Consider the following 144,179-nt stretch of genomic DNA (forward strand, 5'->3'; position numbering starts at 1 on the left):
TTGTGTTGTTGGTGAGTTGTGTGATGATGTTATTTTATACAGAAGTTGCGCTGTAACAAAGTCATGCCTTTGTTCAATGGAAGGTAGGCCCTCTTAGGGCGAGGAGTATTGCTGTGTGGTATTCAGGTTTGAAAAGTTGAAGATTAGATTTCGAGCATTAACCCGTAGTCGATTTTAGAAATATTGGTTGATTTTATAACTTTTAAAACAATTTAGTATGAGAACAGCTAGATTTATTTGTTAGGTATTTTATTATATTTGTACAAACAATGGTTCTTAAAACTAAAGATGATTCCAAGAACTTTTAAAAAGTTTACATTTATGAATATCGACATTTTAAAGTTAACGTTTATATGTTTTGTACAACTTGTTTTTCGGCATACATATATGTGGATGTTGCTTACATTGGAAGATATGACAGAGCTAGTCGCGAAAGGAAAATCCTAAAAATTCATTAAAATACAGGAAGTCACATGGGATGACTTCCTTAAGTACGATATCTCATTCGGCTCGACCCCAAAACGAAATAACTAATCATAACGATCGGTATAAAAGTCTTACACATTCGTGTTCTCTGTATAAGGTTCTGATGAAATGGGTTTACTTTAATTTACATCAAAGGGTTTCAATACGAACGAAAAAGTTATTATCTCGATTTTAAAATCTGAATATTTTGTTTTGTGAATAAAAATTGCTTCTAAGTTGTTTATATAGACGAAATTTGAAAATGATAATCCTTTCCACAATTCTCGGCATAAATTTGCCTTTTTCAAATTTATTTCAAGAGATTTATTTACAATTTCTTATTTCAAAAGTACAAATCGTTAAGTTGCGCTGGAGCCATAACTCCACCTCGATTGCAAAAGTGTATTTTATACTTACAATTTGAAAACAATCTTCGTCTTTATTATGAATTTGTTACGTTGGTTGGATCTCCTGCGGAGTTATTTGGTATCGGCAACAAAATTCCCAAACTAATTTAACTGTCATTGAATTTTTGCTCGATTCACAATTCGTTTATATATCTGTGTGTTTTGAGATGGTGGTTAAGCATGAACAATAATCAAAGATATAAAATAATATTATGTCAACATAACAAAGAGCAAAACATTAAAGCATCTCTGCTTGTTCCTTCAGTGTTTTTGTTTTGCTATTCAACCATATTCATAGTTTATATTGCAGTTTTTGCCAATCCCATCTCATTTCCTGGATGGCTGTTATATCTTCTTTGTAGCAGTCCCAAACCTACAATAATTGTATCCGCTCATATCCGGATTTCAGAGTCCTACTGTGAATCTGTGCGCTATTAAAATTACTTTACGTGGCCAGTTAGTCAACCGATGAACTAATGACGGTAAAACACTACTTGACTGATTTCCAAATGTAATGCGAAACAGATTTAAGATGTTTACTATAGAGCTCCTATCTTTCTCTTGTTAGTTGGCGCCAGCAGTCATCTTAAGAGATTTTAACTACAATCTCGTGATGAGGTATGTGATGTGAGTCTTAAAAAAGACATATCCTGTTTAATGCACGATTATTTATCATTTGAACATCTGGTTCAGTTATTTGTGGTTAAAACAAAGCATTTCAGCAGCAATAAAAAAGTCTTTTTTATTTTATTATTATATAACTACATAGAGTAAACAAAATTTCTAATTAATTAACTAATCAGGGCACAGTGTGTTCTTAGTAAGATTTGTGGATATAAAAGCAAAAAGCCTTTGCTTAAATATTGAGCAGTGTTTGTAGAAGTGATATGATTCGAATGTAAAGCATTTGAATGTGGTCGCATTCAAGTCCTTAGTTTTGCTTTTGTAAAGCATCCTCTGTGTGAAGATCACATGAAAGTTGGGTCTTTAACACCGTCAAAGTACTTCCTATAATTTGTTTGTGATATATTTGTCTTGTGGTGAATCTAGAATAAATCAAAATGAAAATATTTCGTTTTCTTGCGAAGTGATGGTATTTTCTTGTACCCTAAGTTATCAAAAAAATCCCTTTCGTCTTCTTGCCATTCGGAAAGAGTGCACTCCAGAGATCCATAGCCATGTTCAATGCAATTCTTGTTTAGGATATTCATCATTGGTTCGACTATTTTGTTAATGGGATACTCCGGTGCAATAGCAAATCGATAGATCCACGCTGCATTGTAAAGCGTATTGTGATTTTTAACACTGACGGTTGCTATAATCTGAAACAAATTAACAGCAGTATTTATATTTTTCAAATGAGCTAATAGGTGTGTTCAAAAAGTACCCGGAATTTTCTTTTTATTCAAAAAAATATTTATTTATTCGTTTACATCAATTTTGTCCCCTTCAAAGTAATCCCCCCCAGATATAATACACTTATGCCAGCCTTTTTTTTAATCTTCGAAGTACTCTTGAAATTCACTTTTTGATATGTCCTTGAGCATTCTTCAATCGAGGAAAAACCCCATCCTTCAACTTTGGAAACAGGAAAAAGTCACACGGAGCCATATCTGGTGAATATGGAGGTTGGGGCATCACTACGGTATTGTTTTTGGCCAAGAAATTACGAACAAGCAACGACGAGTGAGCAGGTGCGTTATTGTGGTGCAAAAGCCATGAATTGTTTTTCCATAAATCTGAACGTTTTTTCGGATTGATTCACGCGAACGTCGCATAACTTGAATGTAATACTCCTTATTAACCGTACGACCTTGTGGTAAGATCTCTTGATGCACAATGCCATTATAATCAAAGAAAACAGTAAACAAAACCTTCACATTTGATACTTGACGTGCATTTTTCGGTCTTGGTGAAGTAAGATGCTTCCAGGTGGACGATTGTGCTTTGATTTCGACATCATAATCGTACACCCATGTTTTACACCAGTTATGAGCCTTTTAAGCAAACTTGGATTATCGTTGACGTCATTTAACAGCTCCTGAGCGATGTTCAAGTGATTATTTTTTAGTAAATATCCAGCAAAACAAGCAAAAATCGCCTTATCAACTACCACAGAGTACAGACAAAGTAAACAGTGAATATATCTGAAAATTGCATCATACTTTAGGGACATGTAAATCAACACAATACAAAAAAATTGACCTTCGAACACTCAATTCCTGCGAAATTTAAAAATTTCAGGTACTTTTTGAATAGACCCCGTATTTTAAAACATTTTATTTTACAAGAATATAAAATCGACACCCGCAACCTTTTTATCAATCATATCGTATGACAGCATCTACAACGTCGAAATGTATAGCGCCTTGTCTAGTTTTGCCCAATTTGTCCCTTTTTTCAAGATGACTATAGAGAAGGCTAGAAGTAAGTTTACTGAACTTTTTAGAGTTTAGAAATGTGTTGCGCTGTCATGTGGTTTTTTTTTTAATATCAGCCTTGAAAAAATAGCTCAGTAGAGTCACGGTCTTTAAAACGTATATCCAATATTCGCGGCGACAAATGAAGCAAAAACAAAGTACATGGTTTCTTCAAGGAAGTACCCTAAAAAGTGAGTACAATGTTTCAGTGAATAAGTCACAATTGACTTGTGAAACAGAAGTAGTAGAGGATTTTGTCTACATAAGCTCTATCCTACCAGATGGCGCACACAAGTTGAAAACAACTTGGACTGTGCAACTGGTAACATTTAGGTAGCTTCCTGTACTTTATCCAAAGCAAAATGCAACGGTTATGGTGTTAACTTGTGATATTGCTTAAAATTGATTTAAATTCTTTTACTTTAAGTGGATAAACAGATGCACTATCTTATATTTTTGATTTCGAATATTTCTTGAAGATGGAGCTAGGAGCAAAGTAAATGCTTTACAAGATCTTAACCATTTCACTTTCTAATGGTCCTAATGAATTAATTTTGTGAATTAAAATGATACCGCTTACCCTTTTCCTAAATTTATTTTTGAATGATTCCTCAAATGGCGCATCATCCAAAAATATGCTACCAGCAGCTTCACTTGGCTTACACCCAGACAGAAATGGCTCATAGCACTCTGCAACCAGTGATTGATTAGGTTTAGTCTGGAAATTTTGTATCACATAAATCTACAAAGAGGTGAGTGAATTTTCTCTTACATACCTTCATAATTTCTACAGCCTTTGCGTAGAATGAGAAGTAAGTACCCGAAAACAAGAAGAATATACAACCGGGTATGGTTAAGGCACAAAATGTTAGTGGCACTCCAATGAATATAAAAAGTATTGCCCATGTTATTATAATGAATTGTAATGTTATCTAAAAAAGTAAAATTAATAATTAATTATTAATTAATAAAGTTCTTAATGGATAGTCTTTACCTCTCTAAAGCAAAAGCAATAAAAAGACTTTTTCACGAATGACATTATGTAGTCTCTAACTAATTCTTGACATTTAAGCTCATCATCATCACGATACTTTCTTATTACTATAAAAGGCTTCATTATAATTAGTTAATGGTTATTTTATTAAAAATATAAAAATTATTATATGGAATGTTTTGGTTATTGTTTACGAAGAAGACATTTCAAGTGCAATGTGCAATATAATGACGTTTTGTGTTTAAGTTCCTGCATTTAATAGCGTAAGAGCCAAAGCAAGACATTCCGGAATCGGTTGAAAATGTCAAGTATTTAAACAGAGCCAGAGAAGACGTTTGTGTACCTTTTTAGATTTGTTTGACAATTATGTGGCAGGGTTCGGTCGAATCATTTGGAAGCAATTAGTTTTCTTTGTTTTGCCGTAATTGTTTCAAATTTAATTGAAGGAATAATTAAATTGAAAGTTTGAAAACAAGAAAAGTTTCAATAACTAAAATTGAAGAAGTTTCACACCTAAATTATTAAGTTCTATCAAAGCCTATTTTGGGAAACAGTAGTAGAGTACTAGTAGAGATTTTAAGTTTGTTATTATTATTCAAGTAGACCCGTGGCATGATGGTTGGTGCGTTGGATTGTCATGCGGGAGTTCTTGGGTTCGATCCCTACCTGTGCCACTTAAAGTTTTTATTTACGGTCACTGCCTCTTGGGAGGAATTGACAAATTCTCCAAGAGTTATTTTTGTCATGAAAAAGTGCTTTCTCAAATAAGCCGTTTAGATTCGGTCCATCCCTGCAATTACTCGCATAGAGGAATGGTTTAGAGATGTGAGTCCTAGGCCCTGCTTCTCTATGTACTGTTATGCCACCTAATTTATTTATTTAAAATAAGCTTTAAGCCGTGGTTCAAAGAATTACTGTAACACTGGTTTATTACAAAGAGTAGTAAGAATCTCAGCTGTAAATAAAACTATATTTTTCAACTAGTTAAATTTTGTTTGTGTAGTGACAACTGCGTTGTTGAATAATTTCATTAAAAAAAAATTGGCAAAGTACATATTGAAAATAGAAAAGTATTAAAAGTCCAAAACTGTCATTCAAAACTCTGTTTGTAGCAGCAGCAAAGATTATGGGTAAATCAACTTTAACTCAAGTAACTTTTCTTGCTACTGTATACTACGTACACAGTTTTTAATTTAATGCAACTATAACATAATGCTTAGCGAGTTAAGTTGGAACAACTTTGAAATAGGCTCGTGTGAAAAGGGACAAAATACAAAACTGAGCAACCACACTCATTTCAAAAATTACCAATTTCGGTCAGTTTGACAACCCGAAGTTCCAACTTCATCCCAACTGTCAACTTTGTATTAGCGGCTTAACAACTTTTGTCTACAAGTGTAAAAACCATTCTTTTTTTATTGCTAAAAAAGTTCATTATAAATTTGCAATGCAAATTCGCTTATACACATTTATTGTTCGATTCTAAATGAAAATATATTTATTTCTGCATTGAAAATTGAACACAAGTTCTCAAATCTTCTTGCTCCCAATTAGCTATTGATTGCTCAAATAAATTCTGCCGAAAATTGTTTCATTTCATTTGCAAATTATTCTAGCGGCGCCCTAGTGTTGTTAAACAATAAAAATGGCAGATGTTGAAAAGGCTACTGCCGAAAAGAAGAATAGTAATTTTATTTGTGGAGTTATTGAAGGTAGATGTGTTTAATTGGGTTAAGTAATATCTTATTGATTATTGCTAACTTCAATTTGCAGGTTTCTATGGGCGACCTTGGACAACAGAACAAAGGAAGGATCTGTTTCGCAAGTGAGTTTTGTTTTAAGAGATTGTATGCAATAGGGCGTTTTGTAGCTTTAAGAATACTTTATTTTTTTAAGGCTCAAAAAATGGGGAATGGACTCGTATGTGTATGCTCCAAAGGACGACTACAAACATCGAGCATATTGGCGAGAACTGTACACGGTGGAGGAAGCTGACCATTTGACGAGTAAGATTCTAAACATGTTTTCCAAAGTTAACTTCTTTTTATAAAATAGCCTACTTATTATGTAGAAATATTTGAGTTATCGATAACTATTTACAAATGCAGAAATGCAACCAATAGTGAGAAGTATTGTAAATACCGCTTAGTATGACAAACATTTGGTGGCTTTAAAGCTCGTGGAGGGCCAGAGCGTATAGTGACTTACATGACTCAACCATTGCGAGTAATGTTATAAAAGTAGTTTTACGGCTTATCAGGGATCACTTTTAAATAAAAAGAACTATTCTTAAAGGATTTGTAAATTCCTAAGAAGGGGCAGTATTAGTGAAAAATCTTGTAGTTGTCAAAGCCAGGAATTTTGACAGTGTTACGTACTAAAAAATACGCCCCTGATACCGCGTAAAATACGTAGGTACATTTATGAAAATACACGTTCCATTTTTTTTTTAACTAAAGGCAAAAATAGTTAACTCTCAGTTATCGTATTCATGCATTGTTGCAGGAAGTAATGTACGTTGAGTAAAACTTTAGCATTTAAAAGTAAGAGTCATTAATTGTAACTGTAATGGCCAAATAGAAAGGCTGTATTGGAAAATACACTTTCACAAATCTTATTAACATCTAATGGGATGGCATAATCAACACGAACAAGAAGAAAGTAAATATGCAACATAAGTAGACATTATCACATCCAAAATATAGTCTCTATGTTAGGTATTTAAGCTGCAGTAAAGTATTAACGCAATAAACAAACTTGGCAATCAGATCTGCTGCAAACATAGCAATTCCTCAAACATACCCCAAACAACATAAAAGCACAACACCGTGGTTGAATTCTCAATTATCTTAACTGCGCAAAGCCAAAATGATAGCCTGGAAGAAATTCAAAAAACAAACAAATCAAGATAATTTGATTGCCTTCGAAAAGGCTAATTCCAAGTTCAGAAGACATCTTAAAATTGCGAAAGCAATTATATATGGAGTAGCATCCGTTCTTTAACTGACAATCAAACTTCACTAGCAATCAACCACCTTATTTCACCAAAAGGACCACTCTTAAGATCCCAATTGGTAACTATATTGCTCATTGCTGGTCTGAATACTCAGAAGATTCCAATTTTACAGAGGAATTCAAAACAATGAAACATGAGGCCATAACCCAATCAATCGTCTTATCTGCAGCTAATTCCCAAGACCAACTTATTGAGTGTAAAATCTCTATGGTTGAACTTGAAGCCTGTCTTCATAAACTAAAAGTTAAATTCCAAGCAGAGACAGAATATCATACCCTATGATTAAAAACCTCCCAGCTGAGACAAAACAAAGACTTCTGAATCTATACAATACGATTGCCTTAAACCGCAGTCATTCCCCAAAGCTGGAAAACAGCTGCAATTCTTCCGATCTCTAAACCTAACAAAGATAAACCAACTCCAGACAGCTTCCGACGATCTCCCTTCTCTCATGTACAACTAAAATCTTCGAAAAAATTGTTCGCAAAACAAATAATGTGGTATGCAGAATCTAAATAACTTTTTAGCATTAATCAAGTGGCATTTAAAGCTAATCGTATATGTACAGGCGCCCTGCTTTTTATAGATGACTATGTCTCTGGAGCACTGAGCTTAAAAAAACATGCATCTATACTCACCCTAGTCTTTAAATAAGCATTCGACAGAATAGGAATACATGTAGTGTTAAAAAAAACTCAAAGATAGGGGCTTTGGCCCTAATATTTTTAAATATGTTAAAGCTTTTCTTACAAATAGAAAATTTTGTATAAAAACTAATAACTCCTATTCTGCTACATACAGACTACAGAACGGAATACCTCGTTTCTCCATTATCTGTCGTTCTGTTTTCTACTGCATTTCAATATATGTATATTGAAATTTGTTGTTACGCTGATGACGTATACATACTTTGTAAAAACAATGATTTAGATACAACTAAAACGATTTTTATGCAAGTATTAAAAGATATTGCAGATTGGTCCACTTTTTCCGGTGCCAACATTGCATTACAGAAGTGTAAAACATTTCATATATGATATTAACTTTTAACAATAAATTTAAATGGACCGATCACTGTATAAAACTAACAAAAACAATTGCTGCAAGGCTTAACATTATCAAATATCTATCCTCAAAAAAATTTAAAATTCACATAAATACACTTTGTTACCTTACAAAAATGTTAATATTAAATAAAATATACTATGGGCTCAAGTTTTACGGAAGCTGTCCTAAATCAACACTCAACATAATAAAACATACATACTATCAAGCTGCAAGACGACCAATCAACGCATTCCAAACTACACCAATCAAAAACATATTAGCTGAATCCGGGTTGCCTTCACTTAATGAGATATATGAGGAAACGATTTTAAAATCAGCTACAAAGCTCTTGTTCCCCTCCAGATCCGTTATAAACAAAGATGCTAATTCAGCCCTTCGATCCACACGCCAAAACAGAATCCCATCAGCAATTTCATGTATATGGAACCACATATCAACCTTTAACTTGCCACTAAAACCTCCATTATTCGAACATCATCATACCCTCCGTGAATGTGCAGACCAGAATCTTTTGGGTTGTCATTGGCCAATTACTCTAAAGACTACACACCAAAAATCGTTTACCGAAAAGTATTCGACACCATAGATAATGAACTCATAAGCAGGAATTGGAAATTCATATTCTCTGACGGTTCTAAAACAGAGCACCACACAGGCTTTGCTATAACATCACAAAATGGCAAACTACTCAGTACAGGTCTCCTCCCTGAATACTCATTAGTTTTTACCGCAGAAGCTCTAGCTGTCTACGACGCTTTAAAATATGCAAGCAACACCGAAGGACAATGGGTCGTATGTACAGACAGCCTCTCGGTCATCCATGCTATCATGAACTTGAATAACAGCTCCCCATCAATCAAAGTTGTTAGGGATATTGTTATCAAGACAGCAAACAAAGCAAAAATTATATGGGTCCATGTCGACATCGGCATTATGGGTAACGAATACGCTAACAAAGCTGCCAACGAATTCCCCTCCTTCTCATTTAATACATTCGATGAGTCGGGTCTTATAGGAACCATCAGAACTAAATTCGAGACAATCCGGAGGCAAATATGGCCGGCACATACCCACCACTCCTTTAATATCAATATTAACAAAACCCAACCCATATTCCCTGCTACTATACCCTAGGAAACTATCACAAATTTTTTTTGTCTTCGTTTAGGCCACACATCTTTAACTCACCAACATCTTCTTAAAAAAGAAAACCCACCGATCTGCTCTACTTGCACAGTAACAATGGACATGCCAAACCTACTAGCCCACATAAAACGACTTTTATCTAACAAAAATGTTAACATTTACGAACTACTTAAAAATACAAATGAGCAAAACCTAGAAACTATTCAAAAATTAATTTTAAAACTTAACTTTAAATTATAAATCTTTATCAGCGAGCCGAACGCCTATGCAGCTTGTGCTCTCTAAATTTGTGTACTAAATTAGCAATTTAAGATTACTATGCTAGTCTGTATAAATAAATAAATTTTGAACTTTCTCAATTCTATCCGAAATTGTTTGTTGGAAAGGATTCCATATGACAACAGCATACTCAAGTAATGATCTAACTAATGAGTTATAAAGAGATGACACAAATTTTATTAAGCTTAAGCCAATAATGTGCATACGCAAACGTCCATAAAATTGACACACAAACAAATCTGAGTGCTACAATATATTGAAGTGTTAATTTTTATAGCGATTATTGAAAAAGAAATATCCATCATCTTGAAACGCAACTCAGATTCCCGAAATGTTTCCTTCTTTAAAATTTAAAATTTTATTTGAAAGGTCTTATTGCTGCCGCTAAAGAACAAGGGATCGTGTTCTATTATGCCCTTTCCCCTGGGTTGGATATGAATTATAGCAATCAAAAGGAAGTACAAACACTCAAACGAAAACTCGAACAAGTTGCTCAATTTGGATGCGAAGCATTCGCTCTTCTGTTCGATGATATCGAGTCTGAGTTATCTAAAGCAGACAAGGAGATCTTTCAAACTTTCGGCAATGCACAGGTATTTTCTCCAAATATACTTCTACTTATTCATTTTCTTATCCTTATTTTTTATTTCATTTTAGGTTTCAGTTACGAATGAAATCTTTTCTCATTTGAACAATCCAAAGTTTCTCTTCTGCCCAACTCAATACTGCAGCTCCCGAGCTGTTCCCACAGTAACTGACTCTGAGTACTTGAATACATTGGGATCGAAACTAAATGTTGACATCGATATTATGTGGACCGGTAATAAAGTTATCTCGAAAATAATTACACTAGAATCGATTCAAGAAATAACGGAAGTCTTGCGTCGTCCTCCGGTTATATGGGATAATTTGCATGCAAATGATTATGACCAAAAGCGTGTATTTTTGGGTCCATATTCGGGCCGGTCTCCCGAATTGATTCCATATCTACGTGGAGTGATGACAAATCCTAATTGCGAGTTCCATGCAAACACAATTGCCATACACACGCTAGCATATTGGTCAAAGTGCAGTTTAGATAATAAGATTAACAGTAAGTAAAGAGATTTAGTTTGGCTTAAATTTAATTTATTTCCGAATGTTTTGGTTTAGGTACATTTTCTGCTGATATAAAACTCGAAACTGAAAATGATGATGGTATAAGTAACGAAGGAGTACCTAGTTGTTTGTCGAAGAACATTTATCATCCGCGGGTTGCATTAAAGTAAGTTAATAAATCCCTCTTGTTGTTTTTAGTGCTATAGTATTGTTATTCTATTTTAGAAATGCAATTCTTGAATGGTTGCCTGAGTTTTCGATTGAAAAGGAAGCGTGGGGACCGATTACTAAACCTCAACCTCAAGTAACGAGTAAGTATATGATCACTTTTGTCAATAATATGCAACACAAATAATTGAGTGCTTTTAAACTTATTTTATATTTAACTCTACAGTGGTGATGCCAATTATCCCAATTATTCCGTCTATCAATACATGCATGAGTCTGACAACAACAACAACTACATCAACAAATTCAAAAACATCAACAGTTCCTGAAGTGAACACGAATCAGTTACAAGCTTTAGCTGATGTTTGCAGCACAGTAAATTCGTCTAGTGTAAATCCAATATCGAATTCTGTAATGAATTCATTAGTTTCAGCCACAAAAGTCATAACTAATGATGACATTTTGAATCCAATTACCACAAATGTTGCCACCACAATAGAAATGCCCAAAAAGATTCCCATATCCAGTGTGCCAGTGCCGATAATGCATGTAAAGAATGAAGAAACTAAAGCTCCTATTGAAGATGTAGAAATAACGAATACGTCGACGAACGCTTGTGAAGAAATCGAAATAAAGACAACAAAAACAAATGAAATTGAGCCTGTGGATTATCCAATTGAAGACGATTGTCTTACGAATGAAGTGGGCACAGTTACAAACGCTGTTGCGGAAGCTGCCCCATTAGCCAATGTTAATGATTCAGTCGAGAAACGTGATGGAATAGAAACAGTTCAAATGGAAGAAAATAATTTGTCACCGTTTAGCGGCAACGAACCGATGGAGTGTAGTAGTAGTTTAGCATCACAAACGTCTCCGAAGGAAATTGGCAAGATCGTTTCGGATGATGTTATAATGTCCGAAACAGTCAATGAATTTAATGTAGTTAGTTTAATAAACAATAGGAAAATATTTTTTTTACAATTTTTGTCTTTTTTTTTAGACCTGTTCGGCAAATAGTATGCAAGTGGAAAGTTCCGAACCATCACCCATATCAAATACAGAAATGGCCGACGACGAGGAGAAGTATGAAATGGAAATTGTTATTTGATGTTATTTATTTTGTGTTTTTTGTCCGTCCACAGAGTCAACGACCAAGTGATAACAGTAGATGATTTATATTTACTTTGCGACTTATTTTACTTACCATTTGAGCATGGCAGCAGGGGCTCAAAGTTGCTGAATGAATTCAATTGGCTTAAAGCAAATGCTTTTGTGTTGTTGGGTGTTCGAAAGAAAAGTGATCCACCTAAACCAGAGGTAAATTATATTTGTTTAATTATTTAGTATTGGTAAACACCGGACTTTTGTTGAAACGAGAAAGCTTTTATTGGTTAGATAAACACAAAAGAACAACTGATTTAATTGAATTAAATAGTTACTTTTACAACAGTGTATTATAAGAATATGTATGCATGCTTTTACTATTTCAATAATTCTTTGACAAATTGTTATTTTAAAGGATAGGATTATTTACAAATATGACATTTTAAACAAAACATAGCCCGGACTCAACACATATGGCGTAATTAGGCGTGCTGCGTGGCAGCCGGAAGATTCTTTTGAAAAAATATCTTTGAATTACTTCCATATCCTCTATCCATACACTTGATTTCCATAACAAAAGCAACTGTTCACAGAAGCCTCAAAGACCTTAAATTTCGATTTTGGGTCCACGAAGCTTCTTGAAAAAAAAAATGTGCCCCCATCAAATTTATAGCTGATTTGGCTAGCACCAGTTTCCCTTAAATATGATTTTTAATGTTCAAATTATGAGTGATAGTAAAACCAATATATTTATCCTCGCTGACAACTTCAATAGTGGTACCATCAAATGTCCAATTTCGTACATTATTATCTGAACGGTTTTGAGGTTTAAAAATCATAATTTTAGACTTAGAAGTGTTGATTTTGAGATCCACGATTCGCAATATTGTTTAAGTTTATTTATCTGAAGCTGCAATGTCATTGGGTTATCAGAGAACACCACCAGGTCATCAGCATAGAGCAAAACCTTCAAAGATAAATAGTCATAGTTGACGCCTTCCGGTAGTTTATTTTGAATGTCATTGATAAAAAAAGCGAACATCAGCGGACTCAATATAAGTTGTTTATAAATCCGAATAAAATTGGCGGAAAGACCAATAACTGCTAGCTTATATAAAAGTGATCTTCTGTTGATGGTATCAAACGCAGCTTTAAAATCGACAGAAATAGTGTATAGGGGCTTCTTTTTGTCGATAAAACACCTGGAGTGGAATCGGCTAACGTGATTGTTGATAAAGGACAATCAAAATGATCGAATTTGATCTACTTAAGGTGATAGTCAAATTGATACCTAAAAAGCTGTCACAAAAAAATGTGATAGTCATTCTCAAACAAATATGTTTATTCTGAATAGAGCTACCAGACGCTTACACAAACGACTGGAAAATGTTCTTGGCTCTTTAAAAAAAAAAACACATTCCTGTGATCGACATAAGCTTACGACATTAGAAAAAAGCAAGAAAAGTAAGAATTTTATTTAAAATTAGCCAATTTAATTATTTTTTTAAATTTTGATAAGAATCAATTCAAAATTTTACCAAGGCAACAATGAATTTTGACAATTTGAATCCGAAATTGTTCAATCGAAATGAATTGAGTTGAATCTTCTTACACAGACGGAATGAAAATAATAGTCAATTTGACTATCAAAAAAAATTATAGTCAACTATAACCTTAGCCGATTCCACCCCTGGTAACGCTCGTAAGAGCGAAAATTAGATCAATCGTTAAAAGGCCCGCCCTGGAACCAGCCTGATATCGAATTATCAAATTATTTCTTTTAATCCAATTCACAAGCCTTGGCTTCTTAATAATCTTTGTGTATTAACATCCACCGGAAATTTGACCTACCCCAGAAATAGAAGTCCAATCACACGAAGGAGGTGGCCAACTACTTGGGTCAATTTCTTAAACAAAGTGATGTTTGCTCGTCTGTATAGCATCTGTTGCTGCATTGTTGGAACCATCACTGCTTGGGCATTTAAACGGCATAGTAATATTTCAGGGATGTAATGAAGTTATACATTACATAATAAACTATTCAGCACATAAATGTACAGAGTAGAGAGGACAGCACCTTGAGCGACTATGTAAGGTGATAACAACACAAGACAGAAGCATAGAAGAGAAAGAACAACAGATAGAAAGAACACACGACAACAGCACTCGGTAGGTTTCGAGACGCTCCCCCATCTGCCTACTAACCACGCTCATTGATGCTTGCTCTCGGTGATCGATGGGAATTGATGCTATATCAGTGACTATGCCGTTGCCATAATGAAGTTATATATTTGTGAAAAGTCTGTTGATGTAAATCGTAGATTAAAATAAATAAGTCTTAAGATTGTGTTCACAATAAAAATGACAATTCTGCTTATTTATACACATATTAAGCCAGAAATGAAATGAGTCTTCGCTGAAGATTGTTTGAGGAAAAAAATGCTCAATTAGATAGTTAAATTTTTTAAATAAAATTTCACGATATGTAAACTTTGTTCTGGTGTATGTATTTGTATTATGGTTTGCCATCGGAAGTTATATGTCCCTTAAAAACCTCTTCATAGAAGAGGCTAAATCGGTTGATACCCGAATACTTTAGGACCAGGTTGTTAGAAAACAAAATTACTACGATCACTTTATACATTTAAAGTCCCACAATTTTGCAGTTTTAGTTGAAATATTAAAACAAAATTTTGTCATTTAAATATGTTAACTATGCTTACACAATTGTATATTTATTTTCAGATTATCGAATGGGAAGAACGTGCTGATAAATTCTCTGCTTTATGTCAAGCAGTTCAAAACCTCTCCAACAAACTGTCGCGTTGCGCAAATAAGGAAATATGCTACGATCTCTTTTCGTATGTTTGGGATATGGCGGGAACGCTTATGCTCTTAAATGCATTTATCAAATGGTTATCCCTTGCCCACTTTCCAAGCAATGTTTACTCCTATACCCAAGGCAGTTATACATGTAAGCCTCTGTTTTAAAATGTTTTACATTGATTACAACCTTCTTGCGGATATTTTCAGGGTTTAGTAAAGGATGGAAAGAAAACTTTATGTCAGGTGATCAAGAACCGTGGGTTTTCCGTGGTGGCTTAACTGCAGATTTACAGGTAATATAATAAAATGAATTTACATATAGCAGTAATTGGAACACATCTTTATTTTTGTAGAGACTGATGCCTGTAGATTCGGGCAATGATCTGTTCATATATAAGCTTCCCGATGCACCAACATCATCCTACTACACAATTCGACCATATAGTCCGATAGACGAACCGGATGTTAACCGAGTTTGTCAAGAAGTTTTCAAAGCATCGGACAAAATTCTCCCAGGTTCGGAGACAATTAAAAAGATCTCTATTATAATTAAAATATATTTGTCTGTTATAGGAAACCTCGGTGAAAGTATTTCGGACAACACTGTAGGACCTTTTATCACTCTCACTCCCGAATTCTGTATGGTGGCTCTTAATTCATTTAATACAATCATCGGATACGGATGCGCTGCACCTGACCTAAAGACGTTCGTTAGAAATTTTGAAATGTGCTGGATACCAAGTATGCACGAGAAATATCCACTGAGTCTCCTTGAAAGTACAGAGAATCTCGACGAAGAAATAAAAGACATCATCAATGGATTCTACAATTTTAAGTACGACTGCCCTCAGGAAATCATCGCCAGCCATCCGTCAGTGATGACGGTCGGCATTCTAAACGAGGATCTTGCGATGGATGGCATAGCTAAGCGGTTGGTTACTGCTTTGTTGGCGGCTCTAAGATCGAACGGATCCTTCGGAGTACATGTCCGACTATCTGAGAAGGAAACCAACCAGATACAATTTTACACGAAACTCGGCTTCACCGAAATCCATCGCAATGTAAACAGTGGTCAGATCTACTTTGGAAGGCATTTCTAGCAGATACAGAGTGAACTATTAGTTTTAAAACAAATCAAAATATGAGAGAGCGAAAGATTGTGCTTTACAAGTTGCTTGTAAGTTTCCTTAACAAAACAAACGTTTTCTTTCATTTGTATTATGTTTTCATTTGGAATTGCTTTATAATTCATGAGATTTTGAGTATAATTGCATTTAGATAACAAAAGCTCAATTTTCGATGAGTCCTACACATTTTATTCTTTTATGTTTTCTAAAAACGATGCACAAATTTAAACAGATATCGCACATCTTATTAAAGTAATAACCCAATGCTAAACATATCTCTAGAAAAACAGATGTAGCTGCTGCTGTCGATTAAGTCTTTTATACAATGGGTATTTTGAATATCGACTCCTTACTGCCTTAGCTTGATAAGAAACGATGTGCATTAAGTAGAAATCCATTTACGCACGCTTTTGAATTTTGTATTGTTTTTATTTTTTCTATAAGTATTATCGTGTTGTTTTTATATTTTCTCTTTCACTTCGTAACATAACAGTGGTTGTTATTTAAAACAAAAATAGTTTCCTAATTTAACATTATTTGATTTTTTGTTCGAAAAAATATATTTATAATTTTCTATCTAACGCATTAAGCAACAGTTTTAATTATACAATAAAAATAAAATCTAAAAAAAAACTTTCTTGTTTGTTTTGATGGTTTTGTAGACCTATGACTTTTTTGGGATTTCATAAAACCACACAGTGTTGACGCCGTCTTCAATGACTTTGGTTGGTTTGGAATTTGGTAATGGGAATCTACAGGCAATTATTTTGCAATCTGTCCGACTCTCAGCAATGAGTTTGTGTTCCAAGTCTTGCATCTACGGGAAGTACAACAAAAAAACATTAACTTAGACACTTATTAAAATTATATCTTGGGTTAGGTTATACTCACCATTTGTTCAACTCCAAAAATAACTATGTAGTTATATGGTTGCAAATTGAACTTCCAGAGATCTCTTCGGAAGAAATCAGTCATTTTGTGAACTCCGTTCCTTAATGCCGAGTACTGAGAGTACAGAACCAGCCAAGGATTGAGTTCCACTCCTTCAGATTTAACTCCATGTTTTGCTGCAGCTAAAAGAGGAATGTAAAAATGAATGTTTTAAATTTGGTTATTTAAGGGTTTACCTATTACGATTCTTCCATCTCCAGATCCAATATCAAGAAGTTTTCCTTTGGAATTCTTAGGTATAAACGACAGGACATTGTTGACTTGTTCGGTTGTTGCTGGAACATAAGGCAGGCAGTATCGGCGAAATGCAGGGGCAACAAAAGACGCACATACTATTGTTAATCCGACTCCTATTCCCCCAGTAGCTGCAATCAAAAGCTTAGCAGTTGTTGACACTCGCTTTGTATTGTTTTTCTTAGCTGTGTCTTCATTTAAATGTTCCATAATTCCATTTGTTTAAAATTTGTTATGAAATATCCTCCACTTCAAATGTCATTAAGCCGCAAGAAATTTTTTGACAAGTTCTTCATAAAATGACAACAAAACTACAAGAAAAAAGGTATGCAGATTCCTAGGCTCCCTTCATACTAGCACTACATTAAGGCATAACTACATTCAGAACTTTTTGGAAGAAGATTGGATGCTATATATATAATTAATGTGTTCAAGATAGAGAGAAACGGCGAAATTGTCTGCGTTTTAGGAAATTCTAGAAATGCAGAAAGTCAAGATTACAGTGAAGATGAAGTTCATGTTCATTATAGCATCACTGTTGCCATAATATTAGAAGAGTAACAAAATCCTTACATTTCTTTTTTATTTTTGATTTGTCTTCATAAGGATCATGCAACATTTGTTTACATTATTGAAACACCTTTCGGAATTTTAATGCATTCTTACTAAAGAATTATAAGGAGCTTTTATTTATAATTTTAAGACTATATGGAAAAAACACTGTATAGTTAATTATAGCCATCTTTTTTATCATGTGCAATATTTTGTTGGTTTTCCAATTTTATTACTATTTTTTTAGCTTTTGCTAGATTGTTCGCTTTATTTCAATATACTTTCGTGAAGGCTTGTAGAAACAGTATGCGATTATAAGTTATAGTATTTTATAGGAAGCAAAAAGCGTTACCTTGGGTAAATTGTCTCTCACTTTGGGGTTTGGAAATGTTCTGCCTCCCTCTACCGGTCTTCATTATGCACATAGAAAACCTAAATTAAACTTTCTCTATGATTATGCATATGTAAATGCGCATGGATCTACTTTATTAAATGTATGTATTTATTAAAAAATAATGTGTTTGATTTCTGTTGTTTGGAAAAAATTTAATTAGGCTTAAATTTTTGCTGGAAAATATCTTTGCAGAAACAAACAGCCAACATTTGTTTAGAAAATTTACTACTTGAATTTTATGCTGATTGTAAAATAGGAAAGCTCAAAAACTGAAAAAAGTAATTTGCAACTTTAATTTAAAAATTCAAAAAAAGAGGAAAATTGACATAATAATAAAACGTTAACAACATAAATATTTCTACATTAATTCGATTAGCTTTTAAAGTTACTATAATTTTCTGCTAATCATGTATCTATCTGTTCGCATGAAAAGCCTTACTGATAGTTTATACATTGTGGACCATCTTTCAACCTTGAATGTCCCAATCTTGTTAGGTCTCATATTCAGAGACGTTAATTATAGTTTAAGGTCATCAACTGATTTCGATTAACTATTGCCATTGAACAAGAATCTTTTAAGTCTTGTTTCAAACTTAATCTGCTGTGAACAAAGTAGCGCTTATTATGTTATATCAAAAAATCATAACATTAAGGCTAGGCGCGCACATGCAACTTTTAGTTTCGAAACTGTTTGGTTTGACACAAACTAAACGATCACCTTGAACTAGGTACTTGCACGGACATTCAACTAAGTTGTTGAATAATTTTCTATAAATGTAAGAGAAAGAAAAATTTAGTCAAGCTGAATAAATGCCTCCTGTGTATTGGTTTATTTCGTTGGTTACTTTAGGAGTTGCTTATGTGCGTGATGTTTGGGCAACTAACGATCAATCTATTTGGTTTCGAAAAAGTTGCATGTGCGCGCCTAGCCTAAGACTATTATTGCATATTTTCTCTTCTTTTAATATGAATAGGAAGTTGTAGACGCATCAGATGTGGTAAAGGTAACTCCACCTTCAGCCTATATCACTTAAAAGTTTCAACTGCAGGAGAGTCATGTCATTTACTTACCCAGATAAATAAGTTGCGGACGCTTTCGTTGCAAGTTTTTGAATCATTTTGTGTGATAGAAAAGTCAAGGGGTCTTCTCAATAATTAAATTTAGAGTGGCCCTTAAAATTTGGACAAAATTACCATACACAAATTATAAACCAAAAATGTCTATTTTTTTAATTTCAAACAGTAAATGGTTTATTGTTAGGACTAGGTGTGAACTTAAGCATTTAGGTCATAGCATGTATCATTTATTGATAAAATACGTAGTATATAGTAGTTTGTATAAGTTCAAAGCTAAAAACGACTCACATTTTCATAAAACTGAGAACATGTTTATTCTATTATAAAATGTTCGCATACCTTAGCGTTATTTAGCTCTAGTTTCATTTCATGGATTCTTCACCTTTATAATATAATGTTGGATAAAAAGTGATCAAATCTGCAGACCAAGAGATAGAAACACATCTTAGAGAAATCACTTTTTTCACATTCGGTTAGTTGGTCCATCCTTCTTTTCTTTTTCTTATAGCTACAAATCGACGGCTGAATGTTTAAATGCCCCACAGACCACTTTTTCGGGAAACTGAGTTAAAGATGCAGTTATTATTAATAAAGTAACAAAAACCAGTTTTGCTATATAGACTACATATTTTCGGTTCTGTTCGTGTTTATTTGCCGCATATCCAAAATTTGTAGGAAGTGGGGCAGTTTTTCTATTAAAGTTTTAAAAACAGACGCTTAATGCTTGAATTCCTCATTGCAATGGGCAATGGATATAAATCAAACACCACTCAAATATATTTTCAATGCTTAATTGCCCCATATCCATATGAGATGGCATATATAGAGCATGTAACCTCTCACAATCATTGAAACCAAGTGACATTTTTCCTGCTTATGTGCCCTATATCCGTGGACAAAATTGCAATCAGCTGGAAAAGTATAAATAGAAGTAACATTTTCGAGATCACTTCAGTTGATGTTATATATTTATTGATTATTTTTCGACGCTTCAATTCTGGTTTTGATAGTTTTCAGGGCTGATTAAGTAATATCTGCTGTGCTTATAAGGATAATTTCTAAAGAGGCCATATTTTCTAAATATTTAAACAAAAAAATAAAACGAGGTAAAACAAGGGGAACAAATATTTTTAATAAGACTATTTCTACATCTTCACGTTCGCAAACTATATAAATGCATTAAGAGTATTTTTAATAAGGTTTTTATCGATAATATTCAAGCATTTTTTTTTTGTTCATACTAAAATGGATAAAAACAAAAAAGGTAAAAACCAAAAACAATAAATTTGAAAAACTGTGAAAAAATACTAAAACTTAATCCTATGAATGCTGAAGTATTTTTTAAACCAATTCGGAATAAAATTGAATGTATTTTTCTAGGAAATTTTAAGAACCAAAGTTCAAGTTGCGTATTTTTAATTGTAAAGTGTAAAAATACTTTGTCATTTTTCATACTTTTTTATCGACTTAAAATTAAACCAATGTAATATAGGGAAGGGCCAAGCCATTATACTAATATTCCTTTTTGTTTTATATTTTTATCACTGCAAATAGATTATACAAAATTAAAAGTGCTAGAAATTTTATATTTTATTATTATTTTTGCTATCGTTGAATTCCCAATGTTAAAAGCATAAAGGTTCTATATGCATAGGAAATTTACAGTTTGGTTTTCATAGATTTAACATTCGTATGCAAAGGGTTCTATATCCATTTTTGACTTTTTCTAAACTTTTATTTTTTTTTTAAATAATCATAAATTAACCCTAGGACTTCAAATTTAAAAAATGAAATATTCCATTCATGTATACAAAAATTCATAGGTCGAAATTTTCAAATGCAAAAAAATGTTTCAAACCTTAAAATTCGTTTTCTGAGGAATAATTTTTTTTTGTATATGGGTCATTTAAGCATTCAGCCGGCGAAATGCAGATACGTATAATTTTTACATCAAGAATCAACAACTCATAAAGTATACTAGACTCTTTTAAACATCTTTTTCGACTCTTTGATCTCGTTTGCTGCACTTTCTATGTACTTATAGTTTCGAAATTAATCAAAACCTAAATGCAAAGGACTTAAGGAATGTTAACATACAAAAGATGTTGAAAACTTAATTTCATCGTGTGAAACGAAGCATACAATTGTGAATGATCCATGAACATTTTCCGAACACTTCATATTTTCAAATTCTCACACCTTACTGTATCGTCGATATAAAACTAAAATGTCTGTCTTAACGAAAGCTGGCACGTCAGTTTACTGAAAAATGGCGAATGTGCGTGACAGCGACACATCATTGTGGCTGCATAATAAACTCGGTACATCAAACGATTCGTGGATAAGTGGTTCAATTTGTTCGCAATTAAACAAAGAAGTTCTAAGAAATATCAAAGAATGTTTTCCCGATCTGCAAACTCAAGTTAAACTTAAATTATTGCTAAGTTTTTTTCACATACCGCGCCGTCTAGTCGAAGAGGTAACATCCATTGGTGAAAAAATTCAACCTTCGTTAAGTTTTCCTGTGTTCCCCTCCTTTCAACAAAACCAAAAAATAAAACGAAACACTTGTCATAAATTTGTGCTACTCTAATGTTGGTGAACAAAAATAAAAGAAAAATAAATATTTTCTACAGGAAGGGTTTTCCTTTTTCCAACAATATTCTATGTTTATTTTTAATTATGGCTGCATTTGTTTTTCAGTTGTACTTTAATTTTTTTCATTTTTCCCACTGAACAGAATTGTTAAAAGTTAATGTTGACATAGTGTTGCATTTTTGGCGCGTTAACCATATCGTAGGTTTCATTTGCGCCGCCCCATTTGTGGGAACCTTTTTCGCCCTCACAAAAAAACCTTTCAAATGATTGATTTTTAATGTTTAAATAGAAATGCATGAGCTGAGGGATTGATGTTTTCTTCTGGCTATAAAGTTGAGCTGGAAACAAATCTTATGTGATTAGACGCCATAGAAATGCTTGACTTGAATACCTCCGATATGTACTAAGAACATAGAAAATATTAGCTTAGAAATTTTAAGATGTAGGTATATCAATAAGAAAAATTGTGTGGGAATGAAGAATACAATTCAACAAAATGCATTTATTTTCTACTTTACATATTGTTCTGTATCTGTGGCCTTCCAGTTTTTCTATGCTTTTAAATTGGAAAAAATATTTTAATATTATGCCAACGAAATTATACTAAAACTCTATTTTTATATCCTATTTTCGAATGACTAAGGCAAGGATAGTTCATCATAGGGAAATTCAGGCCTACCTGATTCTTTTATTATTTTGTTAATGTTAATTCGTATTAAGAAGAAAAGCAAAGTTCTTCAAAAGCCACAACTGCCTGAGTAATAGCGATGACGTTGAAAAAATTCTGCAATGGCATTGATTAGTACGCTCGAGAATATCGATTTGGCTAGTCTTAATCGCCAGACAATTTTATAGTCGTACAGATAATAAATTGTATGATCGAAAATAAAGGCAAACAATTCTGAGTAGAAAATCCTGAAGGAATAATGTCGAATTTTGGTTAATATCTTTCTATTCAGAATCAAAATTACTTAAAGAAGTTGATAGTAGAGGTCATATTGATTCTTGAATAGTTTTAGTAAACGAAACTGCTATAATCTATAACAAATAACAGGCAATGCAAACAATTCTATCTTCTTGAATAGTGGATTGATAAAACAAAGACAAATTTAGACAATTTACATAATTAGCCAAAACAAAGAATAAAGATTGTTTTTAAGCTGTCCTGCAAATAGGTACCTATTTCTATATTTCGTTGTAATTGGTTGATAATTCGTGTTTTTATCAAATTTCACGAAACTTAACTTAATAATATCAAAGAGATTAGAAAGAAGGCATAGACGGCCACGATTTTAGGATGAAATAAAATATGCAATTGCATTTATTGTAAGTGATAGTATCTCTCCTACAAAAATGTTATTAACATGGACCAAAAAGACTAAATGCTGCATATCTAACAGTGAATATTTATTTACCCATTAATTGATTAAGCAAAGACTAAGTCAAAGCTTTTTTACATGTGATTTATTTTAAATTGAAAACAAAACAGTAGGCAGGTACCTGTGTCTCGAATTTATGGAATTTCTTAAATTAGACCTTTAAATTGAAGTGGCAAAGGTAGAGCAGATAGTATTTCGCTATTAGTACTCTTAGTTTTTAAAAGAAGAAAATAAATAATAAAGTGGCCAATTAACATCCAATTCTGCACGAATCTATAGACTTTCTTTAAAACTCAATGAAAACAACTAGATTTGCTTATGAGGCGTGAAAGACTTTTGCTGTTTGTTTGCCGCAGATCAATTGACAGTACAAATCTCCTGGGTAAATGTACCTAAGGCAGGACATGTACCAATAAAGTGCGGAACTGTTTAGCCCTCTTCCTTGCCTTTAAAAGTTGTACAAAAATCAATTTAGAATATGCCAAGCCGTGTGTCTTACTTTAAGCTTAAAAAAACATCTTTTTTTTTATTATATATCCTATATAAGTATTAAATTATTAGATAAGAAAACTCATACATATTGATATTAAAAAAAAAAAAAACATTTAATTTTGTTTTAAATAGTGGAAATCTGAATTAGAAGAAGTCATAGAAGTAGCAGGTCTTGATTCAGAATTATGGGTCTCTATGTTGGCAGAAACTATGAAAACCTTTCCAGCTACAAGTTCGCTGAATACAGAAATTTCAGACTACGAAGAGACCCGCCCAATATTTACAGATATGGTCAACGACCTCCGTAAAATGGTTAGCAAACACAGTGATTTGGGAATGTTACCACTGGAGTGTCAATATCTGAATAAGAACGCCTTAGTGTCAGTGGTAAGTATAGAACAAAAATTGTCTAGTTATGTTTTTATTTTTAATATTTCTATTTTTAGGTGGGTCAACAACAAAACCCGGTGAAGCACTTTACTTTGAAACGAAAGCCAAAAAGTGCTAATCTTCGAACCGAACTGTTGCATAAATCAGCTGATGCGCAATCAAGTCTTAAAAAAGCTTCAGCGCCAACTATACCATTACGTTCACGCGGTATGCCCCGCAAAATGACTGACACCACCCCACTTAAGGGGATTCCCTCTCGAGTGCCTACGTCTGGTTTCCGCTCACCAAATGTTCAGCCGAATCAATCGCGGCCAAATATGAGTCGAACACCTGCTGGTCGCAAAGACGGTGGAATAAAACTTATCGAATTTACCGAACAGCCTTTAGGTTATGCTGCTGCTAAAAAACGAAAACGTCAACAGGAACTTGAGGAGCAACAAAAGAAAGCTCTGGAACAGAAACAAGCCACTACAACTACTTCAAATGCCTCAACTTCCAATACGGCAAGTGCACCGGCAGCGTCATCATCCACAACTGCATCCACAACTTCTACATTGGTTACTGAAGCGGCAAATTCAGATACAACCACAGTTGTCACCTCTTCCATGGCAGCGGCATCAAGTGCAGTTGTCACTCCCGACTATGCTCCCACACTCACATACACCCAACCACCAACTCCAGCTGTGGAAACTATGTGCGATGACAAGCTTATAACTGCCAAACAAATTGCTAACGCAGCTAGCTCTCCGGCAACTTCTCTTCCATCGTCTGTACAAGTTAACAACAATAAAATTTTTATAAAGGAGGAGATTCAAATAAAGACCGAAGATTCTATCATGTCGCGCCCCATTAAAATCGAACCGGATATACAAATGCAGCAAATTACCATGCAGCAACCAATAACTCAAACAATTGTTAGCACGGCTAGTAGTATGGCTTCAACAACACAACTTAACCAGCCGATAAAGATAGAAAAGCTTGACATAAAACCGATTGTAAAGACAACACCAACTGCTACAGTGGTGCAACGTCCAAATGCGTTGGCAAACCTTCCAAATAATATATCAGTTAAAATAACTTCTACCAAGGCTACAAAGCCTATTCAGCAGCAACAGCAACAACAGCCGATTCTTATTAACAGTTCAACACCGGTGATCCTCTCACCAACCATCCAAAATGTAAGTACCTTTATTTAGAACGTTGTCATATAATTAATTAAATTTTATTTTATTTATTTATAGAAACAATCGAACTTATCGAACGCAAGCCAACAAACACAAACGCAGACGCTTAAATCGCTGCCATTGTCCCAACTCAAATCGGCTACTAATAGTGGACCTGTGATCATTTCACAAACTATCATTCAACCGGCGAAACGAAGCGCGCAAAATATTATTGTCTCCTCGGCACCGGCTATCACATCAAATATTTCTTCAATGGTTCAGACATCAGCAGCTGGCAACATAAACAACAATATACAACAGCAACAACAACAACAGCAGCAGCAACAACAACAACAACAGCAGCAGCAGCAACCACAAGCCACGCAATACATAATAACATCTTCACCTCAGACTACAATGCCTTCATTGGCATCGTTCGCGCAGGCGCGACCGGCACAACAAACAATCTACCAAACATCTTCTGCGAATACGATGAGCGGTTCAACTCAAACCCCCACAAAAATCCTGCTTAAAACAGCATCTTCGCTTCCTCTTATGATGTCGACCACCCGCCAAAACCAAACCAATGTGCAATCCAATCCGCCTCCGCTGATATCTACCCAACAGCCGACCATATTAAATATTCAAAATGTTAACCTACCAAATCGGCCCGTAACTATTCAGCCGGCATCCCATGCTGCGCAGCAACAGCATTTGCTACAGCAACAACACCATCATCAGCAGCAGCATATTCAGCAGCATCAACAAATTCAAACCCATACCGTGGTCTCGAACACTAATGCCACACAACAGCCAAAGCTTACTCAAGTGGTAATGCAATCGCCGAACAACTCGAACGTCAAAGGCAAGACAATTATTCTAACTCAAAAGGGCGTGATATTGCGCAACATCGGTGGTGATATGTACCAGCAGATTCCGATTAGCAACATGTCTGGGTTGCAGAATCTGAATGCAGCTACCATAATGACGAGCGGGCCTCCAGGTCTGGTTAAAACTACCCAAAACGCACAAACCATTCATGTTCAGCAACCAATAAAACAGAACACGCAGCAGCTACCCGCCTTAATACCAACTAACAATTTGAATCAAAATATCGGTCAAGTTGTGGTGCAACAACAACCTCAGCACCAACAAACTGTTCAAACAATTATTGGAAGTGTAAGTTTATTTATTTAAAAATTGAAATTATATTTGTTAGTATCTTTGGTAAAATTATTGATTTCGATTTATCCAGCCTCCTCAACAAACCATTATTCGCCCGGTTATGACTCAGTCTACACTTCCAACGTTGCCACAGGGATTGACATTGATACAACGACATGGTCAACAAACGCAACTCGTTCAAATGCAGCCTGCACAACAACAGATTCAGACGCAACAACATCAGCAACAACAACAGCAACAACAACAGCAGCAGCAGCAACCACAACAGCAACAACAGATTCATAGAACCATTTTGACTCAACAACCGCAGACCACGGTAACAAATCAATTGAGGCCGCAACAAATTATACTTCATCATAAGCCACAACAACGCATTATTACCACTACAACAACTCAGCCAGCTTTACCCCAAAATAACGCAAATAATAGCAACACCAATAACAATAGAGGAACGCAAATTATTGAGGTCCGTCAGCAATCGCAACAGCAGCAACAACAGCAACAAAATCCCCAGAGAAAGGGCTTGTCTTTATCGGTAAGTTTTTTTTTGTTTATTTATAAACTAGTAACATACTCTTATACAAATGACAACTATACAATGAAAGATTGATCTTATTTACATTAATCCGCGTTTCAAGGTTTAGAAGGTTTTAAAAAATAATAAATACAAAAAAATTAAAAAATGAATATTTGTCACCTCAAATATTTTGCGAACAAAAAATGATTTTATCTTAGAGTCTACGCATACAAGAATAATTGACATCTATAGGGTCGTAATGTAAACGATTATTTTTTAAAAATAGTCTCCCTTCACTTAAGACGGTAATCTTGAAAGTGATGTCGTCAAAGCGATGGTGTTTGCACTACAGCTAAATTGGTACCGTCTGCCATCAATTTCCAAATGTTAAATTGAAAATTCAAAGACCATTAATTTAAAACTGTTACGAAAACAATTAAGAGATGAATCAGGCAATCTATCCATTCCATTTCCAAACAATATGTAAGCATATGTAATCTTTCTTATTTATGGTTTGTAAAGTTATTTAAATGATTATTAATTTGGTCAACGTTTTCAAATTTCAAAAGAAGCCTTTCTAAGATACTTGACCATTCGTCGTTCTAATTAAATAGCTTATATAATGATTTGCTGTAACTATTGAGGCTTTGGGTGACGCAGGGTACCCATAGTGGAGAGGCAACGATATTAAACTCGGCCTTGCACATTATCCCAAACAGTTTCGTAAACAAGAATATTTTGGAAGCCAAGTTATGCCGCTTGTGGATAAAGTGAAGCTCTTTGATTGAAAACGAAAAGTCCGAAATAAAATATTGGTTTTAACAAAAAAAATTAATACCAGGAGAGAAAAAGACCGGATATTTCAAAAATCATAATAATAAAATCACAAATAGGTATTCCTTCCCATTGACTGGGTATACCCCAATTGGCCAGGAAGGATGCTCATCCAAATATTTCATACAAAATTGCAACTTGTTTTGTGTTACTGGGATATGTACAGGGTTATGCGGCTTCAAAAGTCAACGTAAAAAAGAGGCTGGAATGCGACCCACACTGATAACTTCCCATCCCGTCTGTCGATTTGTCTTGCTTAAAAGTTTGGACAGTTGGATTTTTATATAAAAATTACTGAATATCGAAAATAATATTTTCTGTGAAATAAAACAAGTTTGAAGCCAATATTTCAAATTTTTGAAAAGGTATTTGAGTCGAAAATCAATTTTTACCAAATTTTGTTAAATTGTTTTTAGGTTTTTAATTTGTTGTACAAAAACTGTCAATTCAACTTTTTTCAAAATTTTACTGAATGTTAACAACAATATTTTTTGAAAGAAAAAAGCAGTTTAAAGCCAATATCTACAAATTTTGAAAAGATATTTGAGTCGAAAATCAATTTTTACCAACTTTTATAAATTTTTTTTTATGTTTTTTTTTTTGTAAAAAAACTGTCCATTCGATTTTTTTCAAAATTTTACTAATTGTTGACAACAATATTTTTTGAAAGATAAAAGTAAATTAAAGCCAATATCTCAAAGTTTTGAAAAGATATTTGAGTCGAAAATCAATTTTTACCAACTTTTATTAATTTTTGTTTAGGTTTTTATTTTTTGTAAAAAAACTGTCAACTAGATTTTTCTAACATTTTTCAGAATGTTGAAAACAATATATCTTATAAGAAAAAATAAGTTTGAAGCTTAAATTTCAAGTTTTTGAAAAGATATTTGAATCGATATTCAATTTTTACCAACTTTGAGTAATGTTTTTTTAGATTTTTATTTTTTATAAAAAAAAAGACTGTGAATTCGATTTTTCTCAAAATTTTATCAGAAGTCAAAAATATTATTCTTCGATGCACAAAATTGTTTTGGCGATGAAATCATATTTAAGTCGTAAAATTTTGTAGATGACGAATTTTTTTTTTCAGTTTTTTTGATTTATAAAAAAAAAACGTTAAATGGATTTTTTTTCAAAAAATATACTTCTTTGATATCACGTTACAATATATTATATAAAATTTAATTCAAGTCTCTAGCGTTTTTGGTTCGTAAGATATTTAGGGTTAACCAAAATTTTCACCTTTTTTTCAAACTGCTATGGCAAAAAAAACCACCTACGCAATATTCTTGAGAACCCTTTCTGCATCTTTCTGCCTTTTTATCTGTATAACAAAATTTATTTGAAGTCTTCTGGTTCTTGAGCTATGGACGACGAAACAAACGTCGCGAAAGTACGGACTTACGAACGTACGTACACACGCACGCACAGACATCTTTCTAAAAACCTTTTATTTCGACTCTAGGGACCTTGAACCCTCGAGAAATGTCAAAATTTTCAATTTGACAAATCGGACCCATTACAATAACTTCCAATGGGAAGTTAAAAAATATTAAAATAAAATAGGTATTTTCAATAATTAGAAAATGTCGACCAAAAAAAGAAATTCAAGAAAAAAAACATCTCCTTCGATAGCAAAATACCCACTTGCTTTATAAAATTCGAACCATATACAAAAGACAACAACAAATCTACCTAACTATCCATACAAAAAAAAAAACCGGTTTATCATGCAACGTTGTTCTTATTCTTATTTCTTTGATTGGCTGCTTGTGCGAAAATATATCCCTCGCTCTGAGAGACAAAAAATATCAAGAGGCAAATATAAACGGTGATTTTTTAAGAGCTTGAGAACTTTTTTTTAAAAAAAAACGCATACAATTTGCAAAATCTCATCGATTCTTTATTTGAAACGTTAGATTGGTCCATGACATATACTTTTGAAGATAATTTCATTTAAATGTTGACCGCGGCTGCGTCTTAGGTGGTCCATTCGGAAAGTCCAATTTTGGGTAACTTTTTCGAGCATTTCGGCCGGAATAGCCCGAATTTCTTCGGAAATGTTGACTTCCAAAGCTGGAATAGTTACTAGATTATTTGTGTAGACTTTAGACTTGACGTAGCCCCACAAAAAATAGTCTAAAGGCGTCAAATCGCATGATCTTGGTGGCCAACTTACCGGTCCATTCCTTGAGATGAATTGTTCTCCGAAGTTTTCCCTCAAAATGGCCATAGAATCGCGAGCTGTGTGGCATGTAGCGCCATCTTGTTGAAACCACATGTCAACCAAGTTCAGTTCTTCCATTTTTGGCAACAAAAAGTTTGTTAGCATTGAACGATAGCGATTGCCATTCACCGTAACGTTGCGTCCAACAGCATCTTGGAAAAAATACGGTCCAATGATTCCACCAGCGTACAAACCACACCAAACAGTGCATTTTCAGGATGCATGGGCAGTTCTTGAACGGCTTCTGGTTGCTCTTCACTCCAAATGCGGCAATTTTGCTTATTTACGTAGCCATTCAACCAGAAATGAGCCTCATCGCTGAACAAAATTTGTCGATAAAAAAGCGGATTTTCTGCCAACTTTTCTAGGGCCCATTCACTGTAAATTCGACAGTGTGGCAGATCGTTCGGCTTCAGTTCTTGCACGAGCTGTATTTTATACGGTTTTACACCAAGATCTTTGCGTAAAATCTTCGATGTGGTCGAATAACACAAACCCAATTGCTGCGAACGGAAACGAATCGACATTTCACGGTCTTCAGCAACACTCTCAGAAACAGAAACAATATTCTCTTCTGTACGCACTGTACGCATTCGTGTGGTTGGTTTAATGTCCAATAAAGTAAACTGAGTGCGAAACTTGGTCACAATCGCATTAATTGTTTGCTCAATTGGTCGATTATGTAGACCATAAATCGGACGTAAAGCGCGAAACACATTTCGAACCGAACACTGATTTTGGTGATAAAATTGAATGATTTGCAAGCGTTGCTCGTTAGTAAGTCTATTCATGATGAAATGTCAAAGCATACTGAGCATCTTTCTCTTTGACACCATGTCTGAAATCCCGCGTGATCTGTCAAATACTAATGCATGAAAATCCTAACCTCAAAAAAATCACCCTTTAGAGTAATTGGAAATTCAAATTTTGAATTTGATAATGAAGAGAGTAACGATCTTTCACTAATACATTCAAATTCATTTACATGAGTTCTGAGTTCGCTTCTGCGGGTAAAACACATATCAAATATTTTTTTTGTATGATATTTCTTTTTTATTATAAAGTTTAAACGTTGAATGTGTGAAACACTACATCATTTATATGACCACCACCCGAATTGTTGCAAGCATTTTTTCTTTTGAGGTAATTTTCGACCACTTTTTGACACATTTTGAGCGGCATCTCAGCCATAATTTGACGAATGTTGGTTTTTATATAAACACGGTCTTTCGCGTTGCTACTCAAAAAAAAAGTAAAGCGGTTTCAAATCGTATAATCTTGGTGGATAGTTAATATCGTCACGACGAGAAATGTCTCTTGCAATAAAGCCATATTCGCTCGAGTTGTGTGCCATGTGGCACCGTCTTGTTGAAACCAAATATTCTCAAGTTGTATTCTACAATAGCAGGCAACAAAAAGTGGGTTATCATGTGACCATAATGCTGCGAAGTGACGGTGACAGTCGTTCCATCCTTGTTTTCGAATAAGTCAGGTCCAATCCCACCTTCCACCAAACAGTGACTTTGTGAACATGATGGTATCTGTTCAATTACTTATTCTCGATACCCCAAATACGACAGTTTTTTTATAAACACATCCACCGAGTGAGAAATGTGCTTCATCCCTGAAGATAAATTCGTTCGAAAAATCTCGGTCCACCGCCTGTTGTTCATCGCATTCGAATTATCTACGACGTTATGAATGGTTATCTGGCTTCAGTTTTTCTGTGAGCTGAACTTTATATGGATGTATGTGTAGATCCAAATGCAACAATGTGCCGTAAGTAAGTCATAATTTCTGAGAACGACGAGAAATCCTCTTTGACAACATTTCCACTTACAGCGAAATTTTAAGTGTTACGAGTGAAACCTTGATGCACAAAGCCTTACCCACCCAGTCTCTTCAAATTTCTTAACAATTTTGCCAATTGCTTGCGTAGTTGAACGGTTATGTAAACCTTAATCTCCGCTTAAAAAACGATAAGTGACTGTGGCAGACTCACCATTTTCGTAGAAGATTGTACCAATTTGTATGCGTTGTGTGATAGTTAAGCGATTCATTTTCATAAATGTCAGACTTTCAACTGACAAAAAAAATAGTTTAACTAGTTACTTTGACATACATATGTCGAATTTTCGAATCCAATATCTTGACAATGTACAAAATTATCTTCAATCTATTTTTATCTTATTCAAAACTGTTTTTTAAACAAAAAGATGTATTTTAGAAAAATCCAAATGTCAGAGTTTTTTTTTATAAAAATAATACAAATACATAAAATTAGGAAAAACTGATGTTGGATTCAAATACCCCGAGAATAAATGAAGGTATTGACTTCAAAATTATTTTATTCTAAACAAAATTTTGTGGTTAACACGAAAACCTACAAAACAAGTGATAGGAAATAGTTTTCGACTCAACTATTATGAAAACAAGTAAAGATATTGTCTTGAAATATGTTTAGACTAATTGTTGTTATTAATTTGTTTGAATACTTTGAAAAAAAAAAAAAAATGGCGGATAGGAAGTTATTAGGGTCGCATCTAAGCCTCTTTTTGCAATTGTTCATCAAAGGGTCATAAGTTGAAGCATTCACGCTACTGTCCATACCTACTTTTGAATCAAACTTGCAATTTCGGAGTTACAGCATAATTTAAAATACTACAATATGATCGTGTTTTTTTAATTTTAATTGATAACCCTGCTCAATAAGGTTTTTAAACTGATAATTAAATTATACTCTTCTTAGGCCTAAGTACAAAACCACTATCATGTCATCTTTCTTAAAATATAACCATTTTGAATTCGAAAAGAAACATCATGTTTTTTACTTTAAGTCATTATAAATTCTTGTTATAAGTATTTTTTCAACAAAACTTGCAATGGTTTTAGAAAATTAAAATAAATAATCCCATCTTCGATATTCAGTTTAAATATTTTCAGTATTTCATATATGAAAAATCCTCCTTATAGCATATTATAGCTATCAACTATCAATTAGATACTTGATAGATAACAATAGTTTTGATGCATTGTATTATGGCTATCAACTATCAACTTTGTTAATGAACTGTGAATTTTATCATTATTTTGAATAAATTGTTGACATACTTGGTATTACAAAAATTCCAAAAAAGTAGGTACACATCAATTTTCATATCAACTACAAATTATTGGTTGATACCTCTCAAATACGTTTTATTATTATTATTATTTATTAAAAGGTAATTAAAATTACATGGTAATACTTAGTTTAACGAGCCTAGCTGCGGAGACTATTGGCTCTTATTTTAGTTTTAATTTAAATTAAAATGTTTGCTTTTAAAAGAAAATCTGATATTTTGTCGATATTTGTGGAACTAGGGTTGGAGAACTTCATAAATACATTTATTTTTAAATACATTTTTGATTATGGGTTGCAATACAGGACAGTGTTCTAGGATGAGATTCAGGTCCAACCTGGTATTGCAATTTGTACAAAGTGGTGGCGGATTTTTTTTGAGGAGATGCTGATGAGAGGTTGATGTGTGTCCAAGTTAAAGTCGTACAAAATTAAAGATATTGTGTTTGGAAACGTTTGTTGTAATGATGATGGTATAGACTCCAGTCGTGAGTTATGACGGATTTTGACTATTTTTGAATGATTTTTAGCAGATCTTGTTTGGTGTGGATATTAAAGCTATATACAGGAGCATTATTGGCTGAGTTAGCTGTACTGTCAGCGTATTCGTTGCCCTGGATTCCTACATGTCCAGGGGTCCACATTAACTTGATATTGTTTTGTGATTTGGTGAGTTGGTATCTAATTTTTAATATGAGTTCAGTTTTATTGTGAGGGTTTTTTATGGCGTTAAGTACGGATATGCTATCAGAGCATATAATGTGTTTTCCACGTTAATTAGACGCAGTCTTAGTAGCTTGTAGTATGGCGAATGCTTTTGCCGTGAATACTGAAGCGAATTCAGACAGGTTGCCAATGCAAGCAATAGCACCATTTTCGAGCGTCACTGCAAATGATGTGTTTTCAGTTTTCTTAGAACCATCGGTAAATATAAATTACCATCCATCCGATTTAAATTCGAGTGAGATAGCTGTGTAGAGTTGGCGGTAGATACTATTGCTGGTATTTACTTTTTTATAACTAGCTAGAGTTAATATTAGAGATTCCGGGTTGATGAACCATGGGGGAATACGAGGAGCAACTTGGCGCTCCTGTTTAGTTGGTAGTTCAAACTCAGCTGCTTTTATAAGAATCATAGCAATGGCGGATGGGATCCTTTTTTTAAGTTTATGATCAGATGCTTTTTTGAAGTCGTTATTAAAAAATCTAAAAAAAAAAAGTTATAGTATCTCTTCGTTCCTCTATGCTTGGAAGTCCTGCTTCTGCTAATATATTTTTTATATGTGCTGTTGGGAACGCGTTGATGCTTCTCCTTGCTGCGGCGGCGTGGTAAGTTGGTTTTATTATATTTAAAATTGATTTAGGACAATGCAATCCATATTCAATCTTACTTAAAACTAACATTCTCGTAGTGATTGAAAGGGTATTTATATGTACGTTACTTTTATTTGAACCTAGATATCTTACAATATTAGTTCTCGCAGCTAGTGATTTCTTAAGATCTATACAGTGTTGTTTCCAAGAATACTTTCTTTTAAAGACTAAACCTAGAATACTTAAGTTACTAGCATTTTGGATTTGTACATTGTTTATATTATGATTAAGTTGTGCACAGTTTTGTTTTCTACAAATGTGGAGCAATTTATATTTTTGGATCGACAATTTGGAGCCTGATGTTTTCGACCAATCTATAATTTCTTCTAGGGCAATTTGAAACAAGATTTTACTTCTGTCAATATCATTAATTTTACATAAAATACAATTTTATAGGTTATACAATAGGTAGTTGGAAGAGTATACGCTAAAGATCTATTTGTTAAAAAGGAGTTTCGGAATAGGTATAATTGTAGAAGATTTCTAGGTATGAGTAACGATAGAGTTGTTTAAGATACTATTATAAAGATCAAGGATTCTCGGCTTAGTTTTATAAGGTAGATTTTTCAGCATTGGATAAGATATTCTATCTCTGCTTGGGGTTTTGCCTTTGAGCTTGCTAAGTGAGGTTTCAAGTTTGATTAATGTTATTGGTTCTTCGATACGTCGAGTTGTCGGATTAGCAGCCTGTTGAGTTGAGTGGTTAAGGCTATCTAATTTTTTCTATAACGAAAGCGTTGGAGAAATTAAAATTACGTTTTATTGTCGATGTTTAATTCGGTTGGTATATGTAGGTATATTTTTGCATGCTTTGACGGAATTGTTTTTTTGAAGGGAGTTATGATGAAGTTAACGCAAGTCAGCAAACTCAAAATACGCCAAGATTCCTAAAACCCAATGGATTTGGACGAACATATGTTATAAGATACTTTTCTTTAATTCCTGCATTGGCTGATGAAATTGCAGATTTATTCAAAAACTTTTTTAGACTTTCCAACCTTCAACACCCGGGGGATCCACACAGTCATTAAAATGCATTAGACGACTTACTGCTCCTTCGTAATCCGTCAATCAGATTGTATTATTAGGTCCTCCACGAGTTGCAATTGTATCTAATTTATTTTTTGTAACTTTTTTTTACCTTTTGGTTTTTGATCAATCCATCCCATTAAAATCAAAAAGTAACAAATTGAATGTACTTAAGCAAATTAAACTCACTCTTTGCCACTTGAGTCGCAATGTGGATACCCCAAGCTATTCAACTGCAGGGCGATAATTTCCCACTTTTTTGCTAGGTCCGCTTTGGATAACATCAACCTTGCCACTTCAGGATTTTGCTCCATTAATTTCACCATTCTTTCTAATTGTTTTCGGCTCAACTTTCCATTACCGCAGCACGAATTTCGACTCGCGTTTTTTTTTATTCGATAGATATGTGCAAATAAATAATAACTTTAGCCATTTTAGAGCAAGGAAACATTTATTTCTATTTTTAATTAATTTTTAAAGTTCACTTTTTTCCAAACAAAACACTCAAAAATGGTTGATTTTGTCATTTCTTCACTGGTTTTTGTTCAGTGTTGCCATACTTGTTTTTTTTTCTTGGTAATTTCTTTTATTTTAGTGCTGAAATGGGAAAGTACTTTGCATATACCCAAACTCGCACCCACCCCAAATCCTATAGTGACCCCAAGCAGGGGGGTTGCAGGGGGGCAGCATGCCCCCCTTACATACCTAGCTGTTAGTACGCCGTGCTATCAATTAAAAAAAATTGTTTTAGGCTCAAAAAATGCAATACAAAAAAAGGAGGGTTAAGTCCGAAAAAGAAAATATTTTTTTTTATGACTTAAAGTTGTTTCCTCGCCCTAATATTTAAAACATGTTCTATTGAGACCCCTACCTAACTGTACAAAAAAAATCAGAAGGAAATTCGTGCTGCGGTAATGGAAAGTCGCCCCTTGTTTTCTGTTACCTACTATTCTGTTCCTAAATAAAATATATTTTTAAAAAAATGGCATCTTATTTATTAGAACAACTTAAATTTTCACAAATCAATTTTAACTCCAGCCACATACCGACATTTTAAGACAATAATTGAACATTTGAAACGTCAAACCAGATCAAAAATATCAATTCACAATAAACTATTCACAATCGGTTCAAAAATTAAAAGTTGATACTCATTCATAATACCGATTCATCAAATAGTTGGTAGCATTCACAAAGCTAGTGGCTACGTAGTCAAAATTCAACTAGCTTTGTGAATGCAAAACTACACTACCAAGATAGTCAATCTGGAACTGTCATATTATTGACAAAAGCAAATATATAAAATAAGAAAAATATTTGATTTGATAACTTTAACTTATCTTTTGTGTTTTTAAATTCAATACAATTTAATTTAAGATACAATTTAAATGATTTATATTTGTATTTAAATGTTGAACAAGTTATTTCATTTTGAGTTCGTGTTACTTTACCGAGCAGGTGATTGTGAAAATTCAAACTATGCTTCAAACATTCTCCACTAACTTTGTAGCCGAATTTTGTACACTACGTCGGAGGGGAAATTTCAACTACTATTGTAGTTTAATTTAGCCAATCAGAATCCCTTGATTACGAAGCCACTAGCTTTGGGAATGCGACCAGTATCACCTATCAAATTGATACTCATAATAGGGCTGCTAGTTTTTAGTTTTCACATGTTTGCATTATTATGCTGAAAAACACTAACCATTTATTATTATTTTTCTGATAACAAAGCAAAAGATTCAAGACGTCATATTGACTTTATTATAAGTGAGATTCTTAAGGAATTCAACTACGTCTAAAAGATAAAACTTTGCAAAATCTTCACAAAGTTTGTTGTTGTCTTAAAAACATCGTATTATGGTTTTGTTAAGACCTGATGACCAAATAATAGGGCAAGACATGAAAATTGTAGAAGGTGAGAAACTGCATATCTTCTACGTTCAGGCAGCTTCCGTCTTCACATTTCCCTACAAGAAAACCCAAAGTGGTCAAACTACAGATTCAAGGTGACCAATGGATATCGCTTAAACGGCTGATAACTTAAAACTTTTGAATTGTTGCTGTTGTTCATGCTTACAAAACTTGTTATTCTAGATCAAATAAACTTACTTTAATTAACCCTTTAAATAGAGTCGTATCCATTTTTGTAAAATAAATTAAAATAATGATTTAATACAATATCGTTTACTTTTTTTTTCAGAACGAGCACGTCCATAAGGCTCATGAAATGTTTAGAAAAGCCAATCGCGTCTCTCGACCAGACAAAGCACTTATTCTTGGTTTTATGGCTGGCCTCAGAGAGAATCCCCGACCTAATTCAGAGAATGTTATAGTAATAAAATTACGTGAAAGTGAGGTAAGTTTTTGGCTGGCTTCTTTCTTCAAGACAGTTAAAATCAAACAAGAGTTTTTATATATTTCATATAGGAAAAAGTTCAACAAGAAGATGGAACATCTGCATTGTGCCTTGTGGAGTCCTTAATTCGCTTGGATTATAACACAGGCGAATGGAAAACATTCCAAAACTATCGGCGCGTTGATCAAAATTCTAGTTCTCAGAGTACAGATGGTGGAATGCAATCACAGAATTCTGTAGTGATATAAAGAAATAGAGATCAAAATAAACACACGCTTGTCTATAATCGTTATTATTCATCCACACCTACATTTTTCACTACACAAATATTTTTGTTCTTTCAAAAACAAATTTAATACAAACAAAATAATATGAAGATTACAAGATGAAAACATAATTATAATATTGTTATAACATTGGTTTAAACAAAATCAAAAGACGATACATTTTCTTTATTTATCACTCATTAAGAAAAATATATAATTTTAGTTTAAAAAAGTATGCAAAATAACAGAAAAAACTACAACAAAACAACAATGTCTATGAATTTGTTCAAATAGATTAAAAGTTTATAAAATTATAGTAGCTCTAAGCCACCAGCACTGTACGGAACGGAACGGAACGGAAAGTAACGGACGTTATTTGTGGTGTGTGTTTTGAATTTGTTTCTGTTTAGTTTTATAGACCTTTTTTTTTAGCTAATTGAATTTGAAATAAAGCAAAATCTAACTAGAAACTAATCCGCGGATGTATCTCTGTTATTGTGTACATTCAGAGGAGAAACAATAAAATGTATATTTTAGAAATTAAAAACAAAAAAAAAACTAACATTAACACATTGATGAAATTGCATTAAGATTAGTTATGATAACGCAATGGAAGTCCTGATAAAAGTATATTAAGACTCTCATTAAATTTATTAGTTGCGCTTGAATGCACGATGGTTAATAAAAAAAGTAAGAATAAATTTAATAAAAAAAATCTATGATAATATTATTAAATATTTAGGAGCTGTCTATATATAACATTATAATGAATATTATAAAATAAAACAAATTATTGTAATTGTATAAAGATATAAATTTAATCAATAAATAAATGATTATGCTACTTCAAAAAGATAATAATAATTTAAATTCAATATGAACTTAACACCTGAATAAATAAATCAAAAACAATTAGTAAGTATTGCTTTAAAAAAATAAAACTCAGTATTGTTTCTTATTTAAGTATATGAATAATTTGAACTTTTTATGTGATTACATCGAAAAACTGATGTGTATTCATGTACCTGGTAACCTCTCTAAATTCTAGAAAATTGTTTAAAAGACAAAACTATTGTGGTAACCGATCGGAGAAATATACGATTGGAATAGTACCATTACCAAACATATTAAAAATTGTATATGTAATTAATTTCCGCAGTGTTTTACTGTCAAAACAAAAACTGTGTAAAGACACCATCAATTACTTAATTACTTTCAAAACCATCAGAGTTTGGAATATTGTGTATATTTAAATGGTAATGATGATACAAAATTCGTACGTTTCGGACAAATCGGAGACAATTCCTCGATAGGCGTGAGAACTACTATACTTCAGTCTCATTGGGCAAATTCAGGCAACATAAAGGACTTGAAAGTAAGGCAAGTTTATAGTCTCTGATTGGCCAGCTGCCAAAAAATTACCTTCCAATTAAGGCTACTTTAAAGGAAAGTTGACTGGAAAGTTAGTCAAGACAAATCTTCCTAACTATCAAGTCAAGTCTACTTCTATCAAAATGACAGTTGATCATGTTTTTTCATTCAACTGAGAGCTGAACTTTATTACTCTATGACTTGTTTATTTTCTGCACAAGTTCATTTAATTTTTTCTGTAAAAGAGTTAATTGTCAATTTGGAAAAGAAATAAGTAATATTTGTTTACAATGCAAAACCCAAATCGTGATGGACTTGTAGATTGCCTAAGGAGTGTTTTGTAGACAATAATATCATTGGTACTATGAACTTAAAGTAGAGGTTTGTGAAGTAAAGCTCTGAATTTGAAATTCATGAAACTTGAAAAACTAACTAGTTGCTTTGTTCAAAATGTACGTTCAAAGAATGAAGTTGGCTGCAAATAAAGTCCCTTATGTTGCCTGAACCTGCCCATTGACTTTCGGTAAATAAAGGCCGTTTTTTTCCTGAAAAACATTTTCCAGCGTATTTGTGGGCTTCTTGATCAATTGCACTATCAACAATTTAAATTAAGAAAGAGCCTCAGACTTCTTTATAGGAAAAACGGTTTTGCCTTTTCTGTCACTCGAATGCGTACCATATGACCAGACCCGAGATAAATAACATCCCGGGATCAATAAATATAGTTTTGAAATAAACCATAGACAATAAATGAGAAAGAAAACACAAGTACAAGTTATATATCTGTTAACGGGTCAGTGCACGATTGTGACCATAGCGTTTAAGCCTACAAGGTTACAGATCTTTTCCAAAGCCCGTATTGCGCAATACGATAATCGTTCCAAATCCCTTGTAATCGTTGCATTTTTGGATTTTGATGGCAAGAACCTTTTCGTGAGATCTCTTGTTGCATTTTGTTAAGTGTAAACATTTTAAATAAAACTAAATTTGAGTATTAAATTCGATTCAACTTTTAATTTTCTATTTACAACAAAATTCATTTAAAAACTAAAATTAAATTATGATTTTTTTTTGCGGTTAATATAATATTCAACATATTTTTAAAACATACATTCTGTAAGTTTTTGTTTTTAGTATTAGAACAATATAATATCTACAAAACAATGGGTTTGAAATGAGTTGTGAGAGTGGATACAATTTTGATAATTTGTTTTCTTTTTAAAAGAGTATTTCAGTGGAAAGATATGATTTTCAAAATTTACAAAAATCAACAAAAATGTATGAATGTATGTAAGTGTAAAATATCCTAAATTTACAATAATATCGTCAGTTGGGATGAGCAATACTGGAATAATTCCATTTGGCTAGTCAAAGAATTTTAAGATGAGTAGTCAACTTCTTTCCAATGAACAATGCATCGTTGTGAATCTGGAGCTCTGCTGAATGGTCTGCTTCCATCGTTGTGAACATATTTATTGACTTGGTAATCCAAAAGCGTTTTATATTTGTAGACATCTGATCCAAGTTGCTATATGAAATAATTAAATGTTAATATTTGTACATTATGTAGGTTTTTATAGAAATTTTAAAGCAAAATTATTTGGTTACCTGGGTGAGCGGACTGGAGTTCGTTGTTAAAATACCAACAAACTTTCGAATTTTAGCTAATTTTAAAACTTCGTGTTCCATAAAATGCATACATGCGATGTTCTCTTTGGGATCTAAATCGGGACTCGTTCCCATCATGAATGAGTGCAAAATTGTATTTAGTCCCTTTGGCAGGTATGTGTCTCTGGCAAGAAGGAAATTTAACAAAAATACAATTAATATCAGTTGTAAGATAATTGTATTCAATTTTGATTTGTATTACTATAGTTATGAATTTTTTGAATTGGTGAGTGATGCAAAGGTTTAAATATATAATAAAAATAGGAAGTCATGCATGTATATTATAATATTTTAGTTTATACTAAAAATAAGATATGTCTGTTTACCTTATTGGACCTTCTAGAGTTTCAAGAAAGTCAAAAACCACAGAGAGTCGTGAGCTAACTTCAACTGTCGGTTCATCGTGAGCATCAAAGTTTAAAGCTGTGCCAATTACTCTATTTGTATTTACGTCTTTTACAATAAAACTCAAGTTCTTTTCAACCAGCACTGTCCATATGTCCTAAAAATAAATTTAAATAATTAGAATAAATCAATAAAAATATATGATGGCACACTTTGAAAATTAATTAGTTTAGAATTATTTGCATAACAACATTTTTGAATGGGTATAATTTAAACAATCTTTTAACAAATTTGTTGGGTTAAGACGATGTTGCATTTCTTAAATACAATGTAAAACTAATATTCAAGACTCTAAAAACATTAACACATAAGGCTGATTATACAAGAGTTGGGTAACTCTTGAAAATATTTTGTTTACGTTAGTAAACAAAATATGGAATTGATATGGATTGAATTGATGGCTAGTTTCAGGAATTTAAAGGGAACTTAATTTAAAATTGAAGATCTCTTATTCAAGGTTTCTTCTTAAAAAACTTGGAAAAAAAATTAATGAAAAACATTTAAAGCATTACTCAAGTTACAAACATTTTAAATGTGTTTGACAACAAACCACTTTTTGGTTAATGTCGTTAAATTACTAACAAATCTTCACCTACACAACTTAACTGTATAAGCTTTATGGCTCATATGACAACCCCCATTGCTAAAAATTTGATGAATTTTTGATAAGTTTTTGGAATAGGATTGAATGTCAGATTCATATTATGTTCTTGGGCCAGCCCTCAATTAAAAGTGATACTTTTTGCAACAAAGTTTAGAAAGTAAAACACAAATTTTGTTTTCATATACAAGAATTAAATAATTCAAAATATAATAGGGGTCATATCCATTGACTCAATACGATTTGTTTTGAATTGAAGGAATTCCTACAAAAATACATAAAAATTATCTCCCAGGGGGGGGGGGGGGTCATGACCCCTACGACCCCCCTCTGGATACGCCATTGTAATGATCATGAAATTAAGAACAATAACAATATACCTAACACAGGACTGACGCCATAAGACTGACGAAAAAGACGAAATTTGAGATTATAATCAGGACTAATGTTTTTTTTGTGATTTCAAGTATCAAGAAACTACATTTAAAAAAAATCAAAATCTAATATGAATAAATAAAAATAAATTTTAGATTAACTAAAAAATAACGACTCACCATAGGGCTGTTGTGTTGACTGGCTTATCACGTGTATAGACAACAAACATAACCCAAACTCTAGTACAGTTATGGTGGCCGTCAATTTGTGGGACCCGCAACTAACCTTTTTAGTATTACCAATATTTAAATTCAAAGTGGGATTTGACGTTGAGTCGGCGATATTTCGCTGGATTTTTAAATTTAAATAACACACAACGGACTGACGAATAAAACTAAAGACACATTTTCTTATTTTTTTAAGTAAAGTGGAGAAAACTGCATTATTAAGTTAAATAGTATATATTAAACTATATACATCACAGATTGTATTAAATTGATAAGTTTTCTCAAATCAATGATAATGTTTAATAGACAGCCACTTTATTGTTGGTTTTCGGGGTTGTTACATGCCAAAGGACTGACGTTTTAAGAACTAATTGTGTTTTTTTAATAACTTGTATTCAAAATGAAGAACTGAAATTGGGTGACTAAATAAAGGTCTTTCCATTGTTTTAAAATAAATTGAAGCTCAATGAAATATGATAAGACTTTGTATATATTGGTTGATGACATCAAATTACACATCATTTCTATAATCACCCGTAATTATGTTTTCAAATATGGCAGATTTATCCCTACATACTCTTTGATAGAAGATATGTGTAGTAGGGTGGGTCATTTTTTTAATTTAGCTGATTTTGAATTCTAATAGTAATAAAACGTGTCCAAATGGGCTTTATAATGACCAAATAAAATATATTTGAAATCGGAATTTATCTGTAGCCTGCTCATCGACAGTGAAAATGACCATAGAAAACATTAAAATCCCATATTCAAATTTTCAAATTTAATTTTTTTTTACAATCAAAGTACGAGTAGGCTGCGTAAGTAACTTCATTTCTTTAACTTATTTGAAAGCGTCAAATAGTTTCAAATTGTTATTTTTATTTATGTGATTCAGAAACAACGGTGAAAGTTTGTGCGATATCAATAATAATAATATTCTATAGTCCACAAAAAGGATTGGAAAAATAGAGTAATTTCTTTTAAAGTTAGCATCATTTCGAAATGGAAAAAAACAAGGCGTTGTTATAAATGTCCAATTTTTGGAGCAATTGAGGAACTTAAAGAAAATATTTTAACAACTTACGCAGATTTTATGAAGTTCTACGAATGGACCAGATTTCATCTTAGGTTAGATACATAGAAACACAAAGAAAGAACGATCCTTTTATGATGTAGCGAAAATAGTCTCTTAGAAGATAGATATCTAATATCTGGAAAAAGCATCTCTGCCAATAATTACCAATGCACGAATAATTCAGTTATTGAGATCATACCATGTAAAATGCGAAAACTTAAACAAATCTTTAAAAAGATGTTCCGACGAAAAGAGGCAGATTTTTTTGAAACATAGCACAGTTCTGTTTAACATTTGCTTATGGAAATGCAAACACGTTTCTAAATGTATCTGTGCAAAAGAAAACAAAGTGCATAAAGAAGATCACATTTTTTTTTAGATCAAAGATCTGAGAGAAAATGAGGATAGGTGGTGTCGATCAGCCAAATTGTAAAAAAATAGAAACATCAATTAGCCGTTCAACTTCAATAATACAAAAAGAGCAACAGAAAGAACAAAGGAAGGAGCAATTAAACAATTTATCTTCATCGTTTGATTCTGATAGTGAAAACCTTTCCATAAGATCTACGTCAAACGAAAATGGAGAGATAAATATAAATAAATTCTCTACGTCAAAATCAAAGACCAAAAAGACCACTATTCAAAACCTACCTCTATTATCCAAGACATGGGATCGGAATGGAGTTTCTGATAGTGCAGCAGCCGCCATCGTTTCTGCCGCACTTTATGATCTAAAGTCCGATTTAGAGGTGATTGATAAATCTTAAATACACCGAGAAAGAAACAAAGTAGGGCCCGAATTAACATGCAAAGCTTTATGTTCAAATGTCCTTGCTTTGTATTTCGATGGGAGAAAAGACAGAATAGAACTCTTGGTGTCGTTAAAAAGCGTACCAAAAGATACAAACAAGTTTTGACAGAGGAACATATTTCCATCATAAAGGTTCCGGAATCTACATTTTTAGGATACACGACACCACAGCAGGGTACGGCAAAAGGTATAGTAGCATCCACTGCTTCAAGACAAAAAATATCTCACTTGATGACTTACTAGCTGTGGGCTGTGATGGCACAGCTACAAATACAGGCAAATTAAATGGTGTTATTAGAATAATGGAAAAAAGGATAGGGCGTCCTTTGCAATGGATAGTGTATTTGTTTCATTTAAATAAAACTTCCACTCAGACATCTATTCATAAAGCTTGGTGCAACTACAGGTTCTTCTTCTTACACGGGTGAAATTGAAAAAAAGCTAGAGGGTTGCGAAAAGCTAAGTAATATAAAATATAATTCCATTCCCAGTACGCTGGCAGATTTGTCAGCAAAGGATTTAAGTACAGATCAGCAGTACCTGTATGAATTTACAACTGCAGTGATCACCGAAAATTTTCCATCTGATTTAGCAAATAAAGCGCCTGGAAAGAAGTTTCATGCCCGATGGCATACGAAAGCGAACAGAATACTACGCCTTTACGTATCTACAGCAAATCTATCGCAAAATTTTATTCATTTGGCTGAGTTTGTTGTAAAGGTTTATGCACCAGTATGGTTTCAGATAAAGATGCATCCAAATTGCAAAGACGGTTTAAGACATTTTTGGAAACTTATTGAGGAGTCTCGATATCTTTTTCCTGAACTCAAGCAAGTTATACATCCAGTAATCCAGCGAAATGCATACTTTGCACACCCTGAAAAGCTTTTATTATCAATGTTAACAGATACTACACTACACGTTCGGGAGCTTGCTGCCAGAAGAATTCTTAAACCTAGCAGTTTGACTCTTAAAAGAAACGTGCCACGAGTTTTTGAAGTTCCAAAAAATAATTTGATTGGCAGCAGAAAATGTATGAACCCCCAGTTTTAAAAGATGTTCCTAATGATGACATTTTGAAAATTATTATTTTCAGGGGTGAAAGTAACTTAACGTTTTTAAGGCTGCCTTGTCACACCCAAGCAGACGAACGTTCTGTCAAAATTGTTACCGAAGCTGCGATGTCTGCATGTGTTGACAAATCTAGATAGGGTCTAATTCAAGCAAAAATAGCGTCCAGGAAATTCATTCCGAAATTTGAAAGTAAACGTGACTTTAATATTAATTTTAATTAACTTCTAACATACAAAAAAATGTTTAAAGTACATATTTAATTTGAATGTACATTTTTATAATAAATACTTGGTTATCTAAGCTGGTGAAAAAAAACAGCTTTTAAAATAAATATTTAAACATTTTTAAAATTATTCATTTTTTTCTAAATTAACGTACTTTCAAACTCAATGCGCAGGCTGAAGAACTTAAGTACAAGTTTTTTCTCTTAAATATTAAAAAACAACTTATTTAGCAACGTTTTATCATTATTAGAATTTCAAAAAAAAGTCATATAAGAGCGACCCGCCCTAATGTGTAGCTATCTTACATTTGCAGGTTTTCAGTTTTCATATACGAATATTATGTACTTACATTTATAATATCGCTGTAATCTGTTCTCATAATATCCGGCTTCAGCCACTGTTCCAAATCAGCTTTTCCATAGAAACTTTCTACAATGATTCTGAAACAAAGGTTTTTTTTTATTTTATAGAAATTCTATGTTTATTTAAAATTTATATTTAGCTTTAAATCTAAGGACATACCTATACGTATGCATAATCAAGAACTTACAAGACTGAAAAATTTTCAATAATATAAAACTGTTAAGAATTTATTATTTTTTAGAGGAAATAAAACTCAAATCATTTATACCATAAATAAATAAATATTGGTATAAATTTGATATAATGTGATTAAACCAAACTAGTAAAATGTTCCCTACTCAATTGTTCAGCTTAGAAACTAACATCTTTTCAAATCTTGTAATTCCGTCATTACATTTTTTCAATAAATCAAAACTCACTCAATGACATCATCCTTATCACTTAACGTAAGTGGAAACGCTTTCATGCTCAAGTGAGGGCAGGCACTTGTCCACTCTTCTTCCATCGGTTCGGAATTTTCATTTTTAGCCATTTTGTAAATAATATCACCCAGATTCTTTGCACGAATAAAGTCTGATATACCAATTGAGTAGCCTTTTTCACGCAATAAAGTAACGGTAAATATCGAATTCAACGAGTTGCCACCGAGTTCATAGAAATTACTATTTGGTGTCAATGTTGCACGGGTTGAACGACCAATAACACTTCCCACAGTTTCAAAGAGATCCCTTGCAATAAGCTTAAGATCTTCCGGAACTTGGGTAAAATCAAAATCAAGAACTATAACTGTGTCGTCCTCGTTGTTATTGGCGGTTTCGTATGTTTTCAAAAGTGCTTGCCGGTCGATTTTTCCGTTGACCAAAAGAGGTACGCGATCAATGATTACAACTTGAGGTATCATATAATCTGCCAGTTTGTTCTTTAATGCTGCTTCTATTTGAAGACCCGTAAAAAGAGGAGAATCATCTCGGAGTTTGACAAATGCCAAAAGAGCTTGATCAAGTTGATCCACATGATAGCAGAGTACAATAGCTTTGTCGACAACTTCAATTGAAAGAACGTTCTTCTCAACTTCGGACAGGTCAACTCGATGTCCACGAATTTTAATCTGTGAATCGGTACGACCTTCATAACAAATATATCCACCTTGAAGTGATCCGTAGTCACCAGTACGATATAGGCGAGAATACTCTAAAAAACAAGAATTCAGTCAAGAAAATGTCCAAAACCAATAAGAAAAAGAAACAACTCACTGTATTCAACGGCAAGAGGATTCTCGAAGAAACGTTCAGGATCACGTCCATTAACGTAACCACTGGCAAGATTTAATCCAGCTACAAAGATTTCACCAATATCACCATTCTTAACAGGTCTATAGTCCTGATCCAGTAAATATATCACAGTATTGTCTATCGGAAGTCCTGGAATTCAAAAACCCCGCAACAAATTAGAACAATCATGATTTAATATTTATATTAAACATTTTTCAAACTTACCTATAGGAATACGATCAAGTTGGCTCAATTGTTTTTTACTCTCGCACGCAAAGTAGGTAACATCACCCATAACCTCTGTGGAGCCATAGAAATTATACAAAGCATGGACACCCTCTTGGAAGTAATCGTAGAAGCTCTCGGCTAATTGCACTGGCAACGGTTCTCCAGAACACACCCAAATCTGAAGGCTGTGCAAAAGTTTCACATTTGATTTGCCACTCATTTGCAGGTACATGAGAATGTTGCGCAAGAGCGTTGGCACCAGCACCAATCGACGTATCTTGTACTGATCCAATACTGTAACCAGTCTCTCGGGATCTTTTGTGATTATCTTTGGAATAACTAGAATTGCCATACCTTTAGACAGTATGTGCGATAGAAAAAATTTAACAGTGATTACTGATTACTATGTTTATTCATAATTGTATGTAATTGGATCCTTACCGTTTAAAAGTGGACCCCAGAGTTCTGAAATTGAATCAACAAATGTCAGGGCCGTCTTGAATACTCCTATTGATTCATCAGAAGTGTATGGGAACGAGTCCCACTGCCATTGTAAACGGTTTAATATAATCGAATGAGGCAAGCGCACACCTAAAAAATTCAAAACCATTGTTTAAAATAAAGAGATAAGAAAGGTTTTTCTCATGAATGAGTAATGAAAGGAATAAAAATATAAAATAAGTCTTTTAAATAATAGATACAGTATTAAATTTCAAATGTAATCAATTATCTGTTCTTACATGTACGAGTATAAAATATTTGAGTAATTTGTTTAAATAAATACTGACTCTTTAAAATCATAAGAATTTCGATTTTTGATGATATGGTAAAAAAAAAAAACATTTGTATGGATCAAAAAGTCGGTAAAACGTTTTGATTCTTGACTGCAAAGACATGGGAAGCATTTATTTAAATGAGGGCTAGGCTTAATAGTTCATAATGTACACCTTTAAGGCCACTTAACATAGACATTTCACTTCCAAATAATATACATACATACATATATCATACTTATGATCATTATAAACAAATACAAACAATTACTCAAAAATCTGTTACGTAAAATAAATTTTATTTCGAAACGATTGTTTTTTCCATATTTTTACTTCTGGTCCATATTTTGTAACTCAGGTTCCTTTGTCGTGGTTAAAAAATGTATAATTTATGGAAAAGAACTTTAATTTTCTTAGGATCGTCATGGTTTTAACTTATACAGTGGTGGAAATATAATTAGAAACAATGAAAAGAGTAAACATAATGCACTTTTCTTATCATTGTTCGCACACAAAAAATGATTAAATACAGTTTGCTTCTTGCTTTTATTGTGGAGCATGTTTTTGGTTCGCAGGTTTCATAAACCTGTTAAATTGATGATATCGGCAATTTAAACCAGCTTACAAAAGATTATTTGAAAAATTAGCTTTGCAAAATTATTAGAAACAGTGAGAAAATATTGAAGAAGTGATATTATTTAACGGTAAATCTTTGGTGCTACATTTTTGTTTTAGTTTAAATATCTTAGCTCTACTATCTATTTAAAAAAAAAAACGAGATAAACAAGAGCTGCACACCAGAGCTAAGGAAGATTATCATTCACACGTACTCAAAGGAAAAAGCTACCATGGATAAAAAAGCCAATTGCATACATAAAAACTCCAAAAAAAAAACCGTGACAGAAAAACAACTGCCAAAGAGGACAGACTTATTTGTAGACTAAGGAAGGCCAACCCTTTGCAACCAGCAAGTTCTGGAGCGATACTCAAAATGTAATATGTATGATTGGATCTGATGCTAGAACATATGAAAGACGCCCAGTTAACAAAGAATTCGATCCCAAGTACACAATCAAAACGATCAAGCATGGTGGTGGAAATGTGGTTGTTTGGGGAGCCTTTTCGTGTTATGGCGTTGGTCCTATTGTACGCAAAGATGGCCGAAGGGATCAGCATGTGTATACAAATATATTGGAAAATGTTATGGAGCTATATGCTCTTGATCATTTGCCAGTTACATACGAGTACATTTTTCAACAGGATATTGATCCTAAACACACTTCACGTTTAGTGAAGTGTTACCTTGAGAAAAAAATCATCAATGTTTTAAGCTGGCCAGCATAAAGCTCTGATCTGAATGCGATCGAAAACTCGTGGGCTGACGTTGAGAGAAGTTTAGGAGTCAAAACATCCAAAAACTCAAATGAGTTGTTCAAAAAAATAGGAAAAGTTTGGCGGAATATCCCACTTTAACGCTGACAAGATTTGGTAGATAGTGTACCTAAACGGTGTGCAGCTGTAATTGCTAACAAGGGTTACCCCACAAAATATTGATTTTTCAATCGATCAAAGGTATTTTGAAGTAGAAAATATAATTTCTTTACCTTTACCTTTTATTTGTATTTTTCTCTTTCAGTGAACTGATGTTTCTAATTATTTTTCCACACTTTTATTTTGTTTCTTTCGAATTTAGTGCTATTTATGTTACAATTTTTATTTTTTAATATTTTATTTGTTGATATTTATTTAGTTTTATTAAAGTTTTCTACCTTTTGCAAAAAAAAAGTACAAAATGCATGTTTATAATTATTTTACCACTACTGTATGTACTGTATGTGACGTGTTATTTAATAAGTTTTAAGATTTAACATCAAATTTATAAATTTTACAAAATTTGATGGAAATTTAAATAAGTTATGAAATTTAAATAATGCAATTTTACGTCATTGGGTACGTTCAGACGACACAGGGGACTTGAAAGTAAGGCAATTTTCAAGTATCTGATTGGCCAGCTGCTAAAAAATTGGCTTCCAGTTAAGACAACTTTATTGGAAAGCTAACTGGAAAGTTAGTCAAGAATAATCTCCATTACTATCAAGTCTATTCTAATCATGCCAAATGACAGTTTGTCATGTTTTTTCATTCAACTGAAAACTGAACTTTATTAAACTCTATGATTCATTTATTTTCTGCACAATTGCATTTAATGTTTGGTAAAGATTGTTCCATCTCAAATTGGAATTAAGTAAAATTACTTTTTAATACAAAATCTAAATCGTGATAAGCTTTTAGCTTACTTGAAGTTGTTTTGTAAACAATAATGGGCAGGTTGAGGCGACTTAAGGGGCTTGAAAGTAAGGCAAGTTTCTGATTAGCCAGCTGCCAAAAAATTGTCTTCCAATAGAAAGTTAGTCAAGAAAAAATTCCCTTACTATCAAGTCAAGTCAACTTATGTCAGAATGACAATCGATCATGTTTTTTTAATTAACCGAAAGTTGAACTTTATTCCTCTACGATTTATTTATTTTTCGCAGAATTTCATTTAATATTTTGTGTAAAAGGGTTTCTCGTAAAATAAGAAAAGAAATAAGTAATATTTCTTTACCATACGAAATGCAAGTTCGGATAGACTTGTAGTTTGCCTGAGGACTGTTTTGTAGACAATAATGTTTTTGGTAGTTTTTGTACGGAAGGTAGAAGTTAGGGAAGTAAAGTACTGAGTTTGAAGTTTATGACAGTTAAAAAACTAACTTGTGCAGAATGAACGTTCTAGGAATGCAGTTGCCTGAAAATGAAGTCCCTTATGTTGTCTTAAACTGTCCAATGTCTTTGGTAGTTCTTATACGATGAACTGAATGTAGAAGTTAGTGAAGTAAAGCTCTAAATTTGAAATGTATGCCACTTGAGAAACTAACTGGTTGCCTTGGTGCAAATTTAAGTTAAGAGAATGCAGTTGAGCAGTTGACTGCAAATGAAGTGCTTTACGTTGTCTGAACCAGTCCATTATCAACTATCAAATTTGACGAATTATTTTTGTGAAGATTTACTTTACTTATTTTCTAATGTCCTAGTGTTTTGCTGTTATACATTTTTGTCACATTTGTACGCAATCACTTAGGTTAAATTTAAGCTTTATAAGGACTTTTTCTGTTTTGGAAAGCTAAGGTGTTAATAATTTAGAACCCTAAGAAAATATAATTCGCAACTATTGGTTATTATTTATTTTAAAAGTGTCAAAAAGACTTTTTTAAGTTTTTCCTTTAAAATGAAAGCATACGAATACGATTTTCATAGCTTGGTTAAATAAAAAACACTTTTAAATTTGAGCTTCTATCTTTGATTTCTAGGTTGTTCATCGCGTTTTTTCTACTTTAAAAAGCTAACAATTTTAACATGTTGTCAAACTTTTCAATGACTATGAAATAAACGTTTGTAATGCTATATAATGCACTTAATATTAAGTGGCTTACAATTAAGTTAGTCAAAACAATCTCATACAAAATACCTTGTTTTTGGTAAGATTTTTGATCGGTGAGGTTAAAATAAATGTTTATATTCTGGGTCATCTATAAAGAAAATTGTCTTCCAATGAGGCTACCAAATTTATTGTTGGCTGAAGTTTTTCAACCGTGTGAACAGACATTTAATAATTGGAACAAATTGTCACTTGATAGAAAATTGGGAATTTCATACCTATTTGGATGATATAAGAAGACTTTTGACAGTTCGGCCAATATTGCAAGATCTTTCAGTCGTGTATAATTCACTGCTTGGGCCTTTGTTAATTATTTATTTGCAAAGTTACATATGAACTGTTTTTTGACTAATTTCTATAAGACTTACCTTTAGGAATCCCAGTGCTTCCTGAAGTATATAATATAATAGCTAAATCTTTTGCAATATTTAACATTTTGCTGTCAGGAATATTACTCGTTTGCATTTCATGTGATTTCTGATAAAGTTCGTTCACACTCAAAGTGCACGTTGTACCGAAGAGTTTTCGATCGATGTCATTATCACATATAACCATTATTGGACTGGCTTCATTTAAAATGTGCTCTATTCGATTGGCAGGAAAACTTGGATCGATTGGTAAATATGCTGCACCAGCCTTCCACGTTGCAAGCAACACCATAACCAATGTATCGGATGGTTGCATGCAAACAGCAATTACATAGTCACTATCTTGATTTGGCTTCAATGAGCGCTTAAGAGATTCACGAAGAAAAAATCTACCAAATTGATTTGATTTCTCGTTGACTTGTTGATAGGTTAACGCTCTTGAAATAACTCCCGATGGAAGTTCATCGTTGTAAATTAGAGCCGATTTGCAGGAATATTGAGGAAGGTTTTCTTCAAAGATTCTATGGATATTCCGCGATTTTAACTCCTTTTGAGGACCTTTGATAATAGATAGTTGTGGAATCGACCCCATGATCTGAAATACAAACAAAAAAGAATGTTTAAATAATTTATTTACCGTATTACAAATTTAATACAAAATATTCATAATAATAACAGTAAGCATTTTCTATTGTGATATAAAAAAGACTACTGTCTCCTAAGTCACCGTGTAAGATGTCATGCCCTTTTCTTAAGTAATAACAATTAGCTAGTAATCTGTATAATATTATTAATAACTTTTTGTCCAGTTAAAACGAACTAAATTTATTCAATATTTATTTAAAACAATAAAAACATTTAGAACTGAATTAATAAGTATTAGGTAATTACAAATAATGTGCTTTTTTTATTTCTACATAAATAGTCTAAAAGTAAAAGTTAATTTAAAATTTATTATATAGGAAAAACTTTGTTGATAATAATTTATTCTAAGGTGAATGCATATTGACGTCTACTGTTACGTTTTGATGTAAAGTTTTAAATTGTCAGGCGAAAAGTATAATCATTTCAACTTTTATTAAATTATGCGAAGGTCATTCTTCCTGCTTTTGAATCTTGATTGCCATATAGATCAATCTCACAAGACCTCAACTAATACAAAATTTAATAAGAATGAAGTCTCATTTTTATTTTCAATGTGTTACTAATTTTACATAAACTTAACAACTACGCAACGAAAGTCAAGAACACGCATCGGGAAATCCATCAGCTTTGGAAGTTAACAATCAGATTTCCAAGAATACCCCTATCAAGCAGATCGATTCAGTGGAATCCCCCTATTTGTTGATGTTTTTCTTTTCATTACAGATTGTTGGTGGAATAATTGCAATGAATCGCAACTAAAAGATTCTCGGTAGGTTGTGAGAGGGCATCAGTTAGTTCAACTTGATTAGTGTCCCAGGGAGAAGACACGCTGTTTGACTAGTAATTAGTCACATCCTCATTAAATATTTTGACTCTGTCAATGCAAATTATGTTGTTGCAGGTACAACTCACAACTTACATCAAGCTTAACAATTAATATAACGACGACAACGAATACGACATGGGAACTTTTTCAAACCTGCGAAGATCTCTGAATTTTGCGGAAATGAACAAACCTATGGGACAACTTCTCTAGTGCACTGCAGTGCGGTATGCTACTGCGACCTTGCATATGTCAAGACATCAATCAGTAGTCATAGTGTGGTTGAAGAACAATGCTCTCTATGTCAGTATTTTGTCTCGTTAGGGAGGTGGTAGCAGACTTTTTGAACCTGTTTTACCTAATTTGGGATCAGTATTCGATTTATTAAGTATCATTGAAATAAATATCGAGATTAATCTTTTATATGTACAGGTGCTCCCAAAGTTAAGCGTACACTCAATTGAAAGTTAGTTTTTTGTTACTTTTCATATTTAAGATTTTAAGATGCAATGTTTTTGGAAAATACTATTTAATTTATTGTTTTTCTTAGGAATACATAAAAAGACATTACTTTAACAATAAACAAATGGTAGTATTAAAAAAATTCATTTCATCTCAACATTTCATCGCTCAAAATTATGGCTTCTTAAATCAAGTTTTCAAAAAATTTACTGCTATATTTACTTGTTTTTTAAACTGAATTTGAAACTAATGTTCGTTTCAATATTAACTTCCTCATTCCTCATCAACCGACATTGCTACAAGACAATTAATTTCAAAACTATGCATTTAAACAATAAATCTTTACGTGAAATACGGCCGAATACATTCAACGGTCCAAAAAGTACTTAACAAATATCAGTGTGAAAGTACGACTCTAAACAAACCTGGAAGAGGACGACAAAAAAATCTTTTCTCAGCAAGACGAACAAATAATTTTAAGAAAATTTGAGGTAAACCTCAAAATGAGTGTACCAAACTTGGCGGCTGAAATGGCGACACTTATTGAAAGACCAGTTTCAACCGAAACTTTTCGTTCTTCGGAAGAATGATTTGAACGGCAGAGTTGCTCGGAAAAAACTACTTATTTCGAAAATTAATAAACAAAAACGTCTTGAGTTCGCTAAAAAGCACCTCAAAAAATCCCAAAGTTTCTTGAACGATGTTTTATTCTCGGACGAGACCAAAGTTAACTTGTTTGGGTCTGACGGAAAGCAAATTGTTTGGAGAAAGCTCAATACTCAGTTCAAGACAGAGAATTTGCTTGTCACTGTTAAGCATGGGAGAGGAAATGTTATGTTATGGGGGTCAATGATGGCAAATAGGACTGGGAACTTTGAATTTATTGATACAATCATGGACACTTTTGGAAGTTCTTAAAAGCAATATGAGTCAGTCTGCAGAAAAACTGAATTTATCAGCAAACTTTTACTTTCAACAAGATAACGATCCAAAACACACATCGTTTTTTGTGAAAGAATGGTTATTGTATAATGCCAGAAACCAGCACAAGACCCTACCTCAGTCATCGGACCTCAATCCCATTGATCATTTGTGGAAAAAAATAAAGCGAAAGTTGCAGAATTGCAACCTAACCAACAAAAGTCAACTTAAAGCGAAGATCACGGAATTTTGGGAAAATATACCTTCGTCTTTTACTCAAAATTGTTGAATTAATACGCGGCGACTATAAAAAAAAAATTAATTGGGTGGCGCAACAGTCCTTTGAGAACCAGGGCCTAGTGACTTACAACTCTCAACCATTCCTGTGTGCGAGTAATGTTGTCAGGAATGGAGGGGACCTACAGTTTATATGCCGAATCCGAACGGCTAATTTGAGAAAGCACTTTTCATGACAAGAGTTACTCTTGGAGAATTTGTCAATTCCTCGCAAGAGGCAGTACCCGTGAAAAGACTTTAGATGGCATAGGCAGGGATCGAACCCAAGACCTCTGGCATGACAGTCCAACGCACTAACCATCATGCCACGGGTACTACGCGGCGACTATAAGTTATGATTTTGGCTAAAAGTGGCCCTACAAAATATTAAAATTTTAATTTGACCACTCATTAACATTTTTGTATGCTTTCAATTTCAAGTATTAATTGTTTTTGTTGTTTTTCTTCATGTTTATTTAACATAAAATATTATATAAAAGAAAATTGAAAACAAAATTCCAAAAACATAAAATTTTAATATGTAATTTAAAACAGCAAAACAGTTTTCTTTGCTTGTGTACGCTCAATTTTAAGAGTAACTCAAAAACAAACAAAAAATGATCTGTAGCAAAATTGTAAATTATAGAAAAAGGCAGAAATGGTTAATTTAGTTATTTTATTTAAAATTAAAGGTTTTTATGTACAATACATACATATGTATGCAGGTGCATCATAATGCCGGTAAAAATGTTTAAATTGAGTTAAATAAATATTGATGTGTAGTTTGAATGTTATATAAACAACTCATGGGCTAGCATTACAGTTTCTCGACTTCTCGAGTGTCTAATTTTACTGTCAAACATATTTCAGCTAAAAAAATATTTTCAAAACATTTCCACATATTAATGACACAGAATTAAGTGAAGAAGTAGGGAAGAAAAACATTTTTTTTATTAGACACTAGCTCCCTATAATAAAACACTTATTGCTTTTTCAAACAGTTTTCAAGATTTTATGGTAGACACATAAATAGTTTACAAAAAAACATTATAGCATCACAATAAAATTATTAAGTAGTTTTTAAAGTCGATTATTGAAATGCAATGTAGAATAAGCTTGGAAATGCGGGACAATCTTAGCAGTAAACTATAATTATTTGATTAGATTAGATTTATTTTTTTCAATGTTAAATGTTCATACATAACTATTGCACATATATATAGCATACCTGTTTGCAGTCTGCGATTGACAACTTTTTATTCTATAAACATATGTATATGTCTTTTAACAATCTTTAAAAATGTTCCTTAATAATTCTGTTTCTATGTTTCTAATGCAATTTTACAATATTTATATAATAAGGAGCATCTACTTTATTTAGATGATAAGTGATCAGCTCTTCCGATATAACATCGCTTCCAAAGACATGTCTTCTTGTTTCTAGTAACACTGGACATCTACCCATGAAATGAAAAGTATTTTCTCGCTCACCTTTATTGCATAATTCGCACATCAAAGGTAAATCATCTCTATGGGGAATGAAATTTAGATTGGGCAGTTCTACTTTAAGACTAAATATCATAGATATTTGACCCGTTGGTAAGTCATCTCTGAAGTAATTCTTTTGATTAAGATTGTAGTCCAGCTTGCTGTAAGACGTTCTGTAGATGGATTCTTTTGCTTCGGATGTGTACCTTAGTCTACAACGATTGTCTACTGCAACAATTAATTGGTACAGATGGCATTTTCACGTGAGATAGTCTTCCGATCTCAGATTTATACCTTCTACTTCAGCTAGCTCTACCCTCTCTCTGAATCAACCTGATTTTCTCTATATTACCTGCAGTACTGCTATTTTCGGGAGAAGCTCATCTGACACCAGAAGGACCTTACATAGGTAGTCCACATTCAATTTCATCGCAAAAAGGGGAGCCTTGATGAGAATATCGTCATATTCTACTCTTCCTGGAAGACAATCCGTTATATCATCAACAAAGAGTGCTAATAACCTTGGACTCAGCATTGAACCTTGCCTTTTCTTGCCGAAATGCACTCCGAATCAAACCAAGGTTGTTTAAATATTCTCCTTCCATCGTAATTCTTTGGTACTGGAGCCGCTTTCTTAATGCAATCTTCAATTTTTCTCAAATTACAATTTTCGTCTGTCATCATATTTATATCTAACCGATTCTTGTATGTAATTGCATTTGAATGATTCTAATGTAGTTTGGGCATCAATTTTAGGTTCCTGTTCTCCTCATTATCCGTTCCCTCAATGCTAAAATGGATAACGATTGGCATATGATCCGAAAAAGGTACTTGCTCCACCTCGAAACGTACAAACTTTTCAAGATGTTTTTCTTTCATTGAATTTATTTTCTAACACTTGTATTTTTTTTTTGAAAAAATGATTTATTGACAATAAATAGTCTTGCAACAAGAATTAAATAAGATCGTGCTAGTATTTTCTTTTCTTTTTTTTTTCGAAGTGGAATCAATTATAGAGTTATTAATATTAGACAGTCATAAGTTTAGACAGTCATAATATTAGGCAGTCATAAAGTTAGGAGTATTGTAAGTCTCCAGGAATGGAAAAGCCGTAGCTAAATAAAGATGATTACAATTCAGATATGTCAGCCTAAAACTGGCTCAAAGGCCTTACGATCGTGTGAACTTATGAGTACAATGTTGTGTGTCAAAATTGCCAGAAACTTTACTGATGGCCATTGGGTAGATTCAGACAACATACTCGTAAGTAACAATGCTAGAAATAAGTTTTCCGAGTGTTATACATTTCAAAATTGAATTGAATTGAAAGTTAACTTCACTAACCTATGTATATTGTATTTTTGGTAGTTTTTGAAATGAAGGATTTCATCGAACAAAAACTACAAAAAATATTATTCGTTTACAAAACACTTTTTTAGCAAGCTTAAATTCCATCACTACTTGTATTTTGCATTGCAAAGCAATATTAATTATACCTTTTCAAATTTGATAGGAAACCATTTACACAAAATACAACACAATACAAAAGAAATATGTACATTTCAGAGTAATAAAGTTCAGCTTTCAGTCAAATGAAAAACATGATCAGCTGTCATTTGAGCATAAGTTGACTAGATTTGATAGTTTTCTTGACTTACTTTCCAGTCAACTTTTCAATAAAGTTGCCTTAATGGGAAGGTAGTTTTGTAGGTGTTGGAAAATCAGATTCTTGAAACTTGCCTTACCATTAAGTCCAACCTGCCCATTGTCAACGGATGTTTTAAATTATCATAGGTCATTGGGCAGGTTCAGACAACATAAGTTGCTTCATATGAAATTCAGTATTCAGTTTTCAGTTGAATGAAACAACATGACCAGCTGTCATTTTGACATGAATATACTTGACTTGATTTAGATCAGTATTTATATTTCGACAGACATATAAATGCTGCTCTGACCAGGGCCAGAGGAGCCTTCGCTCTGACGAAACGACTGTTTTTTAGCAGTCGGCTTGACCCCAGAGTGAAGGTAATTTGCTACATGGCCCTCATACGGCCAATGATCGTTTATGGTTGTCCTGTGTGGTTCAACGTTGCCCCTTCCCAGATGGAGAAGTTTCGGGTGTTCGAGCGGCAGTGTTTACGACGCTGTACCGGCTTATATCGAACAGCCGAATCTTCTTATGTGCATTACTATTCAAACGAGGTCCTATACAACGGGGCTCGAATCAACAGAATTGACAATTTCGTGATAAAACTCGTTCGAGGTCACATTGCAAGAGCTATGTCTTCGACCAACAATTTAATTTTCGGGGCGTTCTATCCGAACGACGAGTATTTTGAGAGTGCACGCTTGAGCGGCTTCATTCCCCCAGAGGCATTCCTCTTTTTAGATAGATGCGGTCTGATACAGGATAGATTGGCAGTCCCGTTAATCTACCACGTCAGACGAAGAACCGTGGATAGGCGACTCCTGTACAATCGGGACGTCATGGCACAAGGCGGAGCAGAGCTCATTCGGTTTAGTAGGGCTGTGTCCGAACGGGACCGAACTGATAGGGTGAAGCAGGAGAACCAGTTTTGGTGGCTTCAATCGGCACTTGATAGTGGGTAGTCGGGATGGGGTTTTTAAGCCTTGGCCGGCTTACATACTTGTTTTATAGTTTTAGGGTTTAGTTTTAAGTAGAATAGGCATGGTGGCACAGAAAAAAAAATACAAAAAAAAATAAACTAAAGAAATTAAAAAAAACAAGGAATATAAAAAACAAAAAAAAAAAAAAAACAAAAAAAAAATTAAAAAACGTACAAAAAAGACAATAAAATATAGAAACAAAAAATGTTAGATTTGCTGCTGTGGTTGTTCTAGTTTTAAGTAGTTTATAGGTAGAATAGGTAGTTTAAGTTAGCTTTAAGTTTTATTTAAGGACCTAACTTTAAGTAGTTTGTAAGGAAAAATAAATAAAAAAGGATATTGATATTAGTTTTTTTTGTTCAAATTTTCTAATAAATACAAAAATAAATGAAATGAAATTTAAATGAAGTAAAATAGATCTTAGGGCCGAAAGGCATTAGTTTTAAGTGTTATAGTTTAACTTAGAGTGTCCGTATGGGACCATTAAGTTAGTTGTAAGTTATGGATAATTAGGCTAGTTTTACGAATTCTTGTCTAGCTTTAAGATAGGTTTAAGATTGAATAAATAAAAATGAATTTAAAAAAAAAAAAAAATAAAAAAAAAAAAAAATACTTGACTTGATAGTAATGCATTTTTTTTACTAACTTTCTAAGCCAGCTGTTCAATAAATTTGCTTTAATTGGAAGAAAATTTGTTGTCAGCTGGCTAATCAGATACTAGAAACTTGTTTTAACTTCAAGCCCCTTATGTCATTTGAACCAGCCCATTGTATCTCGAGTGTAAGTAAGGTAAATTAAAGTAAAATGAAACAAGCAGATATGAAGGCATTATTGCCCAATAAACTAATTTCCATATGTATATTGTATACACATGTGAAATATGGTCAAATCGTCTTAGATTTACGGGTTTTAAAATCTAATGCACTTCGTTTTTAATATATATCATTGAAAGTTTTGTGCAATCTTAATAAATTAACCATATATGCAAGTGTTGAAAGAATACAAGACATTTTGATTGAATTGAAAAAGACGTTAGTAATAAAATACGAACATTAATACATATAGTCGTAGGATAACCTACGTTATTAATATATACTTTTTTTTAACATATGTATATCCAAATAAATGCATTACCAATAATGCAAAACCGAAAACATGTTTTTTTAAACTGGTATGCAGGAAAGCAATGATATAAAATCTTATTTAATTTCGCAATTAAAAACACTCTAACTAAACTATTTCATGAAATAATTCAATTAACCCCAAAACGGACCAAAGACCATAGACCATAATGTAGCCTGAATAAAATTAATTTAAATCTTTTAAACTATCATTTCTTAATGACGGATTACTCACGGAGATTTGAATATTTAAATTAGAATATGGTCATGCTTTTATGTTTAATGGATTTAGTCTGTATGACGAACGAATTTGTTGTGTAATAATTTGACTATAACTTAATTAAAATTAAACAAGGTAACTTAGTGTATTTAGTTTAGTTTTACAATTTAAAAATAGAAAAAGTTTAATTTACACATACGAGTTCTTAAGGGCTATGAGAAATATATTGAAAGATCTAGAGCCTCTATGTTACGATTAAACCTTTTGATGAGAACCGATTTCTTTATAATAAACTTGTAACAAATTGCTTAATTGTGTTCCATTGATTTTTAACAAAACAATTACAATTTGAATAAAATAAAGTAATTATAGTTTGCATGCTATAAAACGAATTCATTTATTGAGGATATAAAAATAATAAGTGCGTTTTTTTGGTATTCCATATATAGTACAGTAGAAAATTGTCAACAAAACGATTCGCAGTAGTCAGATTTTTGTATTTGTAAATTGGTACAACTAAAAGAAGATCTGTCATCTGAAGAAATGCTAAAAAAACATCTGGAAATTGACATTCTACACAAAAGTTCATTTAACAATGGCTTCAAGGAGGGGGTTTGTTCGTAGACTACTACATTAACATGTGGTGTTGAAGTGAGCTTGAAGATTGCCTCAATTCATTATATACCTGAATCGAGTTGAAATGAGCTTGATTTGACTCGAATTTGGGAGGACAAACCTGTGTGGAGGACATGGAGAAGGTAGCTATTCTATGGTGCTGAACTAATCAGTTCTTCATTGTTTAAAACGAATCAACCTATCTCACTTGCACTTTAGAAAGTGCTGTCATACTTAATCATTTTTAAATCTTTTTGTGCGGTGGAAACACCAACACGATTTATTTAATCTAAAATGATATAAACCTCTGCTAGTGACTACGTAGCCGAAATTCAGCTAGCTTTGTGAACGCAAAATTGTCCTACAAAGCTAGTCAATCCGGAACTGTCATATTAATGACAAATACAAATATATAAAATAAGAAACATTTGTGTTTTCAGAACTTTAAATTGTTTTTTTTTTATTTAAAAAAATAAAACTAAATAGAACATATAATATGATTGATTTATATTTTTTAAATACCGAAAGATTCATTTCATTTTGAATTCTTGTGTACTTACCGAACAGCTGATTATGAAACGTCAAAACCTAACTTTGTAACTGATATTTTTACACAACGAGGGAAAATTTTAACTACTTTTGTAGTTAGATGTAGCCAATGAAAATCCCTTGACTAGGTGGCGAACATTATTTTTTCTATTGTGTTCTCTTGCAAAATAAGCCCAGTTAGTCCATTCAACAGTACAGATTGATTTTTTCCCCAATGGAAAACACAAACATACATACATAATTCCAAATTCATAACTACTCAACGAACACAGCCATTGAGATACAATGCGGGTAATGTTGTGTCTTTTGTAAATGTTCACATTAGACTTCTTGATGTTGGAGAAAACATCGTCAAATGTTTTGCACTTATTAACTTATATGTAATTCAATAAAAGCTTATGAATAAAGTAAGCACTACAACAGTTTGAAGCTAATAACAATGCATTTGATTTCAGTAAATTTAAGAAATAGTCAAGAAACGGTATCCGCATCTCATATCTATACTGATTAATAAAGCTCTTAAGCTGTTTAAGCGGACCAAGAAAAGTATTGTTGCAACTAAAGACTAAACATCTTCTTCTGCAGCTACGACAACATAAGTGAATTAATTGTATGGTCAGTCACCTTGCGGGCTATAAGCATAGAATAATTTTAAACCTTCAGAATAAAAATGTATTCTATTTAAAAAGAAGGGAACAATCTTCTTGAATTGATTTTAAATCAAAACCAGAAGCACTCTAACAATAATTAAATATTTATTTTAATAATCCGGGCTTTCCGGATACAATTCTGAATATTAATTTCAAAAAATTTAGTATGAGCATAAGAATTGATAAATTGTTTTAAGATTTGTATTTCCTATTAATACAAAATTATATAAATATTATGCAATTTATAGAACAATAACGCATATTTCTTTGCAATAATATACTACAATCATGGTGTTATAAGGCTGACATTATGATTAAGGTACATATGTGTATGAAGACAATGTAATTATAATTTTCCCTTCTCAGACTGATTTAGCATATATTAATGTTCTTTAATAATGCGCATTCATGTTCATCATCATTAACATTATCTTCAGAGGTTGACCTTTTACAGCAAACAAAAGTGCTGTAGGTTTGATACCAATATATCACAGAGTTCAGTGATATAGGCATTTAAATTTAAATTTTTTGGTTTATGCAAATTGACGTCTGTTTTTCTTTGATATTAACTCATAAGTGCCACGTCACCATTTTATATAAATCTATGAAAGCTCTATACCACTATTAGTATAATAATCGGAAGCTAAGCCATGGATGGATTTAGAGGTCAAGAGGCCCCGCGATCCAAATTATTTTCAAAATAAAGTAAAACATTTTTTTTTTTCACTCGAGTTTTTCAATAAATAATTTATCGTGAAACCAAGTAGATTCCTTTAGTATTGAACAAATACATATAAATATAAACGGAAAAAAGAATTATGAAAATTTAGGGTTAACGAACAAAAGTTTTTGACATTTTTTCCCCGGAAAATCGTTGATAATTTCGTTGAAATCCAGTTCTCGAAATAAATCGCTTTCAATTCTCAGGACATAAAGCTTCGATAGACGGATCGAAATCTATATTTTTTAATTTTCTCTTTTGAAAATGAGCACTTTCCAGTGCAATTTGTTACCATCAAAACCAAATATATTCTCAATGCAATTTCGAAGTTTGGGAATATAGCTCTGAAATTTTGATTTTCCGGAATTTGGTAGTAAAATAGTTCCGGCGATTGATCTGTTCCTTATCTCTGTTCCTCTTTCTTTTTGTATGAGTCAATTAATTAAACCAACTCATTACCAAGACTTAAATTTAAATTAAATTGGGTGACGAAACAGTTCGTTTGAGAACTAGGGCCTAGTGACTGACAATTTTCAACCATTCCTTGTGCGAGTAATGTTGTCAGGAATGGAGGGGTCCTACAGTTTTAAGCCGAATCCGAACGGCAAATTTGAGAAAGCACTTTTCATGACAAGAATATTACTCTTGGAGAATTTGTCAATTCCTCGCAAGAGGCAGTACCCGTGAAAAAAACTTTAGGTGGCATAGGCAGGGATCGAACCCAAGACCTCTCCATGACAGTCCAACGCACTAACCATCATGCCACGGGTACTACTACCATTACCAAGACTACGCTGTAAATATTCCGGATACACTTTCACCAATGCCTCTGCTGCAGCGTGCAAATTTTCATCATCCATCTTTTCGATTTGATTCTGGAGTCCAAATCTCGAACGTACAGCTTCATAGGCATGCAATTTTTCAGTAAGAGAAACGGATAGCTGGTCAGTCACTGGGATGAAGGCGGATACTTTGTTTTTTTTCCTCGGGTGACAGATTTATGACTTGTGCTTTCCCGTAATCAAGGGGATGTAACCTCACATTTCACGTTCTGGTGCGGGTGAGTGATTGTACATATTCATCAGTATAGGGATATTTTTTGGCTGCTTTCTCGTATTTATCAAAATCATTTCGTTTAGATTATACGAATGGTTTCAATGATTCTAGTGCACGCATTGCCGATTCAAGAATCATTTTCGGGTCTTGCAACATTTAGTTTGTTGTTCCAAAATATTGCAAACAAAGCGGTTTCGAGACCACTCATCTTCTGTAGAAGGTGCGTTGTGCCATTCCTCACGATGAATTTTATTTAATGAATGATATGCTGGTAAAAGCTTCTTTGATTTCCGAATAGCCGTTGACAAAGGCTTTTTTTAGCTTCAGCCCGACAAGACCAAGGAGTGGCTCTGAGTTTTTTAAGACTAAAAACTGGCAACTTTTCATCTCCGATAATTTCTCAATAAGAATTCGCTGCCGCTCTGTACTGGCTGGGAAAAACGAGTACAAATTCTGCACGAAATCAAAGAATTGAACAGCCGAAGAAATATGAAACAAATTACGAATTAGTCAATAATAATAGATTTTTTCAAGAATTGAAGAACACCGATATTTCATATAAAGCAATTAATTTGTATGTACGTATACCTACATATAAAAAAATTGTCGAGATACGGAATCGAGTACCCCACCTCCAAGGTTGCGGGCAAGTACCACCCCACTCAGCCTTAAGCGATTGGGGTACTCCCTCACGAGGGTAGTGAATTTGAAGTGCTTCTTGTCAGGCCATTTGAGATTTTGATATTTCACTGAACAAATACACATCAATTATTTCTGTTATTTAAGATTACTATAATTAAATAATCATGTATCTACAAAGTACTGTAGGCTTTAGGTAAAGGTAAAAGAGACAAAAAATACATATCAAAGTAAAAGATGTTTACTAGTTGGAATTCGAAACAAACATTTTCCGAAGTCTCTATTATGGGGGCCCCCAGTTTGTTTAGGCCCCGGGCTTCCGCCCCAGTTGCCCTTCCCTTGATCCGTCCCCGAGCTAAGCAATCTGTTTGTCTAGCGACAACAAAAGAATAGCTAAATGCTTCGTCTCCATCAATTTATGGGATCCGTATCCGAAACCGATATGCTTGAATGCTCACTGCCCAGGTGCAGGTGCAGCTACGTCTAAGCTATAGAGTGTAAAAGTTGAAGCGGCAAAGTCTTTCAAATCGTTATCCAGCTGCGATATCTGTTTTAATAGTGCTAAAAACAAATTGTTGCTGTTGCAAAGTTTGCGAAACATTACTTTTAAATACAGAGTTACCAAACATAAAATTGTTGATTGTAAAGGTTCATGTTATTTGAAGCTCAACTGGTCTGCAAATATCTGCAATTAATTCTAATTAACAAAATGCAACTATCACTTACTAAAATAAACTAATTTTTAATAAGGGGTAAATTTGGACGATTCTAAATGAGTAATACAAAACGAAATTACATATTGCCCGAGTGACTTGGAGTCAGAAATGATATGTTATATTCACTGTCCAAATGAATTATTAATTTGTTAATAACAAAATTTGAAATTTGACGGTTGAATACATTTGTATGTGGGTGGCAGCCCTGCCCAAGATAGATTTGTGCTTGGTCTTAAGCTCCACAATATAGAAGCGGTGCAAATTATTGTTGACTAAATACAATTATGCATGCACCAACTTGATTGGCAAAAAGTCAATGAGCTCTGGTGTAGCTGTGCAAGCACAGCATTTTCGAGAGGCATATTTTCTGCACTGACCAGACAATGAGCCTGAAATAGAATCAGCAGCGCCATCAGCAGCTATAGCATTAGCAACACTATTAAAATATTCATAAAGATTACGGAAAGTCTGCGAGGTAAGAATACGATTTTTCTTTATACTATTGCTACCAACTTTATAATTGTTCACCTTCGCTGATCGCACTGATGAGGTGAAATCTTCTGGACTCAATTTAGTATTTCAAGGCCTGGTCGATTCCGTAATCATCGTGGTTGATATTCATTCATAACCCCATAGACAAAAACTAAAAAATTACTTTTAATTTAGCAATTTCTTAATTTTCCTATATAATTTTTTATTTTGTTTATGTTTATACTATTAGAACGGTAAATATAGTAGAACAACGCATTAAAAATGACATCGGAGCTATCGGAGTCGGCACACCATAATAATTAAGGTAATTATACTATATTTGAATTTGTTATTTCTTGAGATTGAAAGGTCGTGACCTTTACTTGTAGTGTTGATTAAAATATGGTTTGTTTATATGTTTACCTAGAGGTATGACCAACTTTGAAGAGATCTTTTATAGAGATAATGTCGATATAAATATAATTGTGTATGCGTGCATTTTAAACTACCATATACTCGTACATGTCAACAATTCGACATGGAGGAAATAGTTTAAAACTTTTATAACCATGTTGGCCATGTGCTGTTCGTTAATTAACTTAATTCGAATTAGAAACAAAGACAATTTGCATTTCGGTAGCATGTAGAAAATTCAAGTATTTGGCAGATAGTACTGATAAAGTGATAACTTTTGGTCTAAAGATCGTCATTGAGTTATTATACACATACACACATTATGCTGATGTACAAGTCATTTAACCCCTACAGGTTAAATATTATGTCGCGAAAGCCCTTGGCAATAAGTTGATTTAGATTTTAGATTAAAATGATTTTATTTATTAACAACATATGAATATAACAATTTACATTTACAAAATTTTTATGGCGTGGCTTTGCCGTCTACTACTCTTTATAAAATTAATAAACAATTTTTAAATTTAAATAAGAAATATTTTTGAAGAAAAATAAAATGAATCACTAATGATTTACTTGAAATATAATAAGCTAGCATTTAATTTTCTATCTCCATAACATAGAGCTGTTTTACAAAAAAGTAATAGCTTTTCTGACAATTCGTTCAATATATTCCGAACTTGTTCCGTTGAAAGCGTATCTTTACCGAAAAAATGTCGCCTTGTTTCACGAAGAGTCGGACATCATAAAATGAAATATGTCTTCTCTTTCTGCTGTGTTACATATATTGCACAATATTGGAAGGTCATCTCGGTGTGGGATATAATTAAGCGGGAGAAGTTCTACCCTCGCTCTTAGCGTAGTTCGTCTCTGAAGTAGATTGCATGTTGAAGGTTATAGTTGAGTGTACTGTACACTGATCTGTAAAGGGATCCTCTTTCTTCACTTTACTACTCATCACTACAGTTTATATCTGTGTTGGAAATGATCTCCTAGAGTCTTTGTTTCCAGTTATTGGGATGCTCTTGGTCTAGGCTTAGATTGAAAATACACAAACGTGCATGATCCAGTCACTCATCATACCATCCAACTTTTCTGCTCACTGTTTTCATCATGATCTTCTTCGGAAGCCGATCTTCATCCATGTTTAAGACCTTTATAATGTAATCAGACTGTAATTTTAGTGTTTTTATATATAACGGTGATAATCCAGTTTCCAGGTTCAACGCATAGTTTGGTGTGCTCGATGGTAGCCTGAACATGCGTTTTAAGTAGAAGCGTAAAAGTTTTTCAACTTCATCATATTGCTGACCTCCCCATACCTGCGCTGCGTAAAGCATGATTGATTCTGCAACAGATTCAAAAACTTTAAACTTCGTGCTATGGTTTAGATGTTTCTTGGAGAAACACATCTTCAAAGTTGAGTTTATTGCAGTTTTTGCCTTTGCAAGCTTATCCTTAAAGTGCTTTTCCATTTTTAAATTGCAGGTGAAGATCACTCCAAGGAACTTGTATTCTGTGACAACTTCAAGTCTTTCGTTATTGTATTGCCACTTCTCATTTTTTCGTAGTTTGCCTCTGCCTCTTTCGAAGATCATGATTTTTGACTTCTCTTGCTTCACCACTAGGTTCCATTTGGCACAGTATTCGCATAATCGATTGATCATCAGTTGTAGTGTTTCTGGTGAATGAGCTAGAATCACTATAATATCATCTGCAAACAGAAATGCTTTGATAGTAGTACTGCTGACTTCAATTTCACCAGGCAGGATATCCATAACATCGTCGATAAAAAGCGCAAACAGCTGGTTGATATCCTAAATGATCAGATTTGTTCTTTGAGTGGGTTTCGTTGTTTTCGATCTGATAGATATCGCCAGGGTGGTGGGGAGGCAATGTATGTCAAGGAAACCATTAAATGTAAGTTAAGATTTTCTTCTGAGTGTAGTACAGGTATTCAGTATGTTTTCGTTGATGTAATTTACTGGCCTAATAGAAATATAGATCTATCGCCTCTATATGAACTATTGGAGGAAATTACTTTGGATTGTCCCAACATTAATTTGTGTGGTAACTTTAATTGCAATTTTTTATGTGAAAATATTTTTTCTGAGGAGATGAGTAGACTTGATCTTACATCAGTTAATACAAACCAATATTTTAGCGGAGAACCAACTCTTCTTGATTTATTTCTGGTGGATGATAAGAATAAAGTTTTGATCTATGATCAGCTTTCTGCAAAAATGATCTAATTTTTCTTACCTATAGTTTCATCTTCAACCCAGTAGCAATCACATACAAATATCGAGATTTCAAAAACATTGATTACTCCCAACTCGAAGCAGATACCCGAAATATAGACTGGCACAATATTTTTAACTTGTCTTTGTCCACTGCGCAGGTGCAGTTTTTAAATAATAATGTTGCTCTACTTTTAGACACGTTGCCTTAAAAACTTTACAAAATAAATCAAAAGATCCCAACTGGTTCACCAATGAAATACATATCTTCATGCAGCAACGTGATCGAGCGTACAACTCGTGAAATGAATCGTTTACCTGAACTAAGACAAATATGTATATCAGTCCCTTCGCAATAGAGTTGTTATGAAAAGTCGTTCAGCCAAGACTAGGATTTATTCGGGTAAACTTAATATCGCCGCCTTTAATAACCGACAGCTGTGGAGTAATCTGCGTAGCATTGGACTTGGTAAATCAAAACATAGTCATATCGAGAATGTTGACGGTAACTTTTTAAATAGAAAATTCATCTGTTCTCCTTTGAAGAATTCTCTATCTAACTTTTATCAGCGAAAAATACTTCCTCCAACTTTGGCTTCACAGGTGTTAGCAGTAGTGAATTTGTGGAAAGTCTACTTTCAGTAAAGTCAAATGCCATAGGCCTCGATGAGCACCCTTCCTTTTTAAAAATTATACTTCCCGTTGTGTTGCCGTATATCACTCATATCTTCAATACTATAATTACTACTGGAGAGTTAACTTCTGACTGGAAATTGGCAAAAATTCTAAGTGTAGCCAATATACTCGTAGGCCAATTTCCATTTTAGCTTTTCTTTCAAAAGTTTTTGAAAGGACCCTGAAAAATCAAATAGGAGAGTTCCTTAAGGAGAACAATTTTTTAACTCCAAGACAGAGTGGCTTTCGAGAGAAGCATAGTTCACAGCAAACTCGCAAATAAACTTCGCCAGCATTATAACTTCTCCTCTGATACAGTAAAACTTATTCCTTCCTATTTATCTGGAAGAATGCAAGCAGTTGAAGTAGGTAACAGGTTGTCTGACTTTCTTCCAAACACTAGTGGAGTTCCACAAGGATCTATTCTGGGACCATTACTTTTTTCTTTATATGTAAACGACATTCCCTCCGTAATTCATAACTGCACACTACATATGTATGCTGACGATGTACAGATGTATCTCGGCCGCGATCTAGGTCTTATTGAGGATGGTGCTTACCGCTTAAATGAGGACCTTGAAAACTATCAGGTTGGGCACAGTTTAATGGACTGACATTAAATCCATCTAAGTCTAAGTGTTTATTTATATCTAAAAGAGTTCTGGATTTGTCATACTTCCCACAAATTATTTCAAACAATGCAACTATTGAATATGTGGACTCTGCTCGGAATATTGGAGTCATTTTTACTCGTAATTTGACATGGGATAAGCTAACGCTATAATTGGAAAATCATACGGAGTATTACGCATGCTTGGGGTCTCCTAGGCTTATACACCTTTGAAGACGCGTGCAATGCTTGCAAAAACTTTAATTCTTCCAATGGATGCGAAATTTTTTCGAGTTGTAACAGCATCATCAGATGCACTTGTGGCCTTTGTAGATACGACAGAATATCCCATTTTCAAACAGTTTACTTCACATGCCACTAGAGAACTATTTTCAGTTTCGTACCTTATCCGGTGTCCTGCTTACACACCAACCACCCTACCTTTTTGAGAGAAATAGAATGGCTTCTTCAGTTAGGTTTGACCAGTTGATTCAACCCCGATATGCCTTCCTAACATCTGAGCGCCAATGTTTTATTAATGCTACACGTAAGTGGAATTCTTTGTCTCGCCATATTAAGAGAATAAACAACAATACAAATTTTAAATCCCGATTACGTCAATTTTTATCAGTATCTTATTTTTGTTTCTTCTCTCTCCTCTTCCTGCTTTCTTCCTATCTCTTCTTTCTCTAATTTTCTCCTTTTATTTCCAAACAATCATTAAATTTTATTATCAATATTGTATAATTTTTGCTTACAACTTTATCTTTCTTTTCTCTTCTTTTTTTTTATTTCATTGCTTTCATTGTTAAACATAATAGGCTATCACTAGTTTATAAGATATTTTATCTTAATGTGTATAGCCATATCGAAATAAATAAATTAATAAATAACAGCAAAAGGCTTAGAGTACAACCTTTCCTCACTCCAGTTTTCGTTTCAAACCATTCTGATACTACTTCACCATCCCAGACAGCAGCCCATGTATCTTCCAGCAGATTTTCTATGGCTCTTCAAAATTTGTGAGACATTCCCTTGCAGTAAAATTTGTACATCAACGATCTTCTTGGCTATAAGTATATCATCGGAAAGTAAGTGATTGCCCAATGTTCAGGCTTACTGACCGAGAGTTATAATTTGAATAAAATGCCTGTGATGCTCCTTTAATTAATTGTTTATTATATTTCAGCAAAAAAAAATATCAACAGCAGCTATTTTTTAATATCAATATATTATACTAATTTAATAGGTTTTGAATTTTATATACATATATGCAAAATTAAATTTGAATGACATCGCTATCATTCGTATTTAATGGATGACTTGAGTTAAGGCACATTAAATTGCAATTATAATGACAACAACATTACAAAATTGAGTCAGAATTCTGTATAAGCTAATTATAATTTAAAAAAAAAAAGAAATAAAAGATACAAGTATAGTTCTCTTTAAGCAGAAAATAACTAACCTGCACAATTTATTTTAAACAGAAGGTAAATACTGACCAAGACTTTAGTATAGATAATTAAAAAATTGAACATTGCGTAGATATAAATCTATGTTACAATATACATTTTAATAGTAGATTAAGATAGATCTACATAAAAATACGATGTAAAAGCGAGGAGAATAAAATAATTTATGTAGGTTTTTTTTATTAGATATTTCAAGAGAAATGAAAGTTGAATTAAAAATATGTTATTTTATAGATGTAATTATTATAATTCCACTCACGTAAATAAAAATTAAAATCAAACATTGCATCGTCTATAGTTTACGTTTACATTATGGCAATGAGCTTGCATTATGCATGCAGCAGAAAATAAACAATGATTTAAACAAATTAAACCAATTTCATTATTTAAAATATTATACAATTTATAAAATTTATAATGGGAAAGAACTATAATACCAACGTACGTAATTATTTATACCCAATAAAATAAAACTTGATTTCAATGTAAATTCAATTATATTTTGTTGTTTATGGTGGATTGAGATTTTTAAAAGGTGGATCATTTAAGATAGATAAACATCATTGAGTTATTTCTGGAATTGAAAGACAAGGACAATCATAAAAACTTCCTGTTTTGACAAATCCAACTTATGTGTGGTTTACAAAAAATGCTGGCCGCCTGCTGGCATTTGTCGCTTAACAATATAAACCAGGAAATTTGTTTATTTGAGCTAACCGAAGAATATCATATTTTCCAGTCATTTGTTTTCTTTGTCCTGGAGATGTTTCGTCCCCTCTCTGTTTCAATGACTTAAAGAAATGGAATAACAATAAAAATTGAGACTTCCGTTTTGATCAACAATAAATAAATTAATTTTAAAATGCATTTGTCTTTATATTAACTTAGCTTATCAAGGAAGGTAGTTTGCCGACTTAAAAACAAAAGGTTTTTGTAACTAAGTCAACATTTTTCCTTTAGAACTAGCGTTTGAAATTTTTTCTTTCATCTTTCAAGTAACATGATTTAATCTTGCTTAAAAGTTTGTATGTATATTTGTACCAAATTTGCGTACTATTTCGTGTAGATTTTTTTTATGAAAATACGAACTGTTGGACTTTTATTAAAGCAGAACAAACTATGTTAGAATTCAAAACATCGAAGCAAAGAGTATCGAATATACTCGTAGCTTTCTTCTCTGCACTAAAATTTTTAAATTATTTAATTTATCTTTAATTCTAAAGGGATTCCATATAATGCAACAATACTCCAGCAAAGGTCTGATAAGTGATCAATAAATCGTTTTTAGAGTATATGGATCTTCAAAAGACTTAGAACTTTTAGATATAAAACCCAACATCGCGTTAGCTCTAGAAATTGGGTGGTCAATATGAAGCGAAAAAAACTCATTTTATAGTTAAAGATAACTCCAAGATCTTTTTGTCTTGTTAACCTTTGTAATGGATGATTATCAATTTTGTAATTGAAACTTAATGGATATAGTATCTTAAAAAATGTAAAAACACTGCATTTTTTAATATTGAAATATAAACCATTCATCGTACACCAGTTAGTCAATATCAGTTTGAATTTTACCTGCATTTAATGTAGACCTTACACGGCTACAAATCTTGAGATCATCGGCATATAAGAGACACTTTGCATAAAAAATATAACTTGGCAAATGATTAATAAAAAGAATAAAAAGGAGTGGTCCAATGTGGCTGCCTTGAGGAACACCTGAAAAGTATATTACTTTTTTTTTAAACAACCAAGACAATAATTAGTAAATATTGACAAATTGGTTGCTGTCGATCTACCACTCATAAAGCCATGCTGATGGTGAGAAATATGATTTAGAACTAAATTATACAGTTTATTTTTAAAAATTGCTTCAAATACTTTTGAAATTAACTGAAGTTTTAGCAATAGGTCTATAATTTTTCAAAGTTCCCTTAGATCCAGATTTATGCAGAGGAGTAATCTGAGAATGTTTCCATGTATCTAAAAATATACCTTGTCGGAAAGACATGTTGAAAATATTACACTGCGGGTCTGCTAAATTGTATTTACAAAATTTTAAAAGAAGTGGAGGTATATTTACTGGTGCAGCGAAGAAACTATTGTCCAGAGATGATAAAGCTGATGACACATCATCTAAAGATTTAGGTTTAGTTTAGTTTATTCATCAAACAGAGATTACACTAATCACCTTACAGACTACTTAAAATTAAAATTAAATTAATATTTAAACAAAGCAAAAAATAAATAAATAATTAATAAATAAATACATTTCAATCAATATTTAGGAAATGGAGCACAAGTTTATTTTTTAAGGTGACTCTATTAAAATGGAAGTCTATTACATTAGAGACAGAATTGGTTTCCCTAACACAGAGAGTTATAGGTTCATTAACTGCGTAATTAACCCTATGGTAACTTACGTGGAGTAGATCATAATCTCTAAGTTGACGAGAAGAAATATTTAACTCAATTAAAGATAGAAGGTATGGGCAGTTGATATGATGCGACAGAATATCACGAATAAATAAAACAGAGAAGATTTTACGTAGATTTTCAAGTGACTCTAAACCGATAAGTTTGCATCTCGTAGCATATGAAGGAGTTTCAATATTCCATCCAAGTTTCCATACAACAAACCTAGTGAAATTCTTTTGCACTCTTTCAATTCTTAATGAATGAATTCTATAGTATGGGTTCCAAACAACACAACAATATTCTAAAATAGATCTTACGTATGCACAAAAAAGAGATTTAAGATAAACAAAAGCTACCACCATTTATGTTAGAATTGAAATTATTAAAATCTTGATCGTAATTTATTCCCAAGTCAGCAAAATTTGATTGAAAACAAATACGGCAAAATTATTACAAAAATCACTTAAGTTTACTGAAAAGCTCCCATTGTAAGATACACTAGATGGAATCCCAATTGATTTTCTTTTAGTATTCAAAAATGACCAACAAACTCTTTATTTTCGACTCCAGAGACCAAATATATTGTTTATAAGTAAATCTTTTTAAAAATTCGTACTCTTTCCTAGTTCTATTAAATTGTTCGCGAAAAGAGACATAATTTTACTTTTTTTATTAAGTTAAATCATAACATTTTTAAGCCTTGATAAACTTTGACTAAACCAAATCGTTCTTTTTGAATTTTTAAATTTCTTTATGGGAACAAAATTAAAAACAGCCTGATCCAATGTATTCCGAAACATAGTAAAAGCTATCTCTAAGTTATTACAATTTAAAATTATTTCCCAATTTACTGATTCAAAACATCTATTCATAGAAACAAAATCAACATTTTTAAAATCATGTTTAATAACTACATTAGAATCAAATTGGGATTCAATTAAAACAGAAATTTTAAAATTAATTGGTCGTCAAGTCAACATTTTCCCTTTAAAATAATCGTTTAAAAATTGTTAATTAAATTTGACTTGGTTATGAACTTAAAGAGAGGGGGAGAAAGGACAAAAGCAGACAAAAGAATGAAAATCAGTGCAGGACTTTGTAACCTTAGAAGAAAAGAAAAGGAAAGTCCTTATTCAAATAAGTTGTTTACCTAAGTTAACTCCTTCTGAGCCGGTGGTGATTTTGAAGACTAACCACCTATTTTAGCAGTTTTTTAAACTTTAATGCTGAGTTTTATTCTATTTAGACAAATTAAAACCAATGTTTTCCGAAATACGTTTTTTTTCTAATAGTGAATATGTATGATGTGAACGTCTGAAGCCGTTTGTCAACAACCTAATAGGTCCTTATCAGTGTGGCTTCATACCAGGAAAGTCCACTATCGACCAAATCTTTACACTATGAAAGATATTTTTACTTTACTTTACTCTTTTCCAATTGTGCCACGGAAAGAGTAAAGGATTAGCACAAATTGTTTTACTCAATATTATTAGCATAGACACAACATATAAAGACCGGAAACCAACCTGTCATTCTCATTTACCTACAAGCTGAAACGTCGATTCCCCACAGCTAAAGTTAATTCACCACCCTCTAAAGTCAATTCACCCCGAAAATAAATTAGAGTGATGAGAAATGCACCTAGTGACTACGGCGACATTAGCTATTGCATTTTTTTTGGAAGAGTACGACAACTCAGGCGACAGTTTGATGACGGATTTGTATAGAACAGTTATAGGGTGTGTCTATGATTATTAGTGTTGGCTTCCTGATAATTTCGAATATTGGAAGAAATATGAAATGTTCAACAGAATAAAGTCATGGTTATCCAATATCTGTTAACCTGATTTATAACAAATCAGCTAAGTCAAAGTTGTTCTTTTTAATGGTCTTATATAAGCCCAGTAGAACATTAATGAAGTGACGTTTCTATAGAAAATGCAGGAAGTAGTAGTAATATAATTCAAAATATTTAAAAGTGAATTCGTTTTTGAGCCATGTACATTCTTCACATTTTGCTATTCGTAGTGTAATTAACCTTAGAATTTTATACATTCTAAGGTTTTTCACTTTGAAACTCAATTCTTAAATCAACATTTTTTCTTAAAATTAATCTTCTGAAGGAGGAAGACTTCTTCTCCAATGGCATTTTAAATTCCCATACGAATTATTTGAAAGTTCTTCATGTTCCCGGAAGCTGGCTGACGTTGCTATTGTTATTTTCAAACCATCAATCAATTTCAAAAACATGTCGTATAGTTTATGAATGGAATGCATAAAATGCACGCGACTCACTCGAGCATTTTAATTTATTTACTATACTATTTTGTTTATTATTATTTATCAATTCAATTATTTTAAAAAGTATGGATATTCTGTTGGTTTATTCATAAGTTAAGAACAATGTTATATAGTAACTTAAGTTAAATATATGCTCATCCATCATTAATTAACTTATAATTTACATGAAATATTTCACATCAATTACAAAATTAAATGCCAAATACAAATAATATGTTTATAAAATGCAAATATAAATAAATATTTATGAATATTTGAACGGCATAAAGTAAATACTAAAAAATTCCAACCCAACTATTTGAAGAAACTTTATATTTATAGATGGATTGTAAAAACTTGTGCCTATACAATGTAAGCTGAATGAAAGAAACATCTTTATAAATCATGATTAATATTTGTTTTATGTTATTATTTACCCAGAAATTTATTTGACAGGAAGAATTGCGACTGATGTCTACCAAACCAATGGACTTTTTGAATAATGACTTGAAATTTTTACTGAATAATTTGTTTTATTTATTTAGAAAGATAGCATATAAAATAATGAACTGACAGCTCAATTATAATTATGTACCCGTAATAAATTTTCCAGTTGCAGATCAAAGTCAGAGAAATCTTCTCTGCTGTTATTTGAACTTCAAAATACCCACGTCAACAACGTGATAGGTTCTAATCAGTGCGGCTTTAAACTAGGAAAATCCATAGTTAATCAAATAATCGCATTACAATCGAAGTCAACACTCGATGCAGCATTTGCCAGAATTGACAAAGAAGCAGAAAAAATGAGAAGAAAATAAAACGACCTACAAGAATCTTAACATCTCCTTTTTAAGGTATGTACAATGTATATACTATGAGAAAAGCGGATGAAAGCACCTTGAGTTGCGTTGAAAAGTTCTTTGCCTGATATAGGGTGCATAGACGGTGACTAGGTCACGTTGAGTACCCGAAAAGTCTTCGAATCCACCCCATTGGACTAATTCGATTAGCTTAAAGCTTTTTTTTTATTTTTAATACTAAAAATAAAAGCAGTTTTTTCAGAAATAAACCAATAGATTTTTTTTAGAACTTTCTCTAATTTGTTTCTTATTTCGGTTTCTTTCTACAAGAAAAACATATTTTGGTATTGCTCCAGAAGGGTACCCTTCATAAAGCCGTTATTTTGTATTCAAATTTTTTCAAAACTACGTAAAAAAAGCAGACAATTCTTGATATCAGATTCTTTATCATTTTCTGGGTTTTTGAATTTTTGTAACGTTTTTCGCATTAATATAAATGGCAACAAAAAACTATATATTCTTTTTGGAAGAAAACAAAGTTTCAAAACAATTTCGTACATTTCTCCATGAAAGCAATAAAAACCTCCTAAGCTATTGTATTTTGCTCTTAAATATGGCATATTTAGAAAACTGTTGGAAAATGTTTTCATATAAAAAAAGTCTACTAATTTAAAAAGTTAGACTATACCTTGCTGGACAATAGCGTTTTAAAATAATTTAATAAGCAAAGTTGTCACTTTAGCCCTTGAAATGTGTACATTTAATGTTAAGATGCACATTATTTTATTTAAATTTTCTTAACCTCAATTTGCGTGTAGGAGAATCCCGTTTCCTAGTGTATTTCTGACAACCAATGGACTGGAATATTCCCTACAAATCATCGCTAACGTGGTTCAAATGAAGTACTTTGCTAAGGAAATTGAAGCTATACAATCAAACGCACTGCTTAAAGGATTAATAAATTCTCTAAGTCCCTTCGTCGAGGATAGGAATGGGCTTCTTTTGTTGAAAGTTGGTGGGCGATTGAAGCATGCAAACATGCCCGAGGAAAGTAAGCAACCATTGCCAATGTCCAAAGATTGCATCTGTAGCAAGACACTAGTCGAACATCTTTGTTATTCGAACTACCTTGCTGGTCCAAAAGCTCTTGTTGCATTGACCAGACAAAGATTTTGGGTAATAAATATTCGAGAGGTAGCACGAAGGGTAGTAAGAAAGTGTCCCCATTGTGCAAAGTATAGGCCAAAACTTTATGAGCAGGTTATGGGAAACTTGCCTGCCGAAAGATTGACACCATCACGTCCATTTGTTTGTTGTGGGGTGGATTTTTGTATTCCGATATACACCTATTATAAAATTCGGGCAAAGTTCCGTATAAGACTTATGTTGCAGTTTTTGTCTGTTTTTCGTCGAAGGCAGTTCACTAGGAAGCTGTGTCAGACCTTTAAGCTGATGCTTTTATAGGAGCATTTGAAAAGGATGATAGGTCGTAGAGGTCTCCCAAGAGACATTCACTGTGACAGTGCGACAAATTTCGTGTGCGCACAGTCAAAACTGAAGGAATTACGCGATATGTTGTTCAAAAAATCTAACCAACGAAACATTATTAATGTTTGTTCTAAGTCCACCACAAATTTTCATTTTATACCCCCCAGGGCACCCCACTTAGGTGGAATTTGGGAGACGGCCGTTAAAGTTGCAAAGGGCCATCTCTATCGCAGATTAGGAGGTGCCAAGCTCTCATTCGAAGAACTGTCAACTGCGCTGCTGGAGATCGAGGCCATAATGAACTCCAGGCCAATAACTCCGATGTCCACAGATCCCAATGACGTTGAAGCCCAAACGCCAGCTCATCTGCTTATTGGGTCATCACTAAAAGCAGTTCCTCAGCCAATTTGAAGACGTCTCCGACATCAGCTATCTACAACGATGGCGGCGAATAAATGCCGTCTAAAATCACTTTTGGAAGCGATGGTCATCAGAGTACATCCAAGACCTCCAAGGACGCGCAAAGTGGGCGTCATCCAGCCCAAACATCACACTTGGTAACCTCGTCATTATTCACGAAGACAATCTACTTCCTCAAAAGTGGTTCTTGGGGAGAGTCGCGAAAATCATTGAAGTTCCAGATGGTCGAGTAAGAGTCGCCGATATAAAAACTTCAAGAGGAGAATTCAGGCGACGCATTTGCAAACTCGCAGCGATTCCAACTTGAAAGGAAGTCCTTTTAAAGGAGGCGGAATGTTGAAGCAGAAAATAATACTACTTATCATCATTAACTTTTATTTTAAATAATTCTTAAATATCTTGGATTTAAATTCAAATTCTGTAACTGTCAAAATTTAATTTTTAAATTCAAATCTGGCACTCATATTATACCAATCGCCATCTTTTTTATATTTATAAATTCGCCTTAAAACTTAAACTGAAAATGTAACGTAATCTCTCTTTCGAAATTACATGAATTTTTTTATAAGTACCTGTTAACGAAAATAAATCTTTTGGACTCTTATTGTACAACCCTTAGGGGAAATCGCTGTGTTTTTACCTTTAACAAAGCTCGTCGTTGTATTTCGATGATCTTTATTCGAAAGCCATTCAAAGTCTTTGTTGTATTAAGACAAAGTCAGTAAGGTCAAATTAAAGAAAGTTGTTTTTTCGCTACTGTTGATAATCGATCAACGCATCAACCAGGATCCACCTATCCTTTCGATAAAGGGTTTAATAGAGATCTCCGGGTTGACGGTCAAGTCTTTGGATCGTTCCCTCCTTTAAGGAACATTTTTAAACGTAAAGTAAAAACCCATCTATTTGTCAAGCGCGTGCCCCCCCCTGATTAAAAGTCTTGAACCGGCCTTGCATTTGCCCAGATTGACACAGAAGCAGTTAAAATGACAAGAAAATGAAACTATCTACAACACCTACACGTTTCGGTCGGAATGATAATATCGAAAGGTGTATCTTTGGGGCAGTTAAGAACTTTGTCTGCCTGTGATCTGTTATGAACACACTAGCGGTAAAATAAAATAAAAAATAACTCTTTTTAACCGGTGCTTATTTGGGAAAAGAAATCAATTAAGAAGTAAGCCTCCCTCTGGTGCAAACAAAGTGTCACTGTACAAGAATCTGAACATCTCCTTCTTAAAGTATGTATGTACTGTAAGAAAAGCGGATGAAAGCACCTTGGGTTGTGTCGAAAGACTGCCTGATAAAGTGTGCATAGACGGTGACTAGGTCACGTCGAGTACCCGAAAAAACTGGAATCCACCCCCATTGGACAACACAGTCAAAAGTGACATCACACAACTCGAAAACTAGCCAGATTTACCCGTAAAAAGAAGAATTCGGACATTTGCCTTACCATTAAATGATATTCTATCGCTGTCCCACAATCTAAATCTAACCTCAACGAATACTAGAAGTTAAAGTTATAACTAACTTATTGGTTGCGAATCTATCATTCTGCTAATTAAAATACATAATATTAACATTATTAACATTGGTGGGTGGGAAAGGTGTCAATGTATAAATCGTGTTTATTTACTTTTCGAGTAACTTTTGATATGTTGACAAACAATTATGGAAATATATTCCCATTTTTTAATATAAACACATAAAAGATTAAAAAAATATTCAAATTTGATTGGCTGGTGTGGTAAGAGTCGCTTTCATTGGTCAATCTGGATTGTAGTCTGGGATCTAGCGTTGCATAATTAATAAGCTAGTATATTAAGTTTATACCTACAATATATGTATTCTATTTGTTTTTTAATATTATGGTATTTAAACAAAACAATTATTCCCAACCCAATGTTTTATATTATGGACCATAAATTCTGAAACTAATTATTTTTAAATGTCTATATATTAAATTTATTTTTTTTTTTATAACTTTGAAGTATAAATCGGTAGAGAAATAATCATTGGATCAAGTGACAATTTTGTTTTTTGTTGCCTTGAAGAATTGATATAAAATTATTAAACTACCCCAGAAAACAAGGTTAAATGATTTTATCCTCAGACAATAATTTAGACAATAATTTTCCGTAAACAGTTTCGAATGCATTGTGAAAAGTTATCGTAGCAAGTTTCTAAATTTAGATGTGCAAATTTTATATGCAAATTAAATTAACGCGTTTTTCAATGCTAATAAATTTATTACGGATTACGTTTTTATAAAATTTAGAACAGGAAACCAAAATAGTAAATACAACTTTCTTTTTCTTAACTACATATAAAATTTAATTGTATACCATTTAATATTGGTAGGTATAGCAGATTCCCAATAAACAAACCAGGCGTATTAGATATTCATAAAAGTTTAATTAATTTAAGACTAAATGTGAAACAAAATGGCTTTTAAATATTTATATTTTATATAAACCTTATTGCTAATTTATTGAACAATTTAGTTTGCTCCACTCATGCCAATAGCTTAACGCCTGATTGATTATTTAATTATATAGTCTTAACTCACGATTTTTATAAGAATTCTAAAGGTATGTTTGTCACAGAAAAAAACTTACAACATTTCCTACAAATTATAGTTATTACCTATGTATATTATTTGAAATAGAGGCAAAACATATCATTTAACAATGTACCTACTAAACCGTAAAATATGTAACACATTCATATCATTACGGTATTGACTCCGGTTCTTATGCGATAGTGAAAGATTTTCAGATTGTCGAATATAGCATAAAGCCTTTCATAGCTACGTCTAGTGCATACGTCAGTCATAAAATTGAACATTTTATTAAAGTCGATGATGGAAGCGCAGATCAAAGCTTCAAAGCAGTTCTACCTATCGTGTGGCTAAGACTGTGACATTCTTGTTTTATTGCTATGTAATAAAAAGGGGCGTCTAATATGTTTTATTTTAGTATTCCTCACACTTCATTAGTGGTACTCAATATGCATAGTTATTGAATAAAATCTCGACTTTAATAAAATGGACTTGATACACAATCTGTATTAGTAGACGCATGTACAATGTACGACATATGGACATAAAGCGAGTGTCACAATTATTTTAAATGATAAGATAGAAGTTGTTTTATGTAGATATTTTATGGTTTTCTGTTAACAAAAAAATTGACGTTACATGCCATCAACTAAACATTTAATATCCTCCAAGTCGAGCTATCGATGCAATTCGTGGATACAGGTATCAATAGTTTTTCGTAATAAATGTCATTTCAGATTTTTAATTTGTGTTCTATACTGCATGTTTCATATCAGATATAGTCTAACTGGGCTATATCTGATATGAAATAATTTGTTTAAATATTTTGTAATTGAAACGAACAAACTTGGATAGTCTTAAGATGTTGATACATTGTGTGGGTTGTCTGGGACAGGCTGTGATAAAAAATTCACAAGCCTACTTCATTTTATAGCAGATTTGTTTAAAAATTGAAATGTTATAGTGAAAATGTGTGCTTAATTTCCATTATTCAAAACCAAGACTGATTTATGATTATATTTCCCTCTCAAAAATTGATTAAAACAGGAAAAAGCATCTACAGTGAGTGCCATTAATAATGGTTTTTTTTTTGTTTCTTTCGATAAAAAACACTTTAATTTTCACTTTAAACTTTTAAAAGTTCAAAAACCTGTTTTTCTTTAAAATATTTTGTATTTAATAAAATAAATAAATAAAGAATACGACAACTCAAAAAATAACACTTTATTAATAGTCGTTTTTTTACATACTCATATTAATTTTTTTAATTAATCTTTCTTACCATTGATATTAATATTTTGTTGGATACCCTTGAAGGTATTCAATACCTATTTTGCTCCAATCTTCTTGAAACCGTTGCTTTAGTGCACTTATTGACGAGACAGGGTTTTCGCGAACTCGACGGTCCAATTCGTCCCAAAAATTCTCGATTGGGTTAAGGTCTGGATATTGTGAAGGTGTTTGGATAACTTTTGGACAGTTATACAGAAGCCATTCCCTTACAACATGCACCTTGTGCTTCGGGTATGTGTGCTGGTAAAATTTAAAATTTCTCAAAATGCCCACCCCTCTCAGCACTTTGCTTTAAATTTTCTTTTAGGATCATCAAATAGTGTTCTTTATTTATCGTTAAAGCGAAATATACCCCCCCTGCCATTATCCATAAATGGCTTTTGCATCGAGGAAACTGAACATCTCGATATTCTCGGTATATGTATCACCAACCACCTTTTGTGGAACGATCACATACGCGATGTCGCCAAAAATGCAGCAAGATGTTTGGGTTTTCTAAGGCGATGCAAGAAGTTTTTCTCCCCCTCTGATCTGGCTGTTATTTACAAGACTTATATACGTCCAAAGCTTGAGTATAACTCCCATATCTGGGCTGGTGCTCCTGCAACTTACTTAAGCCTCTTGGACAGTATTGAACGTAGAGCATTTAGACTGATTGGTGATATTACCATCATAAGATCATTTACGTCACTTGAACATCGTCGAAATGTTTCTTGTCTCACCCTCTTTTACCGTTATTTTAATGGTTTATGCTCTAGAGAAATAGCCAGCTGCATTCCTCCCCTTAAACAGTTCAACCGTAATACTCGCGCTTCTAGGAATGCTCATCAATATACACTCGAGCCCAACTTCGGTCGTACTGTCAAGTACAGAGATTCGTTCTTTAGCCGTACTATGCGAATGTGGAATGCCTCGCCACACTCTGTCTTTCCCAGCTATTGCAATATTCAGGAATTCAAAACCAATGTGCACCGACATCTCCTTTCAAACCCTCTCTCCCTTTCCTAGTGCTCAAACTGTGTATTCATAATAAGGGTAATATATCCCTTTGAGTGTGCGCTTATTATAAAAAAAAAAAAAAAAAAAAAGATACCGTCGATGAATACTTAATTTCCCATGCCTCTTCCCAAAATGCACCTCCAAATTATGATGTGCCCGCTTCCATGCTTCACTGTTGGCTTTGTGTTCCTGCTTTAAAGCTCTTCATTTGGCTTGCGCCACACCATAACTCTTCCATCCGATCCAAAGAGGATGTATTTACTCCCGTCAGCAAATCCATCGTCATCATCCCACCAAGTTGCATCATTATTTTTGTGTTCCCTGTTGCGCTTATTGATAAATGGTTTTTTTCGGGCAACACGACAATTGCAGCCATTTGTCTTTATGGTTCGGCCTACCCTTGATGCAGATATTTTCTGTTTGCATGCCATTAACACTTCTGGCACAAATTTTGGTGCACTTAAACCAGGATTTCCTTTCATTTTTCTTACTATAAGCCGTTCTTATTTCGTTGCTAACTTTTTTGGTTGACCCATCTTCTTCTTTGGTTCGATCCTTCCTTCTCTTTTATACCGAACAATATCACTGACAGTGTTTGGCTTCATGTCTATATCATCAGAACTTTTTGTTTATGTTTCACCTTTATTATGAGAAAAAGTAACGAGGTTTCTCTTTTCAAGGCTTGCATTTTTTCTTTTCCGCCTCATGATTAACTTTTTAAATAAAACCAAACGATCTTACACTAAATTGTTTTAAAAATGTATGCAAACGTCTAGTGAACACTTTTTTTAACGGTACTCTTGAATAGACAAACTTTTAATCGGGGAAAATGTGAAACTCAGCAAAGCAAACATAACGAATATTAAAGAACGCTTACATGAGTCCTTTTAGTTTATCGTATATCTTAATCGCGATCGAACCCAAGACCTCTCGCATGACAGTCCAACGCACTAACCATCATGCCACGGGTACTACTCGGACTAGCAATATTTTTAGAAAGACTTAATTTTTAGATTCATTCCGGCTTTGGTTTAAATTTCACCTCAATAGGACCAATTAAAAAGTCAAAAATAGTAGCTTCACAATGTAAAATGTTGTGGATTTTGACAGTTTCGTAAAGTGTAAAATTTAAATAAGCACTTAAACCCATTAAACTATTTACTCAGGTGCTTTATTTTAGTTGTACATATTTATTACATAAAAGGGTGGAAGGACATTAAGCATATTAGGGTTTTTAATGACCACACAACCGACACTTATGAAATCTTGAAGTAAACTGGAATTTTTCAGGAGTAAGCCTGCACGTGCATTGGCATATAATTTTGCACACAGACAGAAGAACAGTTAGGCTTTTAGAAAAAAATAATTTTTTAGAGCTGAAACTAAAACCGTTACTATTACGCTCAATTTTTTGATGAAGGGGCCGACTACCAGAGAGGGCTGACCTCACACGACATCACCGAAAATATTTTTTTTTCGAAATGGAAACAAAAAATAAAATAAAATTGAAATTCCTTTTCAATTTGTGTTATTCGACCACATGGAAGATTTTACGCAAAGATCTTGGTGTAAAACCGTATAAAATACAGCTCGTGCAAGAACTGAAGCCGAACGATCTGCCACAACGTCGAATTTTCAGTGAATGGGCCCTAGAAAAGTTGGCAGAAAATCCGCTTTTTATCGACAAATTTTGTTCAGAGATGAGGCTCATTTCTGGTTGAATGGCACGTAAATAAGCAAAATTGCCGCATTTGGAGTGAAGAGCAACCAGAAGCCGTTCAAGAACTGCCCATGCATCCCGAAAAATGCACTGTTTGTTGTGGTTTGTACGCTGGTGGAATCATTGGACCGTATTTTTTCAAAGATGCTGTTGGACGCAACGTTACGGTGAATGGCTATCGCTATCGTTCAATGCTAACAAACTTTTTGTTGCCAAAAATGAATGAACTGAACTTGGTTGACATGTGGTTTCAACAAGATGGCGCTACATGCCACACAGCTCGCGATTCTATGGCCATTTTGAGGGAAAACTTCGGAGAACAATTCATCTCAAGGAATGGACCAGTAAGTTGGCCACCAAGATCATGCGATTTGACGCCTTTAGACTATTTTTTGTGGGGCTACGTCAAGTCTAAAGTCTACACAAATAAGCCAGCAACTATTCCAGCTTTGGAATACAACATTTCCGAAGAAATTCGGGCCATTCCGGCTGAAATGTTTGAAAAAGTTACCCAAAATTGGACTTTCCGAATGGACCACCTAAGACGCAGCCGCGGTCAACATTTAAATGAAATTATCTTTAAAAAGTAAATGTCATGGACCAATCTAACGTTTCAAATAAAGAATCGATGAGATTTTGCAAATTTTATGCGTTTTTTTTTTTAAAAAGTTCTCAAGCTTTAAAAAATCACCGTTTATTTCATTTTAAAACTTTGTCAAGAAAATGGCCTTTAGTGTTTTAACAGACAATTTTGTGTAAATAATAATTCAGTCCATATGCTTGAATTTAACATTTGAGCAATAAAGCACTATTCACATGAGCACGACCAACGAATGAACGAATATTAGTAGGGTTCAAATACTACAACGACTTGATTGTGCTACCACAATGCTGGAATTACATATGTGGTGACAGGGAATCCTCAGAATTCTTTGTTTCTTGTTCTTATAGTCTTTGGTTCAAACAAATTAGTTGAAAAACTATTCTACCATTTTGTAGTACTTGTACTAAAGCTTTAAACAAAAAATTCAAATATTACTTTTGAAAGTCTGGATCGGTTTCCTGTCTTCTGTTAACAAGCAAAATAGCTACATTAATTTCTTCAACATGATATCTCATTTTTTTTATATATTGTGTTTAAAAGACCTCTTATAGACTCTTTACGTCATCTCAAAGTTAACCTTAAGCTTTTTAAAAATCGAGGGACAAGTTTTGTAAATTAGAATGTGACACCTTTTGATACTTTCTGTAAACATTGACGGGGGTCTTATTTAAAATAAAATTAATTAAAAAAATATTATAAACTGACAGATATTTTATACGGTTGATTAAACTAAACTAAAATTTTACAGCTTCTGTTTAAAGTCGGTATAATTAAATCGATTTGTAAAAAATGTTTGCGATAATATTATACATAAACATACATTTATGTATTTATTCTTGCGCAAAAATAACTTATTAAGAATTTTAATTGAATAAAACCAATTATTGACGTATTACAGAAAATTAGTCAAAGCAATAATATTAAATTGTAAAACAAAATATGAAGCCATTTTGTTTGAATTAAAAGGCGTTTCTATAAACTTGATATAAATTTACATAATGTACCTATAGCTTAAATATATGCAAACATAGCTTCAAGTTTACAAAGAACTTAATACATATGTAGTAACTTAACTAGATTGACCAATCCAAATCGATGAATAGACAACTTGATTAATACACAAATCAAATACAATGCATTCTTATCTGCTACTTTTAAATCTAGACTTGTTTTGTTGACATATTAATTTACATAAAATCATTTAATTATTAATGTTGCTATGGATAAATATACGAGTATCATGTAGAAAAATAGGCTATTAAGGTTGAAACTGAATTCAGTAAAGATAACTTCTCACTGAAATTTCGAAATTGATTTTGGAAAAAAATATCCCTCATTTAAAATAATGTACAAAAAAAATTTAAACACATTTTAAATCATATTATTACGTAAACACCAAAAAAAAAACAAATAGAAATTCCCGATCCTTGGCAGACCCCTCTTTACCACTGGGCCCACTGGGCACAGGCCCAGGGCCCCGCAATCACTGAACCATCACTTAACCTCTATTGGTCTATTTTCAAGAAAAAAATATTTCTATACAGTTTTCGATGCATAATGAATGATCAGAGTTTGTACTTTCCTTGCTGAACAAAAACCTTTGCTGAACAATTTAATTCACATTCCCTGCAAAATTATATGTATGTGGATCCGAAAAAAGGAAGAAATCTAAACAACAGAAAGAATTAATTGAGAAATTACCAAAACTGACATCGTATTTCACTTCAATTGCAGGAGAAACGTCTGTAAGTAATCAATAATAATCAATACATTAATCTCTACACTTATCTACACCTTACTGAAAAGGGGGCTTACATAGTCAAAAAATGGTTTCACATTATGATTTCATAAATAAAATTCGCCATTAACAATGACCATAGAATCTATTACAATTTCCCATAGTAATTGCATTTTTTAGACAAATAGACTTTCCATTTAATTTTCCAGCAACAAACATAAAATCTCAATTAATGCAGGTACAATGTGAAATTATAATACAAGGAACATTTTTATTTATGAATAACAAACATCATTGTATTCGTATGTGTTCAGCCTTATTGTGAGTGTCACTTTTATAGATTTCCATCCAGAAAATATGTCAAATTACATATACAATTTTTATTTTTTCGGAAATCCAAACAAGTGAAGCTCACAATAGGGGTTATTATTTAATTCGGAATTAGCTATTCTATTATCATTTAGGAATTTCGAATGATACACCTATTTATGATGTTAGCTTGTATTGAATTTCAGAACAGAGCTGTTCTTAATAAAACAAAGCAACGTATAGTTACGATCTCTTAATTTTCATTGTTTATTTTCAAAATCCAGTTTTTACATAGAAATTTTAATTCGTTTTGATGCCTAGTGTCCAAACTTCATTCGTAAATAGAAATTAAAAATGTTCAAACAATAATTTTTATTTCATAAGTCAGTTTCTTCTGAAATATTTATACATTTATTTTTATTTTAAAAGGCGAGCTGCATGACAATGAGTCGTCATCTTCCCAAGTTGAAGAAATTTCGTCCTCCACATCTTCTAAAAATTCCGGAGATGAATCAAAAAGCCAGGGGCAGGGCCTTTATCATGAAACTGCAACAACTCAGTTGTAGCTGTTGTAAAGTTTTTAGCTTCGAGAGGGCTTCCATTTCACGGTAACAGTGAGATCCTCGGATCTCCCAATAACGGGAATTGTTTGGGATGCATTGAGTTGCTTAGCGAGTTTGGCCGGTTTCTCGCAGATCATTTAAGCAAATTTGGAAATCCAAGAAGTGGTCATGCGTTTTTTCATCAAGTATCTGTAATGAATTTATTCATCTCACGGGAAGACAGGTTTTGTCTGAAGTCAAAATGGCAAAATATTTTTCAATTAGCGTTAATAGTCTCATATTGATCAACAAACATTTATTATTCGCTTCGTAAAACGAACCTGTTGAAAGGTTTTTGGACTTTATTCCAATTAACGAACATAGATCTGATTATTTAGCGGAAACCATACAGAAGTTTTTGGAGGATCATGACATTTTGATAACAGATTGATAACAGATTTCAGAGGCCAAAGCTACGACAACGCGGCAAATGTGTCAGGAACGTTTTCTGGTCTGCAGGTAAGAATAAAAGAAAAATATAAATTTGCCACTCTTGTACCATATGCAGGGCACTCATTAAACTTGGTAGTGCATGCCGCTGGGTGTGTCTTAAAAGCAACCAAATTCTTTGACATTGTTCAAAAATTGTATAACTTCTTTTTGGTATCTTCTTATCGATGGAGTGTGTTGACTGCTCATTTAGGTCCTAAAAAAGTTTTAAAAAGTCTTTCTCAAACAAGATGGTTGGCGCGAGCTGATGCACTAAGCGCCTTATATAAATGTCTATAGCGAACGATTTAGGACAGGCACGAGAGGCCAACGAGGAAGCATTTAGTGTTTGCAAAAAAATGTCCAAGCTTGAATTTACCATATTTACAGAACTCTGTATTGCAAAAATTTAATAAAACAAGTAATTTACTTTCTAACCAAAATATTACCCTGGATATTGCAATAAATTTGCTGAGTACAATAGATGAATTTATAATTGGAATTAGGGACAATTTTGATAACTTTGATTCATCAGCCAGACAAAAACCCCAGATTTCGAATATAAGGACCTTTCTAAAAGGATGAGGTGCAGAAGCTTACGCCATACTTTTTTTTGACGGCTCTGGACAGTCAGTAATTCTGACTGGGAAAGAAAGATTTAAAATTGACACAAAAATGAAAAAAGACTCCTTCCTTAAATTTTTTTTAAATGCTGCAATAACTAATTATCTTTTTAATGAATTAAAAAAAATGTATTTATTTCAAAAACAAAAAGAATAAATATCAATTTAAAGCTATGTAATTTTTTCTGTATACCTTTCTTACATAACATAACATTTTTATATAATCATAAAGGGGCCCCATTTTCGAACAGTGCCCAGGGTTTCGGTGCGATGTGATCTATAAGATTCTGCCAAAGCATTCGATAGAGTTGATCATCATTATCTTGCTTCGAAAGCTTCAGAGGTATGGTTTTTACTCTAATCTATTGAATTGGTTTGAGTCGTATCTGAGTGATCCAATTCGTTCGTATTGGTAATAGGCTTTTTGATGCTATAATTATTACATATGGTGTCCCCCAGGGAAGTCATCTGGGCCCTTTGTTGTTTCTTCTACTTGTCAATGATATTTTAGATGTTCTTGTTCATTCACAATATCTTATGTTTGCTGTCGATTTGAAAGTGTACTGCATTGTAAAAAATGTATCAGATAGTTTAAAGTTGCAAACAGACTTATTCAATTTATATGATTGGTGTGTAAACAATAAGCTATTTTAAAATGTATCTAAGTGTTAGAGTCTTACATTCTGTCGTCGTTCATCACCTTTATGTTTTGAATATTCTGTAGGAAATACGACTCTAAAATTAAAGAAAAGAAGGATCTTGGTCTAATATTTGACGCTAAGTTCAATTTTAATATTCGCATAGACTATCTTGTAGCCAAATCAAGTTCTATGTTAGGATTTATTAGAAGAAATTCGAAGTAATTTAAGGATCCCTTCACTCTTAAGAGCCTGGTGTTTCTCATATGTGAGGTCTATTTTGGAATACGGTTGTATAGCATGGAATCTTTTTTATTCCATTCACTCAAATAGACTAGAGAATTAAAAAATGCCTTTCAAGATACATGTTTTATTTATTACATTGGAATATTCCTCGACCTTCATAATGATGCCCGATGTTTGCTTTTTGGACTACAAATTCTTCAAATTCGATGAAAATATCTTGATGCAATGTTTATTAGAGACTTAATAAATTCTGAAATTGATTGTCCATTTTTGTAAGTAAATAATAATAAATTGGGTGGCGCAACAGTCCGTTTGAGAACTAGGGCCTAGTGACTTACAACTCTCAACCATTCCTGTGTACCAGTAATGTTGTCAGGAATGGATGGGACCTACAGTTTATAATCCGAATCCGAACGGCTAATTTGAGAAAGCACTTTTTCATGACAAGAGTTACTCTTGGAGAATTTGTCAATTCTTCGCAATAGGCAGTACCCGTGAAAAGACTTTAGACGGCATGACACTCCAACGCACTAACCATCATGCCACGGGTACTTCACATTTTTGCTAAGTAAGGTTTGTTTTAATTGCCCCGGGTATACTTTTAGAGTTTTTAATACCTTTCGTGTTCCTCAACACAGATTAAATTATGGCTTAAATGAGCCAATTTCCTATTGTTTAAGTTTAAGGCAATCAAATTCAGTGTGTTAAAATGAAAATGTAGATTTTGTCCACTGTTCTAGCAGAAATATTTTTGAATCACATTTAAAGTTTTTTTTTTTTAGTTATGGAGTTTAATAATATTTATTTTTATAGTTTATTATTATTATTATTTATAATTTTGTAATAAGTAGTCTATAAGAGCTGTCTACTCTACTTGATGAAATATATGTAAATAAAAAAATAAATCGAACGGCTTTAAACATTTTGGTGAAAAGTTGACGACACTGTCTTGATTAGTTATGAAATCGACTGATTCGTATATGTCCTTAATTTATTTTGATTTTTTAGATTATGAACATGTTCTCAATACAATTTGGAAAAAAACATTCTACTAGGATATTGGAAATTTAATTGTTAATTGTTAATTAGTTTATACAATTTAGAAACATTTTAACTAATCATAATCTTACAATCTTTTAAGAATTCAGTTTAAAGCCTAGATGAAGAAACTTTATAAGTTGGAAGTTTTATGATGGCGTTATGTTTAGTGCGTATTACTGTCATGCCAGGGTCTAGGGCTCATTCTCTGTCTGTGCCAGAGTTATTAAAAAATCCCCCGAGAGTAATTCTTAGCATAAAAAATGCTTTCCGTTCTTATTCGGTATAAGAACTGTAGGTCCCAACCATTCCTGACATTACTCGCTCACAGGAGAGTTGTAAGCCACTAGGCCCTGGCTCACGACACGCGACGAGCTGTTGAGCCACTTAATTTTTAATTTTGTTTAATTTAAATGAGAGTGTCAAAAACGAACTATTGGGCAAGATTCAAATTTAGCAAACAATATATATAAATATTTTCGTTCGTTTTCAAAAAGAAAGCTATAGCTTTTAAATGCCACTTAAGAATTCTTAAAATGTTTTCCTTTCATATTTTGATCCATAGTATGTAATTTTAATTAAAATTCAACACTAAAGTGTAATAATATATCTTTAAAAGTTTTAAGTATGATTACAAATTACAGCATCTATTCCATAATAAGTACTGTAATCAAAGCTATAAATATTTGAATATTTAGTAAACTATTTGATAAATACAAGCTTATGACGCCAGCATGTACATTCTCATTCTCAGTATAGCTAGACTCAGCTCAGGCCAAGTTAAATAGAATGAGATTATTGTGTCATTGCAAATTATTTACCTCATATTTAAAATTAAATAATAAAATTAATTTACCTACAAACTTACCAAGCATACCTTAGTAATTTTGTGTTATATATCAACGAATAATAATATAAGGTTTATAAGAAAAAAAGTACTAAATAGCTTAATTCCTATATAATTTTCTTAATTTATTATTAAATGCTCAACAAAGCAAAACATGGCATTATAAAAGTTACATCGGAGGAGGTCTACATATTTTCAGTTTATAGTTTAATTGGAATATTTCTTAAAAATATATTACTTAAAAAGTAATAGTTTCAAATTTGTTGGCGCATATGCGCCTAGGTGTACCCATAGATTAAGGTCTACTAATTACTAAGGTCTATAATATAATTGTTAATTGACAAATAAATTTCACTTTTCCAATTTGATGGATGATGAACTTTATTCAAATCTGACTTTATTTCGAAAATTCGAAAAAAACACATGCTATATAAGATTTTTTGCAACTACATATGTACATATGTATGTATATAAATTTTTACAAATCGCGAAAGTTTTGAAGATATATTATCTATTTCATAAAATCTGTATATGTTGTTAGATTTCATCTTTTTTCAAAAAAATGCTTTTTCTCCAGAAAAATGTAAAACCGTTCGAAAGAAAGTTAGGTTCTTGTAACGAATCAATGGCCTAAACAATACAATTAAGTTCTTGAAATTATTGACATTACATGAACAATAATTGTAAGTAGAATTAATGTACATATGTACATATGTATGTAAATGTTAACTAGAAATTAATTCCAAAGCGTATTTTTCAAAAATATGAAAGCAATAATAGCTCAAAACTTCATATTTAGAGTTAAAAAAAAAGGATCAAGTAAGGTTTTATGACATTCAAATCGCAAATCCAGTGGAAATGAAAAATATAATGATTTTTTCATTATAAAAGTAAAAATTACCAAAATTTTTTTCAAGCCGAATATTTTTCATTTCTTTGAAATAAACAAATTGTTTTATTAGTTTTTATTTTCAATCCAAACAATGCTACAGTATTCAAGAAATGACCTTACCAATGAATTGTACAGAGATTTTAAGGTATATGAATATGAAAATTCATTGATGTTTCTTTTTAATTATCTGTTTTGGAAAGTCTATCATTAGTATAGCAGTATTTTACACGAATAACAAAAACAATATCCGCAGTATGAATACAGCCGATAAAATTTAAAGTAGAATCTTACTATGCATGGGTTTTCGACATATATACGAGTCTGGAATGGGTCTTATGTGATTTCGTTCTCAAATGTTGGTACGATTGTGTTTTCCATTGGGGGGAAAATCAATCTGTTACTGTTGATATTATTGAGTTTTGTTAATGAAAATGGTCTTACTGGGCTTATTTTGCAAGAGAAAACATAATTAAGTTTGGCTATGTTTTCACTAAAGGTTTATCTTAGTTTATATTAAATAAATCTTGTTGGTGTTTCCACCGAACAAGAAGATTTAAAAATGGTTAAGTTTGACAGCACTTTCTAAAATGAAAATGGTGTTTCGATGTTCCTTGTGAAGCGCAATTAAGATAGTTTCATTCGTGTTAAACAATGAAGAACCTACTCCATGTGGTTTTTTTTTTATTTGATTAAAACGAAACTATATTTTTTTTACATAAACATGCAAATAAACAGACCATGATGCATTATCTGTAAAACCAACTCCTTCACACAAGTTTATCCACACAAATTTTGACTCGACTCCGATCCCCAAATTCGTTAAAAAATTTTACTTCTTATTATCTTGAACCTCAAAAACTTAAAAACTGAATATCTCAAAACTTTGGTAATGAAGAAGAATAGTTTGTATTATTTCAAAGTTAAGTTTATATTTTACAAACATTTGAGAGAAAAACAAGAAATGATGTTTTTAAAACTGAAACCTCAAATATCCCAGATATACGATTTTAAAACCATTGCACTCATAAAATATTTTAATTACATAGTAAAATTTTAAGTGTAATTTTGGCCAAACTTGAAGAACAAATTTCCTTTTCTTAAACTCATGGAGATTATTTCCATGGAGATTACTTACCTATATTGTAGTGAATATAAGCTCCCCAATAATTAAAATTGTTTGTGCTAGCGATAAGAACAAATGTTTTATTTTAAAGTTGTTATTACTTAAAAAAACAGTTTGGATTTGTATTTTGTATTTTTTTTTTTGTTTCAAAAATCGCTTACAAGGTAGGACATGAGTCTTATAAAGTGTTGCAAACCTTTACATTAATTTCAGAATTTGAATAAAAATTATATAACTAAGACTTCTATTTACGTATTTATATCGAGCCCTTCCCGCCATTTTATCGTAAGCGACATTTTCAATAAAAATGAAAACTTAATTATTAAAATTTGCTAATAACACTTAGAGCCTTGAAGGCTTTTGTCATTTCTTACCTTAAGCATAATTAAAAATTTCCAATACCGACTACGGGTACAAGTTGTTTCAAGAACCAGCAGTAAGCTTTTGATTTGTCGTTTACGATAAAATTTATTTTGGGGCTTACGATAAATTTGCGGGAAGGGCTCGATATAAAGAAGAGGAAATTTAGCATCTATATATGTACATATTTATATAAGAAAAGGAAATTTAACATCAATAATTTGTTAAATAGTTGAACAGTAAAAATTTAAATCTCTTATGCTTCTTGTTCTTCTCATAACGATGGGCAGAGAGTTCCAAAGGCGTACAATATGAATACAAAATTCACGCTCAGTATTTAGAAAATTGTATCGGGGTAATATTAAAGCAAAGGACCTTGTTAAATGAGGGAAATTCAGCTTACCGAATAGATAATCAGGTTGTTGTGTTTGGATGATTTCATGCAGGTAGATAACTCAGAGATCGAAAGTTTATTAAACTGTCTATATTGTTGTAAGCAACATTTAATTTGCGGCTAGTCACACAGTCTAGTTTACAAAAGATTTCACACCCATACTGCCCAATTGGTAGTATAAGGTCCTTAGCAAGTAGCAGTTTAGTTTTGATCGGGTTGAAATTTTGAGTGACTTGAAGAAGGCGGAGACTTCCATAGACTTTACAAATGTCACTATTAAGGTGGTCATCCCAAGTGAGAGTGCGATTGAATATTACTCCTAGGCTTCTAGCAGTGCTAAAATATTCAATGGTTTCGTCGTCAAGTTTCCACAGGTTTGAATCCGATAGATGGGAAGGGATGTTGATTTGACAGGGTTAAGGCGGAGATTGTTCTTTTTTGACCACTGTGAAATGCGGAGAAGATCCTCGTTCATTGTAGCTACTGCATAATTTTCAGCCCCAAAAGGTCGACTTATCAGGAGCTGCACATCATCAGCATAAAGATGAATTAAACAATGTTTAGCAACTTGTGGTAACTCATTTATGTAAAATGAAAAGAGGATTGGTCCAAGGATAGAACCCTGTGGCACTCCACCCAAAACATTGAGAAATGTGGACGAGTATCCATTGGCCACCACGCATTGTTGCCTTCCGCTGAGATACGAAAGAACAAGCTTACAGGACTCTTAAGGAAACCCAAAGTTAATTCGCAGCTCTCTATAAATAATTGAGTGGTTAACAATATCAATTTAACAGTGTTAACAATGTAACATAATCACTCTCCATTGCCATTCTTATTTCATCAGTTACAAAAAGCAAGGCGGATTTGCAGCTGCGCTTAGGTTGAAAACCAGAAACTCGGAAGTAGTCAATATGCTGTTAAATATGTAGGTTATATAGCGCAGTATATATGGAAGCAGTATATATATAAGAACTTAGGGTCGATTTGGTCTAGGCCAGTAGCATTAGATTTAATCGATATTGTTGCCTCTACAATGTCTACCTATTGTATTCTTATAAAACTCAGAGAGCTGTTGATAGCACTTGGTTCCTCCTCAGTAAAGGAATGAACGGGTGAAGCAACGTTTAAGGGCACGGACGTAAACTTTTTGTAGAGTGCATCACAATCGACGTCACCAACAGGCTTTTTCGATTGTTTGCCAATACTGATTTCACGCAGGTTTTTCCATAATCACGCACTAAGTCAGATATGTTTAAGTTTTTGAAGTTTCAGTATTGAAAAAATTGTTGATCAACCTGAAAAACTAAATCCAAACATACAAAAAGTAAATCGTGCTTGGAAAAGTTAAAAGTATTTTTTTCTTTTATTTCTGAAAGCCTCAACAAACACAGTTCCAGTTTTTTTTTCTATCCGGATCTTTAGCTTCTGAAACGTTGAATATATTGTAGTGACCAAGCTCTTTGAAAACAAGAGTTCATAAGTATACAAAAGGTTCCAAACTGTTGAACATACAGCATGGACAACTTAATTTGAAAAGATACGTGTCAACTAAATCAAAAGATTGGTGCTCTATAATCCTCGATATTTTACGAACTTTGTTGGGATAGTGAAAGGATTAGCGAAAACCATTCTGAGTCATTTGATTTGGCCTCAGATAAGTAAAATTTCTATTTGTTTTAAAAACGCTTATGTTTTGAACTCTTTATAATTTCCCCAAAAGCTCGACCCACACCGTTACGCAAACACCGCCTTATTCGTATTACTAAAAACCATATTATGTCTGGCTGTTCGCTAAACTTAAGAAACTGGCTCTTGTACCCCGTTCCGAATCGATATGAGAGATGGAAACTCAAACGAAGAAGGAATTGACAACTATACCAAAAAAGGTAAGTTGCGAAGGCAACTGGTTTTAAAAATTCGGAAAATACTGGCACAAGGATACTGTATCTGGAGGGGAGGCGGTGACATGAATTGAGGGGAATAAATAAAAATAAAGGATTTATAAACCAATTTCCTACTTACACAGAATTTATAGGATGTTAAAACAGACTTCTTTTTTGTTTCAATATATTGAAGGTTGAGGGCCATTACGTAAGTATTGCCACTTTAACTTAAAAAAACATCCCGATTAAAAAATTAAGTGTGAAAAAGCTTATCTTGTCTGTCTTATATTTCTCCTATATTCTATATTCTAGCCGCCTTTTAAGACTCATATGATTTGTTTTATGGTTGTTAATATTGGAAAACTTCTTTTGTTCAGCCAATAAAATAATGCGAATCTTCTTCCCCGCAAATTATCGAACGATAGCACTTACATCCCTACTTTCTAAGGTCATGGAAACGCTGATTAATTATAAGCTTAAGCTTTGGACGGATTCAAGTGCTGGTGTACCCCAAGGCTTCGTTTTGTCTCCGGCCCTTTTCCTCATTTTTATAAAATTGCTCCTGTCTGCTACTTCTAATTCAATAGGTACATTGTTTTGCTGCCTATCGCACTCTTAGCTTTTCATATTCGTTTCCAGTCTCAAAACCTTCCTTTAATAAATTCCGACCTAGGAACGAGTGGAATTTAATGCTTCGAAACCCCAATGCTGCCTTGTATCGTTAAAGCGATATGTATCTCCCTTGCCATTTGTACATTTATGGCACTGGCATTGATGAGACAATTTTAACTCAAGAGAAATAGCCAGCTGCATTCCTCCCCTTAAACAATTTTACCGTAATACCCGCGTTTCTATAGGAATGCCCATCAGTTTGCCCTTGAGCCCAACTTCGGCCGTACTATGAAGTACAGAGATTCATTTTTTAGCCGTACTAAGCGAATGTGGAATGCCTTGCCACGCTCTATCTTTCCCTACCATTGCAATGTTCAGGAATTCAAAATCAATGTACACCGACACCTCCTATCCAACCCTTCTCTCTTTTCCTAATGCTCACACTGTGTCCTTGGCATATTAAAGACAATGATGACAGTGGTCACTTTTCAAGATTTTTGGTATTGTTGAAAAAATACGTCCAATATGTGAATTCAACTCAAGAGTGTTTTGTCTTAAATTGTATGTTTACCAAATAAATATATTATCTATTAATATAAATAAAAAAAAACATTATGGCTATACAAGACATGCGAGCTGTCGATAAATAAAACTTTTCCTGAATTAAGATGCAAGCGTGTGTGTGCAAAAACGGCTTACGCTTTTTATCTTCAACGTTCAGTGTCTATAATGAATACACCCCAGGGGGGCAAAATCCATATATTAAAGACAATGTTGCAAGCTGCAGTTGCATATTACAAAGTATGTAAATTGTTGCTTAAGAAATCTTCCACCAATTATTGGTATTTAGAATGTACATATTAATGCTTTTCAATAACATTTAAGTACCCTATTACCATAGATATGCGCAGTGTCAACTGAATTTCGTTTTTCTGTCTTGATATATGGCTAGATATGGCAGGGGCAGCCCGTCATCATCAAACTTTATGTGAATTATTGTATGCAGCGACATTAGGATCAATTAAATATACGATATGTTAAAAGTTAAACTATTCAAACAAATTTATTTTTTTTGGATTTTCATTTATTGCATTAGGCGGCAGCGACTTGGAGAATACGTGAAATTTGATTTGATCTCCTATTTTTTGGTAGTCAAGTCAAGCTGGTATTCGGTGGTGTTGTGTTGTGTTATCTGGTGCTTAGATCTCAAGGTAATCTTGGTTTTGCTAACATTTTGGATCATACCTATGTTTCAGTATAAATTTTGTATACGTATCAGGGGCAGCTTCTAAGTGCTAAATCTTTTTGTTCTTTTTTAATATTACATTTCGAGTATTAATGCGGTGATCGATAATATTGCCCAAGTTAAACCAAATTTATTTGTGTATAACAGCAGTGGGCCAGTTTCAAATTTGATTGGAATTAACCAGTTTTACAGTAATGTTAAAGTAGACCAAGCTTGTGTTTAATGTAATTCATTATACCCATTTGTTTTAACTTAAATTATTGAAATAAACTACAAATTCATTCGGGCCTCCTGTGCAATGTGCATACACTTCATATGGAGATGCGGTCCTGTATGCATGGAACAGGTAGACGAGTAACTCAAATCTTTTTATTTATTACAAAATAGTAACACTCACAAGATTTATTTTTTTAAAACTATCCGGTTTACTCAATCTAAATTGCCAACGCTACAAGTAGTGTCAAAGTTTATTTCCTTAACCGCTGCTTAGTTACCAATATTTTACTAGTTAACCACATAAAAAATGCCTTCTTTGGCTTTATATTATAATTTAAATTGCTGCTACCAACATTTTCAACAAAGAGACATGATGGTATTTCTTTGAAACTTAAGTTTAAAAACATTAAAAGCGTTTTAAATGCAACTTTCATATGTTCAGTTTATCGGTGCGAGGTTGTCCCAGGCAATGGTTGATCTAGGGGGGGCAGGTTGTCATGACCCCTCCTGGGAGATAATTTGTTTGCCATTTCGTAGGAACTCCCTTCAATTCAAGCCTAATTGTATTGCGTTAATGGATATGACCCCGATTATATTTTGAATTATTTATTTTTGTATATGAAAACCATAAGTAAAGTACTTACTTCCTTAAACTTTGTTGCTAAAAGTACTACTTTTAACTGAGGACTGGGCGAAGAGCATAATATAAATCGGAAATTCAGCATAATTCATAAACTTTTGACCAACTGGCGATAAACGGAGGGGGGGTCATAAGAGCCATAAAGCTTATACAGTTAAATTGTATGAGTAAAGATTTCATTTATAACTTTATTAGTAATTTAACGACATTCGCCAAAAAGTGGTTTGCTGTCCAAAACAACTAAAATTTTTGTTTTCACTCAATTTAAAATTTGAAAAAAAACTTTAGTAATGCTTTTAATTATTTTCATGAAAATTGTTTCTAAGAAAAAGAGCAAATATTCAGGTTCTTAAGAAGAAACCTTGAATAAGAGATCATCAATTTTGTATTAAGTTACCTTTAAATTCCTTAAACTAGCCTTCAATTTTATTATTAACTTTTTTTTTAAAGTGAATATTGAAGTGATTTTACTATATATACTATATACTATATACTATATACTATATACTATATACTATATGCAAGTTTTGAATAAGTAAAAATGTCGAACTAGAGCGTTTAATCAAATATGACATTACGACAGTAGAGAAGTCGAAAAAAGTGGATACCCCGATTCTGTCCATCTGTCTGTCTAAACAATTGTGTTGATTGAAATTAAGGTTTTGCAGCAAAAACCACCTAAACTATTGTGTTTTAGCTCTTAAATGTGGCATATTAAGAAAACTTTTCGAATCTAGGAATGCTTTCATATGTAGGGAGTCATCCAAATTAAATAGTTAGACCATACCTTGCTGGACAACAGTGTTCTAAAATAACTTGATAACTAAAGTTGTCATTTTAGCAATTGAAATGTGTAAAGGTTAGGTTAATATACTCGTACACATTATGTTATTTAAATTTTGTTAGCCTCTTTTACAAAACATTAAAAACATTTTTAAGCGGTGAGTAAAAACTCATCTAAGTGTGTGACCAACACCCCCCCCCCCCCCCTGATAAAAATCCGCCCTTGGTAATAAATAGGGTTAAACCGTATGTTAAGTCCGGAAACATGTTTTTCAATCACTTTGGGAATGAAGTTCATTTAGAAATAGCTGAATGCTGATTTGTCAGGTCATACACCCACTTCCAAGGGGCTATTTTAAGCTTGTTCCGAGATAAAAATGTTGTTATTTACGATATTTTAGGGTTCTAGAATCTAAATCAAAAGTTTTCAAATAAATTTCTGTTTTTAAATGTGTTAGGTATCGTATGTTCGTACTTCTCTACTTCGCCGAACATATCTCAATACCCAAAAGTGATATCGACTTTAAATAAAATTTGTTTACAGGTAATAATGTCAAAAGATGCAGAAAGGAACAAAATTGACTAGATGTCTTTTTAACTGTATCAATTTTAAAAAAAGGTCAAAAATGTTTGGACTCAAACATCTATGAAACACTAGCGACTAAAATTGAAATAATGGTATGGATAAAAAATAACGTTTTTGATGTTTGGTAAACATTTTAAAATGCCGAAGTGCCAGTTCAGTTTGGTGAAAATTAATTTTCAACTCGAATATATTTTCAACAAAAAAAATGTGGGATGCAACCCACACTCATTACTTCCCATCACGTCTGTCTCTTAAGTTTGTAGGTTTTCGTGTTGTGTTAAAAAAGTTGTCAGTTGAATTAATCTTAAAAATTTCAAAATTAGCAAAAATATTTTGAATGTAATAAAATAGTTTTATTCCAAGATCTAGTTTTGTTAACGAGATTTTTAGTCGAAAACCAATTTTTACCAATTTTTGTAGAATGTCTTAAAAGTTTGTATTTCTTCTATAAACAAATACAAATTGGATCAATGAAATTAATTTGAGAATCGAGAATTAAATCGAGAATCGAACATCAATTTTTACCAAATTTGGGTACAATTTTTGTTGATTTTATTTTTTTATGCAAAACCGGACTGTTGCATTTTTATAAAACAAAATGACTTCTTTTTGATTGCAATAATTGCTGACAGTAATTGCTGTGAAATAAAATAAGTTTTAAGCCAATGTTTTTAATTTTTGGAAAGCTATTTAAGCGAAAGTAATTTTTTACCAAGTTTAAGTATTTTTTTTAGGTTTTTATTTTTTGTAAAAAACCTGTCTTTTCAATTTTTCTCAAAATTGTATCGAATGTTGAAAAAATATTTCTTATAAGATAAAATTAGTTTGCAGCGAAAATCTCAACTTTTTGAAAAGAAATTTGAGTTTGATTCTATATTTTTACCAACGTTGAGGAATGTTTTTTTAGGTTTTTATTTTTTATAAAAAAAACTGTCAGTTTTTTTTAATATTTAAAAACTGTTTTAAATATAATTTTAAAAAGTACTAAATTTAATTTAATCAGTCAAGAGCTTTTCCTATAATATTGATAATAGATAAGAAGTCCCAGCTATATAAACACTGGATATTATATCTTCACAAACATAATCCGCTGTGTTTATCTTAAATGGTACTGAAAACACAGTTTAAATTACTTATTTTTCTATGCATACAAATTGTTTCAGAAAACTTTGAACAATTTCACCATTTTCTCGTGTTTCCCGCGAATCTAGGAGAATAATTGTAATAATTTTCGAAACAATGCAACTACCTTCGAAAACTTAGCTAAATAACGTTATTTATATTTTGATCAATGTTTTCCCTCAGGTATGGTAAAATATTTAAAAATATTGCATTTTTAATTCTCTAAAAACATGTTATTGAAAAATTTAATCTTTTTTTTGTAATTTAATCTTTTTTTAAAACAAATAAGTGAAATAAACTCCATTACTATTAGTACCTATTCAAACGAATTGTGGTACACAAAACTCTAAATGCTTAGATCTTACAGTATTCTTTAAATTTGATTTATTTGACTATTTTTACAAGTAACTTATAACGCTCTAAAGAACTGCATCCAAGGCTTTCTGCAAAAGTCGAAGTACGAAAAACTTTTGTTTGTCTTTAAAAAATGTTAAGTTGAAGAAATAAAGAACCCAAAACATCAAAATCAGATTTAAACACAATTTTTAATTTATCTACGATTTAATTTTCATAAAATATAAAATTTATATTGTATAAAGTAATAATTCTTATAACATCTATCGATTAACTTGGTTTTATTTCATAGAAAATCTCTATACAATTTCCAGACACCTTACCATATTCAAAACCAACTACAGTTTATTTAAATCACAAATTTTAAACAAGAAGTTACAAATCAACGTAGGTGTTTGTCTAAAGGCTTTTCGAAATAATATTTAACGCTTTCGTCCAAAACAACATGTGCTGGCAAAACTATCACTATTTCTATATTTCTTTTTATTTATTTTTTAACATTAATTTAATTTCACTTACCTAAGTTTTGTTTTCGTGTTGTTATTTTTTAAAGTATCGATAAACACTGAGGGTGAGTTTCAAAACAAAAAATCTGTTTCAAGTTAATTTAAATCAATTCCATATAAATTGGAACAAATTGAATGACTTATATATTTGCAGGTTGTACGAGTATATTATTAGCTCACTTTGGATAAAACTTAAAGAAAAAAAAACACACAAATTGAGTTAATTAATTTATGGTTTATTTGTGCTCACTTCTTCAACAAGTTCACTTCCACTTTTAAAAACGAAAAAGAGAAATATCTTCAACAGAACTATTGGACACAACTGCAGTTATACCTGCTTAAAGCCTTTCTTAAGCTGCACTAACTTTATGTTTAACTCGTTTTATTTAGGTAGAATATCACTGCACTTTTGGATATTTAATCAAGTTTATGGCGATCGGTTGAAATATTATTTCAATAATGTACACGGAACCGCCAGCCAGCGCTGAAGTCTTTACAAGCTTATATTTGATCATTCACTAGCAAGAATCTTAGTTGAAGCAAACTTATATAGCGCCACTGATAAACTGAACCAAACCAACCACTCAACAATGACAGAAAGACCAGCGATGCAGGTCCCTCCACGGGAGCTTTGGCGTTTGGTGTTTGGTGTTTGGCGATCTCGATCTCATATGAAGATCTCGGTATCTGAGGCTAGAGTCAATGATAATTTTGCGGAGGGAACCACCATGCGCGCACTTTGCAAATCGGAACTAGGAATTTCGTTTGAATAGCGCAGCATGAATGGCTTGAGAGCTCTATCTAGCAATGTACCTACATAATATCTAAGCAATGGGATTTACTATTGTAGTCATCTCGAACTCGTCAGCATATACCAGCTTCGATGACGCATGTGAATCTACTCTACACGCTCTTTAACTCGGGGTACTGCGATGAACTTACTTTTCTACATAGTGACTGGTATAGATAGATATAGGCTCAAACCACCGCATCGCAGCGACAGATAAATACTTGTACTTTTTAGGCAACATCGCAACATGTCGATGATCGACGCTGTCGACAACGGAGCAACGGCGGCGCGCGCGGCGGGCGCACAACGCGACGGACGGTTTGCTCTGCAAGTTTATGCCTACCGGAAGAAAGACGGGCTCGACGGAAAAGCTTTTTTGTGTGTCGATGGGTGATTGCGGCTTTGAAGGTACTAATTAGTCAAATTTTATGGATCTTTGCCTGTGGCCTGTGCTGGCCTGACTTTACCGGCCAGGAGGAATTCTGTTTCATAAGCAATTAGAAAGCAGTCTGCAAAAGTGTCTAGCTAACTAATAACTTGTATGTTTGTTTAGCAAATATGAAGCTGTAATGCACTCACTGATTCTAATGGAACACTAATTTGATCATTTGCGACAGCAGCTGGATAACAATAGTAATTATTTTATATGACATACCTACAGAGATTCATTAAACTGGTGCACTCTGACTCTGACTTTGTAGAGAAAATTGATTTACCGTGTGACTTTAATATTCTGAGAATTCAATATCAACAATACATAACCTATAGTAGTAACATTTACTGGAAAATTGGAATACAACAATTTATTGCTGTGTTTTTTATTTTGTTGTTGATGCTGATGATATTGTGAAACTCGAGATGAATATTTAATTTTGTTGAAGTTGTTATTAAAATGAATGATACATGTCGTAGGTATAGTGAGAAGTGTAGTGATCTTACTCTATCTACTTAATGGGTTTTTACAGCTGATGGTTCATGTAATTCTAGAAATTGTTTTTGCACTACATAACATTACCTAACTGAATGCGTCAAATTAGGTGTAACTAATTCATAATATCTAGGTAATGATTTTTGTTTAACGATTTGATGGGATACTTTGGATAGGAAGATATATCCATATCAAATTGGGTTTTTTCTTTAAATAAATTGTAAGTTTTCTTTAGAGAAGTGGGTAACCTAAATTAAAGTTGGGGCTTTTTTTGGATGTGGAGATATTAAGATTTCTGTTATTATTTATTATATATTATAGAAATGCTGTTTTGGTGCCTTGATTACATCAACAGGTGCCACATAAAGGGAGAAGTAACTATTTAATGTCTATCAGTTGTTTAGCCTGAAAGGTAGGGTGTATAGGACTCATAATATTTGGGGGTTGGGATTTTTGTATATGAGCTGTGTTCCATTGTTGTCACATTTTGAAAAGTTCTGGTATGTCTTGCGAATTGCAATGCGTTTCATGTTTTGGAAATAATAGTTCATAGCTAAGTAAAGGCTTGTAGTCAAATTGTTAACAAATTATCAAATTCTATATTTAGAGGCCAAAATATGGGTCATATTTTCAATAGATAAATATAGTTTCAAAATGTACATGTACAGAGAAACTCAAAAAGGGGAGCCACATTGAAATTTGCCAAGAAGAAAGAACACTTATATACACTACCGGCCAAAAGTTTGAGACCACCTCTGAAATTTGAGAAATATCGAGTTTTAACCCCTAAACTGAAGTTTAAGGAAAAAAGTTAATACGTGAAAAAAGTGAAGAGCATGTCTAGTTGTAAATATAAACTAGTTTTGTGCTAAACATAAATTACTAAACATAAAACGTGGTCCTCCAATATCGTTTTATAGACTTCTTTATCCATTCTTCCGATCACTCGTGTTAGATCTCCTACTCCATCGAAAGAAAAACATCCCAACACCATTACTGAACCGCCTTCATGCTTTACAGTTGGGACGAAACAGTCTGGTACCATCTTCTGTTCAGCACTGCGCCTGGCGTACACTCTGCGATTTGAGCCAAATATCTCAAACTTGGACTCATCGCTCCATAAGACTCTGTTGAAGTCTTCATCTGTCCAATCCTTATGTGTTGTAGCGCATTCCAATCGTTTGATCTTGTTTTGGGGTAGTAGAAGTGGTTTCCGCACTGCAACGCGCCCAAAAAGTCCAAAATGCCTTAGCCTTCGTTGTATTGTTGATACAGATAATGGTTCTTCCCGGATTTCATTATCTCGGCGCGTATTTCTGGTGCTGTTTTCTTCCTAGAACGCTTGCTATGTTGATGATATGCAAATCTTCGGTTTTCGTCGTAACTCTAGGTTGCCCTGACCTCGGTTTATCCTTAAAACCGCCGGTACTAGAGTAACGCTGTATGGTCCTGTGAACTGCTCCTTTGGATATCAGTTTTGTGGCGATTTCTCTTTGCGAATAGCCTTCTTCAATAAGATCACAGTCACAGATCGAGTTTCAATAGTTAATTCCTTAACTTTTCCCCTGATGCGCACTTTGTTTACTGGAGGAGATCACAGTCTCAAATGAATTTAAATTGGATCAAACCGAGCATTATATACAAAATCCTGAATATGCAGGTATTGAAATTTTACATTTTTTACCTTTTAATATTACCCAAGTCATAATAAATAAAAACTTTGAGAAATCCAAATAGAAGCCAAAAACCCAATACTGGTTTTTTTACCATTTTTCACAAAATTCCTCATAATTTAATTTAAATAACAGAAAAGGATTAATATCTTGGATTTTTTCACTTGCACCTTTTATGAATTGTTTAAGTTAACAATGCAGGTAAAAAAAATCCTATATTCATTCATAAACCCAAGCGCCAGGTACAAATAAAGCAACCCTTTGAAGATGGTCTCAAACTTTTGACCGGTAGTGTACATTACAAGCCATGACCAGAAAATTTAAATACGAGTAAAACTTTAAAAGCGAATTCCGTTTCAAACACCTAATGATGGGACAGTCCTCTAGTATCCTCCAATTCCTGGCCGTAGTAAACAAAATAGAAAAATACGCAGAAAGTAACCCGTTAGAAACTAATGCATCGACTTTCTTAAATATGCATTATATATTGTCTGCGTTCAATCTCGTGTTGGGTAGGGTATCTTGTATATGTGGATTTTTAGATATGTACCTTGTTGTTGATCGAGTTGGAAAGCTGTATTGAGATAGCTGTCAAAAAACAAAAACAACTTTCAGCTGTTCAAAAAGGAGAGAAACTTAAGCTTAGAAGTCAAAGTTGTTGTAAGATAAAACTTTTAATGGAAAGTGAGCAGAATGGATTTATGTGCCCAACCTTAAAAAAAAGGGAATAGAGTGTTTCTTCTTTGGGGTTTTAAATCATCTGAAAGAATAACTTACCTTTCCTTTCAGCTACCTTATTGCTTGTAGTTCCACAAGCTGTCCGCCTCTGTCTGCTTTTATACATAAAAACAAAAAAGTTAGACTTATTTATTTCCACAAGATTAATATACATATGTACATATGTATAACAGAATTAGGTTCTTCAACTTCAGAATGCTGGACACTAGACTGGAGGAAAGACCTAGCAAATTGGTCATCTACTAAACGAGAACAAAATAAGTCAATTTTGAAGTTTAAACAAATAGATCATAATATCTTCTAATATTCAGAGTTAAATAGCTTCTTCATCGTCTATTATGTACACAACATCCTCGAATACAACTTCAACTAACATTTTGTATCTTTTTGTTTACCAAAAAGAAGAAGAAATTCAACCATGTGTTGAATCAGCTGTTCTGTCAGATACCTACAGACACCAGAAATTCTTGGATACCTTTGGATTCCTTTTCTGACATCTCAGCTGTTTTGATCAGCTATTATTTTACACGTAAAACACTAACAAAAAGGTATCCGGATACCCTATCTGTCTGAGATTGAACGCAGTCATTTGGTATCGCGAAACGCACTAAGGATTAAAGAATCGAACTATTGATTTTCCAAACGCCATGTGCATGGCACTATATTTTTGGGACGTACACTTACTACTGCACAGCTACCTTAAACTTCAGTAAAGGTTTTAAAGTCATCTTTCCTAAAAAAAAAGGATTGGGAAGGATGACATAGTTCAGAAAGACTTCGGTATCACTAACCTTACCGACGGGTCAAAGATGGAGTGTGGATTTGGGTCGGGAAACTTCTCTGAGTCCCTAAATATATCTAAGTATTTTCGGCTACCTGATTTTGCCAGTGTATTACTACATGTGGAATAACTAACAATCAGAGAAGCATGCAAAATTCTTAAATCAAACTTAATCCAAAATATAAACACGGCTTTCTGCACTGACAGCCAGGTGGCTGTTATGGATATCGATTCGGACACAATATCGGGTGTAAACTGGTCCATCAATGTCGGGATGATGATGCATTCTGATTCTGAACATCAACCTGATGGAAATGAACGGGCTGATGAGGGGGCATGGCAAGAATCGGCCCTTCATAGCTCACTTTAGGATAGGGTAAATGTTTCTCTTGGAGCTATGAATGGACAAATTTTCTCAATTTTTCTGACAGAATCTTACCGCATGTGGATTAGTCTAACTGATTGTACCATATCCAGGAAAATATGGTCTACCTATAAAAAAACCGTTAATCGTACTTATTTGCAGACCCAAGCATGATACAGCCAGGTCACTGGAACATGTAGCGGACATTGACCGATAATAAAGTATTCAGCAAAGCTGGGTATCGACTGTTGTAGATGTGGAGACTAACATGAAAATGAAACTGTGACGCACTTTCTATGTAAATATCCAGTCCTGGCCGGTTCTAGAATGTTAAGCTTAGGAAGGGCAATCCTTAAAGATCATGATGAACTTTCTGAGATCAAAATCAAAGACCTGATTTCATTTCTGAATGCGATGAAATGGCTCTAGATTCGCTAATTTTGTCAATATTAATCCGTCATAGTTTTATCTGTTTATATTTTCTATTTTTCATTACACGGTTAAACGAGTTTATGGTATAAAATCAAGTAATAAATGGTAGTGATGCTTGCAAGTCAATCCTAAAGATCTACGACCTATAAGTCTATCATCATTCCTTCTTAAGACCTTGGAAAGATTAATTGATATCCATTTAAGGGCAAGTATTGATACAAGACTTCTGCCTTTGTCTCAACATGCCTTCTGTAAAGGTAAATCGATAGAAACAGCGTTCCACACCTTAGTACGCACCGTCGAATATTTCCTCCCTCATAAAGAGGGAGTTATTTCCCTTCACATCGAAATTGCCTTTAACAACGTGGACACATCTGCAATCACATCTGCTTCTGCACATACATCTCCAAACGTAGAGAGTTCGCTTGGGGAGTTAATTCATTTAATGTTGACTAGCAGAATAATTAACTCAATGCTGGGCAACTTTTCAGATGATTCGTTATTAGAGGGACAACGCAAGGTGGTGTTCTATCCCCTCTCCTCTGGAACCTAGAGGTGAATGAAATCCTAACCAATCTGAATGCGGAAGGTATCAGAGTGATGGCATATGCGGATGCACAAGAAAGAGTCAAAAAGCTACTGTTGCTTTCTTTTCTTGCAAATAAGCTTTGGTAATATTGGGTACAACCCAGAATCACGCATTGGCTACACTCATCGATAATTAGACCGATTTTAATGTACGGCATGGCTATATGGTTGTCTGCTTTAGAGAAAGCTATAAACCGCGTCAAATTAAATAAAGTCCAACGTTTAGCTTGCCTATGTATAAGCGGATCGCTTCAAACAACCCCATCTCCGGCACTGGACACCTTACTCTACCTAATACCTCTTAACATATTTAGCAAACAAATACCTGTAAGCTCTGCTATTCGCCTCAAAGCTTCGTCGCAGTGGACTAACAACAATATTGGCCACTCCATAATTCTTAGGTATTTAGAATCAATTCCAAAGTACACAGGCTACACCATCCCCCAAATGCAAATTGGACAAAAACTTCCAGATTGCTATACCTCTCAGATCTTTCTGGGAGGACAGGGCATTCCTGGAAGACGAGTCAATCCAATTTTATACAGATGGTTCAAAAACAGAAGAAGGGGTTGGTGGAGGTGTTTACTCTGAACGACTGAAATTAAGCCTCTCACTCCGCCTTCCCAATCATTGTATCGTGTTCCAGGCGGAACTATTGGCGATAAAAGAAGTCTTGTCGTAGCCTAGAGAAAACGTTATATCAACATCTGATATCCGTATTTTCTCAGATAGACAGGCCGCTATAAAATCCCTGGACTCTATCTCTACGAACTCTATAACAGTCCATAAGTGTCGATCATCTCTAATGGAGATGGCACAACAGTTTAATATTCACCTTTGCTGGGTGCCGGGCCATAGAGACATTCCACGTTTGGCACACTTTTGCAGAAGTTGTATGGACGAGGAAGAGGAGGAAACAGTTCTTCACCTTGTCTGTATATGCCCTGCATCTCAAGTTTCGTAAGGAACTCAAACTGATTCCCCTGAGCTTAAGAGGAAGCCTTAAGATTCTTGTGGTATCACAATATGCAATTAAACTAACCTAAGCGTGTACGATTCCATCATGGACAGCCACTTTAACCTAACCTAACCTATGGTATCATAACGGCGCTTTCGAGTGCTAATTGAGTCACGTAGCAAGTGTTGCTTGTGACTGCCATGACTACCTACCTATACCTGCATCGACTTACTGAATAAACTGGCCAAGTAGAATGACGCCTCACTAAATAGGGTCACGTGGCATGTCGGAAGGAATCCATGGAAATGAAGAAGCAGGTTTGTTAGCTAAAAGGTTTCATAATTTTACTGCTAAAGAGTAGACTATGTTTTCAAAAGTAAATTCACATATAAGGCTTGATGTAACAGCATCATTCACACAGGATAGATATTTCAACATTTCCCAATTCAAGAAATATTTGATTAATTGATTTCAAGAATGTATAGTGGGTGAAAAGGATTAGAAGTTCTCAGTGCATCAGTAACCATTCATTTATTCATTCATATTTGTAAACGGTTTATATTTTATGTATAAACACTTTGCAACGAACATTTTGGCTATACTCTATGGTATAAAGCTGTAGATGGATAAACTTGGAACTGCTTCCTTGTTGGATCTCGAAATAATATCTTTGTTCAGAGATATTTTACTCAGAGCTCCATCGTTGTTTTTTCATCATAGTCAGACTCGTTTTATTTATCGATTCTTACGATACGAGTTCATACAAAGTCATAATTTCAATCGTCATGATTTTATAATTCGTCTAAATATAAAATGTTTCTTTTCTTTTTTATAATATACAGATTATGCGAATTTATTAAAAATTGTAAATGTCAAACATTTTCATTTAAAGGTCCATCAAACTGAATTTCAATCATTTTACTCCGTCTTTGTAGTCAACTGAAAAAACTCAATGAGCAAATTGTCGATTGTGCAATAAAATTATTCAATGCAATTGTATTTATCTTGATAGCAAATGAATCGTGCGTGATTCGAGAGAAGCAAAATTAAACGACACATGCAGGTAGTGTACTTATCCATTTGTTGTTACTTGTTTTCTAAACAATGGGTGAATAAAAAGGTTATTGACATATAAATGATTTGGCTTTGCTAATAATGAGATTATGCATTATTGTATACCTATTTATTAAAGTCGATGGTATTAAGGAATTTAGCTTCAATGGTTGGCATGCTGCCATATGTTTCCGGGATAATATGACGATATTCGTGCTAAAAGAAATGTGTTTTGTCGAGTGTAATGACTTTGTCCAGCGATAAGGTGTCAAATAGATAACGCCACAAACAAATTTAAATTCTTATTTAGGTTTATGTTAAGCTATTTGCACATTTGAATACTTAAACAGCTTATTTTAATTTAAATTAGTATTCAATTTGCAAATTTATCGAATCTATTGGAAAACTCATCGCCAAATCAATATTGGTTACATAGGTATATTGTTTTGGGAAAATCAAAGATGTGTAAATAGTATAATATGATATTTTTAAATGCTCGAGCTAGAAAGTGGTCCACAAAGTTTGGTTCCATAAGTGAATCGGTGATTGTTAAAACAACATAAGTAACAGAATTTTCGAAATCACTTTTATTATGGTTTTGCACTGCTTAGGGGTAGAGCGTTAGGTTGAGAACATAAAAAACATAAATTCATACCTGAAACACACAAAAATTCGATCGCGAAATCAGCATTTAGTGTTGAAACAACATATCTGTTCTGCCATTGTGACAATTGAAAGCTAAAACACATTTAGTGCATACATTTAATTTCTTTTTACACTCAACGCTGGAAAAACGTAGTAGGCTAACGGTTGTTTTTGGAAGTTTATTGAAGGAAGGTCAACTGCCAAATGATAAAAGAGGAAAACATCCTAGCAAAAACGCGATATCTGGTGAAGTTTGCCTACAAATTGAAGACCATATAAATTGTTTTCCACAGAAAGTTAGACATTATTCGTCAAAAGAAGTTCGATATTTGGATGCCAAACTTGATGTAAAGAAGATGCACAACTTGTTTAAGGAAAAATATCCAGACACTGTTGTGAAATATGAGTTCTACTTAAAAATCTTTAATGAACTCTTTAATTTCAGTTTTTTATTTTTTTATTATGTATTTTTTTTGGTGCCACACTGACTGTCCCTAACATAATCCTTAAACGTATGTAAGCTGGCCAAGACCAAACTTTAAATGCAATTCTCAATTTGAAGCCACCAAAACTGGTTCTTCTGCTTCACCCTATCTCTTCAGTCGCTATCAGAAACAGTCGTAATGAACTTGGCATGCAGTGGTAAGCCCGAAAAATTAAGCTATTTGTCGAGGACATCGCTCTCGCAATGTGACCCCTAACAAGCTTCAGCAAGAAATTATCTAATCTGTTTATTTTTGCCTCTGTTGTATAGAACCTGGTTGGAACGTCGCAGAAATTGTCTCTCAAACACCCGAATCTTTTCTATTTGAGATGGGGCAACGTTGAACCATACCGGGCACCCATAGGCAATCATCGACCAGATAATGGCCATGCAGCAAATCACCTTCACCCTGCTGTCAAGACGGATGCTAAAAAACAACCGTTTTCTAAGGCAAAGGCTCCCCTAGCTCTGGCCAGAGTAGCACTCATAATATGTCTTTCAAAATACAAGTACTGATCCAACCTGATGCCAAGGTACTTTACTACACTATTATTCGCCAGTGGCTGTCGATTTGGTCCAACGATCACTAGATTTTACCAGTTCTTTCTCGTATCCCTTGAGGCTCCATACAGAGGAGTCCAGAACAGAAATGCTTCGCATTTCTGACTGCTGATTTTTAGCTCCCAGTTATCGCAATATTGCTGAATTTTGTCGAAGTCAGCCTGCAAAAGTGTCTTGTTAACCTCGATTTTTGGGGCCGTTCTGTACGCAAATAGGTCGTCGGCGTACGCTATTGCCTGAGTCAGACTTGCTATCAGATCACTGGTGTAAATGCTGAATAAGGTTGACGAGTTAATCGCTCCATGTTGAAGGCCATTTTTAATATCAAAGATTTGGTAGATGTTGCATCCTCACTAGAATTAAGAGCCCGAATTTTTTATCCCCGTACAAATTAATGTTTAGTTTTAGTTTTAGTTTTCTTTGATTAATTTGTTAACGTTTTTTATCGACCTAACCTCCAGATTGTTTGGGTCAATAAAACAAACGTACAAACGTTTAAGCCTTGTCAGAAGTCTTCATTTGTGTCTGGGCAGTGCATCTCTAGTCGCGTTACGGTACAAGTTCATTGTCGTATTCGATCGTCCGTAAACAGTTTCTTGCTCTTTGACCCCCAGTGTCAGTTATTGTCAGTCTTGTGTCCATAAGCAAAAGATGCAGATAGACACCGCTCCTTGGGAATTATGGTCTATCAGTAGCCAACAAGTCGAGCATATACTCGGCATTGTACTGGACAATCTAGTTAAATAACTGGTTGCCACGAGGATTTGATTCCCCAATATGCATGTTTGGCATTTAAATCACCGGCCATGAGATAGAAGTTCTCTTCCGAGTTCAGTTGCAAGCACTTAAAAAGTTTTCCGAGCTCTGTTATAAATAGAGCTGGCTGAGATGATTCCGGTGCATAAGACGCGATCGCATACAAACGCTTTCCCTGGTGCAGGGGGATGCACACGATACATGCCTCAAGGCTGAAATCTGCGATATTGTATATAACTTTATAACTAATAACATACATACATGTGTATTTACATTATGATTTTCGTCCTTATCATCATTATACTTTTTGTTATACCCTCGCTGGCTGTTTCTATCATTGATCCTAAAAACTAACTTTCCAAGAAGATATCTTGAAGTTTTCTGTTAATTAAGCTTGTTCATGAAAATAAATTATAGTGCCAGCACTTTGATAGACAATATAATGACGTTTTGGTTTATTTTAATTGACAAAGTTTACATACATATGTACATATCTTTATAAACTCAGTGGAGAAAAAAAGAACAATTTTGAATAATATACAGAGTTTTGAGTGTAAAATTTTTAATAACTTGGAACTTTTAATTAAGAACAAAGCAAGGCTTGAAAGCAAACATGAATTAAAATATTCTAATTGCAACCTCAAATACAAAATAAAAAAAATAAAAGTCTTAAAATATCTCCACTATGTACCCGATTACCTTAAATATCAATTCAATTTATTGACACAGCTCCATCAAGGCGGTAAAGTAAAGGTGTTTGGAAACGAAAAAATCCATTTTATGTTGAAATTAAAATGCACGATAAGTAATTAAACTGCACCAGAAAATTATATGGCAAATTGCAAAAGAGTTATTAAAGTTAACAATAGTGTTTTTACTTCCTAAACAAATTAGTTAACTACCTACATACTTTTAACGGTTTGGTTTTTAATTATATATAAATACTTTATTAATTGTTCTAAAATTTCCGAAATGGAAAGATAAAGTTTAAGTTTCGTTTTAGTTTAATTTTGTTTTTTGAAAAGTATTTTTAAATTTGTCCACTAATAAATTCAAGGCCGTGCGCAATTGGTGTCGTACTCAATTAAATAGTTTTTGGATTCTTGCTATGATGGTTCTTATGATTTTTCAAATTCTTTCAGAAATTGGTAGTTTTGACTGTCGTTACACTAATGCGGGCAACGGTTTTCCCATAAATTATCATTAAATCAAGTTTTTGGATTGCTAACGCCGTCGATCGAACTCTTTACATATAAATGTATTAAATAAAACATGTTTTCTAAAGACATTATCAATAATTATTTTTTACGTTGTGTGAACCTCAATTATTTGTTTAACTTCCTCACACTCAAAGGGCCAAATCCGAACGGCTTGAGAAATCACTTTTCATAACAAGAATTACTCTAGAAGAATTTGTCAATTCCCCTCAAGAGGCAGTACCCGTTAAAAAAGCTTAAGATGGCACAGGTATTAATGATTCTAAGGCCCCTTGGTGATATCCTTCTTAAATCTGTGCCATTACTTAAATTCTAAGTATAACATAATTTATTTTGAGCAATGGTGTCATCAAATATGGTTTTTGTGGGTAAGCGGAACCACCTGCGGTAAAGTTATACTGCATATACTATGAAATCATTATACATTAATCAAATTCTTTACCTAGAATAACGCAATCAGTAAAATCTGGACTTCCATCTTGGCTCTTATTTTACTGCTATTAAAAATTGTTGCATCAAGAGCAGAACCAGGTCACCTTGCAACCACATCAGTAAACACCTCCTGAGACAAACTTGAATTTCGTGTGAAATGAAACCATATTTTATCCTACCTGGAGACTGAATTTTAACATGTATTCCGTTAACAGCACCAATAACAGAAGGAAAAGATGCTTTATCAAAAAAATCCCTTTCAACCTGTGAAACTTCTGATGACGTAGATGGAATTTTAATATAGTTCCTATACAGCTTTGCAATTCCTGTGGCAACTTTGAAACTATTGTTGAAACAGTTAAAACATGCACCCCTCCAAAATCAGCAATACTTAAAAGATGATTGCCTTTAGCAAAGGATCGTAGAGCTTCCAATAGCTGGTTTATGGGTGGATTTGAATTATTTATAAAAGACGGAACATTTTTGTCAACGATTTGTTAAACAAATCATGTATCAAATCTGTTATAAGGCCGTTCTAGATCCTTCTCGGTTTGTTCTTATACATGGATAGTCATATTTTTAGTCAAACGAAATCTTTTGTAGAAGGCCAATTCATCGTAACTAAAAAAGTACTCACTCATATCGTACACCTGACTGGGGACACCAACTTCAATCAATTCAAAAACCTCCACATTATCTTCCAGCAAATCGGTCAATTCAAAATTCATTGTTTTTATTTTATTTTAGTTTGAACAAAGAACTACTATTTTTGGCACAACAATTTACTGAAATGTCATCACACAACATAATCTCCTAAGTGAAACTTAAGGTTTTATGTCCTACTATATCTTCCCCAAAAAATAAGTTTCACTTAGGTTCATTTATGTCAAACTTCGAGTTCTGTGCAAACCATTAAGCAGAACTTAGTAACTTATGTGAAACTTAAATAGTTATGAGTCGTATCAGCAAACGGGCCTAAGAATTCTATTTAAACTCGCTAATAGTACGGCTGTAGTACCCGTGGCTTGATAGTTAGTGCGTTGGACTGTCATGCGAGAGGTTTTGGGTTTGGTAACTGCCTGTGCCACCTTAAGTTTTTTTCACTGGTACTGCCTCTTGCGAGGAATTGACAAATTCGCCAAGAGTAATTCTTGTCATGAAAAAGTGCTTTCTCAAATTAGCCGTTCGGATTCGGCATATAAATTGTAGGTCCCGTTCATCCCTGCAATTACTCGCAAACAGGAATGGTTTAGAGTTGTAAGTCACTAGGCCCTGGTTTACTACGGATTGTTACGCCACCTAATTTATTTATTCATTTATAGTACGGCTAAAGAAGGGATTTCTGTACTTTACAGTACAGTTAAAGTTAAGCTCAAGAGTAAACTGATGAGCATTAAATAAAGCGCGAATATTATTGTTAACTGTTTTAGTAAATAAATGCACCTGGCTTTTTCACAAGGTTATTATTTGTTACAATAAAGTTAAAATATATAGCGGATATAGTCGCTGTTGCACACACCGACGTGTTTAGTTCGGTTGATGGAAGCGCTACTCAAAGATAGTATCTATCGCTTAATCAAAATGGTTTTTTATGGCCCCATTGTGTAATGCTACTTAAAAGAAAATAAAGCTTATTATATTTTGCCCTTGCTGTTAAATATCTTAAAAAAAGCTATACGAGTACTTTCGACAACAAAATAATTAACCGGGCTAAGAGTTTATTTATTGAATTCGTTAAACAAACTAACGTTAGAACTTAAGAGTATTCAAATACTTAATATTTTACCTCTTAACATTCGTAGGAAGTTCACAGAGGGTATGTTCATTCGTGACATAGTAGCAGATCATATTGATTGTTCACAAATTTTAGCTCTAATTGGGATCAATGTTCCTGCGATATTAATTCGAAACCAAACGTTTTTGAATGTTCCATATCATAGAACTGTGTATACTTCCAATGAACCATTATCCAGGTGTTTAAGAGTTCGATCTACTAGATATAGGACGTAAGGGAACTTGTACAGTTATAAAAAGTTTAATTGTTTCAAAATTGATGGTGATATAAATGACCCATTGATTAATTTTAAAATAAAGCACAGCTGAATTTACCCTTTGTGTTTAGAAAGCGATGGAAGATTTATGAGGGTGAACTTATTATTGTACGGTGGAAGTTCGAGCCTATTAGCCCATGGGAAGAAACGGAGGCAGAAGCACATTGAACTTGAAGACTGGAGATCATTTATAAAAAAAAAACATAGGAATACAATCTGGAGCAGCATGGAGACAGACTTTATGAAATGCCTTTCAATTATCAAGTTTAATAATATTATTTGGTTTTTGTTTGACTGTTCGGTGCGAAAAGTGTGGAAAACCCCGTCTTCACAATAATTAGGACTCTCGCCACAGTTGAAGGGCAAACAAGATAGGTCACATAGAACCTTTTAAACTGCGAGATTTATTACAAACCGGCAAGGTGGAGCTTGCGGCAAACAGCTTACAAACAAATATGCTTTTTCAATACAGCTAACGAAGGGACCTTAGAAAATTTAGAATTCTTCATATTTTTACAAACGACTACAAAATATTACTGGCAGTGGAACATTGCTGTATTTTTTTTGTGCTGAATGTTGCATACATTCAGTCTTTCGAATATGTTCATCAGCTGTAATATATACAGGGTTCTGCAAAAAGATCTCCCATATTTTTAAAGGCAATGACAAATAAATAAACAATTTAACAGAAAAATATTATTGATTTTTTTAAATTAATTACTATACCATTTTATTTTAAATAAAATAATTAGTTAGTTTTGTACAATATAACCGTTAAATATTGTCCTCTAATATTAATACATTTACGAAGCCTTTCCCGGAAGTTTTCCATTGCTCGTCGAGTCATTTGTGGTGTAATGGATGCCACTTCCTGAGTGATTGCCCACTTAAGTGCTCCAAAGATGTTGGACGATGAGTGTAGGCCTTTAAATGTCCCCAAAAAAAATCACAAGGTGATAAAACGGGGGACCTTGGGGCCCAGGTAATGTCTTTTCGGAAAGAAAGAAGATGCCCTGGAAACATCTCTCTCAGAATGGTTAGTGAACACCATGAAGTGTGTGCTGTGGCTCCATCTTGTTGGTTAGGTTAGGTTAGGTTATAGTGGCTGTCCAAGATGGAACGGACACACTTAGGCCAGTTTAATGGCCCATTGTGATACCACATGAATCTTGAAGCTTCCTCCTAAGCTCAATGGAACCAGTTAGAGTCCCTTACGAAACGTGAGAGGTTGATTATACCGATATGATTTAGATCGTTTAGATCGTTAAAGAAGAATTCTCCTAGGTAATTCTTGCTAGAGCAGGGCATGTGCAGAGAAGATGAAGAACCGTTTCTTCCTCTTTCTCGTCCATACAGCTTCTGCAAAAGTCATTTGGGAATACGCCTAGTCTCGTGGCGTGCTTTCCTATTAGACAGTGTCCGGTTATGACACCTATTATCGAGCTTATATGCGATCTGCTTAGAGAGAGCAAGCACCTTGAACGTTTTAAATCCAGTGTTGGCCAGATGTTTTTTGTGGCTTGACACGTGGTGATGTTGGTCCACCTGGTGCCTGCCCTCCTCACAGCGTCTTGCATTAGTAGCAGTTTACAAGTAGCGATTGGTATGCCAGTACTTGCCAAACGTGGTAGGATGGGCTGTACCGTACCGTTCCTGGCGAGTTCATCTGCCTTACAGTTACCTGGAATGTCTCTATGGCCCGGCACCCAGCAAAGGTGAATATTAAATTGTTGCGCCATCTCCATTAGAGATGATCGACAGTTATGGACTGTTATAGAGTTTGTAGAGACTGAGTCCAGAGATTTGATAGCAGCCTGGCTGTCGGAGAAAATACGGATATCAGATGTCAGATATCAGATATCACGTTTTCTTTGAGCCAAGACAAGACTTCCTTAATTGCCAACAGTTCCGCCTGGAACACGCTACAATGATTGGGAAGGCGGAATGAGAGACTTAATTTCAGTCGTTCGGAGTACACACCACCACCAACCCCTTCTTTGGTCTTTGAGCCATCTGTGTAAAAGTGGATTGACTCATCCTCCAAGAATGTCCTATCCTCCCAAAAAGATCTGGTAGGTATAGAAATCTGGAAGTTCCTGTCGAATTGTTGGAACCAGACTTCTTTGTGGTTCCTAGTAAACTGATTTAAGTTTGGTTGGAGGAAGGTCTCAATCATGTGACAGTAACTATCCGCATTAACTGTAACTTTTTGCCCATTTTCTTCGAAAAAATACAGACCTAACACACCAAATTCAGCAACAGCACACCAATCTGTCACGTAAGGGCTTTGAAGTGGTCGTTGATGAATTTCTCGAGGGTTTTCTGTTGCCCAGTATTGGAAATTTTGTTTATTTACAGTACCCGATAAATGGAAATGGGCCTCGTCAGACGAAATTAAAACAGCACCATCGGGAATGTTTTGAAGAATGTCTTCACAAACAGCTCTGTCAGTTTCAAAATCTCTCTCACTTAATTCTTGTGCGATCATCATTTTGTAGGGATGCATATGAAGATGTGTGTGCAAAATTTCGTCTTTTACTCCTATCAGACAATCCAAGGGCAGCTGCATGTTTAAGTGCTGAACAATAACAAGTTTTCGAAGATTAAAACTTCCATAACGTCTTTCAAGTTTAAAAAAAAAATCCGCTGTTATCATTCTTGAAACTTACTATTATTTTAAACTATTTTGGAGTTCAATAGTTGCACCGTCTACCGAAAAATATGACTGTTGGTATTGTTCCAGCAATTCCTTTTTCGGATCTCAATATTTGAATACATTAACTTTATCATTAAAAGTAAATCGTTGTGGAATTTGTACACATAACTCAACATAAGAGCTGCACATAACTTTTCCTAGTTCCATGATTTAAATTTCATCAATTTCATTTTCTTATATGTATATATTTCTCAAAATGTAACTCAAAATACATTTGAGAGTGTGGCAAATAGTTTTCAGGATTTTTAACATCCGTATTTATGTATGTCAATATTTTTCGGTTTTATGGAATTTTTCACTAAGTTCAACTTTAAAGATTTCATACTTTCGACTAAGAGGTAAATTTGCGCTGTCTTAGATTGAAATAATCTGTTCAAGTCGTTAATTATTTTTAAATTGAAAGCAATAAAAAAAAAAAAAATTGTTTGTATTTTTTAGAAAATTGAAAGTACTGCCTTAGTATTAGGCTCTTAAAATGAAAAAAAATCAAGTAAGGGATTCCACTGCTCTATATACTATGCCACCGGGTTTGACAAACTTTTAAAATTTGATGTTCATCGACACCAACTGCTTTTTAAAAGTTTATGAAATCTTTTTGTTTTTTTTATCTATGAAGTAAAAATATATGTCTCTCAACGATTTTTCAATATGTCACAACAGCAATACAAAGTAATACAAAAATTATTTTTATAACCAGCGAATGGTAGAAGGTGGTTTATTTTGAGTTGGAGGTAGTAGAATTTCAGAAACAAAAAAAAAGTATTAGAAGTCCCATCACCGCTGTAAACACAAAGACCTGAAATATGTATAATAAGTTTATTTGGAAAAGATAAATTGTTATAATTTTCTTAAACACATTTTTTCTAGGGTAGTGGGCTAGTGGCCCGCATATTTTGGTAAAGGCCCTTACAATTTTTTTCTTCGCGGCAACGCTACCCAGAATACCATTTTATCTGTAAATAGCTTTAAATATAAACGTCTAAAAATGCCGGAGGTTTTTTTGGAGGACCCTGTACTTATAATACCATATAACCTTTATAAGATGATTAAAAAGTAATACATATTTGCTTTAAACCTCAGTACAATAGTAAGGTTTTTAAAATTTTAAGTAAGACATGGCATGAAGGTTAGTGCGTTGGACTGTCATGCCAGATGTATTGGGTTCTATCCCTGCCTATGCCATCTTAAGCCTTTTCACAGTTACTGCCTCTTGCGAGGAATTGACAAATTCTCCAAGAGTAACTCTTGTCATGAAAAAGTGCTTTCTCAAATTAGCCGTTCGGATTCGGCATATAAACTGTAGGTCCCCTCCATTCCTGACAACATTACTCTCACACAGGAATGGTTGAGAGTTGTAAGTCACTAGTCCCTAGTTCTCAACGGACTGTTGCGCCACCCATTTTTTTTTTTTTTATTTTGTATGTTGCTTCTAGATTTTTTGAAAAACAAGCCAATACATGATTTAATCCACTGGACATACACTTAAATTAATTAATTCAACTGCAATAAATTTCCATTTTATGTTATGTCACAAAACAAAGAAAAAAAGATTCTTTGGTATCCTTTTATTTAATTACTGGATTCAGATTACTCACAATATCTAGTGCTGCAGTTATTCAACGCTGGACGTCATACTCCTACAAAACATGTTTAGTATACAGTGTCATATATATATCTAAACTTTACACTGTAAACGCTAAAAAAGAAACATTAAAAAAAAATATGTGAATTGTTGAAGTGTCTTACTTTTATTCCATATACCATATCGTCAACCATTGTCATTAAAGCGATTACTTAATTGTAATTTCTTCAATTCCTGATTCCATTAGATTATAATTTCTATAATAATTATAATGCTCAATCAATTATTATAATGATAAATATTTTTTTTTACGAGCAACAAATCTACAAGGTTTTATTTTTGATTCCAGTTAAGCTAAAGAGTTGTTGGTCGAAGAAAAAATCAATTACTTAATAGCTGTTCACAGGTTTACCTAGTTTTCTTATAACTCATATTGGTTTATTACACTTTGTTGATTGATTTACTTCAAATGTTCAAATAACCTGCTGTTTTGATGTTTGCAGTGGCAGGTGCCGGAAGGCATAAACTATCTAAAAGTAGAGCAAAAACAGAAGACAGTCAGACAAATTGTCCCATGCCATAACAATTACTTGTTGGATCGGTTCAAACGTTAGGCTCAAGGTAAAGGTTACTTTAATTCAAGACTAAACAATGACAATAGACATTCCGAAATAAGATTCCAATTTATTTTTTTCTAACAGAATATATTGGTACTGTGACATTGTAACAATCGTCAATTGTTAAATTATATATTTAATCATGTAATTAATAAAATTGTTGCATATATTTACGTTGCCAAGAATTAGAATTATCATTAAAATAAATTGGACAGTTCTCTTCAAGATTGCTTTTCGCTTTCACTTAAAAGAAGCATCACATTGAAGTCGTGATCCGACAGAGAGTTGTTGGTTTTAGCCGTACTTATGAGTACTTTGTTACTCACAAGAAGCACAAGTAGTTGGCAGTATTAGAACTTTGATTGTGTCTTCAAAAACATAACGTAAAACATCTTATGAAAACGATGCATGTTTATAAAATAATGTTGCAATTCTCAAAAATACAATAGTTTTGGTTTTAATTTTAGTTGACTCTTATTTCATTAGATACTTAATAACATTTTTTACATATTCAATTTAGATACATAATAAAAAACTTACTTAAGTCTCTATGCTTTGGCCCATGGTCCGTCTACAAGACTGACATTTTTGAGTTTAAATACAATTTTATAGAAAAAAATAAAATCTAAATATCTAGATTTGTATCTTAAAAATCTTCATTTATTATACAATTCTCATAACGAAGAGCAGCGACAGTATAATTGTATAAGGTATTCCATCCGACATTTCCGTTTAGTATGGCAATAAGCTCAGCTTTATTTAGGCTTTCTCACCCTCTTTCATGATTGGACATGGGATCCCAGTAAAATAATGAATGTCTTCTCATATGTTCAGATTGCAAAGTAAAGGTAAAATCTGGGCAATGAGGCATGAAGCTAAGTTTAAGTAATTCTCCTCTCGTTTTAAAAATACTGCTTATTTTATTTAATGGCATGGTGTTAAGAAGGTATGTATTATTACCAAGGCTGAAGTTTAAATGGTTATAATAACATCTAAACAGCGACGAACGGGCCTCAGATGCGTTTCTGTCGTACAAGATGTGACCATATTTTTCTAAAGGTATATCAAACTTTTTCCTCAGCATTGAAGGTTGTTTATTTTCAGTTACAATCAGATTCATACTGCAGGTATCCGCCAAACTTTCCCATTCTGTCGCCATATGTCCTGCCGCCAAAATTAAACACTTCAGTATGATTTTGGGTATTCTTGCATCCTTAATTTGTAAGACTTTGACAAAATAGTTGAAATGCATGCTAAGAGTTTCCAATATTATGGGAGGCAGCCCTGTTTCCAGATACAGAAAGTAGTTTGGGGTATTTCTCCGTAGCCGGAAGATTCTTTTAATAAAGTATCGGAGAAACTTTTCGATTGCTTCAAAAGAACAGTAACCCCAAACCTGAGCTCCATACAATAAAATCGATGCAGCTGTCGAGCGGAAAAGTTTGTGTTTTGTACTATGGTCAGTCACTTTTGAAGCAGCGTTCCCACACAGTTGAAATTGCACATTTTGCCTTCGTTAGTTTCAGTTCTAGATGTTTTTTCATATTTAGATTTGAAGTAAGTAGAACTCCCAGATATTTATTATTTAGGTAGAAATGGAGATCTCAAGGCAACCTAGCCTGAGATCCAATTAGCGCTGTAGTGCGCCGTTTTGATACCAAAAACTTGTTTGACCTTTGATTGAAAGGGATAGATTGATAGAGAAGCTTCATAGTGATTATGTTAGAGTAGAGCCATTTTGTCGCATTGAGAAAAAAGATTAGGTCTCTAATCTTTGTCTCAGATAGCTCATCGAGTTCTTGAAATAATGCTTTTCCAAAGCATTTCATTCTGGTGTTTGCCAAAGCAGGACATTTGCAGAGGAAATGGATTATGGTTTCACTTTCCTTTTGGTCACTACAACTACGGCAAAAGGTGTTGTAAGAGATACCCAACTTCTCTGCATGAACTCCTATAGGCCAATGTCCGGTACAAACCGCAACAATCCTGGCTATGTCTTGCCTTGGCCTGCATAGAAGATCGCTTGTACGGGTTTTGTTATAGGTGGGCCATATCTTCCTAGATATAATGCAGTTGGGTAAATTGCTCCACCTTCGGTTTGATTCAGTTTGGTAGATAGAAAAGATTTTACCCTTCATAGCACCAAGAGGAATGTTAACCATTTCCGCAAGTGAGCTATGAAGGGCCGATCCTTGCCTGGCTAGCTCGTCAGCCCGTTTCTATTCCCACAATACCACTATGGCCCGGAACCCAGGTTCGCAAGCTCATCGCGACATTGCTGGACCAATTTAGATGAGGATATGGCCGAGTTAATGGCTTTGACAGCTGCCTGACTTTTTGTAAAGATAGCCACATTTCGGTTTTGGTTTGGGTTTTGTTTAAGTATCTTACATGCCTCCCTTATTGCCTGCAGTTCAGCCTGAAAAACGCTAGCAAAGTCAGGAAGCCTAAAGGATCTAGCTACATTTAGGGACTCAGAAAAGATCCCAGAACCAACTCCGCACTCCATCATCATATCGACACGATGTCATCCTCCCAATGTTCTCTGGATGGGAAAATAACCTTAAAACCCTTACTAAGGTTCAAAGTAGGAGTGCAGTAGTCAGTGTCTACCGAGATAATATCAAAGGGAATCAATTTTGTAGTGTTGCTGTGTATATAAGGTTTTGACAACCAGCTTTTTGATTCCTTCAGCTTAATAGCGCTGCAGGAAACTATGTATTTAATAAAAAGTTCGATTGGTAGAAGATCCAATAACGTTTAAGGCGTCCGTTGGGCAAGTACGCATGGCCCCTGTGGTGCCCACGCAAACTGTTCTCTGAACCTTTTTTAGCTTATTAATATTATAGGCTTTGTTAAGAGCAGGCCACCACACAATCGAACCATATGTTAAGATTGGGTGTACAACGGCTGTGTACGTCCATAAAATCATCTTCGACTGAAGTTCCCACTTTTTGCCGAAAGTTTTGCCTCAGGCGTAGAAGGCAACACAGGCCTTCTTAACCCGTACTTCAAAATTTAGTTTCCAGTTTAGTTTAGGGTCGAGTATAACTCCCAAATATTTTGAACTGGAAGACAATGATAGGATTTGACCGTTGAGTCGAGGTAGCGTGAAGGGCGGTACTTTAGTTTTGGTGGTAAAAAGCAACAGTTCAGTTTTACTTTGGTTAACTCCTAGTCCACAACTCGTGGCCCAGTTGCTAACTTTCTTCAAAGCTGACTCCGTGATTTCACCAATCACAGAGGTGTACGGCCTGATATTCAGTGAGTATACTTTTTCTCCTCACCCACTCGGACATTCTATTCTCAATAAGTCAAGTCAAGCGAAGAGCTTTGCATTTGTATTTAAGAAAGAGATGAATCTACAATTTGATGCTTCATCATAGTATCCTTTTTTGAAAAGCAGAAAAATTATTGATTTTCTAAAACTTTCGGGAACTAGAGCATTTTCGAAAAGTGAGTTAAATTCTTTAGTAAGCAGCAATACAAATTAATCAGTTGCGTGCTTATATTGCTCAAAAGGAATACGATCACCTCCTGGCGCCCTATTCACTTTAGCTTTCTTTATAACTTCTTTTAATTCATTTATTGAAAACGGGGCATCTAGAAAGTCATCTGTGATCAAAGGGGCTGCGTATAGTACCAATGGTGATCTTATCGTTGCGTTCAGAAGCTTTTTGAAGTGATCGTTAGATTTTGCGCTTGTAATCCTAGAGCCTTCCAGAATTCGGCAGAGCTACGGGTGCGATTGATAACCGATACTGTCTCTCGCTCAAAGGCAGATTTTTTTACTGCACTTATTCTTTTTTAATTTTAGCTCCTTAGAGAAAGCAAATCTCTTTGCTAGGCAGTTCGCCGCCAATTCAACTCTGCCAGTGAGTGTTATGACTCCGCCTGTACTTGAGCGAGTTAATGATTCTATGGGGCAAATCTTTTTTCGCACTCGTACCGTAGCGAGGGTCCTAAAAGATCTTAACATACACAAATCTGCTGGTCCGGATGGTATCCCCGCTATTGTTCTGAAGAGGTGTTCTTCATCGCTGGCAAAACCACTGCGTAAGCTTTTTCATCTGTCCTACTCCTCAGGTCTCGTTCCGAGCGGATGGAAAACCGCATTTGTCCAGCCTATTCCCAAAAAAGGCGAATCTTCCTCACCGTCTAACTATCGACCGATTGCACTTACGTCCCTTCTTTCCAAGGTCATGGAAACGCTGATTAATTATCAGCTCAAGAAATATCTTGAAGAACGGAAGCTTCTTAATGACCGACAGTATGGCTTTCGTAGCAATAGGTCCACTGGTGATCTCATGGTTCATCTCACCGAACAGTGGAACAAATCTTTACATTGCTTTGGAGAAAGTAAGATTATTGCACTAGATATTTCAAAAGCATTTGATAGGGTTTGGCATCAGGCTCTCTTATCGAAAATGCGTGCTTTCGGTTTGCACGAATCCCTCCTTCATTGGATTAGTAATTACCTTTCGAATCGTTCAATACAAGTTGTATTGGATGGGTTCAAGTCTGAAAACCACAAAATAAATGCTGGTGTGCCCCAGGGCTCTGTTCTATCTCCAACACTCTTTCTCATTTTTATTAATGATCTCCTGTCTGCAACATCTAATCCAATACATTGTTTCGCTGACGATAGTACTCTTAGCTTTTCATATTCGTTTTCAGATTCACACCCCTCTTCTTCGGATGTGGAACTGCAACGACAAAATATGATAAGCTCATTAAATTCCGACCTAAACAGCATTGTACAATGGGGAAAAAGAAACCGCGTGGAATTTAATGCTTCGAAAACGCAATGCTGTCTTGTATCGTTAAAGCGAAATATACCCCCGCTGCCATTATCCATAAATGGCACTTGCATCGAGGAAACTGAACATCTCGATATTCTCGGTATGTGTATCACCAACCACCTTTTGTGGAACGATCACATACGCGATGTCGCCAAAAATGCCGCAAGATGTTTGGGTTTTCTAAGGCGATGCAAGAAGTTTTTCTCCCCCTCTGATCTGGCTGTTATTTACAAGTCTTATATACGTCCAAAGCTTGAGTATAACTCCCATATCTGGGCTGGTGCTCCTGCAACTTACTTAAGCCTCTTGGATAGTATTGAACGTAGAGCATTTAGATTGATTGGTGATATTACCATCATAAGATCATTTACGTCACTTGAACATCGTCGAAATGTTTCTTGTCTCACCCTGTTTTACCGTTATTTTAATGGTTTATGCTCTAGAGAAATAGCCAGCTGCATTCCTCCCCTTAAACAGTTCAACCGTAATACTCGCGCTTCTAGGAATGCCCATCAATATACCCTCGAGCCCATCTTCGGTCGTACTGTCAAATATAGAGATTCGTTCTTTAGCCGTACTATGCGAATGTGGAATGCCTTACCACACTCTGTCTTTCCCAGCTATTGCAATATTCAAGAATTCAAAACCAATGTGCACCGACATCTCCTTTCAACCCCTCTCTCCCTTTCCTAGTGCTCACACTGTGTCTACATAATAAGGGTAATATATCCCCTTGAGTGTGCGCTTATTATAAAAAAAAAAAAAAAAAAAATTCAATATTTGCGTCGGAGTATAGTTTTCTAAGAACAGGAAAGTTTCGTGACCGGAATAGCTTTAAAAATTTGAATGATAGATCTCTAGCTTTAAAGCATTCAGAATCAAACCACTTTTGCTTATAATAGGTTTTTTGTTTTACTTGTTGATTTTGTGGGTTCGTATTTTTTATGATCTGCGTTAAAACAATATAAACACATCATTATTATTCGCGGATGACTTTGGGAAGGTTCATACGACATAAGGGACTTGAAAGTTAGGCAAGTTTCTAGCATATTTGGCCAGCTGCCAAAAAATTTACTTCTAACTAAGGCAACTCTTTTGGAAAGTTAGTCAAGAAAAATCTGCCTAACTATCACGTCAAGTCTACTTCTATCAAAATGACAATTGATAATGTTTTTTCATTCAACTGAAAGCTGAAATTTATTAATTCATGATTTATTTATTTTCTATACAACTTTATTTAATGCTTTCTGTAGAAGGGTTCTTTGTCAATTTGGAAAAGAAATATATAATATTTCTTAACAATACAAAATATAAATCGTGGTGGGCTTGTAGCTTGCCTGAGAAGTGTTTTTAAGACAGTTAATTTGTGTGTGTTTTTTTTTGTACTATGAACTTAAGGTAGAGATTTGGGAAGTAAAGTTCTGAATTTGAAATTCATAACGCTTGAAAAACTAACTAGTTGCCTTGGTCGAACTTTATGTTCAAAGAATGAAGTTGACTGCAAATGAGGTCCCTTATGTTGGCTGAACCTGCTCTTTGTTTGGTTCATTATGACAACATTTCATTTCGTTTTAAAAGTATGTAGAGATCAATTATCATGTTTTTAATAGTATTTTTTGAAAGCAAGGTCTTACCGTGAATTTGAGTGTGTTTCGTTTATTTGACTAATTCCTCATAAAGATCGTATTTAAAAAATATTTATTCATGGACTGAAAACTCCGACTATCCTACACAACAGTATTGATAATTTTTTATTTCGGTTAATATGTCGTTCTATTTACAATCCAACCATGAATTCAAGTCCCGGCTTATGATTTGTAAATTAATACGCCAGATTTAAAAAACCAAAACACATATAATACGGTGTTTTGATAATGTATGTACTTGGAATCTGTTGTTAGAATTATGTTGTGATATGTCATAAGATCAAATTTGCATCTTTCAAACATAGTTCAATATCTACCTCACTTAGTTTATTTTTATTAACAACGAATCTTCACTAACGTTCCTTTTAAAACGTAAGTAGAACACGTAAAGAGGCTAATATCTTAAAAAGACTTTTCTGAATGAAAATAAGATTTTTAATATAATATAAAAATAATTTTTTTAAATTATTACAAATTTTATAAAAAAAAAAACTACTTCGCGAAGTAGTTTTTTATCAGTAATGCCTGAAAAAAAACTCACCTGTTAGTCAATTTGATTAAATTAAATCAAAAAACTTCATAAAAGTTAAATTTTTATTCAGTTAAGATTCCTAGTTGACTAGCAAGGTTAGAAAACCGTTGCAACTTGCAAGGTAAAATTCTAACAGAGGAGCCCAACGTGAAACACATTGTTCGAAAAGGCGTTAAAAAAGAAAACAAGTTTTAGCCTAATTTATATTAAATAGGACAATTATTTATATCAGATCATTCAGTTGTATTTATCAGAATGTAGTTAAGGCTCAAGCCTTGTTGTAATTTGTTGAAAATGTTGTAAAATTAAACCAAAACCATCAAACAAGAAAACACTATTTTAATACTTGGGATACAATTGAGACATGGCACCGAATGTACCAAATACGTTTTCAAGTATCGATTAAAGAAGTCAATTTTGCATAGGTATGAACGAATTTTTTTAAGAGTAGTTATTTTTAAATATTTAACTTATGTAATGTTACTTTATATAACATATCATAAATTCATTCATTTTATTACAGTGCACGACAAAATTACATTTTTAAAGAATTAAGGATCTCTTTAAATTGTTTCTATCACCATCAGGTTATTAAAATATGCCCCGATACATCGATATAAAGTCCAGCTCACACAACAACTGAAGCCAGATGACCAATCAGAACGTCGTAGATACGTCGAATGGGTGCTTAAATAACAGGTGGTGGACGGAGATTTTTCGAACAAAATTTTTTCCAGCTATGAAGCTAATTTCTCACTTGGTGGGTGTGTTAATAAACAAAATTGTCGTATTTCAATTAATTGAACAGAGACCATTACATCCGCTCTTTGGTCGGGAGGAGTGATTGGACCTTACGGATCGGTATGGTCATAATCATAACCGATTATCTGGTTTCAACAAGACGGGGCCATATTCCTAACAACTCGAAATAATATAGCTTTATTGCAAGAGACGTGTAATTTCTCATCGTCGCGATTTTAACGGGCCACAAAGATCATGCGGTTTAACACAGCTGGACATGCGAAAGGCCGTTTTTATAAGACCGTTTTTATAAAGATAAACATTTAACTCTTGAGCACCTAAAAACCAACTATCGTCATATTATGGCTGAGATACAACCCAAAATATACCAAAAAGTGGTTGAAAATTACCTCAAAGACAATGTTATTTTAGAATCTCACATACACAGTTTTTTTAAATTCTAACTACACTGAGTTACAAAAAGGGGTGCAGTCATACTTTATGATCTGTTTTTATTATGTTGATAATATTTTTGCAGAGATATATGGTGCTTCATCATTAAACAGGCGGTTGAAGTGTCTCACAGACTACAATTAGTGAGAGGGACCAGTGTAAATGCTTAAACGGTGGGCGGGGCGTTTATTGGAGAGTGATCTGGTAGTATACCAAGACTCACGATACAGCAAAAGCGAATGGAATTTGCTCGCCTTCACCAAGATTGAACCGATGCCGACTAGGATATATTTCTCTTCGCCGATAAGCCCAGGTTAAGTCTACCTACGATCATTAGATGGACGTAAAAGAATGGAGAAGATCAGGTGGCAAATACAATTCGAAAAGAGTTGCCAGAGGGAAAATTTTCGAGAAGGTTCGTCATGGTGTGGGCAGGAATTTTCGTCCACGGAGTAATTGAGCTGTGCATAGTGGGCGAACTCCAATTATAACATCACATTTTGGAAGAATATGTGGTTCCTTTCGCACCATTTATTCGTAAAAATATCTCGCTAAGCATTCCAAGAGCATTACGGTACGGACTACTTGCAAGAAATATAAATCGATGAAATGGCTTGGCCTGCCATGATCCTGGACATGAATACCATCGAACATATCTGGGATCTGTTGTAAAAAATGATAACGAAGCGCCCTGCTCTTCCCGAGACACTAAGTGGGCTGAGATCTAGTCAGATTGAGGAAATATAAAATTAAATAATAAACAATACTGAATTTAAAAGTCTTTTTACATATTTTAAATTTCTGCAAAATTTCAAGGTGTGCCAATTTTTTTATTACTCAGTGTAGTTATAAGCCTAAATTTAGTTCTGTATGATTGTAATTATGTACCTACTTAGTTTCAAAAATGATTAATATTATTATTTTTATTTAATTTCATGTTCAACGGAGTCAAAAGCTTTACTAAATTCAATTAATAGAAAATAAGCCGGTAGTTTAAATTCATTTAATTTTTTTTTGCTGAACATAGGGGTTTGTGAAGATATTGAGTCGATATTGTCTATTGTATCTTCTTCTTTGACAATTTTTCGCATTGTTTATTATTTAAATATGTTTTTGCTTTTTTAATTAATTTTTTTTTCGTCAAATTGCATCCTTTAGACTGTTTTCATTAAATTCACGAATATGTTAAGCAGAAGTGGATGGAAACCGAATTTAAAAAACGAGTAAGTTGGTCTGTAGTATTCCACATTTCAACCTAAAAAAATCATTAATTCAATCATTTTAAGAGCTTCTATTAATATATTTTGTTAGTTTCGATACGAAGAATCTATCTTCAACACCATTGTAGGTATATACATCATTCTTCATCTATTTCCAAAAATAAGAAAACACCTTGTTTTTAAATTATATTAAAGTTTATGCATATGGCTCAAAACAAACAACTTAACTAGCTAACATGGTACTCAAATATCCGCCAAACCATTTAAATGAAAGATTACAGGAAAAAACCCAGAATGGCACTGATATTGCATTTGGAACACCCGTAGGAAACGTGACAATTCCCCCAAGTGGAGCAAAATCAAATCGGTCGTCGAATACAACCACTGGAGTGTATCGATATTTAAAAGAGATATATGCCAGCATAAGTACAAGAATAAATTTAACAGCGTATCCGCAAATAAGATCCACGGAAGCACCTTTCAGTCTGACCATTTCTTGGTTGTCTCTTAGGTTTTTACATAAACCACTTAATTTGTTTTCAATGCGCATCCTGCGAACGACTTTGGTAAAATCTTCCATATCTGATTCATTTAGTTCCTTGAGTTCATGTTTGGTCAATTCAATTGCTTTCAAAATCCCTCTGTTATCGGTTTGCTTTATGAATCTCGATCCAAGAGATAGCTGGAATGGTAATAAACACAAAATAAGTTAGTTAGAGATTTCAATGTAAATGCACTACTTACAAATTTGATGAAGTTTTGAGAGAATGTCATCAAAAATGTTATTAAACTTATGCCCACGAAGAGGTACATGATAATATTTTAATTATATTTATGAGTTTATTACAAATATTTTGCCACTGTATCAAAAAAATTAAGGAATCGCAATTCTTTTCATCCAATGGTCCACCTGGAACTTGGCATTTGTTAAGGCCGACTATAGATGTCAAAAACATATGTTTTTTTAATTTTTAAACTCTGTGGAAAGAAAGCGTTCAGAAATTGAACTATTAGGTGTGTTCGGTAACTTATGAGTTTCAAAATAACTGATTGAAGCAAAACTGATCTCAGAGTTTCTAATGGGAGATAGCTGTTTAAGTTGCCGGAAATAAAGTTCCTCCAGACTTAAAATTCGAATTTAGAATTGATCACCGTTTGCATTTCGTATTGAGGTTTGTTTTTGCTCACATTCTTTTAAAATGAAATATTTAGTGGATTTGTTTTTTTTTTTTTTGTTATATGAATTCTTAGTGACAGTTTGATCACAGTGGGTTAAATCTCCAATTTAACTATCACAGATTCCTCTGAATTTGTAAGGTTCAAAGAGCGTTTGTGCAGCTCGATTAAAAAATCATGGTTTTCCCATTAATTCACTCATTTTCCAGTCTATCTGTCAATTTTGTTGTGAAAACTTAAATAAGAATTAAGTTTGTTGACGTTTTTGACATTTTGTACTTCGATTTTGATTTAAAAATAGTGTTAGCTAATAAATTATTATTTATAACTTTAAATTTGTATATTATTTTATTTATTATTTATGTATATTTTTCGGAATTGGACTCACTCATTCGAGTAACTTTTTAGTTTGTGTTTTGACACAAGCTAGACCATCACCTAATGTCAAAATGTCTGTATCCTACTATGATACACGTAACTGCGCCCACATTCAAGTAAACATTTTCTTTATTATGCATGTATTAGTGCATTTCAGTCGAATGATTCTTAAAATTGTGACGGAGTTAGTAGGATATTTCCAGGCGCACAGAATAATATATCCTTCTCATAAGTTTGTTTTGAACAATATATTTACTCTTTTCTTTCATAAGCAAAATAATAGGACAAATTTGAAACAATTTTGTTTCGTGTGTATGAGATACAAAGTACATATATAAATGTTTCCTGTATATTGGTTTGTTTTGTTGATTACTTTTGGAGTTACATATGTGCGCGATTTTCGGGTAACTAACGGACGAACTATTTGGTTTCCAAAAAGTTGAATGTGCGCGCATACATACATTTTGTATTTTTGCCTCTTATTTACTTCAACTTTTTAAACTTGTCTTCGCTTTCATCAACACTCCACGAATCAAAAACGCAACTTCTAGATGCACTGAATAAATTATATAATTTATTTGTATGTAGGTACATGTACAATGTTAGTTCATTTCAGGTAATTTGGTGAAATTGTTTTCTTATCCACTCAAGTTATGTTATATTTTCAATAGATTTTTTTTATTTTTCTATAAAAGAGAAAGATCTCGATTTCAACAAAGCTAGATTATGGGTGTTGATTTTTCCATTAAATTTAACTGATCATATTACTTTAAATAATTTAACATTTCTTATCAATTAAAAAGTATTTATTTAAAAATTAAAATAATAATGAAAGACAGAAAAGCCAAGATGGTAAAAAGGTTAGCACACCAGTGCGTACAACTAGTATGAACAAACTAAAACTCCTACTTAATACTCAAATTATTTCTTGATTGATTCCCAGATAACGAGTTAAGTTAACAAACGCTTTCTCTGATTATCAACTGGTATAATAGTTGTTTAAAGTTGATCAGGTGTTGAAAAACTGGCCCTAATAATAAACTACGGAGCAAAATTACAGAATTCCATTGAAAAGAAACAAAAACATTTAGTATAGCTCAACGTCAAGTTGCATACATTTTTATGCATACAAAATTGTCCAATAACCATAATGGCTGAATCACAAACACGCTTCAGCTTCGGCTTAACATCACGTTTACGAGTTCAGGCATAGGAATTCAATGCATGCTATCACAATGGAGCTTCGACCTCACGTTTCGTTTGACGATCGTAAGGAAAAGAACTAAATGTAACGTGATGTGACTCCAAACGGAAGCTCTTGTTCAATTATCTGAACATTTGCTTTATCTGACAGCTCAACAGCTGTAAAAAATGTCAACAAACAAAATATTTGCTGTTTAGAGGGATGAAATAATAGAAATGTCATTTAAAGCAACCTCGAAGCAGGCCCACCGTAACGCAGACGAAGCCGAAGTTGAAGAGTGTTTGTGATTCAGCCATTATAGTTATTCAGGGTTTATGTCAAGAAAGTACCAAAATGGCTGCTTTCAATCTCGTGTTGGATAGAACGAGTGAACAGCTGTATTGATAATTCAACTGATTCGTCGGAAGATGATGAATTGATGGGTGCGTAACAATTTAATGAATAAGAGATAATCTTAATCTGTAGTCTGTTAAATTTCCTTTTAGTTCAATTGGAGAATTTTTTGTATTAAAATCAGACATTCCACTGCTCGAATACAACTTCAACTAACATTTTGTATCTTTTTGTTTACCGAAAAATACAAAAGGCTGAAATCAATTTTCATGTTTCTTAAAATTCAACCATGTGTTGAATCAGCTCTTCTGTCAGATACCTACATACCCCAGAAATTATTGGATACATTTGGATTCCTTTTTTTACATCTCGGTTGTTTTTGATTAGCTGTTATTTTACACGTAAGACACTAGCAAAAAAGTATCCGGATACCCTATCAGTCTGAGATTGAACGCAGCCAATGGGTAAGTCTATTTCATCTAGCTGTCAATTTTTAATTATCGATACTTCATTGTTGACAAAAATCTAAATGACATTTAATTCCTATAATTTCACAATTAAGAATCTATTTAACCTCTAAATGCGTTTTAATTATTATGTTTTATGCAAAGTTGCATAAGTTTTATAAATTGCAGATCAAACTTTCTTCAACAAATGCCAATTTTAAATATTTTAAATTCAAAAAAAGTTTTTTAATAGTTTGGATTAAAACAAGATGTAAGGTAAGTTTTAGGCACATGCAAATAAGTATTGTGGTTGTTAGCATTTACCGAATTGAAATACATTCAAAATTAAAAGCATTTTTGAACTACATAACTTTATATATTTATTTATAAGTCAACAGATTTGATTAAAACAAAAATTATTATAAAAATTGTGATAAATTACATGATATTGCGTTTTTTAATTAAGATTGATACAATAGAAAGATAAATTAAGCTTAATTAAAACAAATTATACTTGATCAACTCAATGTATTGAATTCGATACAATTGTAGTGAAGCTGTCATGCCTGCTACGTAAACCACATCTTCGCCAAAATTCCAGTCAAATTTATTTAAATTATTTATTTTTAATTTGTTTGTTGTTGTCGCGTTGATAGTGCTAAGATTATTTTTATTTGATGAGCTGGAAATTCAAATAAAAACAAGAAGTTCTTACATATGTTCTAATCTGTATTGATAAGAGTTTTATCTTTTATTTTTCTTCGGGGTTATGTTTGGACGTTCGTGTTCATATATTTTTAATTTTTGTAAAACGTTCGTTGTGCTTTGATTATTATTTATTTCTTAAATAAAGATCATTTGATTTAAATATTTTATTTTAATATTAAGATACAAAAAATGTTAACCCAAACTACTTCAATTTCAAGACAAATGCTGAAAGCCAGCAAGACTTTAAGACTTTTGATTGCTTCTAAATCCACAAGTGCTCCAGAATACAATTGGAGAGATCCATTGAATCTCGAATCGTTGCTGACAGAGGAAGAGATCGCGATCCGAGATACATTCCGCAATTACTGCACCAAAACGCTCTTGCCGCGCGTCACACTCGCTAATCGTAATGAATTTTTCCACAAGGAGATTATGACGGAGTTGGGTGAACTGGGTGCTCTTGGTTGCACTCTTAAGGGCTACGGGTGTGTTGGGGTTTCAAATGTTGCCTACGGTCTGCTAACTCGAGAAGTGGAGCGTGTTGATTCGGCATACAGATCAGCCTTGAGTGTTCAAAGTTCGCTGGTCATGGGTGCTATTTACGATTTTGGTAGTGATGCGCAGAAAGATAAATATTTACCCAAATTGGCGCAGGGAAAACTTATCGGATGCTTTGGCCTGACTGAACCAAACCACGGAAGTGACCCGGCTGGAATGGAAACTCGGGCAAAGTACGATAGTCAAGCTAAGAGTTATATACTTAATGGAAGCAAAACTTGGATTACAAACTCGCCTATAGCAGATATCGCCATTGTTTGGGCGAAGTGCGATGATGGATTGCTGCGTGGATTTATTGTGGATAGAGCTGAATCATCAAAGGGACTATCTACACCCAAAATTGAAGGAAAGTTTTCTTTGCGCGCATCTACAACTGGGATGCTACTTTTCGATGATGTTGTAGTGCCAGAGGAGAATATACTTCCGAATGTTTCAGGATTTAGGGGTCCATTTTCATGTCTAAATAATGCTCGCTATGGTATTGCTTGGGGCGCACTAGGTGCTGCTGAGTCTTGCCTTGAAATTGCAAGGCAATACACAATGGATAGGAATCAATTTAAGAGACCACTGGCGGCTAACCAATTGATCCAGAAGAAAATGGCGGATATGTCTACTGAAATTGCTCTGGGTTTGTTGGCATGTGTACAACTTGGCCGTTTAAAGGAACAGCACTTACATACTCCCGAAATGATTTCCATGTTGAAGAGAAATAATTCTGGCAAGGCACTTGATATAGCTCGTGTGGCTCGAGATATGCTTGGAGGCAATGGCATTTCAGATGAATACCATATTATAAGGCATGTTATGAACTTGGAGGCAGTTAATACCTACGAAGGTACCCACGATATACATGCGTTGATTTTGGGCAGAGCAATAACTGGAATTGCAGCATTTGCAGGTTAAGAAATTAAAAATTGATATAAACTTCTTAAAACTCATACCCTTCTGTTGATTATACATATATAAATTTGGAATAAGTAATAAATGTACATATTTAATCTTTTGATTCTCTTTTAAAACAGAAATAATTAAAATACATACATACCTATCTACTTTTGAGATTAAAAGATGGTTTTGAAAATATGATATCGTTAGATCATAATAGAAACTTTTATTATACATTTATCAAATTTTGTGTTTTTATCTTCATTTGATAACGATAGAAATGTTAAAATTGTTAAAAAATAGCAAATAATTCGCTATTTTTGCAGATTTGTCCAGTTTTTTTGTATACATATCGTATATACATACGTATTTAAATTGGAATCGAATACCTACTAAAAATTCTGTTTTCAGAATTTTGACACCAAAAACGAAAGATTTGTGTGATGGATTTAAAATGGAAATCTGAGAGTTCTTAGATATTTAATATTGCTTATTATCATTCCCACAATTGCAGGAATAAGTTATTTTTTTGGAACTATTGCTAAAGGGAAGCATATATTATGTAGATTGGTGCTTGGTAAAAAGGCAATTGTATGGAAAAAGAATGTTTTTATATTTTAAATCAAAGCAAAAATAAATATTTAATTACGCACAATTTCGAACAAAAAAGTAGAGAACTTAAGCGATAGTAAATCGCAGCATTGGTCTGTTCATTTTAAAATGTTGATCTCCTTTTTGATTACATCTTCTTTTTGAGGCCCACATTAACCCCTTTACCATGAAATGTGAATCTTTTTTGTGCTGGAATTAAGCATGAACTTTTTAGAAAATTTAATATGATACAATTAGGAGTTTTATTGAAATAAGAAAAAAAGGAATGCATCAGTTTCGCTAGAATAATCATAGTCGTATATATTTTGGTTTTTATTCAAAATAATGAAGGGGGTCATCGCATGTTCGCAATTTTTACGAACAGTAAATAAATACAACTTTATTAAGTTTATTATCATTTATGAACATAGTTCGACAATATAAATATAAAATTTGAATTAAAAATATTGTAAAGAACACGAGTTACACCGGTGTGAACAACTCCACCTCTAAAAAATGGACTCGCACTTCTTCCACGATTTCGGCTGATTGGCTTATCTAAAACAAAAAAAGTAAACGGCGGTTTAATCTGTGAGTCTAAATTCATGGAATGAACTATCATCAAATGATTATGCAGTTGTGTTCATAAAAATAGCAGTGCTCTCCAAATAAAACAAAAAGGCCTCCAATATCAACGTTATAATATACTTTATTAAACTTCTAATAACAAACTAAAATATTTTATTCATAATAACAGATCGATTTTATTCCGTTAGCTTTGTCACAGTAAAAACCGTTTTTTAAATACATATATGGCTGTTCATAAAAATAGCAGTGTATGACAAAGTACTAAATCTATTACGTAAAAAATAAGAAAAACTATAATAAGTTATATGAAAGTATACTAATAATGTTAGCTTACAATTAGTACTTTGTTGAATAACCATTGTTTTTTATGATTGCTTCGCATCTACGTGGCATCGAGTCCACTAAAACCTGACACCTCTCAAGTGGTATAGTGGTATTGCGTTCCACGAATCTCGCACAATTCTTTCGAATTCTTGGGGTTTGCGAGGATTGAGCGGACCACTTCATGACGGATAACTTCTTCTGCGCAAACCATGGTTTTGCATTTTTTGACGTATGCTTTGGTTCGTAGTCTTGTTGGTATACCCAAACCAATGGCATTTCCTCTTCAACGTAGGGTAACATAACCTCCTCGCGAATTTTCACATAGTTTTTTGCATCCTTTATACCCCCGATAGGATAAATAGGCCCGACGCCGTAATATGAAAAGCAAGCCCATATCATAACTTTTCCTCCACCATGCTTCTCTGTTTTTATAGTGTACCGTGGATCGATTGCTGCATTTTTGGGTCTTTTCACATATTCTCGAGGAACCTTGGACTTTGCTTTCATCGCTCCACAGAACATTCCTCCATTTCTTTTTTGCCTAATCTCTATGCGCTTTAACCAACTCCATTCTCCTGGCCACATGCTGTTTTGTCAAGAATGGTACCTTGCGTGGACTTCGGACTGGTAACTGCGCTTTAAAAGATGTCTTCGTATTGTGACAGCGCTAACAGACAGTCGAAGTCCATTTCTTATTTTCCAAGAGCCTATGGTAGGATTATTTTAGTAGTCATCCTTTTTGGGCCTCCCGTTTTCGGTTTATTTTGCCATTTTAAGGCGTTACTGACCATTTTTGCTGAGCAGCCTAGGATATTGTGAATATTTTGGTAGGTTTTTTCCTCCAAACGCAGTTTTCGAATAAGTTTTCAAGTTTCTTCGGTGCAATGTCTTGACCATCCCATTGTTTATTTTTGAGCTAATATTTATTTATATGCTCGTATGTTACAAATACTTAAAACTTTAAATAGTGAAATATTTACTTATCGAAAAATAAAAAAAATTGAATTTTTAACACTTTTTACTTATAAAATCAGGAGCACTGCTATTTTTATGAACATTCTTTATCCAGAGAGTTTGAAATAATGTGTGTTTTGTAAGAATTTCCGTCATTTAAATAATTGACAATCTAATAAAATGTGACCAGCACTGCTATTTTTATGAACACAACTGTACCAAAAATTGGACGCGAATTTTGTGTTTTTTGTTTTGTTTTTTGCTTTAAAAAAATCATAATTTTTGGAATTTTTGCTTCTCGATACTTCACTCCATGCGTTTGCATGTGCTGAATCCAACTTATCAAATTTCAGGTCATTCGGTCAAGCCGTTTTTGAGATACGATGGAGGAAAGTTTGAAAAACACAGTTTAAAAAAAAAAAAACCTTTAAAGTTTCAAGTCGTCTTAACTATGAAAATATCAACTTACCTTTCAATCGGCGATGTCTTGTCCATAGTATACCTTCAACTTCTTCTTGAAACTCTTTCAAAGCAGATTGTTCAGCTCTTGAATCAATTCTGGCTTGATTAACGGCAACAATTACGTGCCGCTCAGAACGTGAGATTCTCTTTTCATCAGGTTTCTCAACATACGAGTAAGTCTGGGCTTCGCTGCCTTTAGGGCATCCTATAACCGACATTACTTTTAAATTACCTTCAAAACCTTCATTAAAGATGATAACTAGGATCCCTTTGAAGTTTAACTGTCACCATCGCCGATGTATGTAAGATACTTTACCCCATATTTGTCCATGGACCTGCTGTATCTTTAAAACTACTTCGAATTTTGAAAAATCCCTTTACTACCGTATTCTAGACATATTAGACTAGCTATTTATGAAAAAACTCGATTTTTTTAACCCATTACAGGGAATGACCCCCTTAAAGTAATATTTGGAGAAAGCTTTTCTGATTTGTTAAAAAAAGTTTTCCACTAGTGTGATATACAAACCGCTGACAATTCATGGATTTTTTGACTTCTTATTCGAATTTGCGTTTTTTTGTTGTCTATACTAGTAAAAGCATCGACATACTATACATGGACTGCTAGTAGCTAACTTCACGATGGTTCCACTTTTACCGGCAAAACACTAGCGCAAAGAGGGCTATGCGGATAAATTCTGTAACATTAAATACTCACAGCCACTGCTGTCGTTCTTGCTACTATAGTAGTATTTTACTATTTTCAGAGTCAACTGCTACTCTACCCACGGACGAAAACTACTCCCCAAAATAAAACGGAAAAGAAATTTGTATTTGGTTTACAATAAAAACCAAAATTTAAAATATAATGCCCCAATAATAGTGCAACAACAGAAAGAAAATTTTCAGACGTAAGCCTTATAAAAGATAAAAAAACGAATTCACTCAAGGTAGAAACGGTGAATGCCCTACTTACTGCTAAGGAACTTCTTAAAAACAATTTTACCCAAAAATGGGAGCCATCGAAAACTTTAATCTAGAATAACAAAACATTGTAAAAGGCGCCAGTTATAGTTATCATTTTTTTTCATCATTGAAAACAAACATTGGAATTTTTTTGACAGGTCGTCTATAGCTATCCTTAAACATTTCTGTCATTGAAAAAATTACCCGATTGAAATCCACCAACAACTGAGCGAAATCTATCATTGCAATTGTGTGAAATTAGAACACAAATCAAATGGAACGATTCGTTTCACTTTTGAACATAAAGTATCAGCTGTTCAGGAAAATGAATTTCCGTCCGTTGTAGAGAAAAATAAATGTGCAATTACACTTTTTTTTTCTGAAAAAAAATTCTTTGTGTGATTTCCGATGGATCATTATATTATTTTCATTTCTAATTAAAGGGAAACATCGTCAAAATTTTTGTCTGGATCGATTTCAATGGTAGCTATAATTAATCCCTTAATGTTTGTAACTAAAAATATGAAACATCGAATTAACAATTATTAAAATAATTTATTCATGAATATTCAAACATGTATATTGATGTAAAATATAATTTTAATTGTCAATTTCTTATTTAATAAACAAAAAGTATTGAATTTAAATTATTTATGTCAACAATATTATTTTAAAATGTTGGCCTTTAAGCAGTGAAAGCAAAAATTTGGTACGACATTACATCCCTCTATTTGTCTGTTTTCGGAACATTAATCTTCGCAATAGGCCAATTAACTTCGAATTTGGACATTATTATTTTCAGTTTTTAATTTTGTTCATGGGCTAAGCATGTGTTTGCTATTTTTTTTGTTTTACTCCTCCTTATTTAAGAAAATACTCCCAAAACTGATAGAAAACTACTACTCTTGAAATTTTTAAAACGACAGCACTGCTAACAGCAAAAAAAAACATGGCATCGTTTGTCTTCAACATATTATACTAGATGGCAATACTTTCTATGTCAGAAAAAGCTTATCTCAACTGAATACAAACAGATGTCGCTAAATATTTCATACCTTTTTTTGCCACTGGGCCTGAAAGGGCTAGTGTAGCTAATTTGAAGTGGAACCATTTTTATTCAAATTTTGTATGGAAAATTCACACCACTAGCAGTCCATGCATATTATGTCAATGAGTAAAAGAGTCATCCAAGTCAAAGGAGTAGGTATTATGGGGATTTGCATGGGTAAAATAAATCAATTTATTGTTTTATCGGAATCTGTCCAAACATAACTTCGTCTGTTTTTCTATTCCATGGAGCAAAATAAATTGATAATTTATTTATTTATTTTCTTCAGCAGATCTAAACCTTTTTGTACTGATATAAATACAATTTTAATAGAAATTTGACAGTTTTAGCGCACTCGTTAACACCTAGACGAAGTTTTACTGATACAATAACAAAAAAGAGCAATTTTTGACCTATGAAAAAAATATCAATAAAACTTTTAAAATTACATATTTACATCTCAGACACAAATATACAGTTGACTTACGGTCTGTTCTTTTTGAAAAATTGTTTACTTTTGTTGTTATGTCAAAAATTAGTTGTACAAGTGTCATTTTTACGAATTGTACCAATTTTTGAGAATCAATCTCAGGCCGATAGGGTTTCTGGATATGTCTTCGTTATTGTTTTAGTTGCAAACAACAGCTGATCCATAACAGCTGGGATGTCAAAAATGGGAGGATTTTAAAAAACCGGAACATTTATTTAAAATTTGTATTTTTTGTCGAAAATCAGCTGTGCTCTCAGTTAGCTAAGATATCCGGATAGGGTCTATCTATCCGAGATTGAACTCAACCATTGTTTATGTTGGGCTGTCATTATTTGTGCAATTTTGAAGATTTTGAAATTTTGACACCTGAAAGTTTGAGTCATTTTTAGTCCAAAATCGTTCGTACAAAAGAGAGCGTGCGTGAGATATTAAAATATTTCCCCTGTTTGCCAGATTTGGTCCAAGAAATTGGTCGTATTCACAAAGCTAGTGGCTACGTAGTCAAGGGATTCTGCTAAATCTAACTACAAAAGTAGTTAAAATTTCCCC

At 33.3% G+C, this 144,179-nt stretch overlaps 8 protein-coding genes across 9 annotated transcripts; 4 read left to right on the forward strand and 4 right to left on the reverse strand.

Annotated features, from left to right (window-relative positions):
* Positions 1–1,626: 1,626 nt before the first annotated feature.
* On the reverse strand, positions 1,627–4,519 carry LOC129942638 (uncharacterized). The gene is made up of 5 exons (XM_056051661.1): positions 4,287–4,519; positions 4,069–4,224; positions 3,873–4,010; positions 1,980–2,194; positions 1,627–1,918 (listed from the first exon to the last, which is right to left on the reverse strand). Exons 1-5 carry the CDS (start codon positions 4,407–4,409, stop codon positions 1,804–1,806), a joined length of 747 nt encoding a protein of 248 aa, XP_055907636.1. The 5' UTR covers positions 4,410–4,519; the 3' UTR covers positions 1,627–1,803.
* Positions 4,520–5,653: 1,134 nt separating this feature from the next.
* LOC129942630 (protein O-GlcNAcase) lies at positions 5,654–16,537 on the forward strand. 2 transcript variants are annotated; one of them, XM_056051643.1, is made up of 14 exons: positions 5,654–5,998; positions 6,060–6,111; positions 6,183–6,292; positions 10,165–10,388; positions 10,453–10,888; positions 10,948–11,059; positions 11,119–11,204; positions 11,288–12,003; positions 12,062–12,144; positions 12,204–12,378; positions 14,911–15,139; positions 15,199–15,284; positions 15,345–15,507; positions 15,565–16,537. In XM_056051643.1, the coding sequence occupies exons 1-14, from the start codon at positions 5,932–5,934 to the stop codon at positions 16,089–16,091; spliced, it is 3,066 nt and encodes a 1,021-aa protein (XP_055907618.1). In that variant the 5' UTR covers positions 5,654–5,931; the 3' UTR covers positions 16,092–16,537. The 2 variants fall into 2 exon arrangements, with proteins under 2 accessions (XP_055907618.1, XP_055907619.1); XM_056051644.1 differs by having other exon boundaries at positions 11,288–12,000.
* Positions 16,522–17,587, reverse strand: LOC129942640 (ATP synthase subunit C lysine N-methyltransferase). Its single transcript, XM_056051663.1, has 3 exons — positions 17,246–17,587; positions 17,010–17,191; positions 16,522–16,935 (listed from the first exon to the last, which is right to left on the reverse strand). Exons 1-3 carry the CDS (start codon positions 17,511–17,513, stop codon positions 16,783–16,785), a joined length of 603 nt encoding a protein of 200 aa, XP_055907638.1. The 5' UTR covers positions 17,514–17,587; the 3' UTR covers positions 16,522–16,782.
* Positions 17,588–21,574: 3,987 nt separating this feature from the next.
* LOC129942629 (negative elongation factor A) lies at positions 21,575–38,975 on the forward strand. Its single transcript, XM_056051642.1, has 7 exons — positions 21,575–21,805; positions 23,928–24,182; positions 24,242–25,363; positions 25,427–26,527; positions 26,604–27,068; positions 37,839–37,994; positions 38,066–38,975. Exons 1-7 carry the CDS (start codon positions 21,596–21,598, stop codon positions 38,240–38,242), a joined length of 3,486 nt encoding a protein of 1,161 aa, XP_055907617.1. The 5' UTR covers positions 21,575–21,595; the 3' UTR covers positions 38,243–38,975.
* A 1,648-nt stretch (positions 38,976–40,623) lies between these two features.
* On the reverse strand, positions 40,624–104,951 carry LOC129942631 (beta-alanyl-bioamine nonribosomal peptide synthetase ebony). The gene is made up of 10 exons (XM_056051645.1): positions 103,773–104,951; positions 52,570–53,164; positions 48,395–48,544; positions 47,951–48,307; positions 47,708–47,875; positions 46,874–47,645; positions 46,441–46,531; positions 41,626–41,801; positions 41,240–41,423; positions 40,624–41,159 (listed from the first exon to the last, which is right to left on the reverse strand). The coding sequence occupies exons 2-10, from the start codon at positions 53,159–53,161 to the stop codon at positions 41,010–41,012; spliced, it is 2,640 nt and encodes an 879-aa protein (XP_055907620.1). The 5' UTR covers positions 53,162–53,164; positions 103,773–104,951; the 3' UTR covers positions 40,624–41,009.
* Positions 78,524–79,384, forward strand: LOC129941785 (uncharacterized). The gene is made up of 2 exons (XM_056050509.1): positions 78,524–78,661; positions 79,109–79,384. Exons 1-2 carry the CDS (start codon positions 78,524–78,526, stop codon positions 79,382–79,384), a joined length of 414 nt encoding a protein of 137 aa, XP_055906484.1.
* Positions 104,952–132,692: 27,741 nt separating the features above from the next.
* LOC129939604 (guided entry of tail-anchored proteins factor 1) lies at positions 132,693–133,465 on the reverse strand. The gene is made up of 2 exons (XM_056047678.1): positions 133,264–133,465; positions 132,693–133,201 (listed from the first exon to the last, which is right to left on the reverse strand). The coding sequence occupies exons 1-2, from the start codon at positions 133,330–133,332 to the stop codon at positions 132,743–132,745; spliced, it is 528 nt and encodes a 175-aa protein (XP_055903653.1). The 5' UTR covers positions 133,333–133,465; the 3' UTR covers positions 132,693–132,742.
* A 3,226-nt stretch (positions 133,466–136,691) lies between these two features.
* LOC129941503 (glutaryl-CoA dehydrogenase, mitochondrial) lies at positions 136,692–138,320 on the forward strand. The gene has a single exon (XM_056050172.1). The coding sequence runs from the start codon at positions 136,954–136,956 to the stop codon at positions 138,223–138,225; it is 1,272 nt and encodes a 423-aa protein (XP_055906147.1). The 5' UTR covers positions 136,692–136,953; the 3' UTR covers positions 138,226–138,320.
* Positions 138,321–144,179: the final 5,859 nt, after the last annotated feature.

This window comes from Eupeodes corollae, chromosome 1 (genome assembly GCF_945859685.1).
Source record: "Eupeodes corollae chromosome 1, idEupCoro1.1, whole genome shotgun sequence".
Lineage (NCBI taxonomy): Eukaryota > Metazoa > Arthropoda > Insecta > Diptera > Syrphidae > Eupeodes > Eupeodes corollae.

Excerpts from the sequence above, each read along its gene's own strand:
- LOC129942638 (XM_056051661.1), bottom strand. The coding sequence starts at position 4,409 with ATGAAGCCTTTTATAGTAATAAGAAAGTATCGTGATGATGATGAGCTT. Across the intron at positions 4,225-4,286 it reads ATTGCTTTTGCTTTAGAGAG|ATAACATTACAATTCATTAT; the intron begins GTAAAGACTATC and ends TTACTTTTTTAG. Across the intron at positions 2,195-3,872 it reads AAAATAAATTTAGGAAAAGG|ATTATAGCAACCGTCAGTGT; the intron begins GTAAGCGGTATC and ends AATTTGTTTCAG.
- LOC129942630 (XM_056051643.1), top strand. The coding sequence starts at position 5,932 with ATGGCAGATGTTGAAAAGGCTACTGCCGAAAAGAAGAATAGTAATTTT. Across the intron at positions 12,145-12,203 it reads ATGGCCGACGACGAGGAGAA|AGTCAACGACCAAGTGATAA; the intron begins GTATGAAATGGA and ends GTCCGTCCACAG. Across the intron at positions 12,379-14,910 it reads GTGATCCACCTAAACCAGAG|ATTATCGAATGGGAAGAACG; the intron begins GTAAATTATATT and ends ATTTATTTTCAG.
- LOC129942640 (XM_056051663.1), bottom strand. The coding sequence starts at position 17,513 with ATGGAACATTTAAATGAAGACACAGCTAAGAAAAACAATACAAAGCGA. Across the intron at positions 17,192-17,245 it reads AGATGGAAGAATCGTAATAG|CTGCAGCAAAACATGGAGTT; the intron begins GTAAACCCTTAA and ends TTCCTCTTTTAG. Across the intron at positions 16,936-17,009 it reads TTTTTGGAGTTGAACAAATG|ATGCAAGACTTGGAACACAA; the intron begins GTGAGTATAACC and ends TACTTCCCGTAG.
- LOC129942629 (XM_056051642.1), top strand. The coding sequence starts at position 21,596 with ATGGCGAATGTGCGTGACAGCGACACATCATTGTGGCTGCATAATAAA. Across the intron at positions 25,364-25,426 it reads TCTCACCAACCATCCAAAAT|AAACAATCGAACTTATCGAA; the intron begins GTAAGTACCTTT and ends ATTTATTTATAG. Across the intron at positions 27,069-37,838 it reads GAAAGGGCTTGTCTTTATCG|AACGAGCACGTCCATAAGGC; the intron begins GTAAGTTTTTTT and ends TTTTTTTTTCAG.
- LOC129942631 (XM_056051645.1), bottom strand. The coding sequence starts at position 53,161 with ATGGGGTCGATTCCACAACTATCTATTATCAAAGGTCCTCAAAAGGAG. Across the intron at positions 48,308-48,394 it reads CTGGGGTCCACTTTTAAACG|GTATGGCAATTCTAGTTATT; the intron begins GTAAGGATCCAA and ends TACTGTCTAAAG. Across the intron at positions 47,646-47,707 it reads TCCTCTTGCCGTTGAATACA|AGTATTCTCGCCTATATCGT; the intron begins GTGAGTTGTTTC and ends CTTGTTTTTTAG.
- LOC129941785 (XM_056050509.1), top strand. The coding sequence starts at position 78,524 with ATGCCCGAGGAAAGTAAGCAACCATTGCCAATGTCCAAAGATTGCATC. Across the intron at positions 78,662-79,108 it reads TGACCAGACAAAGATTTTGG|TCCACCACAAATTTTCATTT; the intron begins GTAATAAATATT and ends GTTTGTTCTAAG.
- LOC129939604 (XM_056047678.1), bottom strand. The coding sequence starts at position 133,332 with ATGTACCTCTTCGTGGGCATAAGTTTAATAACATTTTTGATGACATTC. Across the intron at positions 133,202-133,263 it reads CTCAAAACTTCATCAAATTT|CTATCTCTTGGATCGAGATT; the intron begins GTAAGTAGTGCA and ends TTACCATTCCAG.
- LOC129941503 (XM_056050172.1), top strand. The coding sequence starts at position 136,954 with ATGTTAACCCAAACTACTTCAATTTCAAGACAAATGCTGAAAGCCAGC.